The 115,283-nt window shown below is 37.8% G+C and overlaps 1 protein-coding gene across 4 annotated transcripts; it reads right to left on the minus strand.

Annotated features, from left to right (window-relative positions):
- Positions 1-7,123: 7,123 nt before the first annotated feature.
- Positions 7,124-103,343, minus strand: TTC6 (tetratricopeptide repeat domain 6). 4 transcript variants are annotated; one of them, XM_081938215.1, is made up of 36 exons: positions 103,186-103,343; positions 102,441-102,610; positions 100,762-101,811; positions 96,146-96,232; positions 93,961-94,044; positions 86,637-86,720; positions 84,066-84,248; positions 81,882-82,024; positions 76,620-76,829; positions 67,068-67,227; positions 66,299-66,403; positions 65,499-65,597; positions 61,037-61,102; positions 56,906-56,923; positions 54,340-54,830; positions 50,765-51,245; positions 50,091-50,220; positions 46,412-46,587; positions 44,501-44,637; positions 42,564-42,733; positions 35,524-35,644; positions 34,813-34,963; positions 30,029-30,111; positions 29,030-29,106; positions 28,445-28,605; positions 25,817-25,951; positions 23,533-23,682; positions 21,713-21,853; positions 21,092-21,205; positions 20,647-20,766; positions 19,897-19,970; positions 17,986-18,196; positions 13,892-14,044; positions 11,286-11,456; positions 7,976-8,201; positions 7,124-7,419 (listed from the first exon to the last, which is right to left on the minus strand). In XM_081938215.1, exons 3-36 carry the CDS (start codon positions 101,800-101,802, stop codon positions 7,283-7,285), a joined length of 6,090 nt encoding a protein of 2,029 aa, XP_081794341.1. In that variant the 5' UTR covers positions 101,803-101,811; positions 102,441-102,610; positions 103,186-103,343; the 3' UTR covers positions 7,124-7,282. The 4 variants fall into 4 exon arrangements, with proteins under 4 accessions (XP_081794341.1, XP_081794340.1, XP_081794343.1 ...); XM_081938214.1 differs by having other exon boundaries at positions 103,157-103,343; XM_081938217.1 differs by lacking the exon at positions 102,441-102,610.
- Between the last annotated feature and the right edge of the window lie 11,940 nt (positions 103,344-115,283).

Genomic DNA, 115,283 nt, shown 5'->3' on the forward strand with positions numbered 1-115,283 from the left:
GGGAATTATCTACAGGACAAAGTCGCTCAAATCCGGATGGGATGGACCCCTTTCAGTGGTTCAGTAGAGACGCCCGTTGCGAGTCTTGAGGGACCGCTTTGGGAGGAGTTTGACTCGGTTGCCATCGAGGATTTGGACAGGTTGCGTGGACGTCTGCGACCCACCACATGTTTATTGGACCCGTGTCCCTCCTGGCTTGTACTGGCATCCTGGGAGGTCACACATGACTGGCTCCTGGGCCTGGTGAACGCCTCGTTGGGTGAGGGGTCTCTACCGGCCGCCTTGAAAGAGGCGGTGGTGAGGCCCCTGCTCAAGAAGCCTTCCCTGGACCCAACGGACCTAGTCAATTATCGTCCAGTCTCCAACCTTCCTTTTTTAGCGAAGGTTGTAGAGAGTGTGGTGGCACAGCAGTTCCCACGTCACCTGGAGGAAAATGATTATCTAGACCCGCGCCAGTCCGGCTTCCGACCCGGGCACAGCACGGAGACGGCCTTGGTCGCATTGGTTGATGATCTCTGGAGGGCCAGAGATAGGGGTTGTTCCTCTATCCTGGTCCTATTAGATCTCTCGGCGGCGTTCGATACCATCGACCATGGTATCCTGTTGCACCGGCTAGAGGGGCTGGGAGTCAGAGGCACCGTTTTACGGTGGTTTGGCTCCTACCTCTCTGGTCGGACGCAACGTGTGTTGACAGGGGAGCAGAGTTCGACCCGGAGGCCACTCACATGTGGTGTGCCACAGGGATCGGTGCTCTCGCCTCTCCTGTTCAACACATATATGAAACCGCTGGGCGAGATCATCCGTGGTTTTGGAGTGGGATATCATCTGTATGCTGATGATACTCAGCTATACATTTCCACTCCGAACCACCCCAATGAGGCCGTCGAAATGATGTCCCGGTGTCTGGAGGCCGTACGGGTCTGGATGGATGGCAACCGACTAAAACTCAACCCTTCCAAGACGGAGTGGCTGTGGCTTCCGGCCTCCCGGTTCAACCAGGTGCTTCCATCTCTGGCCATCGGGGGCGTCCAACTAGCCCCCATGGAACAGGTGCGCAATTTGGGCGTCCTCCTGGATACCCGGCTGTCCATGGATAACCATGTAACAGCCGTGGCAAGGGGGGCGTTCCATCAGGTTCGCCTGATGCGCCAATTGCGCCCCTTATTGGACCGGGATGCCCTACGCACAGTCACCCATGCGCTAGTGACGTCTCGCCTGGATTACTGCAATGCTCTCTACATGGGGCTTCCCTTGAGATGCACTCGGAGACTACAATTGGTCCAGAACGCGGCCGCGCGGGTGATTATGGGGAGGACTAGATACTCCCCTGTAACACCTCTCCTGCGCGAGCTGCACTGGCTGCCTGTGGTCTACCGAGTGCGTTTCAAGGTTTTGATTATGATCTTTAAAGCGCTCCATGGCACAGGGCCTAGTTATATGCAGGATCACATCCTGCCCCACACATCCCTACGACCAATTCGCTCACACAGAGAGGGACTTCTCCGGGTGCCGTCCGCCAAACAGTGCCGGGGGGCGACACCCAGGAGCAGAGCCTTCTCTGTGATGGGCCCAGCCCTATGGAATGACCTCCCCCGTGACATCAGGATGATTTCCGATCTCCGCTCCTTCCGTGTACAGCTGAAGACCCACCTCTTTCAATTATCCGGCCTGGCTCAATCGCAATCGTAATTTTCCCATTCCTCCAAACCGTTTTTTAAATTGTTCTTAAATATTAATTTTATTGGGTTTTTGCAATTGGGGTATTTTAAAGCAGATTTTTAACTGTCTATTGATGTAATTTGCTTCCTCCTCCGTGTATGTATGTGTGTTGTGTATGTATGTACGTTTGGTGTTGTTATATATGTTTCATGTTATATGCTCCATTGTACGCCGCCCCGAGTCCTACTTGGAAAGGGAGCGGCTAATAAATCCAAATTTATTATTATTATTATTATTATTATTATTTCTTTGATAGCTTCTGATATATCATGTTGATTCTGTTCTTAACAGTTCTTAACAGAAGCCTAACAATTAATGGTGATAACTTTCTAAATTAATGCTTAATAAATAAATCTCAATAAATCTGTGGATAAAGGCCACTGCTTTTCCTTTTTTAACTTTAACCTCAATAGGGTGAGGGCAGACAGAATTCAGCTAGCATTTAGTTTCCTCCCACTTCCATAGATTCTAGCTGCCTCACTTCTGAATGCCTCCTATTGCATTAATGTGTTCTTATTTATGAAAGATCCACCACAGTAGTCATTTTGCAGTTATATATTCACACAACCAAGACTGCTTGGATTTACAGTCAATTACCTTAGCTAGCAGAAAATAGAGTTGTTGATATAACCATCATTCACTTTTTGGAATCCATATAGACTATAAATCCCTCTAGACTATATTTGTGCCAAGGTGCTTATATATCTTTTGTTTTGTAATGTAATTAAAAAGGAAGGGAGAAATAGCAAAAAAAAATATTTTATTATGTAAGGTATGCAGTACAGTTATTTCTGGGTGAATATATTAGCAACAGATATGTAAAGTACAAGCAAAATACAGTTATACCACATCCTTCATTTATATAGAAATAGAAATTCTATACTGCCATCTACTGGTAGTTAACTGGAATATTAGCATGATGAACTGCATAAATACAGTCCCACCTTACTCCTTTCTAAATAAAGCAAGAAAATGAATAAAGTAGCTGAAGATAAATTTAGTATTACAGGTAGTCTTCGACTTGTGATCACAATTGAGCCCAAAATTTCAGTTGCTAAGTAAGGCAATTGTTAAGTGAGTTTTGCCCCATTTTATGACCTTTTTGTCACAGTTGTTAAATGAATCATGCAGTCGTTAAGTGAATCTGACTTCTCCATTGACTTTGCTTATCAGAAGCCAGTTGGGAAGGTTACCATAGTGATCACATGACCTCCCCCCCGCCCCCCCAATAGTTCAACTGTCATAAATACATGCCAGTTGCCAAGGGCCTGAATTTTGATCATGTGACCACGATGGTGTAATGGTCATAAATATGAGAAAGGGTCATAAGTCACTTTTTTCAATGTTGTAAGTTTTCACTGTCTCTAAATGAATAGTTGTAAATTGAGGACTACCTATATAGTATTTACCCATATTTCTTCAATATGCAAAAGCAACTTTGACGTCTAAGGGTTTTTTCCAGCTAAGCTACATTAAGGTATTTGAGGACCAAGAATGATTAGTCAGAGAATTCAGGATGAATGTTGACCAGATGTCAATAGATATATAGTATATTTAAAGCCTTCCCGATTTCAGAGATAGGTAATTTCATATAATGGATTCCCCAACAATAAAATATTCCTTCAAATCAATAATAATAATAAAATAAACACCAATAATATATATATGACAAACAATAAGATATATATGTGGCTTGTACAAAACGGAAGGCAATGACATGTCTAAGGATGTTTCTTAAATATCCTGTTCCTTAGTATTGATTTTATTTTACTTTACTTCCAGGACTTATATGGCTGTCTATCCCCTATAATAATTCTAGGCAGCTCACAACATAAAAACATGGATAAAAATAAAAGTAATCTCCCTGGCCAGGTTCTGGACAAAACTGCCTCACAGATCAAACCCCTTCCCCCCCCCCCCACCCCCCCACACACACATCTTAGTACAATGCTTGATGGAAGAGCAAGATCTTCATGGTCCTCTGGAAGGCTAAAACTGTAAGGATCCCTTTTAGGACTGGGGTGGCCACCAAGAGATAAGCCTCCAAAGTCAGGTGGCAACATTTAAAGGAGGTACGTGAATGTGTGAATCCTCATGAAATTGCTAAAATGTTATTTATTCTGTTGAAGCAAAAACTGAAAATATTTAGTGTTCTGGTCAAAGGAAACAAGGTTACCCCAGGAGCAGTGGCTGATGCCTTGTTTTGCATCCCAGGCCTGTAGAATTGATGAGATGGTGGTCCATACTGTTATAAAATATGGCAGTGATCTGGATTTAGTTACAAAATATCTGACTTATTGAAGTGCTCAGACCAATTGGAAGACTCAAGACAGTGCTTCTTGAAACACCAAGATTTTCCCCACGTGACTGGAACAAAATTCTCAAAGCGTTTTGTTTTCACTCTGACTATTTTACTCTCGGAAAGTTTTGAGGTTGAAATGTTTTGCACATCCCTAGTAAGAATGATTAGTCATCAGTTCTTTATAAACTACAAACTTCCAAGATAACTCTGTACCTGAAGGGACCCCATTAGCATGTTCTATTCCCACATATTACTGAGAGATGGCATTACATTTCTGCTTTTTTCTATTATTTTAAAACTAATTTTCCCAATAATGCGTTCAGAATGCAAACATTGCAGACTATTTCAAAACTGATCACTCATTCATTTAATACATAAACAATGTAGTTGTACAAGAGTCATGGCAATACGTTATAATAACATTCAAGATATTATAAGATGCAAAACTCTCCCATAGTTTTCTTAAGGCCTATGAAAGTGCTCCATGATATCATTTCACAATAAATGACAAAAGTATTAAAGACCAATTTATTTTAATTGATCAAAATGAATAAAAACATGCAATATTTTAAATTATTTTAACCTACATTTTCCAGTGCACAACAAAATACTACATTTTTTTTGCATACCAATTATATTTATAGCTTGATTCCATTTACCACACTAAACTATAAGGTTATTTTCTATTGGTAAAATGCTTGAGTAAACCACAATCACTTACAAAACATGTTTTATGGTTTTATATTATATTGATTAACAATATTGAAAACAAAACTTGGCATAATAATAAAACATAATAATAAAAAATTTTTAAAAGTATGGGGTACAAATAAACCCCCAAGTGGCCTCAAAAGCTCTCAAATACAATCCTTCCATTCCTCCCATCCTCTCAGAACCTATCCTTCTATTCCCTCCCTCCATCATGCAGTCTCAACTGTCAAGCTCCTGTTCTTCCATCCCCCCATCATCACAACTGATAAAGCTTCTTGGATGAAAAGCAAAACGTTGTCTTCTTCCTCCTCAAAGAAAAGACAGTCCAGTTGCCTTTTGAAAAAGCATCTTTGAGATGGCATAATGTATGAACGTACTTTCTATCTTCCCTTTATTGTAGAAAAACTAATTTAGCTCACATTAGAGCAATAACAATTAGAATGCCTGGAATCAGAATGTAAGGAATGGGAGATCTTCTGGTCCACCTCTCTTGACTAGTGCAAGAACCTACAACATCACCAGTGGATGACACTTGTTCTCAATTTAAACACCTCAAGTTACAAAAAGTCTACTGCTTCCTGTGACAGTCTCATTGCTGAACAGCTCTTGGCATTAGGAATATTATTCTGGTGTCCAACCAAAAGCTATTTCCCTGTAATTTAAACTTACTGGTTCTTGTTCTATCTTCAAGAACAATTCTTTTCTGCCTACTATGTGGCAATCCATCAGATACTTGAACACAGCTATCACATCTCTACTTATATCCTCTAATTCTTTTTCATTTGTTTTTCCTTCTTATTCTTCTGTAAATCCATTCTAAATTGTAAATATCCATCCTAATATGTTGTATCCAGAATTTAATGTAATATTTGATGTGCAGACTCACCAAAGCAATATAAAAAAGAATCAGTACAATTCATTATACGATTTGTAATACCGTATATACTTGAGTATAAGCCGACTCGAGTATAAGCCGAGACCCCTAATTTTACCCCAAAAAACTGGAAAAAGTTATTGACTCGAGTATAAGCCGAGGCTGGGAAATGCAGCAGCAACAGTGTGTGAGTGAGACAGACAGACAGAGGAACAGAGAGAGGGAGAGAGAGAGGGAATCAGAGAGAGACTGACAGAGACGAATCAGAGACGTACTTTTAACTACCTGGCAGCGGCGTTTTGCCTTGGGGAGCTCCTCAGAACATCCCAAGACTTCGGAGGGAAGTTTACAGCCCTCCCTTGGAACGCTTCGGAGGGAAGCTTCTGCAAAGGCGAGTGACAACAAGTCTCCCAGGCTTTAATTTGCCGAGCTGTGCGCACGCGCCTGTTTTCCACAGCGTGGAGCAGCGGCGAGATTCTGCGCGGCGAGCGATGATTCCAGGGGCCATCCGGGAAGATGAGGAACGCGAGGGGGGACCCTGCCCCCCCACTGATGGCCCCCGGAATCATCGCTCGCCGCCCAGAATCTCGCCGCTGCTCCACGCCGTGGAAAACAGGCGCGCGCGTACAGCTCGGCAAATTACAGCCTGGGAGACTTGTCACTCGCCGGGGTTATGCAGAAGCTTCCCTCCGAAGCCCGAGAGGAGGGAGGGAAGCGGGCGCCCGGCACACAGAAGAGCCGCATTAAAATGTTTAAAGAGCCACATTTTTTTTGTTGTTCACTGGAGTATAAGCCGAAGTGGATTTTTCAGCCCAAAAAGTGGGCTGAAAAATTCGGCTTATACTCAAGTATATACGGTAAATTTGGTTTTGGGGGTCAAGAATTTCTTCTGCTGCCAAAATGTCTACATCAGTACTTTCTGCCAGAAGAGAACATTTTTCCTCACATCTAAGGTGTTCTGTAGCGATTTCAGTAGTTTCAGAACTTGTTTTCAAATCTATCACAAGAAACAATAGATTCTTAAGCACTGCGTGAATATAAATTACATCTCTATCCTCTTCCCTTCTAGGCTGAATTAATGTTCAAGGTTTTGTGAGGAGAAGAAGGACTTCAAATTTTCTGCAAGAAGGTGTGTTATCTAGATAGCTTGGTCACGTTCATAAAAGCAAGTTATTAAATTATTGCACACCTCACAGCTGAGCCCCAAATTCAAGTTATTTTAAACTGTGCCTGGACAAGCTTATCTATTCAGACAGAATAAGAAGAAAACCCTAGAGGATGTCTATGAAGGACTAGTCTTTGCAAACATAAGAAAAGCTAGATACCTGACAGACCCATGAACCAGACTTTCCAGACATGCAGTTGGTCCAAACAAAATGCAAAATGTGAATTTATATTTTAGCTCTACAGTAACTGTATTGAGAATATTAGGATTTAAACATAGCTGTCTGTAAAAAACAGAATATAATTATTAATGATAATAATAATAATAATAATACCATTCATTAACAGTATTTTGCTTTATTTAATGCTTCTTGTCGAGTTGTACAAATAAGTACAGAAATGTACATAATATTTTAAAACTCGGATAAGTACAAAACACTAGTGCAAGCTATCTATATCAGGAGAAAATGTCCAGCTTTAAATAATACTATAAATATTTTACTGTTATCTTTTCAATTGCTGCTGATTAGCTCTTGGATGCTGATAGCTTTCTTATAATCAGCAATTGCTTCTTTAATTAATCCCATTTTGCCACGAATATCAGCTCTGACCTTATAAAGCAAGGCATCGTAAGGTTGAATTGAAAGTGCTGTAAAAGGTAACATTTTATTAGGTGATTTTTCAAGAAAATAAATAATTATATGCTAACATTTCTACTCAAAATACTGCACACATTTCATCTTTGGAATTCTTTAAACATGAATCAATTTATTTCCCTTTGGTTGAGTCAATCTATTAATATGTGAATTCCAATGACTAAAAGTCTAAGCAAGAGGCTAGAAAGTAGCTCTAAAAAGTATGTTTGGATTTTGTAAATCTCTAAGCAGAGACAGTGAAAAGTGGTGGGGCAGGACAATAAATCATCTCATGTGCTCTGATGTATAAAGACCTGCACCCTGCAATTTGTTGTAGGATGCAAGGATTTCCCATGCTGAACAGATGGCTAGTGCTGAAAGTTTGAGCAACACTGATGATCTATTTGTCAAAATGATGAAGGAGACACTCATGCTAGCATAATTCACTCATCACTCCCACTATCCCCATCAAGTGATTCATTATGTCAAACCATCTGATTCTGGAGCCTTGCAGTACCCGTTTTAAGTGATGAGTGTGTCAGGAGATGTATATCTTTCAGTTATTATTACCTTTAGAAATGTCTTCCTCAGCTTGGTCATATTGCTGTAACATGTTGTAGAGATTTGCCTTGTTAAAATGTACTGCTGCAGACAAAGGGGACAAGGAAATTGCCTTCTCAAAATCTGTTTTTGCTTCTTCAAAATTTCTTAAGAGCGTATTTGTAATAGCTCGATTCAGGAAAGCAGATTCATTTTGGGGATCAAGTTCTATGGCCTTGGTATAATAGCCATTTGCCTATAAAATTAAATAAAATGTTTTATTTATTTGTTAGTGTTGATTTGTCAAAAGAGTAATATTTTGGATAAGATATGGGTAGAATGCTGTCATTTTAACTTGATCTTCAAGAGATCTCCTATAATAGTACTGCAAACCAGGATTGTTAACTATTTTTTCCACCAATTATACCATTTGTTCACTCATTTCTTCTGGAGAATTCAGATAAATGACTGTTGCATCCCCACATTTTTGGGTTTCTGATTCTAAATACATTAATTTATACTGTAATTGAATTGTAGATGCAGAAAAACTACATTGCTGAAAAACAAACCATGGTATTATTATCTCATCTCGCCAAAAGAATTATTAGACCTATGAACAGGAATGGACAGTTTTTGTCTAATGGAATCAATAAATAAAGGAGAATAGTTGTAGCTCAGGGTTGAAATGAGGGGTCCTTGGTGCTCTCTGAGCTTGATTGTTTTCTTGCAGATGTGTCATTACCCAAAATAGGTATCATCTTCAGTGCTAGTAAGGAATGAAGTTTGCTCTCAATTTATATTTTAAAGGCTTGTCACTGTTGGTGGGAGTGGTTTTGGAGGTTCTTTGGTTGGGCTGTTTACTGTTAGCAGCAGGGGTGGGATTCTATTGGTTCGGACCAGTTGAAGTGAACCAGTAGCTCTGCGAAGCGCATGCTCAGCAAACCTGTTATTACACCAGTTGAATCCCACCACTGGTTAGCAGCAAACTGTTAGCAGGAAGTGTTAGGAATTCTTTGATTGGGGTACAGGTTGACAACCTTGTTTTCTGTACTGACATGGACAGTTAAGGTGTTCATTGTTTGACACAGATGTTTCCAAGAATGATGTCAAGATAAAGTAAGGCATTTTTGTTAGTCCAAACATCAGATACATCATCAATGATAAATGATTTGAAGATCTGTTAGTGGAGTCAAAAAAAAATCATCTGGAAAGCATTCAAGATTGTCATTGAGAATTTTCTTGGCAACTACAGAGCTACAAACTACATTCAGCTGATTGAGACGTCTTACAGCATACAAGACCATGAAGCGCAATACGCCACTGAAAATTCATTTTCTGCATTCATACAAAAATGCACGGGCAACTAAACTGGTATTATATTGGTATTGCACTGCACTATCAATGGCTAAGCAAATGAAGTATATGCATTACTATCAAATGAAGCAATACAGAAAGAAGAAATAAGCTGATTTGGAAATAACCAGCTCATAGGTAACAGGCTAGTTCTCTCACCTTCCCTCCCATTACAGAAATATTAAGTAGAACATTCTTATATTATTTCAATGTTAGTGCACAGCCCTATGATCATCTGCCATTTTTAAATTGAAAATATTGTATACTCTTATTTATGTACCAAACTTATATGGCTGCCCATCTTACAAAAAAATATTTTATGGCATACAACAATTAACAGATCAATAGATACATAAAAACAGATAAAAATTGAAATATAAAAAAGGTACGGAAGAGAGTGAATATTAACTACAATGATGGAGATGTCTAAGAATGTTACCAGTCTCCTGGGGCACCCTAGACATTATGACATAGACAGGTCTTGAGGAGTCCTGGAATATTAACAGGGATGGAGCTAACGGTTACCTCATTTCAGAGGGGAGGACTTCCAAAAGGCAGGTGCCACACAGCAAAGAAGGCCCGCCTCCTGGGACTCGCCAAGTGTAGTTCCCTAACAGAAGGCAGCATGCCTTCTCTGCCAGATCTAAATGGATGGAAAGATGGAATCTGGAAGAGGTGGGCCCTCAGATACTTTTCATCATTTTGAAACCATAGTTATTTTAGTCATTGGACATTTTAATATAGTGCAACCATTGCTTTTAATGAATCATCAAGTTGTTAGTGTGTAGTATACAAATCTACCCAAGTAGATCCATGACATATATGTTTATTTATTTATCAAATATATATGGCCACCCATCTCACAGTAAGTGATTCAGGCTGCTTTTACAACAAGGCTAAATAAATCCTGTTACTTAATAAACACTAAACAATTATTAGGGTTGTTCGCACAGTTAGCCAGATATTTAGACTGGATTTAGCATTTTTGTCCATCTACTGAATCCCTCCCAAGGACCTGGAATAGATAGATGTTGTTTAATAATCTTAAAGATATCATTGCAAAATGTAAGCTATTACAAGTAAAGCTGCCTTTTGCTATCACAGTAGTAACCTTAAAAACTAGAATAAACAAAACTAAAAATGAAAAAATATTATGTGAAGAGATGTTAATAATAGTGGAACTACCTCAATAGTTCACCAGTTCCCTGGAGTCCCTAAGCCTTATGGCACAACTGTCATTTTAGATTTTAAATTTATTGTACTTGACAAGCAACAACTTGTTTGAAATATGTGCAAAAGTAAACTAGCATTCTCTTTATAACCCACTGAACTACTATGCAAAAAAGGCAGACCTGTCAAACCTTTTCAGGATTACCTATAATGACTCAGCTGCCAGAAATTAAATTCACTATTACCCTCCTGAGATTTCTGCAAATTATGCATTCAAAATGTCAACATCTTTGATAGTTTTCTACATTTGAAAAATCTTATTGCTTGTTATCTATATATGGCATATTGTCAGTCCCTGGTGTGAGATAAACTCAGATAGATCTTAATTTCCTCTGACTGCCCTTTTCTCTAAAAGTAAACTAAAGTTGCAAAAGTAGGGTGTGAGTCATTCGCCACTTTACAAAGAGTAAAGAACTAATGCAAACAATTTATTGTACTGGATATATAGTAAAAAAGAACAAAGGCCGCGAGGCCAAAAAAAAAATTCAAGTAACTTGATTAAATTTCCTTGAATTGCTTTGTCTAGGATTACATATTTTCAAGGAATTATTTTCATTTCATTTACTCACCAAAGATTATTAATAGCTGAGTTGACATTCAAGATTTATTATGTAATATATATTTGAAATTGTTATTATTCACTAATATTTAATAAAGACAAAATGAGCAATTTGTAGTTATAATTTTAAAAAAGCTTCCCCAAAGGAGTTTTTTTTTAAAAAACCACAACCATGCCAGCACAGAACCAAATACAAACCTGTGAGAACTGTTTGTTTAAAAAGTAGACATTTGCTGCATTGAAATAGGCTAAAGCATAGTTGGGATCTTTAGTGATAGCATGCTGATAATCTTGCATAGCACAGTTTAAATATCCCATGAACTGATTAATCACACCTCGATTTGTAAGCAATTCTGCATTAGTGGTTATCTGAAATTCAGACAGATAAGGTTTTAGATTAAAATGCATAAATGATTATAAGATACAGTATATGTATAAAATATATCTTAAACTGGTAGCTGGTTTTAAGCTATGGCCCCAAATATTCCTGCCCAGGAATGATCTAATGCAGAATATTGTTCTCCCTTCTCCCATATCACAATAATGAATTAAAAACAGCAGTTAATCTGGATTTTTATTCCCAAGAGCAGGGGAGGAAGGCATTGGCTAGAACAGTGATGGCGAACCTATGGCACATGTGCCACAGGTGGCACGCAGAGCCATTTGTCAGCACACGAGAGGTGTTGCCCTGTTCACCGTTTTTAAAAGCCATTTTTCGCCCTCCCCAGGCTCCAGAGGCTTTATAGGAGCCTGGGTAGGGCGAAAAGAGCCCCCCGCACCCCCTGGAGGCCCACCGGAGGCTTCAAGGACCGTCCGGAGGCTTCCCTGAAGCCTTCAGAATGCTTAAAACGACCCTCGGAGCAAACCGGGGGGCTCTTTTCGCCCTCCCCAGGCTCCTATAAAGCCTCTGGAGCCTGGGGAGGGTGAAAAAAGCATGTAAAAATGGGGGGGGGTCGTGCCTGTTGGGTGCGCATGCGCACTGGGGGTCGTGCATTGCATTATGGGTGCGACACACCCGCACACGACCCCCCTGCACTCCCCCCACTTGTGGCACGCGAGCCAAAAAAGGTTCGCCATCGCTGGGCTAGAAACTAAATAAAACAATGTGGGTTTTATGGGACATTTGAATCTGTCTTTCATAATTGAGTAATAGTGCATGAGAGAGGTATAAAACATGTTTCAGGGGATGCTACATTTTTTTAAAAAAATTAAAAGTTCCCATCCCTGGAAGCATATCTATCAATCTTTTTTTATTTATTAGATTTATGTATTTATTTATTTATTTATTTATTCACATTTCTAAACCGCCCCCTCTCCCAAAAAGGGACTCGGGGCGGTGTACAGTCCACAATAAATCACAGATAAAATACAAATATAAATAGGGCTATAAATATATGTATGTATGTGGAGGAGGTTAAAATTAAGCGTCCTGTACAGAGGAATAAATATGAGGCTAAAAGCCCTAAAAACAATTAAAACTAAAACATTACCCTTAAAATAACCAGATGGGAATATACTACCAGGAGTTCATAGATGTAACATTTATAATCATGCCAGGCCAGCTAGTCGGAACAGGTGAGTCTTCAATTTTTGACGGAAGGAGCGGAAGTCCGAGGTGGTTCTAATGTCGGGGGGGAGGTCATTCCAGAGGGTTGGGCCCATCACAGAGAAGGCTCTACTCCTCGGCGCTGCCCGCTGGCATTGCCTAGTGGACGGCACTTGGAGAAGGCCCTCTCTGTGAGAGCGGAAGGCATACTCTCATAAAGTATGATTTTGGGCTTATACAAACTTATTAACAATTAAAATAATACACATATAAATAAAAATATTTACAAAAACAGGAATGTGGGAGAACAACGAACATTTGACATCTTGTAGGCTTACAAGGGGATCCCCAAGATTGATGAAGAAGCCAGATTTAAAGGTCTCCCAGAAGGCTGATTAGGGTGAGGCCAACTTCATTCAGGCCAGAATTCCCCATGCTGACTGGGAATTGAAGTCCGCACATCTTAAAGTTGCCAAGTTTGAAAAACCCAGCTCTAAAAAAGAAAGGGATTGGGGACAGGGAAAAGCACCTATTCCTGTTTCTCTCTTTCGCATGCCTGCATTTTCCAAATACCTGAAAAGGCCTTGTGAATGAGAATAGCAATAGCACTTAGACTTATAAACCGCTTCACAGTGCTTTTACAGCCTTATCTAAGTGGTCAGAACCACCACCGACTTTCTCTCCTTTCGACGAAAACTGAAGACTCACCTGTTCCGTTTAGCCGGCCTGGACCATTCATAACCTCATTATACCTCTTGGCAGATATATTTTAACTGGGTAATTTTAATTGGGTATTTTTCAGGATTGTTTATATACTGTTTTTTATCTGCTTTACCTGTACAGTGTTGTATTGCCTCCTCTTCTATGTTTTTATGTTTCCATGTTTGTAGTCTATTTTATCTATTTCATTTGACTGTACACCGCCCCGAGTCCCTTTGGGGAGAGGGGGCGGTATAAAAATCGAAATAAAAGGTAAAAGGTAAAGGTAAAGGTTTACAGAGTCAGCATATTGCCCCCGACTATCTGGGTACTCATTTTACCCACCTCAGAAGGATGGAAGGCTGAATCAACCTTGAGCTGGTGAAATTTGAACTGCTGAACTTCAGCTAGCAGTCAGCTGAAGTAGCCTGCAGTACTGCACTCTAACCACTAGGCCACCTCAGCTCTTATCTTAGAATAACCCAAACTCCGAGAAAAGATATTAATTAAAAAGAGCAGAAAATCTTTAGTCCTGTTCGTTACAAACAAAACTATTTACCTTTAGTGCAGCATTTGTATCTTGAAAAGCGGCAAAAACATCCCCCATCTGCAGACAGACTATAGCACGTCCATCGTAAGCATTGTGACAACTAGGATCACAATGAATGGCTGCTGAAAACTGAATCCACGCTTTCTGAAATTTTCCAAGAGCCTGAGGTAATGTAACAAAAACATTAATAAAGAAAGAAAATAAAGAAGTTTGAAGACATTATTGGAATGTTCTTAGGAAAGCTGAAAGTTATTACTGAAGGAAGATCAAAATACCAAGTACTTGTTCCTTTGGTAATTGAGAGTTAAATTCAACTGAGGGGTACCTAAGTAATCATGAATACATTGGATATGTAATGGAATACATCATATATTTAAAGATTTGAATAGGCTTGGGTAATAGAGCCTTGGCAAAGTGAAGTAGGAAGGTTGTATGGGACTCCCACTAGGTACTTTTCAGTAGAGCTAGGCTGAGAAACTGAGCAGAAATTGTGCAAATTTCAATTCTGTGACTAGGAATAGCCTGAGGATTCTGTTAGTACACTACCCATCTCACAGTTTAATGGGATTTCTTACTCATCTCAATGAGTTGGTTTCAGAATTTTGGAATTTCCCAACCTCATATCCATTTGAGTGTTGTTTTGTTTGGAATGGCTCAAGATCCATAGCAATTTTGATAACAATGTTTTATCCAAACAACATGTGAAATCCTCCATAGCTCCCCATGACTTTGAGCAGACCATCATGTAGATAAGGCTGGATTAATAGCAACATCTAATTTTTATAAGGATCATGATCTGTTGGATTGTGTGCCAAAAAGGCAATTGGATTTATTTGGATTCCAAATGTCCTTTGGAGGGTTTTGGTCAGTCTGATCAGCAACTCTGTGGATTCTCTGGAATGATAAGCTTACTAGGGGAATTCGTATCATAATTCAAAATGTCCTCTCTGATCTGACTCAAATATGTCCCTGATATATTGATTAACTGTGGAAGTTGAACCTGCAAGGCAGGTAGTTATATAGCAGATGGCAGGAAGATTTAACTCAAACCCAGAAAAAAGATATAAAGCCCACTTGATGGGTAAGGATTGATTGATTACTTGGTTATATGCCATCAAGTCATCTTTGATTCCTAGTGACCACATTTCTCCATTATGATAATCAAACCCTTTGATAGTTATATTATGAATATATATGCAGTATTTTTCTACATGTATTGCTTTACAGCTGGCTGAGTTGTTTCAGATTGAGGGGATGATTTGCATTGCTTCAATCATTCTGCTAGAGAACTTTGGGGAAACTTTGGGGAAACTGTTATAATTCAGATTTTTTGGAAATATTTTGTTACATCCTTTTAAAGGGATAAGCTACTTGGAATGGTAGGTTCCGCTACATGTCCTCTTGATTTTTACCCAACATGCTTATAGGTTTTAGTTTATTACAAATAAAAGACAATTCTAAAGGAAGGCAAAAGACTGTCCTGTTGAAGACTGTCCTGTTGAGTTATTAGAAATAACTCTTTTAAAGAAGCCTGAATTAGATCACTCAAAGAAGAGCAACTATAGGCCAAATTAATCTTTTAACGTTGGTTGAAAGAATCAAAATGGTGTAAGCTCTCTGTTGTAAATAGTTCTCATGAAAGCAGATATTTGTTTAAAAACAGACTATGAGATTGAGACTGCCTTTGCTGATCTGATGTGTGATTTTTTTAGAGACTTACAGAAAGCATATACAATTAGCTACTGTTAACATATTACTGGTTTTCAATGTGATCAATCATGGTATATTTATGGATCATCTAGAAGAATTGGGAATGGACAGGACTTCTTTGCACTTCTGTTGCTCCTTGAAATAGGACTATCATATGGCATGCCTCTATATTTCATTTTACTACTGTTTAGAGAAGCTTTGGGACTCATTACTATTAATATGTAGATGCCATACAAATATTTCTTTGTAACACCTTCAGATAAAAATCTGTTTTTTTTCAGTCTTAAATCAAAAAGCCAACATATCACTCAACTTCTTCCCTCTCCAGAGTTTTCCACATATGAAACATAACCATATGTAACAATTTCAGAAGCAATAGAAAGGCAATTAAATCGGCAATGCTTTTTGAAGTGCTGCAAAGTGTTTTGCAGTCACCTGTTTCAATTCACTGCACTGAAGTCGGTCTCCACTTGAATATGCAAATTGTCTTAATAGAGTTATTTCATCAAAGCTTTTTTTAAAATGAAGCATGCCCTTCAAGGATTTGCATTGCTTTACTTTGTATTAAGTGTAAAGGATTTCTGCCTGCTTAGGCATCTTCATTAACAGGGCTTAATCCTCGTATTGTTATGCTCTATTGAGTCATAGCTGACTCCTGGTGACTCTTTGGATAAAAGCTCTCCAAGCTGTCCTGCCTTTTGCCACATTATGCAGTTCTTGCAGGTGCCATTTCTGTGACTCCATTACATCATCTCATCTGCCATCAGTTGGTTATTCTACTTTCATCTATCTTGCCCAGCATGATTATTGTTTCCATCAGCCTTTCATATGTATCCAATGTATAGAAGAGTTTGCTTCATGATCTTTACTTCTAAAGAATATTTTAGCTTTATTTCTTCTCTTACTAAATAGTTCATTTTCTTGCTTGTCCAAGGAATGTGATACAAATTTCTTCAACCCTATAGCACAAAGAAGTCAACCTTCTTTATGTCTTTGTGCAGTCCATTCCTCACATCCATATATCATAACAGAGAATACGCTAAGATGACCTTTCTAAATTTGTCTTACTTGAAATATCTGGGTTTTCCATCAGCTTGTCCAGACCTCTCAATGCCTTTTTGCTCTTTGTTAGCCTTCTCTAAATCACTTTTGCACATTTGCCATTTTTATCAATTCTGGAGCCTAGAAAACTGTAATTTCAACTGCTTTTGTCATCTCAGCTTAACTCTCAATATTGTATAAACATGATCTAAATGGATTAAAGTGTACTAAGTACTACAGTAATTCAAAATGTTATGTAGAGAGAATCACAATTATGCAAAATGTAATAGCAATATAGCAAAATTATCTGAATGTGAAGGGAAACTATTGGTCTGTCAATTAATACAAAGTTGGTGAATTGCAGTTACCCATCCCTGCCCTGTAATAATATCCCACAGCTTTACAAAGTTTGCCTGCTTTTTCCTCCTCGTTTGCTTTACCTAATCAGCAGAAGAAATGTCTTTTGAAAGCCAGGAGAGAAACAAAGAGGCTATATAAATAGACCTCACTTAGTGACTGCACTTGGGACAACCAACTTCATTGCTAAGTGACATGGTAACTAAGTGAAATATCATGAGATGACAATGAACTTACAACATCATTTCCATATGGTAGTTAAGGGAGACATTATATCACCATGAGATTGACATTTTAATGCCAGTTTCTCCATTGAGTCTGTTTATCAGAAGTCATCTGTGAACTGCACAAATGGCAATCACAAGATCATGGGATTCTGTGAGGAATATAAATGCCCACTGGTTGCAAAGTGCCTCAATTCTTCAATCACATATTTGTGGGGATGTTGTCATGGTCATAAATGAGAGAAATACTTATACAATTACTTTTTCAATATCATCATACCTTTGAACAGTTGCTTAAACAGGGCATTTTTAAGCAAGGTCTACCTGTATGTGGGAATTCTGTCCCCCCTCCTCCCCATGCTGATAAAAGGTCCTACCACTTCTTGTTTCTGAATGAACTTCAAATAGAAATCATTCAACTTTTCACTCACATTTATTTCAAACAGCATAGAAAGAGATATAATGTGAGGAATAAATATTTTCCTGTTTACTAGGGATAATTTCCAAGGAAGACATTTTTTTTCTGAAGTCAAAACTGTATGTGTTCATATTTCATTAAGACCAAAAACAAAAGCATTGACTAATTTATACAGCAGAAGGTATCACCTTTCTCTCATTAATTAGTAGAGATCTGAACTAACTGAATAAAATAAGAGTAATAAGCAGGGAAGTCTTCTAATGAAATCTACATTACTCGTTGTCAAACAGCAATTATTATTTTTGTTTTGTTTTCAGAAAGGCAATACGATGACACAGTTACAAATATATTACCTGCAAGCTGTATCCTAAGCAAAGTCTAGCCTTTATGCACACTGGATTGATATGTACTGCTGTCAAGAAATCCTTTAGGGCTTGTCTGGTGCCTTTGCTATGACCATATTCCAGGTATGCATTTCCTCGACCAATGTAGGCATCCAAAGAAAAGGGATTGAGTTTAAGAACTTTAGAAAATGATTCCACAGCTTCTTCATATTTCTGAAGTCTGAAATCAATGGCCATTTAAATGTTAATGTTTTAACAGTGATTATGATGTTTTGAATATTGAGATGTGCATATTTTAACAAGGAAACATGCAGGGGTGCAGAAAACAGAAGTCTAAATGTAAATACAGCCACCTTCTTCCCCTATCCTTTGGTTTATTGATTATAATATTATCAAGCTCCTTTTTCAGTTCTTCTATCAGAAGGAGATGATATCAGTAGTAAAACTAATCCATAGCCTTCCTGAAAGAAGACACTTCATTAGGCTCCTCCTATGTTAAACTGGAATGTAGCTTGCTTATTATTAGGATAAATATTCTATAAATATGGTTTTAAAGATTTTTTGCTCAATTTGCCTCCTAATGTGCATCCTACCAAATGCACATTATTTTTAGATAGATATATATATAGATAGATAGATTGATAGATTGATAGATAGATAGATAGATAGATAGATAGATGATTGATTGATAGATAGATGATAGATATAGATAGATAGATAGATAGATAGATAGATAGATAGATAGATAGATAGATAGATGATAGATAGATAATAGATAGATAGATAGATAGATAGATAGATAGATAGATAGATAGATAGATAGATAGATAGATAGATAGATGATAGATGATAGATAGATGATAGATAGATAGATAGATACTCAAATTAACTCAGTCAATGAAATATTACGGGTTTTGTTTCCCATATTATTGTTTGAATCTAAGCTGTTGGTGTTTTTAAAAAACCTTTTAATTATTTTTACTGCTTTTTCGCTTTGTACACTCCTCAAAGTCTATTGGAACTGGGTGACTATTACAAAAATGAATGAATGAATCAGTCAATAAATCTATGCAAGATATGATATGATTTTACATGCATTTACTCATTCTATTATATTCTACATGTTCTCTGTAAATCAAACCTCCTCAACCTAGTGGTTTCCATATGAACTTAAAAATAGAACATGAGTAAAACATAAACCAGGCAAATTTCGTAGCAAATGAAAATGTATGTCCTTGTTCTCGTAGAAAGAAGATTCACAATAAATGAGATGGTGTTATCCTTATCAAGTACTGAGAAATACAATAACATAAGTACCTTGGGGGGAAAGTGCAGCACTGAATTTCTTAAAATATAGCATAAAAAGATATATAAGGATCATGCTGGTTTCCTAACATACTACCCTTTATGGAATGCTGTTTCCAAATAACTGTTAGAAATTGAACCAGATAGTGAAAATGGGTTAAGAAAACACATCTGGCTTCTGGAGAACAAGGGAGGCCTTTCTCTTTAATTGGCTTTCCCCAGCCTAGTGACTTTCAGATATGTTTCAATATAACAGTTGTCAGTCCCAGACAGCATGATAACTACTTAGCTAATAGGAGAGATGGAAGTGGTAAGTCAATACAACCAAGCAATAGACTGAAAGTTGCCTCATGTCTGAGCTTGCTCTGTCCTGCAGAGGAGAGAAATTGATGAAAACAGAAATGGATTGTTTGAATTATGTCTCATGGCTTTTATAAATGCTCATTCCAAATCAGAATTGGGGAGTAAGGCATTTGGGTGTTGTTGCAAGAAATAAAATACCTTGGGCCACCACTGTTGCCTTTGTTTCTCCACATCTTCTACATAGAAATTCTCCATAACACAAGAGAATCAAAAACATGTTCCCAAATCTTACTCAGCAGTATTTAAGATTACCTGTGATAGCAAAGTCCAATAACATTCAATAATCCTATGTTTTTATGTTCAGTCATTGCCACTTCTGCAAAGTCCTAGGAACACAGAAAGACACTTTCGTTAAAAAATGTTACATTAAATATATTATTTTTCAGAAGTTTAGCCATATTGTTTTTGCAGCAAAAACAATAAAATTGACAAATCTATGTAGAGGTACCTATACTCTAAAAGCCACTACTGTATAGTGGAGGATTTTTTTAAAATTTCTTCAAGTAATTATTGCTTTCATTTTTTCCTTTTCATTATCTAACTTTTATATTGTGAGCAGCCTTAAGATGTAATATGTGAGATACAGTAATATACCTCACAGAGTATAAATCAAGTAATATATACAAAAACATAGTAAAATGGATATTACACATGATTCTCTAGTAAATGCATGCACCTACAGGTTCTAAAATTTAGCAACAATATCTAAAAGCCCAAGATATTCTTTCAACCCATTTAATACATTTTGGACAAATTAATTTTAAACACTGATGATAATAGAAGAATTGCATATTTATTTATTGCAAATTAAGTATTTGTTAAGAAATTACTTTGTTACGGTTAGCTGCATTTCTAAATGTATATGAACAGTTTAACCATGTCTGTAGCAGTATTGCTTTGTTTCTTTTATCACTTTTCCTACTAGAGATTACAAAATATTTTTCAAACAAATCCAATCTACAATGTAGAAACAAATATATCTATAATATATGGGGGAAATACCTTTAGTGCATATTCGTACTGTTTCATTTCTATAAAAACTATAGCACGATTTTTCAGCACTTTCAAGACAATGTCCTTGCTTGCCTCAAGACGAAGAACAGTCTTATAATCTATCAAGCTCTAAAACAAATAAACAGAATCCACAAAGTCATCTGTGAATTGGTGAAATAAAAAGCATAGGTAATTTTTGTAAAATATGAAATTATTTCCAGCATCTTGAGCTGATTAAAAACTGTATTCCTTTCAATGTAATAATAACAACACTATTTGTGGAAAGGAGGAGAAAAAAACAGTTGGAATAAGCCATAGATATTTACAGGAGTCAAAACCTGTCCCTAGATCTGCTATAAAATCTGGGTAAAACAGGAAAGCAGGTTTGGAAGTAGACATCCAGTACCATAACAACTTAATAACAAACTACCGTTTAAGAAGAAACAAACCATACATGTTCATAGTCCTTCAATTGTTGGAACGCAATTGCTCTATTATAATATGCCAAAATGCACATCTTATCCAATTCTATAGCTTTAGTTAAATCTTCAACAGCATGCTTGTAAGTCTATAAAAAATGACATAATAGTTAGCAATAGCATTATTATTTATGTTACATAGAATAAAATACCATGTTATATATTACAGTCTTTGTGAGGGGTGTGTACAAAACAGAAACAATGGGGGTGAATAAGGAAAAGGTGATAGGCTTTGCCTCACTTTTCTTTTTCTTTTCTCAGAATCTTCAGCTGATGTACAGCAGATCCAAGCAATCCACTTACCCACAGCCCTGATTTTTCCAGAACATGCATTTCTCTACCTTCTCTTGGTGTGTATGCATGTTTTTCCATCTAACAACAACCATTTTACAATACAGAAGACATGTTTTCTTGAAACTAATTTCAATATTGGTCTATGAATCAAGATTTTACATTCTTGCGAAAGTGATTAAGATCTCATTACACAGCTACTAAGCAGCTCTGATGATCAAATATCCCTCTGTACTCATAAGACAACTGTGAAGCCTTCACTTATATATCCCAAATTAAGACACCAGTAGAGTAAGCATATTTACCCTGTTGTAAAATTTCAGTACTCCTCTGTAAAGATACCCTCTTACACTATGTCGCTCAATTTTGAGGGCTTCGGTGCAATTCATTATTGCTTTCGAGTATCTTCCTTTGCTACCGTAGTAAGCAGCACGACTTAAGTAAGCCTTAACAGGGGGAAAAAACCAACAAACTCACTACAGAACACAAAAGGGAAGAAATATCCAGAGACTTGGATGTTGTCTTACATAGGTTTGAAATTTCAAATATTTATAAATAGGAATAAAACATTCCCTCCCTCGCTCTCTTTCTCTCCCCCACTCCGTCCCCCCCTCTCTCACACACACCCACACAACTTTTTCTCTCTCCTTAAATTATATATTACTTCCAATAAGACTGCTAACTGGAATACAAAAATCATTTGTATGCTATCTCTTAATCCATAATAAATACATTACAGGCACTTCTCTCTTGTTCTAAAGGATGGGTCTTTTCCTTTAGCCCCTAAATCCCAGAAGAGTCTTCTGACTCTCCGTATATCAAGTCTTCATACTTCTGCTAGTATAAATATGCATATTGGTTAAAAAAAATCAATGATAGTTAAAAAGGCAGATTCCAAGCATATTTTTCCATGAATTGTTTTAAACCATACAGTATGTACCACTGATCCCAATGTACATGTAATGCCAATTTTTCCAGCAAGCAAATTATGATGATAGTTACAAATGGTATATCATGTTACTTGAATATCTAGTTGGGAACAGACAACAGTGAATTTAGGCAAATGCAGTCTTATCCTTGGTCATACCTGCTTATTTCTAATTTGCTTCTTTCTCTGCAAATTATAGGTCAGCCTGTTCCTAATTTTTGTATAACCTTCCCTGGTGTGCCTTATTTTGTGCATCAAATCTGTAATTATAATGGTTATTCTATTGTGTACCCTAAGTAAACTTTTGTGTACCAATGTTAGCTGATTTGGGATCTTGAATTTCACATGCATATATAAGGAAGAAGGTTTGCATCATGAATCTGTATGTGTCTCTTTGCCTGTTTGAAACTCCCTTTGTGGACATCTTGACTTTTTTGCCTTCCATTGTGGACACCCTGACAGCATTTAAACAAATGTATTTAAGCATTTGAAGTTTAGCTATGTATAAAAAAAAACCTGAACCAAATTAATTGATGCCTGCCCCATCTAATAGATCAGGCCATGAATCAATTCCACAGGAAGGCAGTGACTACTTTTTTTTATAAAGTGGCTACAATAAAAAAAAAACATCGTGCAAGTTTGATTGTTCCCTTATTATAACTTTGTAAATTAAGGAGTTGTCTATCTGAGATGCTTCTGCATATTTTCTGCTTGTCCTTGATGTGTTTCATAATATATCCTGCCCAGGAGTGGGTTGCTGCTGGCATTACTGCTGGTTCGATGCACTCGTGATTTGCCCGCACCATGTGCGCATGCGCAGTTGCCTGTAAATAGGTCTGCACATGTGCATAACATTAAAAATGTCAAAAAAAAACATGCCGCGGCGACCGGGGAACAGGTTTGGGGGCATGGCGAGCCTGCCATCCCTACCGGTTCGCGACCCAGTCGCAATTTCCACTACTGGTTCGCCTGAAGCGGTGCAAACTGGTAGCAACCCACCTCTGATCCCGCCTATCTTGTCAAGACCATCTTACTCTCAACAGTTCAGCTGGATTTCAAAAAAATTTAAATGTTCAATTTTTAGTCAATTAATAAACAGCAATATTGTTTCAGGTGTATCTTTAAGCCTTTCTTTTTAAAACTTTATTATTAAGGATTATTTTTAAATCTTCAGAAATACAAAATCACCTTTCTTACCTGAAAATGCCTTGGTATAATAGCAAGTGTTTTGTTAAAATCTAAGATGCATTTAGATTGTTGGAGCTGCATTCTGCAAAGCCCTCGCTGATAAAATGCATCTGCATATCGTGGATATAGTCTGACAGCAGAAGTAAAAGCATCGCAGGCCTAAAATAATTCAACATTAGGTTTAACTGAATCATGCTTCTACAAGATAAATAAAATACCAAAACTTAGAGAAAATTTCCTCTATTTTTTATATCTCAGTTGTAGAAAACAAATTGATATTTTAGTACCAATCCCATTTAAAAAAAAAAAATCTTCAGAGAAAACTTGAAAATATTTTAAAACTTTAAAATTGTGGTATTATATAAAAATAAAATCAATATAATAATGGGAATATATTACTATAATAATGTATATTACTGTTTGAGTAATATACATTGAGTTGAGAATATACATCATCCTCACTTAACGGCCATCATAAATGCATGCAAGTTGAAATGTGACTGAATGGTTAGCACATGACTATGCTGTGGTGGTTGTAAGTTCAAGAACTGGTCAGAAAGCTACTTTTTCAACCCTGTCATAAGTTCAAACAGCCATTACACAGGTGGTTATTAACTGAGGACTACCCAGAGATATCTAAATAATATAAGTGTGTGTTGTGTGCGTATATATAAAAGAAAAATATTTAAATAAGTGACATTAGTTTTTTTGCAAAATACCAAAGTCAAATTAAAGATAAATAGATAAAGGAATAGTTACTGAACTACTAAGATTACATGATTTTCTCTTTCTTTTCCAAATTGGGGTTTACGTAATTCATAAACAATGAATTGAATCTAGACTTTATAGAATCAGATTTTTCTGGTTTTGCCTCTCCATTGATATAAAGCTATTACAAAGATTGATAATTTAATAATTGATATATTTTATTAAAGCAACTTTAAAATTGAGATTGTAGACATTCTTCCAGGAGTATGTTGGAAGACATTTTAATTCAGGAATAATTTTATTCCTGCGCTGCCTTTTGACATTTCTTTCAATTATTAACATGACTTGCAAGTAAAGAAATTAGAAGAAGCTAATAATTGGCAGGCACGTTGAACTGATTAAACTGCATCCTTCTCAAAGAATAGCTAACAAGACAATTCCTTTAAAGAAACAGAGTTTTCCTAAACACACAAGTAAGGCGCCTAAAATCAGTCCATAACCATACACCAAGGGAAAGATCTGTACCTTCAGAAAGATAGATAAGGACATCTCCCCACTAGGGCTACATGTCCATCAAAACAAATGCTTTAAAGAGCACATTCAAACACTTCACAAAGGATCACCTTTCCTATAAATATTACCAACCTCTGCACCCCAAATTGTAGCTACCTCAAGTAGCTCTATGCTCTCAGATAAAATAGCTTTCTTTTTAAGGAGTTGCCCAGTGTATTTCTTTAATTGAATGTTCTTCAATGTTCATTCAATGTCCAGAATGTTCTTCTAACAAATAATCACCTAACAGTTTTTTTCTATAAAATTGGAATATGTAAGAAACAAATAAAAGAAATATATAATCATTGTCTCTTACACACAACCAAGCAGATAAATCTTTGAAAGAAGATTTGAGAGGAAGAAACAACGCCAATCTGTGATCCTTTTTTAATTATAATAATAATAATAATGATGATGATGATGATGATGATGATGATGATGATGATGATGATGATAATAATAATAATAATAATAATAATAATAATAATGACCTTTCCAGACAGATGCTTAAGGTAAATTTGTTAAGGTAACAGATAAACAAATATGCTTAAAGTGGCAAATAACAATGAAGAAGATCTTCTGAAATATGTTGAAATAAGTATCAATGATAAATTGTATAATATTTAATAGGCAGTAATAATAGCAACCATATAGAAAATTAAGAGTAGTATATCAATTAAATTCTACTCAGGGACAAAACTAAGTTTAACTTGCCAGATCAAAAGCTGGCTTCAAGAGAAGGAAATCTGCCAACTGAAGCAAATTGACAAAAGTGGGGTTAAGTGAGTTTTTCCAAATCTGAAAAACACCCTTTAAAACACTCCTTCCTTGGTTCATTAAGATATTAGAGCAAATGGTAGGAATATCATGTTGGAAAAAACAGTTCTTTAGCCAGCCTGGTCTTAATACTTCAGACTGTTAATGATCATAATTGTCAGTTTGTGAATATGGGTAGGGAATGAATTGGACACCCATGCAATTCTTGGAATGTTCTGATTTTTATTTTGAGCCAGGTTAAAGTCAAAATGAATACCTCTAATAGAAAAACTTGCTCCATGTAGCACTCGCCCATTAAAAAATATAATTCTGCAGCCTCAAAGGTATTAGGAAGATATTTTTCAATGCCACCTAGCAGCAACAAAGCCTCATTAAAACTGGAAAGAGCATCCTGTAAAAAAAAAGGTAACATATAGTTAAGTGATAGAGCCACCAGCCAAATGGCATTGTCCAGAGCTATTCCATTAACATTTTTTTGCTAGGATGTAAGACAGCAAAAAGCTGCATATGACAAAGAGAGATAGCAAACAGAAGCCAACATCATTAACAAGGTTCCCCAAAGGGGTTAGTATCAATCCCAAAGTGTTGATGGGACTAAGTATTCATGGTGTTGATAGATGGCTGAGCTTCAATGGAGGTCAGTAAACATCTAGGATTTATAGTTGGTCAATAAATGATGGAAGGAGCATAGAGCTCCATGCAAGTCCCTAGTCCTGAAAGTGACAGGGCTAGCAGCGAGTAACCCAGAATTGGAGGGTCAGCCACCAGCAAGAGTTGCCTTAAATGATCTCTATCAGCTGGCGTCATTTACCCATCTGCTTTGTGTTATGTGTATGTGTGCTTTCCACTCTCCCCCTTGTCTCTCTCATCTCCCCTCTCCTGGGAAGGATACATGTACATATAATATTCCTGTTCACCTCCCATACTGAGCAAATTCCCAATCTCCTCATTCTCCAAACAAGTATCAGTTGTTGATGCTCATTCATACTTAGGCATTCACTTGATAGCCATGGATTTGCTTAATGAGCAACACAAAAAAAATGTCATAAATCAGTTTCATTCAGGGGGTGCCACGACTTACGACAATAACAACTTACACTGGAAATCTGGATCCAATTACGGCCATTAAGTTGAGGACTGTCTATAACTCAAGTAGTAATGTGAAATTTTAATTTCACTTGAGAGACCTTTTTGTAAAACTAGAAAACAATTACTATAGAATGCTCATAGGTAGATTGAACATTTAGATATAAGTTGCCTATTGTATGTACATTTTACCCTCCCTCGTGCTCAGTTATAGGAAAAACTATGGCAAAGGGCTTTTGTATTAATTTTCCCAAAGTCAGAATGTTCCAGTTCCCATACAACCTAGTGAGCTATCTGTAGAACACAAGGGTAGCATAAAAATTTTATAGTTGAAAAAAAATGTTCCTAATTACATTTAGACTCTAGGAATACTTCTTTGGGAAAAAAAAGTGAATGTTGACGCAGAACATTTCTGATTGCCTAATTTGCACAGTTCAAAGAAAGTATGGACTGAATTTTGTCCAAGCTGAATACTGGAGTTGGCATGTTCTAAATCTAAGCTCAAGTTCAAGCTATGCCATTTAGTGGAACTCAGAAAATACACTACACTACACTACACTACACTACACTACAATACAATACAATACAATACAATACAATACAATACAATACAATACAATACAATACAATAGCAGAGTTGGAAGGGACCTTGGAGGTCTTCTAGTCCAACCCCCTGCCTAGGCAGGAAACCCTATACCATTTCAGACAAATGGCTATCCAACATCTTCTTAAAGCCTTCCAGTGTTGGGGCATTCACAACTTCTGGAGGCAAGCTGTTCCACTGATTAATTGTTCTAACTGTCAGGAAATTTCTCCTCAGTTCTAAGTTGCTTCTCTCCTTGATTAGTTTCCACCCATTGCTTCTTGTTCTACCCTCAGGTGCCTTGGAGAATAGTTTGACTCCGTCTTCTTTGTGGCAACCCCTGAGATATTGGAACACTGCTATCATGTCTCCCCTAGTCCTTCTTTCTCTTAAGCTAAACATACCCAGTTCAATATGCTTGGTTTTGTGACACTTGCCCAGTGGAAGAGTTTGGCCCCAAATGATTATTATGGTTTTGATCTATTGACCTCTGGTAAGGTTCTGAAGACCTGACTGCTGTTTGGGCATTGGGCTAAAGTGCTAAATGAGCCCATCTATATCGGAAGCAGGGTAGTATATTGGTTGCTGCCTTCGGCTATTTCAATCTGTGTTGTGGGTTTGTAAGTTTGTTTTTCATTTATTTTTACATTTCCCATACTTACTTTGAGTTAGGCAGCCATGAAAGCTGAAGAAATAAATAAATATAGGTACCAGGAAATGAAAGAGAAAGGTTTATTTCCCCTTTCCTGGGGCTTCTCACATAGCCAAAGGTGAAATACCACCATGGCTGCAGCAGAAAAAAAGAGGAATAGGAAACCAGCAGAAGGCTATTTAAAGGGGAATTTTTTCTTTTGATTGGATAGAGTTTGTACACACATCCTTGACTATTCACAGGAACAGAGCAGGGAGGAAGGGACAGGTTCCTTACTTATGTTCCAATAGAGATGATAGGTTCAATTTTTAAACTATATAAATGAAACAAACAAAAACACACCTGCTCAACAAAAGGGATGAAAGCTTAATTAATAAAGCACTCTGTGTTAGCATCAAAACAGAAAAATAAAATATTTGGAAATCGAGAATTAGAACTGCAGAATGAAGCAAATATTAATCAAATCTCATTTTAACAAACAGTATTTCTACAACACTCATTTTTAGGGGTTTGCCTTTTTAAAAGATTGAACAAAAACTCAGGAACATGACTATTTTCTTAACCTTGAATTTTTTGGCTTTCATCTGGATTTTTCCAAGTAGACAATATATAGCAGGCTCAGGTTGGTTTCTCGTGGCTGCAATGGCACACTCAATAGCCTTGTTATAGTTTTGACAAAATGACTGCACAAGTGCTTCTTGAACAAGTGAACATCCAAGAGATCCTGTAGGAGATTTAAATAATAATAAATTTAATAGTAATAGACCAAGTTATTATTACTACAGACATTGGTATACAGACAATGAAAAGAAAGAGCGTTGGCTTTCATTGAGAAAGTATCAAAACAAAAAAGTATGGCATATCAATTATAACACTAACACATAGTATTGTTAAACTGTAATTGATGGATAGGATCAGGAGAGCTATAGTACTTGAAGCATGTGTTGTTTATATTGCTGCCCATGATATCTCAAAAAATTATAATCAGTTAAGTGGATTTACTATGCCATGGCGGCTGAGGAATTCTGGGAATTGAGGTCCACAAGTCTTAAAGATGCCAGGTCTGGAGACTCTTATACTATACAAAAGCAAAGAAAAATCCATGCTGAATTTAACCAAAATTGCACAGTACTTTGAAAGAGCTATACCTTTGTCCATTTCTGCCACTTGGTGTATACAGAAACTTGCAAGTTTAAAATGCTTCATTTGTAGTAAATACTGCCCCCTGTAATAAAATATTTCAACAAATTTCTCACTATATTAGTGAATGTAATATATATTAGAAATGAGAAGACATTTTAGTATTTCCAAAATTCATTTAAATCACCTTTAAGGTAAGAAATGCTCTATTAACTATAAATACAAAAAAAACCCAAAGCATTCACCTTTTCCCTGAGTCAGACATTAAATGACACATCAAAAATAGTTCATTTATACTTAAGGTATTTTTTCACTTTTTCAGAAGTGGCATATAAATTTAATAAATATATAATTAATTCTATTGATTCTAATGATCAAATTTAATTTGTTTTTAGCTTATACAGAAATTTATTTACCCAAATTAACTTTTGTCAAAAAATTCATATACCCTAAGAATTATTCAACTATACAATTATTATAGTCAACTATTGTGACTGTACAGAGTTTTAGACTCCATTTCAAAGAGATGCTTCATGAAATATAAATGCAGCTCTTCTCTACAATTCTTTAAAGAAGCTGGGATCACTACCAGCTCCAAACAGCAGTTACATAATCCCAACAAAAGTTATGGCTTCTTTAAAGAACTGCAGAACGGGCACTGCTTTAATGCTCTTATCTACTCCAAAACATATCACCTAAAACACTTAATTTAAATAGAATTCTTGGTTCATTATTAATATTTCTATGGCATATAATTATTGAGTACTTTTCTAAGGAGATAATAACTTTTTGAAGACCTACAATCTACTCATTGGCCCTGTAATGTTTGGGCTTCAATCAGGAAACTGCATAAAGAAGAGAAAGATGTGTGAAAAAAAATCTTGAACTTAAGACTTAATAATACACATTAAAATTATATGGACATTTAAAAGTGAGAAAACAAAATTAAGCAAGATGCCCGAATGAAGGCACGTTTGCTGCTGATAATTATCAAAATAAGTGCTTACCTTGTTAAGATTAAATAGGGTAAGTTGGGATGGAGATGAATTGCTGTATTTATGTCTTTAACTGAATTCTTTAAATCATGAACCTGTTTTTTTTTTAAAAAAAGACATTTTTATTTCTCAGTCATGGATGCTGTTAGGACATTAAGTGCATTCTGTTTAAAAACAATTGTTTCTTTTCTTTTTCAATGTTTAGGACCAAACTAGATCACACACACCAGTGGTGGGCTTCAAAAAAATTTGGAACCTACTCTGTAGGTGTGGCCTGCTTTGTGGGAGTGGCTTGCCGGCCATGTGACCGGGTGGAAGTGGCTTGCCAGCCATGTGACTGGGTGGGAGTGGCTTGCTGGCCATGTGACCGGGTGGGAGTGGGATGTTAGAAGATCCCAAATGAAGTTAGAAAGGCTGGGTCCCAAACCAAGCTGGCTTAACTGGGATAGGGGGAATAGGGGGGTAGAGGTTCACCAAGGACCCTCCTCTCCTTTCCCCTCCTGAGATCGCTGCCTTTCCCCCCAAAAGCAGAGGGCGTCAGTATTTAGAGGGAGCGTCTCCCAACTTCCCCCTTTGTGTGTCACTCTTTCTCTCTCTCTCTTCCTCCCCCCCATTTCTCTCCCCCCTTTCCTCCCTCCTCCTTTTCCTCTGCACGGTTCCCCCCAGTTTTTTACGCTGAGCCATTGGGGGAGGGCAGAGGGAGAGAGAGAGAGATGGATTGAAGGGCGCAAAGAGATGTGGGCGTCCCGTTTTGAGAAGCCTCCCTTCGCAAAAGATCGCTGAGAGGAGGAAAGGGAGGATTCCCCACACCACTCAGTGCTGTTTTTGATGGGAGGCTTTCCCCCCCCTCAGCGCTGTTTTCGATGGGAGGCTTTTCCCCTCTCTCAGAGCTGTTTCCCTTCGCAAAAGATTGCTGAGAGGAAGAACGGGAGGATTCCCCACCCCAGTGGCTGTGGCTACCGGCACCCCGGTTCAACCAGTTGGTTCCATCACTGGCCATTGGGGGCGAACAGCTGGCTCCCGTGGATCGGGCACGCAATCTGGGCGTCCTCCTGGATGCCCGGCTGTCAATGGATGACCATGTGACGGCCGTGGCAAGGGGGGCGTTTCACCAGGTTCGCCTGGTGCGCCAATTGCGTCCCCTATTGGACCGGAACACCCTCCACACAGTCACCCATGCGCTTGTGACGTCCCGACTGGACTACTGTAATGCTCTCTACATGGGGCTCCCCCTGAGATGCACCCGAAGGCTGCAGTTGGTTCAGAATGCGGCCGCGCGGGCAATTGTGGGAGTTACTAGGTACTCCCACGTAACACCTCTCCTGCACGGGCTGCACTGGCTACCTGTGGCTTTTTGGGTGCGTTTCAAGGTGCTGACTATCATCTTTAAAGCGCTCCATGGCACAGGACCTAGGTATTTGCAGGATCGCATCCTGCTCCATACATCCCTTCGGCCGATCCGCTCTCACAGAGAGGGACTCCTCGGGGTGCCGTCCACTAGGCAGTGCCAGCGGGCGACGCCCAGGAGCAGGGCCTTCTCTGTGATGGGCCCGACCCTCTGGAATGACCTCCCCCCCGATATCAGAAAAGCCACCGATCTCTGCTCCTTCCGTAAGAAGCTTAAAACCCACCTGTTCAATTTAGCCGGCCTGGCCTAATCCCAGCTTAGTCCCTCAGTCTGTATTTTAAATTTTTAGGGGTGGGTTTTTAGGTTGTTTTTAATTTTTATTACTTTGTACAGCCTATTGTTTAATTCAATTTTCTGGGAATTTAAGGGTATTTATTTTTGTATACAGTTTTTAAATGAGATGTCTGTACACCACCCCAAGTCCCTCCGGGGAGAGGGGGCGGTCTATAAATCAAATAAAACTTAAACTTAAAACTTAAACTCAGCGCTCTTTTCGATGGGAGGCTTTTCCCCCCTCTCAGAACTGTTTCCCTTCGCAAAAGATCGCTGAGAGGAGGAACGGGAGGATTCCCCACCCCGCTCAGCAGGGGGGGAGCGAGCAATGGAGCGGCTTCTGGACGGGCAGGAGTGAGCGAGTGAGTGACAGGGCCGGGGCAGGAACTTATTTCCATGTTCATTGACCAACAGGTTAGCCCAAACCGGTGCAAACCAGCAGGAACCCACCACTGACATACACCCTCTTTTTCTTTAGTGCTTTCCAGTCAGTCTTGACTCCTGCAATTGCCTAAACTAGTTCCTGCCAATGTTCCCTCTAATTTTTTTTTCAGTGTGTGCAGAAAAGTATAGTGTTTGAGCTGCACATTTTCATGCCTGAGCACCTGATTTTTTTTCACAGATGTCACCTAAGACAACAACGAAATCAGTGTTATTTGAAACTTACAGTTATGTTTATTCAAGGTACCCCCTTAATTAAAAGTGTTATATAATATCAGTATCACTTAACAACTCTCCTGCTTAGCAACCAAAATGTTGGTTCAGAAACTCTGGCATTGATTGAAGTGTGCAAGTCTTAAAGCTGTCAAGTTACAAGACTTGACAGCTTTTAAGACTTGTGGACTTCAACTCCCAGAATTCCTCAAGTCATGTTGCTCTTTCGCCTCGGTACCGCTCTGGCTACCTCCGTCCAGACCTGGCAGCTGCGGCGACGTCATCAGTCTGGATCTGCTCCATCTTCATTTTTTTCACTGGGGGCAGGGCCGCTGCTGAAGATGCCGACAAGCCCCCGCTGCCACCAGAATAACTGCTGCCGCCTCCTCCTCCAATAGCACCACCGCATTTGCCGCCCGGCGCTGCAGCTGAGGTGAAGCCGCCCAAGCTCCCGCCGGTGCACCTGCCCGTGGCAGCAGTGGTGGTGCCTCCCCCTCCACTCGGAGCACCTGAGCTGGGCCTCATGTTATCCCTGCCGCCTCCTCCTCCGCCACCGTGCTTTTGAGGAGCCATGAAGCCTTATTTTTCCTGTTCCCGCCCTCTCCGCCGCCTTCCTACTGGCTCCCGCGATGGCACCGCCGTCGGGTTCCTCCTCGCCACCTCACCTTTGCCAGGGCTCCGGCGTCCTTTTCCCCTCCCGTGGTCAATTTGCACCTGCCCTACAGCTCCCACCCCGCAGGAAAAAAAAGCCTCATGGCTCCTCAAAAGCACGGCGGCAGAGGAGGCAGGGGTAATGTGGGGTCCAGCTCAAGTGCTCCGAGCAAAGGGGGAGGCACCGCCGCCGCTGCCATGGGCAGGGGCACCGGCGGGAGTTTTGGCGGCTTCACCTCAGCCGCAGTGCGGGGTAGCAAATCCAGCAGTGCTGTTGGAGGAGGAGGCGGCAGCAGTTATTCCGGTGGCGGCGATGGCTTTGGCGGCTTCACCTCAAACTACACAAACTACTGTCAGTCGCCCCGTGCTCATCAAAGAAAGTCTGTGGAGGTCCTTTGCAGGCGGCCAGTTCTAGCCACCTGCAAAGGACTTCCCCACGCTTGCTTTGCTGAATACGGGGCGACTGACGGTAGTTTGAGTGGAGCAGCCGGCCCCTAGGAGGTCCTAGGAGACCGGCCGTGCCACGTAAGCTCCTGCCACCGCCCCCACCCCTGCGCCCATGCTAACCCTAACCAGGACAGAAAATCTGAGGCCCCTCAGCTTCCGGAGCCTGTGACATTAGAAATCACTGCGCGGCAGTTGGAAACTGCTGCGCGGTGCTTTCTTGCCACATGTGCGGCCGCGCACCTTAGAGGGAACATTGGTTCCTGCAGGTTGTTTTTGGCAATGTTGTGAAAGTCATTAGCCATTGCCTCCTTCCTAGAGCTGAGAGAGAATGGCTCACCCAAGATCACTCAACTGGTTTTATGCCTAAAGCGGGACTAGATTTCACACTCCCCCTTTCTAATCTGATATCTTCATAACTACATTAAACTGGCTTTCTTCAGACTAGATGAAATTTTAAAATCCCTCTTCCCTAAAACTGTGACTATTCAGTTTCCCATTCTCCCTTAGTATGTAGTTGATTATACCACTGATCTGATACTGCAGTACATACAGTATGTAATCCACCACAATGTATTTTCAACAGAAGAGATTAGTAAAACAGAATATTACGACAAAACCTGGATTACTATAAAAGTGACACAATTTTTGAATAATGGTGTGCAGAGGAGAAAAGAAAAGGTAGAAGATATAGTTTGGATAAGGGCCCACTTTGTAGAACAAGCTCCTCAATAAGGGATGGAGAAAATATTGGCTTTGATTATTTGCAGATACAACATCAGCATCATTACCTAATGACAAAACTGCCCTTCCCCTCCCTCTCCAGGAAATCGTTTTCTCCAATTACTATTCCTTCTTAATTTTATTTTTGTTTGAACATAATATGTTCATATCAATCTTTTTTGTCAATAGTCTTGGAAATCTTTAGTCAAATTATAAGTTCAGTGTAACCAGGAGGTAGCAATAAAGTTGGGAAAATGAGGAAACTACTGCAAACTTTGGCAGGAGAAGCAAGAAAATAACTTGGCTGCTAGGATTCTGGTCCCCAAGTTGCAATTAGATAAAGACCAAACAGAGAAAGCATAGGCAAACTAGGAAAAATTCTTAAAGATATACTGGAATATAATTGTTGAAGAATATTTGGACTTTGTAATACAAATTGAAAGCAGCTACCTATCTTTTTATGAGAAAACTGAAGGCCTGTTCCATTTTAGTTATAAAATTTTAAAACTAGATGGGTTCATAAACAATTCAGAAAGACAAAAACCCTGAATCAAACATCTTTCCCTATTCCATGGTAAACAAGCAGACAAATGGCTGTTTTGGAATAAATATTTATAATTCGTAAAATACGTAAAATAGATACCTTTTGGTAAGCTTGCGCTCTACACAAATAAGGTCTAATATCTAATGGATCAACCCGAATGGCTTCAGTGAACCGTAGAATAGCATCAAAATACTGATTCGAATGCAACATCATAATCAATCCAATGTTTATATAAGGTGTTGTAAAATTCCTAATATGACAAAATTGTATAAATATTACATTTTGCAGCAAGTCATTTCATAGAATTTACTGTCTTTAAGCACAGATATGTAAGTTTTACAAAATGTTTTTCTGTCACAACTCTACCTCCTTTCATTTTCACCCTTATTCCTGAAGAACAAGAAAAAAAATCATGTCTGCTATTGTAGAAAAATAAGTTTATAGTCAGAGGAGTTTTATTGCAGAATGAATAACACCATTTGCAGTAGAAAATGGCAGAATTTTCTGTTGTATTAAGAGTGCTTTAATGGTAGACATGTACCTGATAAAATAGAAAAGAATACTAGGCTCATTTTATGAGGTTACCATAACAATATTTCTGTAATTTCAGGATTTTTAAATGATATTATATTCGAGAGTGCTACCTCGTTGTACACTTCTAGATTTGTAGTTTCTGACGGCTGTTTGTGAAAGATATTCAGTGCCTTAAATTATTGTGGCATGTGTTGTTTTTCCAACTGGTATATATGACTAAATCTTACATTAAAGATTGAGTAATTAAGAAAAGAGAGCAAGCCAGTAAAAAAATACCTGTCCAAAGCAATTGCATTTTCAAAATCACAGATAGCCAAGGGCCACTGTTTCAATTCTGCATACAAGATCCCACGATGAAGGTAAGCACCAATATTGTCATATTTGTGATTAAGAAGGACTGGAAGAGAAAAAGAATATCCTAATTTTTCACCTGTTAAATGTGCCTTTAAATCCAGCTTTAATAAATCCTGTTTTAATAAATTAATCAGAAGGAAGCAATTCTTTTCTGGGATCAATTGAAGGCGTCATCAAGACAATGTTGCATTGTATATGTGATATCACTATACAAATGTTATTTGCATTGGATCACACAAATAACACAAATACTGCCAATTGCATCACAATGTTGTAATGTAAAGGAAGTAAAGCATAGTAGAATTTTGTCTGTTGCATGAAAAATCTACTGCATTAAGGTCTGGTAAACTGAAATTTCACTTGTACATTTTAATAATATTCTTCAAATTAATTTGCTCTTTATCTCCCCAAGATGGCTGCTGTGTGGTAAGAGCCTTTTTCCTCACTTGCCAATGATCTGCTATTTTTATTGTCAAAACTGGTTCTCTAGCAGTGCTGCTTCCTGGATTGAAGGTGTGCACAGGAATGACCCAAAATGATTTTTGGATGGTGGTGAACCTATCTGGATGTATTGTGAATGTATTGTTTCACTGTGCTTTTGTCTTGACCAGCAGATTGAATGCTGATTTATTTCAACCCCTACTGGATTCTAGCTATTCTTTTATTCCCCCTTTGATTTATGTTGTTGTTTTGAATAACTTTCATGTTGCCTGTAAAGAAACGTATGTTTTTGGATGATGAAGTGCTTTCATTTGATTTACATTAATATTGGACTTTCCCTACAGGTTTTTTTGCATTTTTTGTATTTGCAAACCATTTGCAGAGCTTTTTAATTTTTCTTTTAATCTTAGATTGAAATATCCACAAAATACCTTTCCTGTGTCCTCCTGGTCAGCACTCTTTGTTCCCTGATCAGGTTGCTCAGAGCAACAATGTATCTATCATATTATAGACAAGTAATAGTTACTGAAATTTGAGAAAAGACTTTCTAGTAACATGCTACTTTTAGTTGAAAGTTTTCTAAATAGTTTGATGAGGTGATAATGGCTGTGAAAAATATGCAAAGACATGTAGTTTTAGATGTTACACAAGAGGACTCTGATGTGAGAGTTTCAGACCAAAGAAATATGGACCCCACAGATGGAAAACTAACTCAGCGAATCACATATGTCTCCTGGAAGCTAAAGCCTATACTCTTTCACAATACTAGTAACTTGACTGAAGGGAGAAATGACCAATTGTTTTTTCCCGGGGGACTAAGGGAGATTGGAGAATGGATTTATTACACTTAACTGGAAATCACTCTGGACTTTGTTCAGAAGATAAACCTACCGTGGAGACTGAATTTATTATATTTAATTAGTCAAAATTTGCTAAGAGATCTCATTAAGTAACAAACAATACTTGATCCAGAATGAATTACTCTTAATTTTTGGGATGATTTGGGATAGATAAGAAGCTGTAGCAAATTTTCTACAAGTTGATTACAATAACAATTAGTTAACAGAGGGTTTTGAAATTTTAACTTTGTCTTTTTTATTATTATTGTTCTTCCTGTTAACTGTTTTCTCATTAATATAATATATAGATGACGTCAATAATTTGCAAATAGATTTATTGGTTTAGATATTGGAGGGGCTCTTTCGCAAGGGGTGGGAACCAATATTAGTAATGTATTAATCACTATTCAATTGGGGAGGATAACGTATATATATAACTAAGGTATGTAGGAAGCACACCACAATAGTAATGGGGAATTTTAACTACCCTGACATCAACTGGGAAATAAACCCTGTGCCAAGTGGAAAATCCAACAGGTTCCTAACGAACCTAGCAGACAACTTTGTTTCCCCAAAAATAGAGAAGGGAACAAGGGGATCGGCCATCTTAGACTTAATTCTCACTAACAGAGAGGAAACAATAGAAAGTGTTGAAGCCAGAGGAACCCTGGGGGCAAGTGACCATGCAATATTGGAATTTAACATTATGCAAACACAAGTAATAGAACAAAGTCAAACTAGAGTCTTGGATTTTAAGAGAACTAATTTCAATAAACCTAGAGAGAGCTTGGGAAGAATTCCATGGATGAGAATCCTCAAGGGGAAAACAACTCAAGAAGCTTCGGAAATTTTGAAAAATGAGATTACAAAAGCTCAGTCTAGCACAATACCAATGAAGAAGAAAAATAACAGCTCCCAAAAGAAACCAGCATGGCTGCATAAAGAACTCTCTGACAAATTGAAAGACAAAAAAGTATAAGGAGTGGAAAGAGGGGGACATAACTAAGGCAGAATATCAGCAAATAGCCCGAGCCTATAAAGATGAAGTAAGGAAAGCTAAGGCTCACAATGAAGAAAGACATGCCACAAAAGTAAAAAATAACAAAAAAAGCTTCTTCCAAAATGTTAAAAACAAGAAAAAGGTTAAGGAAACAATTGGTCCATTGCTGGGAGAAAGTGGCAAGAAAGTGACAAGCAACAGGGAGAAAGCAGAACTATTTAACTCATGTTTTGCATCTGTCTTTACACAAAGGGATAAAACAGTCCAACCTATCAAAAACAGCACCACAAAAATCAGATTAGGAACACAAGCTGAAATAGGGACGAAAATGGTAAGTGAGTACCTGTCTACCCTAGACGAGTTTAAATCACCAGGACCGGAAAGATTATACCCCAGGGTTCTGAAGGAACTGGCAGATAAGATCTCAGAACCACTGAACTATATCTTTCAGAGATCCTGGAGCACCGGGGAACTGCCAGAGGACTGGAAAAGAGCTGATGTGGTTCCCATCTTCAAAAAAGGGAAAAAAAACAGATGGAGGAAACTACAGACCTATCAGCCTGACCTCAATACCAGAAAAGATTCTGGAAAAGATAATCAAGCAATGAATTAGCGAACACCTAGAAGTAAACAAAATAATAGTGAAAAGCCAACATGGGTTTGTCAAAAACAGATCATGCCAGATAATCTTATTGCATTCTTTGACAAAGTGACAAAATTAGTGGACCAGCGGAATGCTGTCAATATGGTTTACTTGGACTTCAGTAAGGCATTTGATAAGGTAGACCATAACCTACTACTAGATAAAGTAGAAGAATGTGGGTTGGACAACATCACCACCAGATGGATTCGTAACTGACTGACCAACCACACTCAACATGTAGTCCTCAATGGAACTGCATCTACATGGAGGGAAGTATGCAGTGGAGTACCCCAAGGCTCTGTTTTAGGCCCAGTACTCTTCAACATCTTCATCAATGATTTGGATGAGGGAATAAATGGGGAACTCATCAAATTTGCAGATGACACCAAGCTGGCAGGTATAGCCAACACTCCAGAAGATAGGCATAAGATACAGAAGGATCTTGACAAACTTGAACATTGGGCACTATCTAACAAAATGAAATTCAATGGTGAAAAGAGTAAGGTTCTACATTTAGGCAACAAAAACGGAATGCACAGGTACAGTATAGATGATATCTTGCTCAGTAGTAGTAACTGTGAAAGGGATCTTGGAGTCCTAGTGGACAACCATTTAAATATGAGCCAGCAATGTGCAGCAGCTGCCAAAAAAGCCAACACAGTTCTAGGCTACATAAACAGAGGGATAGAATCAAGATCACGTGAAGTGTTAATACCACTTGATAATGCCTTGGTAAGGCCACACTTGGAATACTGCATTCAGTTTTGGTCGCCATGATGTAGAAAAGATGTAGAGACTCTAGAAAGAGTGCAGAGAAAAGCAACAAAGATGATTAGGGGACTGGAGACTAAAACATATGAAGAATGGTTGCAGGAACTGGGTATGTCTAGTTTAATGGAAAGAAGGACTAGGGGAGACATGATAGCAGTGTTCCAATATCTCAGGGGTTGCGACAAAGAAGAGGGAGTCAAACTATTCTCCAAGGCACCTGAGAGTAGAACAAGAAGCAATGGGTGGAAACTAATCAAGGAGGGAAGCAACTTAGAACTGAGGAGAAATTTCCTGACAGTTAGAACAATTAATCAGTGGAACAGCTTGCCTCCAGAAGTTGTGAATGCCCCAACACTGGAAGGCTTTAAGAAGATGTTGGATAGCCATTTGTCTGAAATGGTATAGGGTTTCCTGCCTAGGCAGGGGGTTGGACTAGAAGACTTCCAAGATCCCTTCCAACTCTGCTATTGTATTGTATATGTTGGGTTTTTTAAAAAAATCTTTATTGTTTTGTGTTTTTCATTTTTTTAACTTTTGTATTTTAACTTCCCTTTGAATAAAATAAAATAGATTTTAAAAATTAATTTGCTCTTCATTGATTTGATAGAGTTTCAAAATTTTATAACCTTAAATTTGAAGAGGGGGGAGGGCAGGGGGGGAGGGAGAGACTGGCACAAGTCATGCAGCTGGCTTTGTGTCTTAGGCTGGACTAGAACTCACCAAATTGGCCCTCACGTCAACTGTTAAAATATCACATTAACTGCCTCTCATAGGAAAGGTGTATACCAATTCAGTATAAATTTCAGACAAACTGCATTGAAAATGATACATGTTAGTATTCCTTTCATCTAAATAAATAATATATGGGATCTTGTGAAGAAACAGACAACTATTACAAATAATTAGATTGACAAGATATAGATAATTAGGAGTTCTGTAATTTCACTTCAAAATTGTATATAAAAGCAAAAATATACTTTTCAAAATGCACACAATATTTTTCTCACAATTATAGAAAACAAATTCATTGAAACATTTTTTTTCATAAATGCAAGTCATAGTTTCATGAAAATTAAAGTAAGAAGAGGCAGGGCCGAAGTTGTGACGATACAGCATGCAATCTCAATGCTCTGAGATCGCAGTTGACACTTTTGCCACTGGGTGGTCCAAATGGACCTAAACCATCCCGCAGAGATGGTGAACAGGAAGAATATGTCTTGCTGATCTCAGGGACATCATCCCTGATCGATCTAAGAGAAAGTCTTCAAGCCGGTGACAAAAAATCCAGCCATTTGGCTGACAAAGTTGGGGCGGCTCCAAAACGGGATGATATGGAAAGAGAAAGTGTTTCCAGCTTGTGAGGAAATTTTATTGTTTTAGGAGTGACTGCCTATAAAAAACTTAAAATAAATTTAAATTGGAGAACAGAAGAAATAAGCGGCAGAATTAAATTTGGAATGTTTTTTGACAGGTTTTTTTTTTCAATACTATCTTCATGGATAGAATTTATGTAAGACCTTTAAAACGAACGGACTAAGCTTTCTTCTTCTATTTTTTTTTTTCATTACTCTCTGTAACCTATGGTCTAAAACTCTCATCTGTCATTACTGTGGATGTTTTTCTAACTCATTTAAGAATTGGACTTTCTCTTCAACTTGAAATACAAAAAAGACATTTTTTTAAAAAAGGAAAGAATTTGTGGCATTGTGGTTAACACTGCGGAAGTTAGACTTTGTGTATTGGAAACAAAACACCTTTACTTTTTTTCACAGATTATCTCGGCTGGTACCTCAAGGTCTTATTGCTTGTTTACAGAGAGCAATAAGAAGAAAGATGTTCCTTTGAGGTATTTCTAACCAGAGAGAGGTGATTAAAAGCTACTAAATTAGAATAACAGTGTTTACATAGTTGAAAACAATGGCACTATCACAGCAGGAGAAAGAGGCTTTAAGTCTGCAAAAGATATTTTCAGAAATACAGAAAGTATCAAACACATGATTGAGAAGAAGTTGGATGATTTAGTCCATTTAACAGCAAAATATGATGGGGAAGTTGAAGATGTTCATCAAATGGAGAAAGTGGCAGTTAAACTTCAAAAAAATGAAGAGGAAAATGAATATAAAGAAACTAAAACTGCTGATATTTATGGTGATGGGGTCGTCTCTGAAAATGGAAAGAGTGGAATATTGAAAGAGGAATTAAATGGAGGGGAAACTTACTCCAGATGGCAAGATACAGAAGAAGAAAAAATAAAAGAATTTATGGACCTAAAGAGAGAAATTTTTTCAGCAATAGTTTTGATAACACCACTGACAATTATAGATAAGCTGATTGAGGAAACAGAAGAAGGGCATCAAAATTACAAGAGAGACTGTATAAGCAGAGATGCTAAGAGGAGTCCATACAAAGTTGATTAAAAAGAAGATAAGAGGACTGATACCACAAACAGCAGAAGATATGAGATTGCCTTGTTACTGGAAAGATACAGGTTGATAGATGGAAGAATATAACTTAAAACTAGCTAAACTTAGTGAAATTTAGTGATAATAGATATAGTTAAACAAATAATTGATAATGATAATAATGTATACTATGTGTAGTGTCATGATAAGTAATAATGGGATATGAATATTGAATGGTACCCATGAAAGGAAGATTAGAAACTGTCTTGGATTATATATAAAGATTAATAAATAAATAAATAATTAACTTAGATATAGTTAAGTTTTGAATATTAGGGGGGAAATGTAATAATATATGATATAGTTAAATAAAGGAGGAATAATGATAAAAATGTATATATAAGCATGGGTACAACATAAGGAAATTGAATGTAAATTGCAAATAATGATTTGGAAAGGATTAGAAAATTTTGTTATTGTATATTATGGATGTTTAGCTAGAATAAGATATAAAGATTCAGTGTTATTGGAGGATTTTAGAAATAGTAAATGAAATGCTAGTATGTGGTTATGTATTAAATTTTGGTATATTTTATGATGCAAGGACGTTTCAACAATTATAGTCAAATGTAAATGAAGGTATGATGATGGTAACATGTATAAATATCTGAGTTAAAACACTTAAGTTAATATGAATTATGGTTGATGAGTGTGGAAGAGATGCACGAAAGCCTTTTGTAACCAATTGATACACTTTCTACAGTATGCAAAAAAGGAAGATTTTATGTGTTGTGTTTGTTTTTGAAAACAAAAAAAATTAAAAAAAAAATAGTAAAAAAAAAAGAAGAAAATTAAAGTAATAATACCAGAAACACTTAAGTCCTGCAGAGACTGTTTCGGATCAATTTTCCTCAAAATGCAACCTCTATAATAGAATGCAATCCAGTTAAGGGGATTCAAATGAATTGCAGCAGCAAAATCTTCAACTGCATTTTTATATTGTTCTTGCTTAATGTATATTCTTCCTCTGTAGGTTCTAGAAAGAAAGTTACATCATTATTTCCAAGTCATTATACTTTAAAGACAGCAGAATTATAACAAGTATCTAATCTGACAAAACAACTATGCATTTCTGTAAGAATTATTTTTTTTAAAATATAAATATAAATTATATTGTTTATAAATTTATAAATTTAAATATTTACATTTATTTATATTTAATTAAATATAATTTTAATATATGTTTTTATTTGTTCTATGTATTTGTTAAATTCATTTGCCACCGATGTCACCTTGGGGTTACTCTACACGGCTTACAACAATAAAAAGGAAGAAATGAAACAGTGTAAGTAGAACAGGAGTAAAATAATAGGACAATAAAATAAACAATGAAAAATAGCATGAGAATAGCTCAATATTATAACAAAAAAGATGGATGGGTGGAAAGCAGAGAGCAAGGAGGATAGGTGGTGTTTGCTATCAATGCAGCAGCCAGCGTGGAATTTCCCCTTCTAGTCCCCGGGCCACCTGGCATAGCCAGGTCTTCAGCTCCTGCAGAAGCATTGAAAGGTGGGAAAGTTCTTTCCTTAGAAGGTAAGATATAATCTAAGGAGCTAGAAGGAACATTTTCCCCCAAATGCTTCTTATATAATTAAGGTATAAAAGAAACAACAGCTATTCCAGTCACTTCCATGAAAGCAAATATACTTGTGCGTCACATGACTACTGATATATACTTATATTTCATATTTCCAAGTCACCATATGTTTAACTTTACAATAATAAGTAACTGTCGGCTCAAACTTTCATTCAAGATATTCTAGGATTTGCCTCATGTCATTCCCATATTCACATGCTCCACAAAATTCTCCCTATTGCATTCTACACCACATCTGCAAACATAGGAAGATCTCTACCATTCAATTTTAATCTGCCCTTTACAGTATTTCTCTTAATAGGCTAGAACCCTGCACGTACCATATTCTCATTTGGGAACTGTTAACTTATTTCAAATATTTCAGCAAATGCATTGTTTCTGTTTCACAGAAATTACCAGAAATGGTAAATTTTCTTAGCAAATTATTTAGTAGTGCCATGCTTAGGGGTTGCTGAATTAAGATTCAACTGTTTTCAGGCTTCCATCTTGGTAAGAATACCGTCATTTTCTTTACGTCAAAGATTTATGAAGTAGTTAGATTATTTTCCCCTCAATTAGGACTATTCCCAACCACTTCTTTTAATGAGCAGGAGGAATATTCAATAGATCTTCTTAAGCGTTCATTTTGTGGGTAACACAGCTCCGTCTCCATTGAATAAAGTTGTACAGGACAAGATTAATTTATTTTGGGAGTCAAAATAAATGAAAATTTCAGAGGATTGAAATAGAATCTTAGATGATTGAGAAGCATTCTCTCAACTTTGTTATCTCATTTACTTATTTATTTTTCATTAAGGGAGGGTGCAAGCTTATTGTTAGTAATCCAACACCTTCAATGAAGTCCCCAATCCTAATATGTTTTAAAGTTTTTATATATGTTCATAGCTTAAAAAATAGCTAAACGTATCTGCCACAAGATAAACTTCATCTTTGTTTTGTATCATTTATACAGGACTTCACTAACTTGCTAGTCTAATAAAAATGTCTTTGAACCTAGTTTACAGGTCCTTAAGCTTGCAGAGATGAAAGGGAGAGAGTTAATTGTGGATGCTTACAAATAATGAAATAGGACATTATATTAGATATCTGTAGTTTAGTTTAGAAATCAACTACAAACACTTCAAATAAAATATAATTTGTGCTTACCTTGCCTCTGCATGTTTAGGATCTTTTTTAATCACCATTGTAAAATCATGCATAGCTACAGGCCAATTTGATTTGTTAAAATAATATACTCCATGTTTCATACGTGCATCAATTCTTTGGGGATCATAGCAAAGGCACTACATTGGTTTTAGAAATACATACAACACTTGATAAAGTTTACCCTTATTTTAATATTCATCAGAATTCTAAACAATGCAAATAACAGTCATTTTAAAAGGCAATAAATCATTGGTTTTCATGGATTAGCGTCTAAATTTTTGATTTGTTTTCTGCATGAAATAGCAGAGGCGTTGGTGTTGTTCATATTTTCTTGCCAGTAAATCCCTTTGTGTATTAGGACTTTTTACTTCTGAACATAAACATATAAAATTGCATTATAACAATATTGCAATGCTGACATTTACAGTGCTTTTGAATAATTTACTTCGTTCAAAATATAAGAAGTTTGGATAAGCTCCAGCCTCAGCAGACATCTGTGCAATTGCCTGCAGGTACTAAACTACCCCTTGTGGTCTCCAGGAGGTGATGGCAGCTATTGCTCATTTGATTGTTCAGCAGCTGAGGAGCGCTATTGCAAGGAGGAAACTCCAAAACCAATTGATCAAGGAGTTACTTGGGAGAACAGGGTCTCTCTGCTGAGTTCCTGAAAGTAACTGGAAGACACGTGGAAGCTACAGTGCTTCCCTCACCATCAGAGGTACCCTCAGCTAGCTTTTCGCTATCATATTGGAATAGGAACCCAGCCATCTAAAGCAGGTTTGCTGATATGAAGGAAACTTCACTGTTTCCTCTTTTGTGGCAGGAAAACTGATAAAAGTAGATGGAGGCCTAGGTTTTACTCATGGGAGGGGTGGATGAATGGCTTCATCTGCCTATGCAGCTCCTCCCCCAACCCAGTGGTCCACCGAGTTGGCCCTTTGAATTTTTTGTTTGTTTTTGTATTTTTTAAAATTTATTTAACGTATGTGCAAAAGTAAGTACAGCCTCTTTGAGTTTTATGGTTTTTACCTATCAGAACATAGTAAAAATAATCTGGTCCTGAGCAGTTCTTAAAAGGAGAACAACAATAATACATGGTTTCTCCATTTTGGCTTACTTTTTGTAAAAGAAATGAAGACATTGTGTAATATGTCATGTGTTGTTTATCTGAGGTGACATTTACCAACTTTTAAGAACTGCTAAAGACCAGATGATGATTTTTTACTATGTTCTGATACATAAAACCATATAAGTCAAAGAGGATGCACTTATTTTTTCACATGACTATACATGGATGGAGCACTTGGGTTTAATATATATCAGGATTCATGCTGACCCCCCCCCAAAAAAAAAGATTGATAAAACTATTATTATTGTTGTTGCTGTTGTTATTTTTTGTAATATTATTAGGGTAGTATTTATTATTTTCATATAATCAATGTTTGGGGATTAAGGAACAATATGAAACTAATTATTTATCCATTTGTTTTATTTATTAATTAAAATTTTAAAACTTGCAGACATAGACAGGTTGAAGATTATCCAACTTTAGCTTTGTTTAGAAACATAGAAAGCCGATAGCGGAAAAAGACCCAGTGGTCGACCGAGTTGGCCCTTTGAACTTTTTGTTTGTTTTTATATTCTTTTAAATTTATTTATTTGTTATTTTTAATTATTTTTATTTTATTACTATTTTAATTTTATAATTATTTATTTTCTTTAAACAGCAGACCATCATGCTTTCGTACAAACTATATTAAAATTAACTGGGTTTCAGAGGTATTATAACCACTGTTGAAATTTTTTTAAAAATATTGCTCTTTTAATTAATTATTTTGGTTTATAGATTTAGTCATACAATTCTTTAAGAGCTGGTCAATATATAATGCAATTAAAAATAATAATGCATACCTTTGAATAATCTTCCATTGCAAGTATTAAGTCACCCTCTTCTTCATGGATCTCACCTCTCTTGAAATATATTTCAGGATCTGTGGGTCTGTATCTCAGTGCCAAAGTAAAATTATACTTTGTCAAGTGATTATTTCCCTGTTTTCTATATATCTCAGCTCTCGACAAATAAGCATCTACAAGTTCAAAATAAGAGAAAAATATCTTAAATATTAATGGAATGTAATACCATTCATGTGCTCTTTTTAAAAATAATTTCAGTTTAATGTAATTAACCTTAAATTTTCATAGGAAATTGGATGATTTATTTATTAGATTTTTAACCCTACCTTTATTACCTTGTAAGTAGCTCAAGGCAGTGAACATACCTAATACTTCTTCCTCCTCCTATTTCCCCCACCACAACAATCCTGTGAGGTGTGTTGGGCTGAGAGTGAGTGAGGGGCCACTAACAGTCACTGATGTTAGGGGCAAACTTGGCTTTGTTCGTTGTGCCAAATGTATAGACCTAGATAATACAATAGTACAATAATACAATAATACAATAGCAGAGTTGGAAGGGACCTTGGAGGTCTTCTTGTCCAACCCCCTGCTTAGGCAGGAAACCCTATACCATTTCAGACAGATGGCTATCCAACATCTTCTTAAAGACTTCCAGTGTTGGGGCTTTCACAACTTCTGGAGGCAAGGTGTTCCACTAATTAATTGTTCTAACTGTCAGGAAATTCCTACTCAGATGAATCTATCTATCTATCTATCTATCTATCTATCTATCTATCTATCTATCTATCTATCTATCTATCTATCTATCATCTATCTATCATCTATCTATCTATCTATCTATCTATCTATCTATCTATCTATCCTATCTATCTTTAGATGCAGCCCAAGACAATTCTTCATTCAGTGCAGCCAAGACAAGCCGATAGGCTGGACACCCATTTTATGTGTGTGTGTGTGTGCGTGTGTGTGTGTACGCATGTGTGTATGTATGTATATATGTATGTATATGTATATATGTGTGTATATATGTATATGTATGTATGTATGTGTGTGTATATGTATACACACACACACACACACACACACACACACACATACATATATATTGCTGGTCTTGTTGTATTCGGGTCTTTTCCCGTGTAAGATTGAGATTGCCTTGGCAACATTTTGATGAGGTCTCACTCGCCATCTTCAGGCTGGTGTTTTCAGCTTAAAGCGTGTCGTCCTTCTATAACTCTTGGGGGGGATGAAGTGCTGGCGTTGTTTCAGTAAGTGCATTGATTGGCTGTGTGGCTGTATCATGATTGGTAGATTGGTGCTGATTGGTGCTTGCTGTGTGTCCATTGTTGTTTTGTGTTGTAATGGCCTGGATGGTGGGTGGGGCTCGTTTGTTTACCAGGGCTGGTTTCCAGATGTCTGGCAGGTAGGAGGCATCGTCATCTTTATTCATGTTGTGGAGGTGTTTCTCTATTTCAATAGCTTCCATAATTATTCTCTTGTTGAAGTGTTCTGTTTTGGAGATTAATTTGGTTCCTTCAAAATTAATTTCATGTCCTGTAGCTTTAAGGTGCTGGAAAAGGAAGTAAGTTTTTTCTTTTTTTTTCTTACTGCATTCTTGTGTTCTGCGATGCGTGCATTTATTCTCCTGTTTGTTCGTCCTATATATGTTGCAGGGCAGATTTTGCATGGTATTTCGTAGACTCCTTGGTTTTCTAGCTGGATCCTGTCTTTGGGGTTTCTCAAGATGTTGGCTATTTTTTGGTCAGTGCTGAAGGCTGTCTTGATATTGTACTCGTGGAGAATTTTGCTGATTTTATCTGTGGTGCCTTTGATGTAAGGGAGGTGGGCGATGCTGTTGTCCTGTTCTGTGTTTCGGTTTTTGGGGGGAGTCACCCTTTGGATTAGGTTGGTAATTGTTTTTCTTTGGAATCCATTGGAGATTAATACGTTTGTCAGTGTGTGTAATTCAGTTTTCAGGTGGTCTTTGTCGGCTAGGCGTTTGGTTCTGGAGATGAGGGTCTTGGCTGCAGAGTTGATCTGTGCAGGGTGGTGATGGGATTGTGCATTTAAGTAGTGGTTGGTGTGTGTTTTTTTCCTGTAGATGGTGTGTCCTAGGGAGCCATCAGGTTTTTTGTAGATTAGGACATCCAGAAAGGGAAGTTGGTTGTTTGCTTCTATTTCCATAGTGAATTGTATTTTGGGGTGTAGGCTGTTGAGATGTGTGAGGAAGTTGTCCAGTTTTTCTTTCCAGTGTGGCCAAATCAGGAAAGTGTCATCAACATATCTAAGCCAGAGTTTGGGTTTGTGTTCAGATTTATCTAAGGCGTTAGTTTCAAAATGTTCCATGTATAAGTTTGCGATGACGGGTGAGAGGGGTAACCCCATGGGTGCTCCTTCTATCTGTTTGTATCTTTGTCCATTGTGGATGAAGTATATGTTGGTTAGGCAGTGGTTGGTCAGATCTAGGATGTGCTTAGGGGGGTTATATTTTTTTTGGATAGCTGTCAAGGCTTCTTTAATAGGCACCTGGGTGAAGAGGGATATGACATCGAAGCTCACGAGTAGGTCGCTGGGTTGTAGGTTTTGTTTCTTTATTGTTTCTATGAAGTGGAGTGAGTTTTGTACGTGTGAGGTGATGGATTCTGCATAGGGTTGGAGTAGTTTGGCACGGAATTTGGCAAGATTCTGTAGAGGTGAGCCTATGGAGCTGACTATGGGTCTGAGTGGTGTTCCTTCTTTGTGTATCTTGGGGAGGCCATAGAGTTTGGGGCATCTGGAAGATTTCTCTCTGGGGATGATTCTTTGCTAGATCTCTTCACTGATGGGAGAGGCTTTTATTTTGGATTTGGTGGTTTTTTCCAGGTAGGTGGTGGGATCTGTGTTTAGAGGTTTGTAAGTGGGATCTTGGAGTAGGTTGGATAGTTTGGCTTGGTAGTCAGACGTGTTCATCACCACTGTGGCGTTACCTTTGTCTGCTGGGAGAATGATTATGTTGTTGTCTTTCCTCAGGTTGGTATATATATATACCAACCTGAGCCCACGCTTGAAGATGGCAGGTGAGATCCTGCCGAAACGTTGCAAAGACAATCTCAACCTTACACGGGAAAAGACCCGAATACAACAAAACCAGCATACCTACACTGTATTCGGGTCTTTTCCCGTGTAAGGTTGAGAGTATCTTGGCGACATTTCGATGAGAACCTCGTCAAAATGTCGCCAAGATACTCTCAATCTTACACGGGAAAAGACCCGAATACGCCAAAACCTGCATATATATATCTATGAAACATATATAAACATATGTATGTATGTATGTGTATATGTGTGTGTGTGTGGGTGTATGTGTGTATATGTGTATGTATGTATGTATATGTATAAAACACATACACACACACACACACACACACACACATGTAGCCCTAGACAATTCTTCATTCAGTTCAGCCAAGTGGGCCGAGTGCAGCCAAGCAAAAAGTTGGCCACCTATTATCTAAATTATCACCGTTATCATGTTCATGATCATGCCTAGAAAACAATTCACAAATATCTGACTAACCAAATTGTTAAACAGTAGTCTATATAATTCAATAATTATATATAGTATGATATACATTATGTGTATCACACTATATGCAACATATTTTGGTAATGACGACAGGATTTCAATAACACTTACCTGTATAGTTTACGTTGCATTTAATTATAAAATTCAAATCTTCTAGAGCTGGAATAATTTTGTTTTGGTAAACAAATATTAAGTGTCTGTGCCAATAGGCATTAGCCAGAAATGGTTCCAAATGTATTGCCTACAAAGATGACATAATTAATCAGAAGGATTACTTTATTTCTGCACTATTTCTACAGTTCAATACTGTAGAAGAAAATATTATAAATACTGAACTGATGAGAAATATTATTTAAATATTATTAGTTCCGCATAGGGGAAAATCAGTTTGTGTTTGTATTCTTATCATATGGTGTCCTTTATATTTTTTCATCTAATTGCTCATTACCTTTTTTCATGCAAATTACCACACATTTATTCCATGACATAAATTCCCTGGCACAGAGCTCTAGTTTTGTGTTTTCTTGCTTATGTCTCTTGTCAACCTCCCTTCTAATGATTGTATCTGTACACATATATACCATATGTGCACATGAAAGCAAATACACGTGGAAACACTATGACACTATCTGCTAAATAGTTTAGAATACAAAAATGTTAAAAACTGGAAGGTTTTCTTTTGAAAAGTGAGTACCAGAAGAAAGAAGAAGAAGCAACCTTGGAAATCTTTAGCTATACAATAAGTTAAGTAAAATGTATGAGCAAAATATTTGTTTTAAACAAACTTTTTCTAAGTCGTCCAAAGCTGACTGCATTTTTCCAATCTTTCTGTATATTGCTCCACGACGACAATAGTTAAACGCTGTAGCGCATCCTTTATTTATCTCTTGAGTTATTCTCTCAATCTCCTGCTCACACTGTTCAAGTTCTTCTTTTTTGCCATCAAATAGAAAAGGGTTCACGTAGTTTGGTAATTCTCTTTCTTTCGCAACATCCTCCATTTCCTGTTTCAAAAGATGTTTGCCTAACATCTGTTTATCTTCAGATTTTTTTCTGGGAACAAACCGCTCCTCAAACCATTTATTCCACACTAGCCTGGCCCAAAGATAATCAGAATCTTCAGATCCTTTACCCAGTTTTTTGGTAAATGTTTCAAAGTTTAACAAACAAGGGAGGCTGGGGCTTCTATAAAGTTGAATTGCTCGAGATATTTTAAGAGAGTATTTTTTATGCATATGAAGCTTCTGAAGAGTCAGAGACACAGACCTAAAAAGGAGAAGCAAAATTACGATCAATGTGTAACTGAGGTAGATTACTGAAATAAATGTTAAAAACTGCAACATTTAATAGCTTGTTATTTATGTATTTATCACTTTATACCACCTCAACCTAAAAACAGATTTAAGATGCCACAGGACTACCCAGATTAAGTACATAATATTAAAGTTATGGTAAGAAAATTTCTAATGGAAACACAAGTAGAATTGTCCATTAGTATGGAAGTATATAACTTTGTAATCATGTAGAATGTTATACATATACCCCACAAATAAATAATTGATTTGATGTAGATAATTCAATCTATTTTGCAAGTTCAAAGGAAAACTCGAAATAGTATCTCCCTCAGTGAACTAGGATGATTCTGTAAAATAAAAGATTCATTTTACCCCTACAAAGACAATCCCATATAATTCATTCAAACTTCCCTTTCATAGCAGAAGAGGCCTAAATGAATTTCCTATGCTTAGAGAACTTGTCTGCTGTATATTATGCCAGTTCAGGTGAAGTGACGGATGCCCCTGAGTCAGGCATTAATGGTGAGGATCTCCATTGAGAAAGAAAGCATGAAAGAAATATATTATTTTGATCAATACAGCCAATCAACCCACTTACAGCAACAAAGCCAGCACTCCACACACACCCCACCAAGATTTATAGAAAGACAACAGCTCCGATCATGCCTTACTCGCACAAGCACGAAGCCAAAAACTCCAGCCTGAAGATGACGAGTGGGATCTCGCCGAAACATTGCCAAGACAATCTCAATCTTACATGGGAAAAGACCCGAATATAACAAGACCAGCATACCAACACCCGTGAAAATCTATATGTTTTGTATTTGTGCTGATAAATAAATAAAGGGAGACTAGTATAGATCTATTTCAAGCTATTTAGCTCTCATCAGCTAGCCATACCAGATTCTAGCTGATATGGTATGGCTAATTGATGAGAGCTAAATAGCTTGAAATAGATCTATACTAGTCTCCCTTTATTTATTTATCAGCACAAATATAACACAAATATAAAAAGGCAACATTAAAAATATGGTTTTCTGCCTGGATGGTCTCCTGCAGTGAGCCAATAGACAGAAAGGGGGAGTAGTGAGTTCCCTCCCATATTTGGGCATACCAGGGGTTGTAACACAAATACATATATATATAGCATTGCACTAGTGGTATTGGAAAAAGACTGCAGAAATAGATTGGATATGAGATGGCCAAATGCAAAGTTAACAATCTTGAAATGGCCCAAAAGAAGATCATAGTTTTTTCTACTCCAATGATTAAGATGATTGTTTAATGAGAATTTGCCATGAATTTTCTCTGGCAAGATCAACTCTCATACCTCGAGAAAAGCCAGTAGGAACTGGTAGTATAAATAGTAGGGTTCATCTATAGCAGTGATGGCTAACCTTTTTCTAAAGGGGTACCCACCCACCTGCGCATGTGTGCATGACCCACCCCGCGCATGCAGGCCCGACACCCACATGCGGTTTTTGCCCTCCCCAGTCTCTGGAGGCTTTCCTAAAGCTTGGAGAGGGCGAAAACAGTCATTTTTGCCCTCCCCAGGCTTCAGGAAAGCCTTCAGAGCCTGGGGAGGGCGAAAAATGGCCCAACAGCCCATTGGCCAAAAATCAGCTTGCTGGAGATGAGGGCTGCCGTGGCGGCAAATATGGCTCCACGTGCCACCTGTGGCATGCATGCCATAGGTTTGCCATCATGGATCTATAGGAAGACTTGCAGAAGCAGAGTTGGAGGCGACCAGCATGAAGAGAAATCTGAAGCTGCCTATTGTGGCCCAGCAGCAGCCGGCTGAGCTGTTGGTGGACTCTGACAGCTCAGACCATTGTGGGACTGCTCTGGAGGATAAGGAAGACCCTGGAGGGTGTTTGGAGTCAGAACCGGAACTAGAGAGGCCTGTTGGCCACCAGGGGGCATCTGAGGCAGGGAGCAGTGAAGAGGAACAGAGGGAGGCTGTTCCTGATGTGCGTGTGCATAGAGCTGAGAGGAGAAAGGAACAGCTGTGGAGAAGACATCATAGAAGGAAGTAGGGACAGCTGGCTAAGGTTGTGGCCCCTCCCAAAGAGTTTATAGGTGGAGCGACAGGAGGGGAATCTTGCAGGAAACAACAGTCCATTTTACTAGCCATTGAGAAAGCATTCCGTAAATCTAATCTTGGTTTCTTGAAGATAGTGTTTTAGGCTCCTAGCCAAGGGGTGATTTTATCTCTGTAATTAGTCGTGGCAGACAGCCAAGCCTGTGTCTGCATATTTATTAGAATCACGGGACAGAACACTGCCTGAGCCAAAATTGGGCACACTTTTTTTTCTCTTTTCCTGTAGTTGCAATCAAGTAGCCAGGTCTTTTGAAATCCTACTGGGTTATTTTCCTCAGGGCTGACCCTGGCACAAGCAGAGATGTGAATATCCTCTGCAAACAATGGAGAATCTGTCTGATCACTCAAAGAAATGAGCATCTGCCAGAAGCATACTAAGGAGACTTGGAGGAAGATAAGATGTCTACACAAAGTCTTATTATTTTCTCCCAAATGGTAGCTTGTAAAAAAGAAGAGTTAACACAAACCTAGCAATACTTCTAAATATTTAGTTCCTTCATTGTGGCAAAATAAAGCTCAGTTTATACCAAAAGGAAGGATATATTTGCTGTTGCAATACTAATGCTTGTGAAAAGAGGATTGTTTGACCAAAAAAACAAAGACTGGATGCCTGCAACAGAAAGAATAGGTGCCTTTAGAAATAGCTTTAAGAAAATGTTTTTTTTTTCAGGTGATTTCACTGTCACCCCTCACATTGGTTCCAAACTTGTGCACCAAGACTGACAAAGCTGAGGATCTGGATCTTGGTAACTTTTAGGGGAGCAAATGGAGTTTGCAGCTCCATAGCAATTAATACCACCTTGCTCCAGCCCAGAAATACTATCAGTAGTAATTATTTTCATATGGAGAGCCTTCATACATCTTCCCCAATCCAAACATCTTTAACCAGCAGATCTGTAACTTAAATCTGTCATGTCCAACTGTATAAATAAATACATAATAAAATTGTTATTAAATGTACAACCTTTTAAGACTCTTTGGAGGTTCATTTAATTTTTGAAATATACTATCCAATACTTTGGGGGTAATACTTTTCCCTACTTTCGTTGATCTTCTTTTTTTCTTTGGGAAAATGATGTACTTAATTCCAGCTTTTCGACATTCATCAGCAAGAGCAGTCTGATCTATTTCACCTGGAGCAGGCTCTGGTTCAAAAAGATTTCCCTTAGGAATTTTTAGTGTATTTCCCGTAAGTGTTTCAAGACCTTTCTCTGGATTTATAGGTGCTTTTGAAGGGTGAAAACTAATTCCTGAAAGGTCAGCAGCAAAACCATGCTTTTCTAGAGTAGGTTTAGCTTCTGGTACTGCAGCATTAGGTTTTGTTAAAGGAACATGCTTGCTCATGATTTCAAGCTCTTCCATAGCAGTTTTGAAATTTGAAGAAAACTTTATAAGTGTTTTGTCTCTGTATGAAGACAACTCTGGTGCACTATTTGTCCTTTTAACCAAATGTCCCTGCAAGAAAATAAATTTTGCTTTATGGACATCATTTTGGAAAACTTATTGATATGTAATACAATTAAAGTACCCTTTAACCAAATTTCCATGTGAATATTACAGTTGGCCACACTAGTGAATCTGAGTATTATGATAATAGCATAGTATATCTAGATGTAGTATACATTTGCCTTCACTGAAAACATTGCAGTGGCCAAACCGATAAGCCTTAATGATCAACAAACACAACTCAATGGGTATTGATAAAACAATGGTGCTATATGAGATGAAACATATGACAATTCATATTCCTGAACTGAGAATTGTGGGAGTTACAGACCATTTAGAGGGCCTTGTTTTTAAATGTTTCATCTACATAAATTTACTACAGAAATTCCTTGCAGGATGAACTGGGTCAGGAATGAGTTATTACAGGTAGTCCTTGAGTTACTAATGTAATAGAACCTGCCCATTCCATTCATAACCTGATAATTCATAGGAGTGGACCGCGTAACTTGAACACGGTCATTCCCTCCTTTTGCCCACGCATTTGCTAATCGAATGCACGGCTTCGATATCTTAGGGTGGGGAAGGCCATGGGGGGCATAGCGATGGAACAGGCCACCTGCTTTAGACCACCCAAGACCTCCCCTGATTCACTGAGATATCTCATTCTCCCTCCCGTGGGGTCCTCACAATTGCTCCCCACCCCCCATCCTGCTGCGCCAGGTCACTTGCCTTGTGAAGATCTGTCTCCTCACCTGCCTCTTTGTTTCTTTGCACACTTCCAGCGAGCGATGAGAGCAAGATGAGCATGCCCTGCTTGGCTTCTCTGACTCACCAAGGCTGCCTGCCACTTCTGGAGTGCCAGACAGTCTCGGTGACTCTCCTCCAAAGGCTTCAAGCTTCCCATTGGCCTGCAAACATTTTTTGTGCACAAACTGGAAGCTTCTGGATGTCCTAATCTCGCAAGACTTCAGGTACCCATTCTCTGCAAAAAGTGGACAGGAGTCTGAAATTGCAAGAGATCATGGCTCACAGAAGCTTTCAGCCTCTGACCAAAAGTGTTTATGCGCCTATGGGGTGCCACTTCAAAGAACTCTGCTTCTTTGGGCTTGAGGCGGCCTTTGCTGAAGAGAACGCAGCCCCCAGACAAAGCACACATCATGCTGGAGCTTCATTTTCACCAGAAAAGGCTTTTCTTCAAGGCCTCTTCAAGGCGAAGAGAACGGAGTCCCCGGAGTGATGCACAGTCCCTCCCGGCCTTCGTTCTCCACAGCAAAGGCTTTTTGCAAGATGGCATATGAAGGGAAAGCTTCAGTGTCTCAGGCCTTCCCTCCATTTGCAAAGCCTTTTTCTGCAGATCTTGTGCAGATCTCCATTTGCAGAGAACAGAGGCCTAAAGTACCATCAGATCACCAGAGATCAGTAGCGTGAGATCACGTGCTGCTGATCCTGCGTGATCTTGCGGTACTTTAGGCCTCCATTCTCTGTGTACTCACTGAAGGCTTGAAGCGCTGAAACAGGCCAAGAAAGTGAAGGCTCTCTAGATCTTCACAGAGTGAGTATCCACAGGCCTAGTGCCTATGAAGACTTAGCACAGAGGTAGGGATTGACATGACGAAGGCTGTAGAGCCTCTGTGGTCATTCATAAGGAAGAACAACTGCCGTGAGCTGCAACATTTGTAATTTCAGGACTTGTTCGTAAACACTAGGGGGCACTTATCACGTAACTTGGAACATTCGCTAAGGGAACGTTTGTAACTCAGGATTACTTGTACTACTATACATTACAATTTTCAATTCTTAACTTTTGTGGAAATATATACTATACCACAGACCAAAAACCTGTACTTCTGGTATGAATTAAAAATTGCTATAAATTATTTCCAAATAATTTTTGTAAAGAGAATAATAACTACATATAAACTAAGTAAGTTGGAAAAACTACTCATGTTCTGGTAAGTATAATTGGATATGGAGTTTCAAAACATGCATCTCATACATACTAATGTTATGTGAATTGAATAAAACATAAAAATCCAACATACTTATTTGCTATAGGAGTCACTCTTCTACAGCAGACTACTTACACATGTAATGGCTTCATCCTATAACACAAAATAGTTATCAAGAGAATAAATATAATTTTAAATAATTAAACAATTCTGATTTTACACAGTCTAAAGATAATTTTTACATGCTCATACGTTATTTGCTAAGAGATTATTAAGAATTCAGAGAAATTTATTTTACTAGTGCAGAAAAAAAAATCTTCAACATGCACAGATGATATTAGTTAACAACAGAGTGGAGATCTTAATACTTAGGAGTAAAACAATTATCATACAACACATACTCTGATGCATGGAGCATGTTTCTCTATGAAAGCACAAGCAGAAAACAATGGTCCATATAAAACATATAAAAAATAAGAAAAATGTCAAAGAAACAATCAGTCCACTGCAGAAGATTGTAGACAACAGCAAGGAAGTGACAAGCAGCATGGAGAAAGCAGAGCTGCTTTAATTCTTTCTTTCATCTCTCTTCACATAAAAAAGAAAAAATAGCCCAACCTACCAAAGACAGACTGGGAATTCAAATTAAAATAGGCAAGAAAATGGTAAGAGATACTACATGGTAAGGAAACTACAGACCAATTAGCTTGACATTAATATCTGGGGAGACCCTGGAAAAGATAATCAACCAACAGAACTCCAAACACTGTAGAAACAAACAAAGTTAAAACCAGAAATCTGACTGACAAATGGCACTCATGTAATGCTACATCTATATGGAGAGAAGTAAGCAGTGGAGTACTCCAAGGTTCTGTTTTAAGCCCAGTACTCCTCATAAATGATTTAGGTGATGGGATAGAAGGGGAGCTCATCTAATTTGCAGATGACACCAAGTTGGCAGGAGTAGCCAACACCCCAGAAGATAAGCTAAATGTCCAGAGGGATCTTAATATATTTGAATGCTGTGCTCTATCTAACAAAATGAAATTCAATGTAGAGAAAAGTAAACTTTTGCACGTAGGCAAGAAAAGTCTTGAGAGACCATTCTGGGAGGAGTTTGACTCTGTTGCCACCGAGGATTTGGACAGGCTGCGTGGGCGACTGCGAGCCACCACATGTTTATTGGACCCGTGCCCCTCCTGTACTGGCATCCTGGGAGGTCACACGAGGCTGGCTACTGGGACTAGTGAACACTTCATTGAGTGAGGGGTTCCTGCCAGCCGTCTTGAAAGAGGCGGTTGTGAGGCCCTTGCTCAAGAAGCCTTCGCTGGACCCAACTGAGCTAGCTAATTACCGTCCCGTCTCCAACCTTCCCTTTTTAACGAAGGTTGTAGAGAGTGTGGTGGCTCAACAGTTCCCACGTCACCTGGAGGAATCTGATTATCCAGACCCGCGCCAGTCCGGCTTCCGACCTGGGCACAGCACAGAGACGGCCTTGGTCGTGTTGGTGGATGATCTCTGGAGGGCCAGAGATAGGGGCTGTTCCTCTATCCTGGTCCTGTTAGATCTCTCAGCGGCTTTTGATACCATCGACCATGGTATCCTATTGCGCCAGCTGGAGGGGTTGGGGGTAGGGGGCACCGTGCTGCGGTGGTTCCGCTCCTACCTCTCTGACCGGTCGCAATGTGTGTTGGCAGGGGAGCAGAGGTCGACTCTGAGGCGGCTCACTTGTGGGGTGCCACAGGGGTCGGTCCTCTCACCTCTCCTGTTCAACACATATATGAAGCCGCTGGGTGAGATCATCCGTGGTTTCGGGGTGGGATACCATCTGTACGCTGACGATACGCAGCTGTACATTTCCACCCCGAACCACCCCAACGAGGCCGTCGAAATGATGTCCCGGTGTTTGGAAGCCGTATGGGTCTGGATGGGAGACAACAGACTCAGACTCAACCCCTCCAAGACGGAGTGGCTGTGGCTACCGGCCCCCTGGTTCAACCAGTGTACTCCATCACTGGCCATCGGGGGCGAGCAACTGGCCCCCGTGGAGCGGGCGCGCAATTTGGGCGTCCTCCTAGATGCCCGGCTGTCTATGGATGACCATGTGGCAGCCGTGGCGAGGGGGGCGTTCCACCAGGTCCGCCTGGTGCGCCAATTGCGCCCCCTATTGGACCGGGATGCCCTTCGCACAGTCACTCACGCGCTGGTGACGTCCCGTCTGGACTAATGCAATGCTCTCTACATGGGGCTCCCCTTGAGATGCGCCCGGAGACTACAGTTGGTCCAGAATGCGGCCACGCGGGCAATTATGGGGCGAACAAGGTTCACCCATGTAACACCTCTCCTGCGTGAGCTGCACTGGCTCCCTGTGGTCTACCGGGTGCGCTTCAAGGTGTTAATCACCATCTTTAAAGCGCTCCATGGCACAGGACCTAGTTATTTGCGGGATCGTATCCTGCCCCATACATCCCTGCGACCAATCCGCTCTCACAGAGAGGGACTCCTCCGGGTGCTGTCCACTAAGCAGTGCCAGAGGGCGGTGCCCAGGAGTAGGGCCTTCTCTGTGATGGGCCCAGCCCTCTGGAATGACCTCCCCCCAGATATCAGGATAACGACGGATCTCCGCTCCTTCCGCACGAAACTCAAGACCCACCTGTTCCAACTAGCCAGCCTGGCTTAATCAGAACTTCTAACCTCCCTGGCAATTTTAAACTGTATATTTAAATCTTTTGGGTATTTTAATTGTTTTAATTGTATTAATTTTATTGTTATTTATTTTAACTTTGTGGCTTTTACTTTTTGTATTGTTAATTGTTGATGTATTTACCTCCTCCATGCCACATGCCTTTATATTTGATTGTACGTCGCCCCAAGTCCCTTCGCGGAGAGGACGCGACTGATAAATTGAATCAAATAAATAAATAAATAAATAAAAACCAAGTGTACAGGTACAGATTAGGTGAAACTTTGCTCAATAGCAGTAACTGCAAGAGGGATCTTGGAAATCTAGTGGACAATCATTTAAATATTCTACAGCAAGGTGCTGTAGCTGCCAATAAGCCAATGAAATCCTAGGCTGCATTAAGAGGGATAAAATGAAGATCACATGAAGAATTTGTATCGCTTTATAAGTCCTTGGTAAGACCACACTTGGAATACTGCTTTCAGTTTTGGTCACCATATGAAAAACATTTTGAGACTCTGGATGGTGTGCAGAGGAGAGCACAAAGATGATTAGGGGCTGGAGGTGAAAACATATGAAGAACAGTTGCAGAAATTGGATATGGCCAGTCTAGTGAAAAGAAGGACTAGGAGCGACGTAATAGCAGTGTTCCAATATTTGAGGGCCTGCCACAAAGAAGAAGGTGTCAACCTACGGTATTTTCCAAGCACCAGAAGGAAAGACAATAAGCAATAGATGGAAGCTAATCAAGGAGAAAAGCAACCTGCAATTAAGGAGAAATTTCCAGACAGTGAGAACAATAAGACAGTGGAATGAGTTGCCTTCAGAAGTTGTGGGTGCTCCATCATTGGAGCCTTTTAAAAAGAAACTGGACAGTCATTGTCTGAAATAGTATAGGGTCTCCTACTTGAACAGCAGGTTGGATTAGAAGACCTCCAAGGTCCCTTCCAACTCAGTTATTCCATCCTTGTCTCTTTCTGCTTGGAGAAAGGCATTTTACACTTGAATCTCACTATCTAAGATGAGGAGCTTCCCTCCCCTTCTGGTATCATCAGACATAGAGGCAAGAAATCATCCACCATCCAGCCTTGACCTGAATGTAATACTAATGAAAAATCAAAGAGTTTTAAAGCAAACCATATGGCCTTTCAATCTGTTCTGAAACAACGACAAACAGATGTTATGCTACTATCCTTCATTGGGAAAAATAAACTGCCTCCTTCTGAATAATCTGTTAAGTGTAACCATTCTCTTGATTCAATTTTATTCTGTGAGTGTTTCAACTTTAAATATCATAGTGACATCAACATCATCTCATGATTGGGAATAGTATATAAATTTCTGATAATTACTATATTGGTCAGGTTTTTCTTCTTTGAATACTAAATAATTGTATCTTTTAACAAATCAACTTTCCAATATGTACAGTTACCGAAAAGGAAATTGTATTTTAAGTATGTTTATTCTTACTTGTTCACAATGCTGCAATTTAATTTTAGTATAGTTTACTATTAAGAGTAAATAATCAAACCACAGATAAAATGATATCATGAAACATACTTCGAATTTTAAAATTGCGATACCTTTACAGTAGTTTCAGGAAGCACAAGTTCTGGAAAGGAACCATGTCTTCTATTTGCACGAATATTCTACAATAAAAACAAAATTGATATTTTTACAATAATAAGATTTTTAAAAGCCTAGTATAGTTCGTATCTGAAAAATGGTTTTAGATTCTGATCCTATAAGTAATCTATATGAATTTTATGATGAGCTTGGTTAATTTTAAGTACACTATATTGCCAAAAGTATTCGCTCACCCATCCAAATAATCAGAATCAGGTGTTGCAATCACTTCCATGGCCACAGGTGTATAAAATCAAGTACCTAGGCATGCAGACTGTTTTTACAAACATTTGTGAAAGAATGGGTCGCTCTCAGGAGCTGAGTGAATTCCAGCGTGGAACTGTGATAGGATGCCACCTGTGCAACAAATCCAGTCGTGAAATTTCCTCGCTCCTAAATATTCCACAGTCAACTGTCAGCTGTATTATAAGAACGTGGAAGTGTTTGGGAACGACAGCAACTCAGCCACGAAGTGGTAGGCCACATAAACTCATCCAACATCAGTGTGTGACTTCACAAATGCGCTTCTGGAAGAATGGTCAAAAATTCCCATAAACACACTCCTAAACCTTGTGCACAGCTTTCCCAGAAGAGTTGAAGGGGGTTATAGCTGCACAGGGTGGACCGACGTCATATTGAACCCTATGGATTAGGAATGGAATGTCACTTACAGTAAGTTCATATGCGAGTAAAGGCAGGTGAGCGAATACTTTTGGCAATATAGTGTATTTAAATCAGGAAAATTGGTGTTAATATTTATTATTAAAGTTAGCAAATATTGATGGAAGAACATCAAAGGACATACTTTTTCATAACTTAGATGAAGTATTTCCAACAATTGGTTACCCAAGAGGAATTATAGTCCACATCAACCTAACTATCCTTCAGGAAACAAAGGCTGTAAAAGATAGGACAATTTAGGACTTTTTTTTCTTTTTACTACCATAATAGTAGCCTCCCATAAATGAAGATGAGATACATCCTTCTGGAATGAATTATTTTTTATAGTGGCATATCAAAAATAAATATATTAAAAATCCAAGACTGAATATGAATAGTTTGATTTGTGGCAGATAGAAGTTGGAAATTGTCCCATGATTAGATATTGTATTATATAAAATAATTTATATGTGACAACAGACAGGAAGAGTTTGAAATATGTGGCTGCCTAGCATCCTTATTACTAACTCCTTACACTAAACTAAATCTACTTGTATCCTTAATTAGAACAACAATACAAAATTGCTACTGACGTCATTGCTCATGGATGTTTGTGCCTACAGATGAACATGTTGCTGTCCTCGTGTGTCCCACAAGTTGCAAACACACTAGAACAGGGCTGTCAAACTCCTGACCTGCAGGCCAGATGCATTATGCGCTGGCCGCACCCACGCCGGTTTAGCAAAGGAGGAAAAAGTCCCAATACATCACATGACGACACTGTGACACTCCTGCACAAAAAGCAGCGACGCCTATAGGTTGCCTGACATTGTACAGGAGTTGAGAGACAACCTGCTCATCACTAGGGGGAGCTATGTAACCGTAAATTGTTAAGAAGTAGGCTGGAATCAACCACCTCGGGCTAAACTAAAAAAATATTTGCAAAGTAAATCCTGAAGGAATCATGAGGCCATCAAGGGCAGCTGGTCAAGTCACCAGATCTGATCACAAAAGCTAAAGCAGAGAAAAAAGGTCCTCTCAGACAGGTGCTTCAATGTGCATTTCAGCAACCCATAGTTCAAGGACTTATAACACCTGTAGCTACAGTAAAGCACACAGAGAAACAAAACAATAGTATGAATTAAGTTATTCTTAACATCAGTAACTGGGTAGGTTACGTTTGGCTCCAGTAAAAAGACTACATTATTTTTATAGGTTCACAGCCCTCCCACATGTTCCTATTAAGATAAGCAATGTTGTGCCATGCCCCTCACACATTATGTGGTTTTGCTGATTGCCATATATTGATACTATTACTTTGTAGCTCTTCTGTTCTCCTAAGATCTGTCAGGTGAAATAAGAAGTAGCAATAGCCAGTAAACAAAATAGCAGCTTGCAAAGTATTTGTCAAACTGAGCCAAATCAAAGAATTATACAAACATCTTCAATGACAGTTTTGTGGTGAATACAAACATCTTCAATGACAGTTTTGTGGGAACTGCAAGATGAATTTTTAATCTTCGTTTATAGTGCATTTATTAAAACGGAATCTCTTTGGAGGATTTTAAATGCTTCTTCCTATATTTCTTGCCACCTTAGCTGAATTGCTATTTATAAAATAAGCTATCAACAGACTTACACTGTGTCTTAAGTGTTTCTGCCTAATCTCCCTTCCACTGTTTTTCCAGTCCCCACCCTAGTCATTTAGACTAATGTTTCGAGCTAGAACTCACTTCTACTTAAATGTATACAGAATATATGGATGCTTACTTTGGGAATATAAAGAGAAAGAATTTGGCACTCCTGTTCAATTCACTTTTACATCAATCAAAGCCAAAATATGCAAGACCATGCACTGAAAATCAAGTGGGGAGGGAGCATCATACCCCAAATGAATTTACTTGCATCACCAGTAACATTTTAGAATTAAAAATATTTTCTTTTCACCCTAACGGTGATTTTAGTTTTCATCATTGTTCCTTGGAATGCAGCCATTTCAGCTAGATGTGGAGTCCCTTTTCTATGGCTTTTGAGATTTGCTGAAGATGTATATGTTCTCCTGATATTGGAAACTCCAAAATTTTTAATCAGATTCTTTTAAAAATATGTTTTATTGTGTTTTATATTTCATCCTGTTTCATTTTGTACATCACATAGAGATTATTTTAAGAAATTGTCCAGAAGAATTTCAAAATCCATAGAAGATTTTTGAGAGGTAGATAGAGAAAGGCAAATTATGGGAGCTCAGTAACAGCTAAATTGAAAAAAACTAAAATTAATGAAAGGATGAAGGTACCTAAAGATTGTTAGTGAGTAGGCAACTATGTTATGAGGAAACACAGAAGCAAAGTATCCCCAAAAGACAATACAGGTAATCCTTGACTTACAACAATTTGTTTAGTGACTATTCAAACTTACAACAGTACTGAAAAATGTGACTTGTGACTGCTTTTCACCTAGTTACTTGCAGGATCGTATCCTGCCCCATACATCCCTGCGACCAATTCGCTCGCACAGAGAGGGACTCCTCCACGTGCCGTCCACCAGACAGTGCTGAGGGGCGGCGCCTAGGAGCAGAACCTTCTCTGTGGCGGGCCCAGCCCTGTGGAATGACCTCCCTCCGGATATTAGGACTACCTCTGACCTCCGCTCCTTCCGTGTAAAGCTCAAGACCCACCTATTCCAAGTAGCTGGCCTGGCTCAACCATAGTCTGATCATATCGCTCCTGACGGGTTTTTTATTTTGGTAATTTATTTAGGGGATTTTTAATATTGTGATTTTAATTGTTTTTATCCATCTGCCCACCTCCTCCTTGTATATGTCTATATTATATGTATGTTTTGTCCATATTTGTATTTTTATGTGTTTTATTGTACGCCGCCCCGAGTCATTCGGGAGAGGGTGCGGCTAAGAAGAAATAATAATAATAATAATAATAATAATAATAATAATAATAATTATAATTATTATTATTATTATTATTATTATTATTATTATTATTATTATTATTATTATTATTATTATTATTATTATTATTATTATTATTATTATTATTATTCACAGTTATGACTTTGCAAATCCCCATGGTCAGATGATCAAAATTCAGATGCTTGGCAACTGACTCATACATCTGATTGCAGTGTCCTGAATCATGTGATCTCCTTTTACGACCTTCTGACAAGTAAAATCAATGGGGCAGCCAAATTCACTTAAAAACCGGGTTACTAACTTATCAAATGCAGTGATTCACTTAACAACTGTGTCAAGAAAGGTCATAAAATGGGGCAAAATTCACTAAACAAATGTTTCACTTTACAACAGAAATTTCAGACTCAATTATGGTCGTAAGTCAAAGACTACCTATAATTTTCCACCTTTGGATTTGCCTTCATGTTTTGCCAAGGCAGCACAAAGAATGGTAACTGTTAGACAGAAAGTGGCAGAATAATGCTCACCTCTAATTTCTGTATAAAGCACACACAAAAATTAATGATCTAAAATAATTTTACTGAGACTATATTGTCCTACATGCAGAAAAGGAAAAACACCTCCATTGATTATGGCTTGGTTTCTACGATGGACCCATGACAAGTACTTTTAGGAATTCCTTCATCAGAATTAAATTTTCTGTACTTGTGTGAACTGCATTTCTGATTAGTTCTGATTAACCTCACAAAACTTGATGTTATAAAAGCTGGATGACATTCTTTAAAAGATTTTAAAAACACTTCCATGATTCCTATAACTACAATACATACAGAAAAAAAAGAATCAAAGTCATCTTCGCCTTCTGCCTTTTCTTTCTCGTGAAGATCAATGGAAAAATCTTCATAAATAACCCCATGAACCAAATTGCTCTGGAAAAAAATTAAAGAAAATGTGTTTTTCTAAGCTGGAACAATAAATATTGTAGGTAAGCTTACTTTGGCTTCATACTTCCACCATAAACAAGGAAACAAATATATAAATAAATAAAACTGGAAAATCTAGTTGTATATACGTCTCAAGGAGATGTCACAGCTAATCTTTAAGTTATACAAATACTGAAAACCTAGAAAGTAAAATATTTAGGAGCATAGTACTCATAGAAAATATGTCTATGATCCTGGCACGATACATATAATTATTAAAAGGAATTTTTGTAATAAATTCTGTATTATTGCAGAACAATATACAGTAGAACCTCTGGTTATGAATGCTTCTGACTATGACGAAATCAGTTTCTGACCAAAAAAAATCACCTTTTTTTTTGCGGCTGATTTCCCCTTCCGTGTCCTTTTTTGTTTTGTTTTGTAAGCACCAAATTTCCAAAATTAGGTTCAGGTCATGACCAAATTAGTTTGGGACCAAAGTTATAGAACGAATTATGGTCCTGACCAAAGGTTCTACTGGATCATATTTTTTTAATTAAAGTAAATATGTAATTGTTCTGTAATTTACATATTTAATATACTGATCGTGATACAGAAAAAACTTTCTCTGCATAGCTGCATGTTTAGGAAAACACAAATCTGATGCTAAATTTCATATGGTCTTCAAATATATTCAGAAAGTTTACCTCATACTTGGAAAACAAGATTTCCTTCATAACGGAAAGAGGAGCAGAAAATTTATGGGGAGCTGGAGTCCAAAACATTTTAAGAGATCCAGGCTGAAGTTTCATCTTAAAAAAAAATTGAAAACTGATTTAATATGATATGTTATTAAGCATTTATTGTAAACACTTTGCTTAAATGAACAGCAGATATATTGTATGTTATGCCCACTTTGCTGTTTTCAAAGTGCAATGTGGTACTACAGACTGCTGGGGGGCATTAGAAAAAACCCTTCCATCTAAAGTATTGATATCACCTTCCCACCAGGTAACTTTGAGTGTGAACTCAAGACTGTCTATCCCTTTCAGAGAGCTTTTAGAAGAGTGTTGTGTTTGATGTTTCAAATGTATGATTTAAGCTAAAGTAAACCCTTATACTTTCTAATACAGTAAAAGTCATTGGCATCTTTAAAACTGCATATTTCCCAATGTATCTGTTAAGTGGCAATAGCCACATATTGTTGTTTGCCACAAGATAGGGAAATACTTTTAGATAATTTTATCAAAGACAGACCTCTTATTTTTAATTAACTTAATCCCAGAATAATGACAAAAAAGAAAAGATACACCTTCTATATTAATGTAAGACTCACATATTTTTACAAGCAACTTTGTATGTTTGCTTCTGCGAGATTTAAAGAAAACCAATCTCAGTTACTCTTCAAAAATTGGATTTCTTAAAAATACCTAAAAGCTTTCTTATAAATTACTACAAGTATGAATGAAGCCATACCGTTTTTCCTAATAATTTCAGTTGAGGCTTTTCGACATAGAACTCAGCTATTCTTTGCCACTCAGGCATACTTCTTGGTGACTTTGGAGGTAAAACTTGAATTCCATCTTCTTGACTGCTTTGACATACCTCAGAAATGGAAAGTCCTTCATTATAAATCCTGAAATAAAATACATTTTGCAGAAGCTGTTGGGTTATTTATAATGCCCACCATACAACATTCATTCCGGGTCCCTATTCCCCAGCCAATTTAGAGCATGTACATTAGTGGATATAAATAAAGATTTGTACAGGTTTTCTTCTAAATATAATGAGTAACACTGAGAAATGAATCTTCTGTCAATATAAGGCAAAATTTCAACCATTGACCAAAGCTGTACTATATAGCAGCGATGGCGAACCTTTTTTGGCTCGCGTGCCACAAGTGGGGGGAGCGCGGGGGGGCGTGTGTGGGCGTGCCGCACCCATAATGCAACGCACGATCCCCCAGTGCGCATGCGCACACAATGCGCGCCCCCCATTTTTACATGCTTTTTTTGCCCTCCCCAGGCTTGAGAGGCTTTATAGGAGCCTGGGGAGGGCGAAAAGAGCCTCCCCGCCCCCCCCGGAGACCACCCGTGCCATAGGTTCGCCATCACTGCTATATAGGATACCCCAGCTATGTTATTAATTTATCCCTTTTGCATAACTCAATTTCAGGAATAAAATCAAGCAAACAATATCTTAGCTGGAGTTACCACAACTCTGATTTTAGAACAGTTTGACAATATAGATGAGAGTCAACAACCACATAAATCCGAAGCTCCTATAGCTGTTAGATGCTTTAGAGCCTCAACCTTTCTCTGACAATGGTGCATATTTCTTCCATCTACAGCACTGTAATCTCTTTGCATTTGCCATCCATCTTGTCCATTGCCTCCATTTCTCCTCAATTACACCAAATGTAATAGTTATTTCCAGTCTATCATCTGCTTATGTCACATGCCCAAAGCATGTGAGTTTCTGCTTGGTGTCATCACTTCAAGGGAACAGTTTTTGTTTGACTCAATATTGATTAGTTCTTACAATCTGTGTTTTTCTTAATTCAAAGGTTTTTTTCTCTCACTCTTTCTCCACTTATTACAACCAGAAAGAAATATCCTTATTCTTCTTCACTTGTCCAGGTTTGTCCTTTTGTTCCTCCCCTCAAGAAAATAAAACAATTAATACCTTCATTTTTTCACCATTAAGATCACCAAGTATGCTATACTTAACGTTAACTGATTTTCCCCCATTTTTGTTTTCATAAAATACATCTTCTAAGTCTTCGTTGCCAATTAATGAAGTGTTGTCTTCTGCATAGCTCAAATTGTTAGTGTTTTAGCCTATTTTGATTCCAGATATCATCATTTTAAATTCTGCTGTTGTTCAATATTATTTGATACTGCAGGGATAAATAGCATTGCGATCTCCCTTTCCTTTACCCAGTTTCTCCAAATTCATTTCTTACATTCAAGCCATGAAAAGTGGGGCTTTGCAATGCACAGGAATTGATACAAATCACCACAGCACTCATACTTTTTTCTAGGCTTGTGTGGCTGCTTTATAAAATGTCTCAGCCAGCAAATAGAACTTCTCTGAGTCATTTTTTCTCAGTGTAAAATGAAGATATAAGATACCAGCCATGTTGTTCTCTAATGCATTATTCCAATTTTCTTTAACTAAGCAAGTGAAGTGAAAGTGAAGAGGTAAAGTGAACAAATTCTAAATAACAATGGTATTTCCCTTACATTAGAAACCAGCATACAGAATTGGACAAGATGTCTTTAAAACCTGTTTAAAACAGAAGAGAAAGCTGGAGTACAGCTGGACGAAGTTGAAGAAATCATCTAATTGAATGCAAATAAAAACGCATATTCAAGATGACATCATGGAGATCAGTGTTCCATCAGCCTTGAATGAGATGATGGTGCACCCTCTCCTCAAGAAGCTGTCACTGGATCCAGGAATCCTGAACAACTGTTGCTTAGTCTCCATTGAGAACACTGAGATGGTGGTTGAATAGCAGTACAGAGGATCCTGGAGGAAACAGATTATCTGAACTCGTTTCAGCCAGGGTACAATTTGAAGACAGCATTTTTTGGGCTTGTCAATAACCTTTGCTGGAGCTATCCTTCAGCTCCTTGTTTCTCAGCAGTTTCTGATACTGTCAATCACAGTATCTTGAGACTGGCTGTGGGGTTTCAGGGCGAGGGATATTTTGTTACAGAGGTTCTTTCTCTAAAGTTGATTCCAGTCAGTTTATAACATGGCTATATATAACATGTCATATAAGGCCTGAATGCAAAATCAATATGTGAAGCAAGAGTGACTGGCTTGAGGACAAGGGAAAAGCTGCAAAAATCATGGCTGGATGGAGTTGATGATTCCCTCAAACTGAAAAGCAGTGTATGAAGACATATGAGGACATGTTTATAAAGAAATGTATGTACAGATAGTCCTCAACTTACAACCATAATAGAGCCCAAATTTTTTGTTGCTAAGTAAGGCATTTCTTATGTGAATTTTGCCCCATTTTATGACCTTTCTTTTCACAGTTGTTAAGTGAATCTGGCTTCCCCATTTACTTTGTCAAAAGGCCACAAAAGCTGCTCACAAGACCCTATAACTGTCATAAATATGAATCAATTTGCCAAACTTCTGAATTTTGATCTTGTGAACTTGGGAATGCTGCAACATGAAAATTGGTCATAGGTCACTTTTTTCAGTTCCATTGTAACTTCAAAAAGTCACTAAAAGAACTGTTGTAAACCGAGGAATACTTGTACAGACATAGTGGAAAGGTGGATGTTTTGCAAGAGTAATAAAGCATGATACAATATTATATAAAATAGATTTAGTTAGATTTGTTTTTTATTTAGCTTATATTTAATTTCTTTTGCTCATTATTTCTCATTCCTTTCCTCTGCCTTATATAACATTTAACTTGATGACTTCCTTGGCATGCATATATTATCCTCACCTCATTTGGACATTACAACAGTGACCTCTACTGGTAATTCATTAGCTCTGCTACCAAAGAAAAGATGATAAAATTCCCTATTTCTGTAACTAAAACAATAATAGTACGGCAAAATAGAATTCTTACACAAGATAGTTATACTCAATTCAATTCAGAGTATGTCACTTCTGTAACTCTGCTCATCATTTATCTCTAGTATTATTGTTTAATAATAACTGCAAATGAAAAGAAGATGCAAAAGCCTATTCAGTGTTTCTCAACCTTGGCCACCTGTGTCGACTTCAACTCCCAGAATTCTCCAGTCAGCAAAGCTTTGAACAGTCCATGCAGGCAATATCGGGGATTTAATAGTAAGTAAACTAACAAACTACTCTGCTAGTAAGAGTTGTTGAAAAAATATAGAATAATAGAGTTGGAAGATGCCATTTACCTATAGAGTCTATCCCAGATTAGTGCAGGACCCAAATGAAAAGGCCATCTACTACACCCTCTATCTCAGTGTTTCTCAACCTTGGCGACTTTAAGTCCTGTGGACGTCAACTCCCAGAATTCCCGAGCCGCTGGCTGGGGAATTCTGGGAGTTGACGTCCACAGGATTTAAAGTCACCAAGGTTGAGAAACACTGCTCTATCTGAACACATTCAATGAAAGGAAGCTCACCACTTCTCTGCGTAACTGATTCTACTTTTACAAAGTTTTATTCTAACATTCAGTATGAATTGGCTTTCCTATAATTTATTCTCCCTTAATAACTGCCCATTTATACATTTCTGATTTTTTTAAAAAATATTCTTTAACCCTTTTAAAAAATAAGTCTCGGGGGCAGTTTGTTGTTGGTCTGTGTGTCAAAACAAAAATCCTTCAGAACTTTAACAGTTTTCTTGTGTATCAATAAAAACGTTTTTTTTTGTTAATTGCTTCTAAAAAAAAGTCCTTCAAAATCTTAGAAGAGATGAGAGATTATCTTAGAAGAAGAAATATCCAGATCAATTTCATGGTTTAATATTTCTTCATCTCTTCTTAGAAAATGAGTCATCCATCAGATCCATTTGTATTACATTTAAGTCACTTTAAATTTGATTTTATAGGCATCCATTGCACCTCATTCTTGTTTTATAACCACAAAACAACATGTTCTACCAATTTTATCAAGCATTTGATCCATTTTGTTCCAAAACTTGGCTGAAAGGTATTCAAAAGTTTGCACTAGGGATTTCTGCTCCATTTTCTTTATTTTCTGGGTCTATCTTCCTATTCCCCACCATTCAGACAGAACTGAAGAAGCTTCTTGGATCAGAAGTGAAATGTTTTCAAGTAAAAAAAAGCAAAAAAGTTCAGTTGCCTTTTGAAAAGCACCTTTGAGATTCTGGCTCTATTTCTCAGTCTTCACAATCTCCTTATCATTAAAAAAATGTGGCTGCAATCAACATTTCCTTATGAGAAAAGATCTTCCAAATAATTCAAAACAATCATTCCAAAGTCCTCTTCCCCCTTAATTTGTTATTAACTTTCTAAAAGCTTTATATTAAGCACCCTTTCACTGAATAGTCCAAAAAATAATATATTTTAAAAACTTTTGAAATCAAATTTATACCATCATCTTTTATGGAGGCAGAAACTTACCCAATAAATGCAAGAAAACCTGGCTAGTCTTAATTTCTCCAATATGGAAAAAAATCCAAAAAGTAATTAAGATATAAGCCTTTGTCAAGCAGTCTGTAAAGTCTGCTTTGTAAGTGTGGGTTGATGCATACCTACTCTCAGCCACCCTACTCATAAGCTGACCATAAAAAGAGAAGTTTCTACAGTCTACTCATGAGGAGTCACTGTTTGGAGTCACATGGATGACCTCAATGATCTCTCCTTTGTTCTGGGGTGATTATGCCTGCTTCAATCTAGCATCAAGAGGTAATTCCCTTCTCAAAACCTGTCCTGCTAGCCAACAAAAGCCAGCAAGACATCAGCTCACCATCGGGTTTTCAGGAATGTCCTAAACTGTTACATCCAATGATTTGAAAACTGGATTTCTGATGATGCAGTCTAAAATTGGATTTGCCTTTTTTACATACACCTCTATTTAAGAAATGAGTCAATTTAGTGCTGACTCATATTCAATTTGTAATCGCTCACTCTTTTTCACAAATATCCAGCCAGATATCTGTTATGTTGCATCTCTACACTTATTTTTTTGCTTCTTACAATCATTTTACTATTGTACTTTGTACTTCCCTGTGTCAAATTTCATTGTTACTTTCAGTCCATTTCTTTAACTTTTAAGATTTATTTGGATTTTATTTTATTTTATTCTATGTAAATCTTTCAAGTATCTATTTGAAAATCTTCACCTCATGACACAATTAAATATCAATGGAAGAATACCTAATATTGCCTACAGCAAATATTTACCTGGCTACATTACCAATTTGTGTGTTCGTGGTAATGAAGAAGTGTGGGCAGAAATATACCATAATAGAACAGCCTGACCTTGAGAAGTGACTTCAAAATCTGTCCTTTCTTTTCACAGATTAAACTTGGATTCCCAATTATTTCTTTCTGCCTATGTATACATTTCTTAAAAGCTGAAATACAGGAAGCCATTCAAATCTTCAAAGAGAAGTTGATATCATGGATTGAATAAAGGAAATAAATTAATGTTTAAACCTGATGAGAAAGGTATTCCTGGTCAAAAAGCAGATCAAAATTCACTACATGTCTAGACAGAACTTTTGGAGAATAAAAGGATATACATCTCATAAATATATTCTTTCCTAACTTACTTCAGTTGTATAATGCCACTTGTCTATCTTGCCACCACCCCAGTCTCTGCTCTGTAAGTACCGTAACACATTAGATTATCAGGAATTTATCAGGAAAACTGAAGTATTTGGGGGGCAGGGCAAGGGGAAAAGGAAAGGAAAGGCAGTAACAATGATGTGCACCCTAACATCATGATCCAAAACCTGTGATCTACAGGTGAAACTCAAAAAATTAGAATATCATGCAAAAGTTCATTTATTTCAGTAATGCAACTTAAAAGGTGAAACTAATATATGAGATAGACTTATTGCATGCAAAGCAAGATAGTTCAAGCCGTGATTTGTCATAATTGTGATGATTATGGCTTACAGCTCATGAAAACCCCAAATCCACCGTTTCAGAAAATGAGAATATTACATGCAATCAATAAAAGAAGGATTGTACATAGAACAATATCAGACCTCTGAAAAGTATAAGCATGCATATGTACTCAGTACTTGGTTTGGGCCCCTTTTGCAGCAATTCCTGCCTCAATGTGGTATGGCATGGAAGCTATCAGCCTGTGGCACTGCTGAGGTGTTATGGAAGACCAGGATGCTTCAATAGCGGCCTTCAGCTCTTCTGCATTGTTCGATCTCATGTCTCTCATCTTTCTCTTGGCAATGCCCCATAGATTCTCTATGGGGTTCAGGTCAGGCGAGTTTGCTGGCCAATCAAGTACAGTAATCCCACGGTCATTGAACCAGGTTTTGGTGCTTTTGGAAGTGGCACCTGCCCACACTTCTTGTTTTATTGATTGCATGTAATATTCTAATTTTCTGATACTGTAGATTTGGGGTTTTCATGAGCTGTAAGCCATAATCATCACAATTATGACAAATCACGGCTTGAACTATCTTGCTTTGCATGCAATAAGTCTATCTCATATATTAGTTTCATCTTTTAAGTTGCATTACTGAAATAAATGAACTTTTGCAACACCAGCAGATGACATGACTCCCCAAATCAACAGAGACTGTGGGAACTTCACACTGGACTTCAAGCATCTTGCAGTGTGTGCCTCTCCATTCTTCCTCCATACTCTGGGTCCTTGGTTTCCAAATGAGATGCAAAAGTTGATCTCTTCTGATGAGGACTTTGGACCACTGAGCAACAGACCAGGTCTGTTTTTCTTTTGCCCAGGTAAGACGCTTCTGAAGTTGTTTGCTGTTCAGGAGCGGCTTGACAAGAGGAATACGACATTTGAAGCCCATGTCCAGGATCCGTATGTGTGTGGTGGCTCCTGATGCACTGACTCCAGCCTCAGTCCACTCCTTGTGAAAGTCCCCAACACTTTTGAATGGCCTTTTCCTGACAATCCTCTCCAGGCTGCGGTCATCCCTGCTGCTTGTGCACCTTTTTCTTCCACACTTTTCCCTTCCACATCACTTTCTATTAATGTGCTTTGATACAGCATTTTGGGAACATCCCACTTCTTTTGCAATTACCTTTTGAGGCTTTCCCTCCTTATGGAGGGTGTCAATGATAGTTTTCTGCACAACTGTCAGGCCAGCAGTCTTTCCCATGATTGTGATTCCTACTGAACCAGACTGAGAGACCATTTAAAGCTCAGGAACCCTTTTGCAGGTATTATGGATTAATTAGCTGATTAGAGTGGGACACTTTGAGCCTAAAATATTGCACCTTTTCACAATATTCTAATTTTCTGAGATTGTGGATTTGGGGTTTTCATGAGCTGTAATCCATAATCATCACAATTATGACAAATCACAGTTTGAACTATCTTGCTTTGCATGTAATGAGTCTATCTCATATATTAGTTTCACCTTTTATGTTGCATTACTGAAATAAATGAACTTTTGCACGATATTCTAATTTTTTGAGTTTCACCTGTAACTACATGCATCTGATATCAAGATGAATGTACAAAACTCAGGCGGTTTAAATCATGACTCAATGCATATTTTCTCACATTTTTCCCCAACATTGTAGTTCTAATGGACATTTTTGAGTCTACTGCAAGCAAAAAAAAAAGTGCAACTTGTGGTCTTGTTTAACACTTTACAAATGTACTACAAATCCACCCAGCACTTCAATTCCAAAATATACTTTTATACCCTTAAAGAAAAGCAGGAGAATATGACAATATTAAGACTAGCATAAATTAGTTTTAGTCACCATCCTACTGTTTGCAAAATGGCCATAAACAATGATAGACTTCAGGCTGTATACATATCAACTGGATTACTGCCTGTATTGTGTATAAATACAGATGTGTAAAAGTATGAAAAACTCCCACTCCAAACTCATGACACTCCATAGAAACTACCACAAAACTATCCCAGAAAGAGCTGTAACAAAAGTCTGAATTGCTGAATTATTTACATAACATAACACTCATTTGTTCTGTGTGTCATACATTACTAAGACTGTTCATTCATTTGCTCCCCCAAAAAATGAAAGGCAGGAAAAAGATTGTAACAAAATCAGAGATAAAAATTACTGCATTTTTTTCCATATTTTAGAAACTCTTAAGATACAAACTCTTTTTAATGAAAGTTGGAAATCTGGGACTCCACTTGATCCAAGTGGTGGCAATATTATTTTGCCCTCTCTTGTGGAGTAAATCAAGTCCACCTTGATTTAAAATAATTCAAAATTCCTGGAAAATTGACAAAAATGTTGACGTCACACTGAACATATACTAATTTAGATGCCAGATAGGCTTGCCCATGGGAAAGCATCCATGCCACCATTTAGAAAGGTTCCGTGCGTTGGTGCCCTTTATGCTTGGGAATAAAGTAGCACTCCTGAAATGCAAATTGATCAGATGCTACTAATTAGCAATTTGCATTAATAGGCAGCAGGATGTATATTGCACATTAAAGGAGCAGTGATGGCCCACCCATTTTCTCCAAAAGACCCAAAAGATTTCTGCCATTTAAAAAAAATGGGAATTGAATTTTAAGCCATAGAGAGAGAGAGAGGGAAAGGGAAGCGGGGAGAGGAGGAGAGAGAAGAAGAGAGAGGCTAGATACTGTAAACAGATAAATTGGAAAAAGGAGTGGAGTTTCATCAGAAACTGAATTCCTCAAATCATCTTTTCCAAAAGTCTGGGCTAGCAATCCTAAAAGTGCATTTTATGCAGTAGGTCTCCTGTGGCACATTAATAAGATTTTTTTGAGGATAAAAGCCCTATATCTGTGTAAACTTGAATAGTGCAATTAGTATAAACATCTATGGAGTTTCTCAGTCATCCAGGTCATGATTTTCCCAAAGTTGCTTTTTCAAGATGCAACTAGACTTTCTTGTTTTCCTTCCACTTCTTGAATAGAAAGTGAAAACATTTCACTTCTCATCCAAAAAGCTTCTTCAGCTGTGACAGGATGGTGGGGAATGGAAGGATTTATATTACTTGCAGACAGCTGGTAATTTGCATCCTTTTAGAATCATTGAGGCCACTTGGAGGTTTATCTGTGTCCTCAAAGTCACCTGAGTAGTGCAAACCCCATTTGGATGGATGAATGGGCAGACAGACATTTCCACATATTGCTTCACAGGAGTCATATTAAATATAATTAAATATTAAAATAAGAGATACTATGCAAATTGTATATTTCATTATGCAATTGTTGAAATTAATGATAGTTTGGTCAATTCTGATTCCATTCACCCTTTAAACAGGTGAGTGAAATCAGAACTATCAGGATACAGGATATAGGGGGGAAATCACTTATTATGTAGCTGTATTATTCTGATAAATATAAGCATTTCACAATGTACTAAATGCTTACCTTTCTCTGAAAATGTTTTTCTCAAATTCAGCAGTTTCTGGGAATAGTTCTTCAGAATTGTGGCAGTCAAAATTAATAGGTGGTAATGAAATACCATGACCATTTTTGTCTAGAGTATGATGGACTCTAGAAACTAGCTGCAGATTTGCAGGCAACACAAATCCAGGAGAAGTGGTACATAGAAGATGAATAAGTGGGTAATCCACATCTCTGGGAAAAAATAAAGATCATATCAACAGCTTATATAAGTATATACTGACAATAAAGCAACTCTTCAACAATTAAACATCTTAAATATATTTACTTTAAAAAAGTCTCTTAACTCACTCAAGTTAAGTATACATAAGAGAACAACCATAATTATACTCTTCATTAGAAGAATATTTTTGTACAACAACCAGAAATACATATTTTATGTATCCACAAATCCCTAACAGATCCACTAGATTAACAATCAACCCAACACACAATGTATCTTCATAAACAGCAGAGTACGTATTTTTCGCCCTATAAGACGCTCGGGAATATAAGACGCACCCAATTTTAAAGGAGGAAAATCTAGAAAAAAAAAGATTCTGAACCAAATACTGTAGTAAAATATTTTATATCAACTGTATAAAGTTAACAGCAGTTTAAGAACAATTTTATGTCAACCATGTAACATATTAAGAACTATCTTTACTCTCATTAACAGTCAGTAAAGTCAGTAAACAGTGAAAGTAACAAAAATAAGGCTGTAATGTTTTTATTCGAACCCCAAGAATTTCTCTTCTTCGCTGCTCAGAAATGAGGAAGGACAGATCCACGCAATCATTGTCATCACTTTCTTCCTCACTTCCTCACATAAGTTTTCTTTCTTTGTTTGTTTCTTTCATCTCTCTCTCCCACTTTCTTTTTTTTCTTTTCTTTTTTCATTTTTTCTGCCTTTCTTTCTCTTTCTCTCTCTTTCTGTTTCTCTGTATGTCTGTCTGTCTGTCTCTCTCTGTGTAGCTCTTTGTCTCTCTCTCCCTCCCCCCCTCTCGGTCTCTCTCTGTCATTCTTTCTGTGTGTCTGTCTGTCTGTCTCTGTATCTCTCTCTCTCTCTCTCCTCCCTCCTCCATCTGTCACTCTGTATGTGTGTGTCTGTCTGTCTCTCACTCTCTCTCCCTCCCTCTCTCTCTATCTCTCTGTGTTTCTCTCTCCTCCCTTCCTCTCTGTCTGTCACTCTGTGTGTATATGTGTGTCTGTCTGTCTGTCTGTCTGTCACTCACTCAATCACTCACTCTGTGTGTCTCTGTCTGTCTGTCCCTCTCTCCGTCCCAACTGGAGAACAACCTTTTCTGTCCCCTCACCAGCCCATCCGGGAAGATGAGGAACGCAAGGGGGATCCCTCCCCCCCCGCGGATGGGCTCCGAACCAGCGGAGCCTCGTCCTTCTTTTTAAGCAGGCAGCTATCAGAGAGAAGAAGGCAGCGCGGCTTGTGCAGCAGCCGAAGATCGCCTGCTTAAAGATCGCCTGCTTAAAGATCGCCTGCTTAAAGATCGCCTGCTTAAAGATCACCTGCTTAAAAAGAAGGACGAGGCTCCGTTAGTTCAGAGCCCAACCGCGGGGGGGAGGGATCCCCCTCGCGTTCCTCATCTTCCCGGATGGGCTGGTAAGGGGACAGAAAAGGTTGTTCTCCAGTCCCAGGTTTCAGCTTCCTAGCTTCAGTATCTCTTTCCAGCTTCTTTTGTTGAGCCTGGAATTAAGGTTCTTTTTTATGTCTTAGGAAAGATCGCCTGGTTAAAAAGGAGAAGCCTTCACTGATCCGGAGCCCATCCAGGAAGACGAGGAATGTGAGGGGGATCTCTCCCCCCGCGGATGGAGCCTCCTCCTCCCAATTGGGGGGATCCATGCAGAGGATTTCTCCCCCACCCCCCAATTGGAAACGAGGTGGCTGTCAAAGCAAGGCAGCGCCCCCCCGCAGAAGAAGGAACAGGAGAGGAGTTCGCGCCAGCCACCGGCTGGCCAGAGCGCCCCCCCCCCTTGGCTGCTCCCTCCTGAGCCGTGCCCGCGCCCCTGCCCGGCCTGCCTGCTGAGGAGGAGGAGGCGTGGGCGCGTTGTTGAGAAGTGGGCAGGGCAGAGGTGGGCGCAGCGCTGCTGCCCTTGCCCTTAAGGGACATGCTGGCTGGCGTTGCTTCAGGGCGCCCTGACCGCCAGCTCCTCCATGCACAGCTCGTTCCCCCCCCAAAAAAAGACAGTTTTCTTTTTTAAAAACGCCTCTGCAGACGATCTTGAAAACCTGTGAGTTTGCTTTCGGAGGGGAAAGACGGGTAGCAGTGCGAAGGCTTGTTTTAAAGCTGCAGGCTCCAAGGCTGCAGGTCCCCAGGGAGGGCGGCAGGGGCAAATGCTGCCTCCTGCCCCCTCCCAAAGCAACATCGCAGGTTTTCAAGATAGTTCGGACAGGTGTTTTTTTAAAAAGAAAACCCTGAAAAAGCCGCAAGATCTGGAGAGAGATGCGGCCAGCCTGAGAAGACATTTCTGAGAAGAGATCTCGCCATTTTTTGCATCGGGGCATGCTGCAAGGGGGGGGGAGTGAAGACCTTTTCCAGCTGGCGCAAAGGACTTCCCTGGACTTGCTTTAGTGAGTACGGGCCCGCACCTCCACCACCACCAATCCGGAAAAGGTCTTTGCTCCCTCTCTTGCAGCAAGCCCCGATGCAAAAAAACCCTAAGGACTTGCGAGTGAGTGACAGGAGCGGAGCTTCCGGGTTCATTGACCAACCGGCAGAAACCCACCACTGCCCAGGCGTACATTCGGCGTATAAGACGCACCCAGATTTTCACCCTCTTTTTTGGAGTAAAAAAGTGCGTCTTATAGGGTGAAAAATACGGTAATATGGATACAATAGTATACTACCCATATATAATGAATGCTTCAATGTTTCTTGGGTCACATCCATCAATTTTAAAGAATAAAATAAATATTTTATTTATAAAATGTGCTTTTTCTCTCTCTCTCCCTCCCTCCCTTCCTTCCTCACACTGTATGCATATACATACACACAGTATAAGCCTCATTGCAGCTCTATATAAATCTTTGTCATAACAAAATAAAATAGAATCTGGCATGTTTTGGGAACAAAGATGACTAGCTTTCTTATTCTATAAGGATAATCCTATTTGGGTTTGTTATGACAAGATAGAAAACCTCCTGATATATCACAATGAATCAGTAATGAATGAAAGTGAAAAAAGATAAAGATTGCTAAATAATAGATGAGTTTTCTTAATTGAGAAACTATTCAGTGAAAGTGCTTGATGAACTATGAAACAAAGAGTATGTATCACAATAAAACCAGCTTTACTTTCATCACATACCTTCCATTTTTTCTGGTTTCTAATCTTTATGTTTTGTCTTAACCTGAGAACTACGCTGTACTTTTACAAAATATTTGTACAAGTGAATGGAATAAACATTAACATTAATATCTAGCACATTCTGTTAGTATTTTTACATTTATCTAACTAGTTTCAGTGTCCTACATGATCTCCAAAAGCAGATTAATTTAGCAAACAAAATAGAAATACTCATAACAAAAACTAAAATATTTAAAGCACATTATAGGCAAAGGTGTGTGTTTTTACAACACATACTCTCCTTAAGCAGTCTATTTATCATCCTTTGAAAGAAGAGACAAGAAAAACAATACTATGTGTGTGGCCTACATTAACCTCACTCAATAGGTCTTTTTCCACAAATTCATGCTTTTTCTGCACTGCTGATAATTTGACAGTGACTTTTTATTAAAGTAAAATACTCATTGTCTGCTGTCATTATTTGTTTTAATATATAATCTTGCCAACTGAATGCAGTTAAAGCAATGCAGATAAGCAATGGCATGCAGAAGGTCACCTAAATGCCATTTGACTGTTTCATAAACTTTGGCATTCTTTTTCTCTTAGTCCACCCTCCGTTACTTAACTGAAGGTCATACCATTTACGAACTTCAAACCTGCCTATAAAAATCTTCTCTTCCGTGTCCAAAAAAACTTTCAGAGCTTGAAACACCTTTTTCTTCATCCATAAAATACTGAAACAGTAATTCAGATACTCCACAATAAGATATTATATGGCAAAAAATTGGAGAGTAAAACTAATGAAAAGCTCAAGATCAGGCAAATCCTATTGGTTTAATATCAAACCATATTTAGTAAGATGCATTCCTTATGTTGAAAAAGAACTTATTTCCAAGAACTATGATGTATGTCAGCCAACATTTCTGCCAGAGCTATTATGAGTACATTGTGTAGCTTGCCTTGATCAAACTCTTGTTAACAGAACAACAGAAGAAAGGAACCTTGGAGGCCTTCTAGTCCAACCTTCTGCTTAGGCAGGAAACCCTACACCACTTCAGACAAATGGTTATCCAATCTCTTCTTAAAAACTTCCAGTGTTGCAGCATTCACAACTTCTGGAGGCAAGTTGTTCCACTGATTAATTGTTCTAACTGTCAGGGAATTTCTCCTTAGTTGCTTCTTTCCTTGATTAGTTTCCACCCATTGCTTCTTGTTCTGCCTTCAAATGCTTTGGATAACAGATTGACTCCCTCTTCTTTGTGGCAGTCCCTGAGATATTGGAACACTGCTGTCATGTCTCCCCTAGTCTTTCTTTTCATTAAACTAGACATACCCAGTTCGTGCAACTGTCCTTCATATGTTTTAGCCTCCAGTCCCCTAATCATCTTTGTTGCTCTTCTCTGCACTCTTTTCTAGAATCTCCACATCTTTTTTACATCGTGGCGACCAAAACCAGATGCAGTATTCCACGTGTAGCCTTACCAAGGCATTATAAAGTAGTATTAATGCTTCATGTGATCTTGATTCTATCTCTCTGTTTATGCAGCCTAGAACTGTGTTGGCTTTTTTGGCAGCTGCTGCACACTGCTAGCTCACGTTTAAATGGTTCTCCACTAGGACTCCACGATTCTTCTCACAGTTATTACTATTGAGCAAGGTACCACATATACTGTACCTGTGCATTTTGTTTTTCTTGCCTAAATGTAGAACTTTACTTTTTTCACCATTAAATTTCATTTTGTTAGATAGCGCCCAATGTTCAAGCCTGTCAAGATCCTTCTGTATCTTAAGCCTATCTTTTTTTTCTTTTAAACACCATTGTAGATCTATAATCAGCCATACATTTTTGTTCATGTATAAGTGATTTGTATCAACCTGAAGCTAATGCAAATATAAAATCATATTATTAATTAGTAACATTACATAAAGAAATCTTAATCTCACTTGATCTTCGTAGTCCATGTAGAAAGGAGAGATACTGGTTGTTGATACTGAAGGTCTTCTACCTTTTTCTGAGTTTCAACTGGTCTAGTCTTTGGAAATGCTTTTCCTTGTATTATCAAGTCCTTGCCTGAAGATGCAAAGTCCTATCAGAAGACAATAATAAAATCAAGTTGTTTTAAGAATGTGATGAAAATCTTGCTTAAAATAAATTCTTAAGATTTTCATCTGGGGTTGTTGGATCTGCCTTTTTGTAGACTGAAAATAGTAAAAACTGGTTTATATACTGTACACACAAAGATAGATTTCAATTGAAGCAGGCTTTAATTTAACCATAAACATACAAACTAAGATTTTATATTTCACCTTGGAAAATTAATTATTCACTAGGAATAAACATAATTATAATTATGTAACAATTATATCATTTAATTATACAATTAAAATAATTGAACATTAAGCATTCAGAGAATTGGAGGCTTGGAACGTACATTGAAGCTATTGATTCTAACATCTTGCTTTATGAAAAAGAACCACATTAGAGCATCTGTCCTCTGCTTGAAGATATTTAGTAAAGATATTTGGCAGATAAGCGGTCCTACCATTGAGCTTAATATTAAGGAAAAAATTATCTAAAAAGACAGCTGGTCTTCTGCATCTTCTGATTGCCCTATAAAATCAGGCCATGCTCCAGGTCTCATTCAGGTCCCAGTGTCAGCTGATGGGACATGAGCCAAGGAGGTGCAGTGATTAGAGTGCAGTACTGCAGGCTACTTCTGCTGACTGCCAGCTATGCAATTTGGCAGTAGAAATCTCACCAGGCTCAAGGTTAACTCAGCCTTCCATCCTCCCAATTGTTGGGTGCAATATGCTGACTCTGTAAACTACTTGGAGAGGGCTGTAAAGCACTGTAAAGTGGTATATAAGTCTAAGTGCTATTGCTACTGCTATTCTCTATCATCTGGAACACCATCCCCCTGTCTGGTCTCTAATCTATGCAAGAGCTTTGAAAGCATGGCTTTCCCCAGGCTATGAAATTAGTAAGTGGTAGATCTGGATGTCTCGTTATCTTTAATGGTTGATTTCTTCTAGAATTTGGGTTTCTTAATTGTATGATGATTATTGTTACTGTTGTACATGCTCAGAGTTGTTGTAGAGTTGGGCAGCCTATACATTTCTAAAATAAAAATAACTGATTTCCTAACTTCAACTAGAATCTGCCTTCCTATAACATAAATCCATGATTTCATCCCATCTTCTCTAGGGGTTAAAGAACATGTCAATTGTCTGTGTGTCAATCCCAGAAATGCATACAGTACTTGAGATTGAATCTATCAGGCAGTATAAAATAGATGCTTCTGTTGATACGGCCTAAAATTGCTTTTGCCATTTTACAACCATATCACCTTCCTAACTCATAATGTTCAATCAGGAAGAAACATCTTCAATTCTGCAAACTTTACCAGCTTTTAATTCTAATTTATAATTTCAACAGCATGTAACTGTGTTTTCTAGCTATATATTTTAATTATTTTTACCAAGTCCTTCACTAAAGAATCCTAAATAAAAGGAAACTGAAATTAGAAATTATTCCAGAGCCTCCCTATGCTCCTTTTAGTTTGCTAGCATCTTTTTTGTAGTCTGTCTGTCTGTCTGTCTGTCTGTCTGTCTGTCTGTCTACACAAGAGGGAAAGGTTTAAGAGATACCATGGGTATCTTAATAATTGTCTTTTTTATCTTTAAAACTCCTGCATTCCCTCTCAACCTCCTTCCTCTGAAGGTAGCACCTTCCCCCACCCCCACCCCGCATGCATTACCATTTGTATATCTGTTATGCCCACTATTTTGCTTCATGGTATTCCTGGGAAATCCTTAAATCCCTTTGGCGATTATATTCCAGGATCTGAGAAGCTAAGTTCTCCTGCCCCTTCTAGAAAGGCAAAGCCATGGGAAGACAAAAATATTTCACATACTGCTAGTAAGCACACCCAATGTTTGCTATGCACCAGAATTCCCCATGAATAGACTATTTTTCCCTTCACTGAGGACATAGTTGGATGCTTACTCAGACTTTCTGAATCATTCTTGGTCCTCGGTGCCATACTGTGTATGGACCAAGTTGCCCTAGTGTATGGACCAAGCAGGGCCTTCAATGATTCATCAGGAAATAAAAATGATTGTTCTTACTTCTAATTTTTCTTCAGTAGACACATCCAGCAAACTTTTAGACTTTTCAGCAATTGATTCTAATGTCACTTCAGCCTCTGAAAATAAATCATCTCCACTTCCATGTATGCTTTGTTGATCTGCTGAAACTGTTTTAACGGCATAATCTGATTCGTTTGTAGCTGTTTGAATTACATCTGGAACCTGAGGGAGAATGTTGGGCAAGATACTAGTTTTATTCCAGTGAAATTTACAAACTGTTTTTAATTGAGCTAATTTTTTTAATAATCCAAATGCAACTCTACAATGAAGTCAATTAATAAGAACTATAAAGATATGCCTTAAAATTGGAACAGCTTATGTCTTTCAGATAAATTCTTTTCAAAAGCTAAAATATGGTACTCTTGTAACTTGTGTTGGGAAAGCATAGACCTGGTACTATCATCTGAAATTCAACCATGGCAATTGGTCATAATATAATTGTAGCTTAATGGTAACATAAATGTAATTCCTATCAGTTTTTATTCCAACGTCTTCTCTTTTATCCATTGAGCAATTAAATCATGACATCAAGATGCCTCTATTGGTTATTAATGTCACCAATCTCATAATTCCTCTAGACAGGCACATGCTTTGCAGTCATTTTCTAAAAACAATTTTTGATCCCCATTTGAAACATATACAATATTTCCTGATTAAACCTAGATCTTGTTCAATATCCTGCTCATTATCTTGTAGGTATTTACAATTTTGAAGTTGTCTCCTCTATTAATAATCTTTTGCACCTCAGTCAAAATGATGCTAGATTTCCTAATCAAGCTTAACTCTCTTCCGTAGATTTTTTAATGTACGGTTTTTTAAGAATAAAACTTTTAATTTGTGAAATTATGAGTTGTTAAAGAAAGAAAAGTTTAAAGAACATTCAAAGATAACGTTTTCATAGAAATAATTGTGTTTCAACCAAATATGATCCAAAAGCTGGTCCTGCAGCACCTAGGCAGCTTGGCTAATTTTGGAAAGCTACCATATTTTTCATATTATAAAACGCATCTGACTATAAGATGCACCTAAATTTAGAAGAGGAAAACAAAACAAAAAAAGGATTTTGGCCTTTGCACGCCTCATTTTCAGCCCTTTTCCAGCCTTTTTTCTACCCATTTTCGAGGCTTTTTTTGGCCTGTTTGGGGGGGCTTTTGGACCATTTGGGGGCCTTTGAGGGCCTTTTTTGGAGGCTTTTTGGCCCATTTTTAAGGCTTTTTGGGGACCGTTTTGAGGTTTCTCTTGGCCCATTTTCAAGGCTTTTACCAACACATTTTTGAGGCTTTTTTGGCCCATTTTTGGGGGGAAAACAGGCTGAAAAAATCTTCTCAAAATGGATTGAAAAAAGCCTCCAAAACGGGCCAAGAAAAGCCAAAAAATGGGCCAAAAAAGGGCCTGAAAAAGGTGTGTGTGGAGGCCAAAAATGGCCGGTGGGTAGGCAGGGCTTCAGCAATATTTGGTCTATAAGAAGCACAGCCATTTTTACCCCCTTTTGGGAACCAAAAAGTGCGTCTTACAGTCCAAAAAATTTGGTAAGTAGGCTAGACTTGGTTGGGATAAGAAACAAGCAGGAAATCCTATTCAGTAGGCTAAACAGGAAAGTCAAGCAAAATATTGGTGAAGCAAACAGGGACAAACAATTCCCATATTGTTTTCAGAAAACTATATTTGCATGTCCATGAAATTGCCAGGAGTTAAGCCCAACCTGAAGAACTTCCCTTATTGCAGTTTGTTTTTTACTCACAGTTTGGGCCAATTAAAGAAAATGTGTATAGAGAATTACATAGTGGGGGAAAATATTTTGTGAGGTTTGGGAAAAACTAAAAACAATTTGAGAAAACTGCTAGCATGTAAGCAATGGCATACACATTCCTTACAACAGTACTAAATGGGTGTCCTGATTTACACTGGATCATCCACAGGGACTAAATCTTAAAAGCACTCACGCTGTGAAATTCAGACACTCACTAAAAATGCATGCAAATACAGGCAGTATTTGCATACCTACTTTGGCCCAGTATTCCACAATTGTGTCACATGTATTGATTGGAGAGATGAAGCAATGGACAATTTCTAAAAATACAAGGACAGAAACCTGGGGCTGCCAAAGTGACTTATTCATGTTTTTGATTCATCTTATATGGGGAACACTCAGTCACTGTTACTCAGTATAAAAGAAAAATGTCTACACATCTCGTCTATACAGGATATTTTTTTTCAAAAATGTCTGAGGTCTCCAATCAATAATGTCTTTAGTTTGGCCAACCAATGCAGAGACTATTTGAAGACCTATCTCCTCTCATTATTTACAAACTATTGAAGTGCTGGTAGTAATCCCCATATTTCCTCATTCTGTTCTAAAACTCCCATAGTCCTGGTTGCCCTAACTTTTCCCCCCTCCTCCCTGTGTCTATTGAAGGAAAATGCTGGCTACTGGGAGAAAAACCTGAAATCACATGAAGGGAAAACACTTATGGTATAAAGTAAGTTACCCAACAAAGCAGCTTGAAAGAAAAAATCAGCGACAGCAAAATGAGAATAAGATGAATTAACCTCAATTCCAGCAATGTATTCTCTCATTTCAGAGGGTTGCACCTGTGGACTGTAGGACTTTGACTGGGAGCTTTCAAGTATGTCCTGAAAAATATGTAATACAGGTCAAAACTACATTTTTACAAGAATAAGCCATCATAATAAAATTCGATATCCAATAAATCAAAACTGAAAGACACTACATATTCTTGATGATTAACTGAAGCATAGAATCCTAAATAAATTGGCAGCTGTTACAGAAGAAAGTAGCAATGAATTATGGATAAACTCTAAACAATAACATTTATTTCCTGTCCCTGATGCATTTCGAGGATGCCAAGAAACAGGTGAAGCTCGACAATGTGTGTTTCTGTGTGTAAAATACATGTTTACCAGAGATGCTCAGCTGTGATTACTGTATGGTGATTATATAATTAAAATAATTAGATTAAATAATAATTAAGATAATTAAATTCAAATAATTGTGATTAATTTGATGTCTGATGTTTTCATTCATAATCACAACTATTTAAGGATAAGACGTTAAAAACAAAAGATAAAAAGAACCATAGACACTTTTTCCACTAAGGAAATTGTAAATGTATAAATAGCAATGTACTAAAAAAAAAGCTTTTTTTCATTTTTCAGTAGATCCAAATTTTGAACTTGCTGTTTACAGACAATACTTACACCCTATCCCCTAATGCAGGGAGTTTTGAGCTGTGGTTCATAGATAGATTTCAAGTGTTTTGCATGAGGGGAAAAAATCACATTTTAACTAACTTCTAATTGCAATGTGATAGTAAATAACAAATAATTCATAGTGTTTAGACTCCAAAAATGTTTGTTAACTTTACTAAATCTTGCCATGTAACATTATTATGTCTTTAAATGTCTTGGTATTGGATTTATTGGATTAATAGAAAATCAAATTCACAGCTATATTACATAATTGCTATTTTTTTAATATTCGGGGCTTTATTTCCTTTTTAATACCCTGTTTCCCTGAAAATAAGACCTCCCTGGCTCCCAATCGGGCTTTTGAGTGCATGTGCTAAAATAAGCACTTCTCTGAAAATAAGCTCTCCCCGAAAATAAGGCCAAGCGCTTATTTCGGGAGTCAAAAGAAAATAAGACCTTGTCTTATTTTCAGGGAAACACGGTACAATCTATATCTATGTATTTTGTTTCATCATACAGATACATTTTTCTGACATGTGGTCCCTAGGTTTCATCAGATTCTTAAAGAGGTATTTGGCACAAAAAAGATTACAAACTCTTGCCTTAAAGATTTTTCATCTTATGAAACACTCTTAGCAGTGATGTCTACATGTATATCTTAGAGAGGTCAAAAAAGTCAGTGACAACCATAATTATGCAACAGAAGCCCTGCCCCTTTTTATATGTGCTGCCTAAAACTCACTTTAAAAAGTAGGGCTTTGATTGTGTAGCTATGGCCATCATCTTGACTTTTTTTTTACTTCTAACCCCCACCCCCACCCTCCATGGGTGTACCCAGTGGTGAAATCCTCCTGGTTCAGCCCGGTTTGGCTGAACCGACAGGAATTATTGGCATCAGTTCTCCAAACTAGTGGCAAAAATCCCTGGTGACCCTGCCCACGCCTGCCTGGTCACCCTGTCGCCGCTCACATCTTCCGGACGCTCGACCCGCCCACCCAATCCGAACATTTCTCCCTCCATTCACATCAGAGCTGCTGCAGTCTGTCCCTTTAAGGTAGATCCAGGGAGGGAGGAAGCCGGAGGGGACCATAAAGGCAGCGGCAGCTTTGCAGTGAATGGAGGGGAAAACATTCGGATTGTCTCTGCCATAGAATTCAATGTTAAATGCAGCAGAGACAATCCAAAGGTTGCTCCCTCCATTCACAGGAGAGCTGCTGCAGCCTGTCCCTTTAAGATACTTCGACCCACAGGAGGAAGGGGCCGGGGGGGACCATAAAGGGAGCAGCATCTCTGCTGTGAATGGACTTATACGCACATTTTTTCCTACCGGGTTCTGTGGGCTTGGTGGTGGCATGTGACTGAGTGGGCATGCCCAACTCTGTTGCTCATGGCCACGCCCACTCAGTCACAGGACACCACCACCAAGCCAAGCCCACAAAACTGGTAGTAAAAAAATTTGTATTTCACCACTGGATGTACCTGATCATATGTTAAACACCTCAGGACTAGACTCCTTTTTCAACAAATTTTATAATAGTTTTACAAAATTATGTTAATGTAAAGAATATAATTCAAAGCTAGAACAAAACAAGAAAAGGTATGCTAAAATAGTTGTTAAGAAAGAACAAAGTATCAACTCAGATCAATTAAGTCAAAACAAAAAATGTTATTATTCTGTTATCACACCTCTACTTTGGAAGTGCCTTTCTGCATTTTCTCTTGCGTTTGCAAAAAAAAAAACCCTCTTACTTTCAAGTACATTCTAGAGGAAAAGGAAGAAGCACCTATGGTTTGAGTATTCATATTATTTTCAACACAAAAGGAAAACTCAATAAACTCTCTTTCAGTTCAGAAGTGAAGATAAGAAAAGAAAAAGGAGCATGAGAACTGCTTTGATTTGTTCCTTTTGCCATGTATGACTGACAACTGCTAGCATGTTAATGACTGTTTCTGGTACATGCAGACCTGTCAGATCCATTTGGCAGTAGGTTTCAGATTGTGGATGGTTGCCTGTTGCCCACCTCTGAAGAACGTGGAAGAAACTTTTAAAAAGACTTTTTAAAAAATATTGTTGTTTCAATCACCCCTATAGTTCTGCAATGGCTGTTAACCTTGGAGTGGCTACTTCTCTCATATACACATACTTACACACACACACATACACACCGTTAAGAGTTAGCCAAATTCAGATAGATCTCCTTTCTATGCTCAAATCAGCATTATGCCTGCCAGACAGTAACTAAGAATATGTGAGACTTGCCCAGGAATGAGATAACTTCCAAATACTCTGTTAATCGGTGTTATATCCCTCTAGTATGTGGACTGAGAAAGAGCATTCCTATGTTGGTCATTTGGCCAATCAAGATATCTTAGCTACTAGGAACAAGTTTCAACATCTGACTGTCACAGCGTTTGGCAAAAGTAAGGACAGAGAAACAACAGGGAGCCTCAGGCAGAAATCAAGGAGCATCTTCCCCCGCCCCCGCAAAATCCATTCACCCTTCTATTCTAGGAATACTGAAATGGGAACATCCTCTTCCCAAAGAAGCAGTCACTGTTTTGGCCACTAGATCCAATTAGTCTGAGTAAAGCATAGATGCTTTATAATTCATGAATAGCTTCCCAGGATCCCTTTTGCAATCCCAGAAATCTTCCGTGACTGTGCCAGCAAACAGTCCACTGAATAACAGCAGTGAGATGTGGGCTGTCCTTCAATGTCTTTAATGTACCTATTTTGCTTTTTTTTTTAAATTGCTGAAAAATAAAGGTAACGCAAAAATGCTTATTCTGCCATGGCATTATGCTACTGTTAAGATTCTGAAGTAGAGGAATTGCCAACTAACATTTGATGAGTAGTTCTACCATTCATTGGCTGTGTAATGCACTCAATCAGCAATAGCTGCCAAAATAAGCTATGGTATTGTGGGTAGAACTGTGGGATTTCCTTTATTTTATGTACATTATTATAGGGATTCTCAACTTGGGTTCACAGACCCATTGGAGATCTGTGGGTAGATTTCATTTGGTCTGTGAACTTGGATAGGGTGAAAAAATAGAATTCTATTTTCATTCAGCTGATCTGTGAACTTGGACAAAAATATAATTTCTATTTTCATTTATCTCTAACTGAAATTAACTTTGCCACTCAGTAATGAACATAGATAGCCAAGTAGCTTAGTTTAGAAGCCTCTAGACTCTCAAAGGGGTGCAGGGGGAAGAAAGGAGGTAGGGAGTGGGAGGAGAGAGGGAGAAGAAAGTGATGGATAAAGTACAAATATGGTGTATGGAGAGCAGAAGAGCCAATAATTGGTTTTTGGAAGTTGTTGGTAAGATGACTTGATGTAAACATTTAATAATACAATATGATGTTGGTTATGTAATAGTATGCATGTGATTTATATGTTATGAAAATGGAAAAAATAAAAAAAACTTTATTTAAAAAGGGGGGGGTGCAAGGTACAAAAAGATTAAGAACCCCTGCTCTGGTAAAATCTGTAAAGAGAATATGCTCCTTCTACAAAAGACCTTAGTTAGTAGAATACAACCTTAGGGGCCAATTACCCATTGGTCTGTATCTGCTGGGCAACAAATGAATGCAGGGGGACATAACTGCCAGGGGCAGAGAAATACAAAGAGGTACAGAAGTTTCTCCAGAGGGGAAGTTGATGTTTCCATCTCTGATGTGCCTCAGTAACCACTGAACGAGAAATATGTGAGCGGCACCCGTGGCACACACTGGATTAATAGTTTGTCTTCATTCTCCAGAAAGTTGAAGAAATGAACGTGTAAGGATTTGAAGATCCTTCCTATCTAGGGCAGTTCCTTTGATGCTGAGTGGACTCTCCTTGACATGATTCCAGTGCTTCTCATTTTAGAGAAGGTCCAGACTGAAAGCAGCTTTCCAATCTGACATTCTCCAGAAATATTAACTGGGAATCTTTGAAGTCCAAACATTTTTAGAGGAAAACAGATGGTGTAAGATTGCCCTGAATTATATTTTAGACAGCTAACAGCTTAAGAATTACTTTCAAGCTATGGTTCAGAAGCAACCAATATCCTATTCTTCTCTAGAAGACAGCTAAGTTATTGGAACTTTCTTGCCCCAAATAAATAATTTGATATGATAAAATAATTGGAAGGTTCTTCCATCCTTAAAAGGAATGGTTTCCTGCTATTTGTTCCAACAATCTATTATGAGAGGTATAATACTGCTCTATTGAAAAAAAGCAAAGGAGTTGAAAATTTTCCAATATTTCACTTGTTCTACAGCAAGATTTTCTCTTACTTCTACAGTTTCTGAAGATAATGCTTGTCTTACATATTTTCTGAGGAAATTACTTGTCCTTTTTGGGGTTCATAGTAATATATCCTGGGAGAAATGATAAAGGACACTAGCAATGCTGCATGCTACATAAATATCAACATATTGTATCCCATTCTCACCTTCATACAAGAAAATGAGAAGTAAAATTCACTTACAAACAGCCATTTATACTTCTTTTTGGAAAAAAAAAATCTTTATCTGCAATAGACCGTGAACTATAACTACTTTTAACCAGCATTTGCAAAAACATGTAGCTTTGGATTATTTTCCTCAATGAACAAGTATAATGTTTTTGGCTCATTTTGGGGGGGTTTTCTTTATTTAGTTTTAGAACATCTTTAGGGAAGAGACCATATTTATACCAAAATATTGAACATTCAGAAAGGTTCACAAACCTTTAAACCAGTGGTGAAATTCAAAAATTTTCCCTACCGGTTCTGTGGGCATGGCTTGGTGGGCGTGCCTTGGTGGTCATGTGACCGGATGGGCGTGGCTGCACAACTGACTCACACACAATGTAAAAGCAGCTGGACTTCACACAAAACGTCTCCTACCAGAAGCAGGAACCTCACAGACAATCAGGCACAGATGATTGGTAGCAAAAAAATGCTAAAAAAAAGTTTTTTTAAAAAAAAGTTCCAAGGATTGCCCCGCACAGCTGATTGTCCCACAGTTGATTGTCAGAACTTTTTTTATTTTTTAAAGTATTTTTTACAGCCGGTTGGGATAGGTAGCAAAAAAATGCTTTTAAAAAGTTTTTTAAAAAGTTTCAACAATCAGGCAGTACAGCTGATTGTTGTACAGCTGATCATTGGAACTTTTTTTATTTTTTAAAGTATTTTTTATTGCCAGTTGGGGCGAATAGGTAGTAAAAAATGCTTTTAAAAAGTTTTTAAAAACGTCCAATAATCATGCAGCACAGCTGATTGTTGTACAGCTGACCATTGGAACTTTTTTTTTACTTTTTAAAGCATTTTTTTACTACCGATTTGAGAGAGCGGTAGCATTTTTTACTACCGGTTCGGGTGAACCGGCCCAAACCAGTAGTATTTCACCCCTGCTTTAAACACCGCTGTAAACTTTATAAAAGTTTAACTACAATTTTCAGTGAACATTGTATCCGCTTGTTTGGTTTTCTTTTTCCTTTAGAGTCAATCTTGACTCCTGAATTTTTCTCACAAATGATTTGCTATTGTCTTCTTCTACAGAGCAACTAGCTCAAAGTTACCAAGCTGGCTTTGTATCTAAGGATAGATTAGAATTCAGGGTCCCCCCAGTTTCTACACTGTTGTCTTAAATTACTACACCAAACTGAATGTTGCTTTCGGTTATTTTAACTGTCTGGCACTGCTCTGAATGTGTTATTTATATGAAATATTAATACAATCCATAAAAACAGATAAATCAATAAAACCAAATTAAATAAACAAATTAAAGCTTACAATTTAAACATGTACCACTTACAGCAAGGCACTGAAAGGACAAAAAGCACTAAGTTGGGGGGGGGGGGGTTCAGAGGCCCCAGACAGTGGCTAACAACCATATTAACAGGAAACTATAATATTCACCTATAAAAAAAACCTTACAAACAGCAGGATCAGAATCAAGAAAGAGAAGACAGAGAAATGGGAAGATACATATTCTTATGGATTTCACCTCATCAGCAACTTCCTCTTCTTGCTGTACTTTAAAATTTTAATTATAAGAGAAGACTGTAGAAATGTGCTATCCACAAACAATGTTATGCATTGTCATTTCATTTCCAGAGGTTTCTAAAAGAATATTCTGAAAACTGCCACTAATAAAAATAAAGATAATTATACTTTATAGCAACTTTGTTGCTGCAACTTTACATAAGTCACTTTTCATCTAAATAATTCAATGAAATTAATGAATTTTTTAAGACAGTGAGGAAAAGAAAGCAGAATCTATTTCAGATGAGGAATTTAAAAAAAAAGTTATTCTCAAGCATATAAAGCATACAATTTTGTTAATGGATGCACAGAAGAATATCAAAAACAGGCTTCATTATGGAAGTTCTCTGTAAATCTGACAGATCTTATAACTTTACAATAGATAACAAACTGGCACCTTTCAAATGTTTTTGGGCTTCAACTCAGGCCAGCCTAAACCAGGCTGTAATCATTTTAATCCAAAATATGAGATGGAACCAAGACAAAAGCCTTGCTAAAATTAAGCCATTCAGCAACTCAGAACAAGTAAAAGGACCAATTTCCTATTCATATATATTTTTGAATAAAAAATATTCCACTCAGGTAGGATAGAGTACAGAATCAGAAGTTAAGTGCCTTTCTTTGAAAGAAGCTGCAATATACCTACCTCCTCTGAATCTTCTGGTATCTCTTTTATACCTTGGTATACAGATGGAGATACAAATCGATCCTTTCTAATGTGAGATGACTTCTTCAAATTAAAAAAAATTAAAATAAATTAGTACTAGTATAAGTATCTTACATTTCAATATGTTTTAGTCAAAGATGGTATTCAGCCAGTTCTGACAGGTTCTGGAGAACTAGTAGTGGAAATTTTGAGTAGTTTGGAGAACTGGCAAATAGGCTGGCCCCACCCCTACTGCCTCCCAGCTGATCTTCTTTTGTTACCCTGTACAGGAGAACAGAACTGGAAAGCAGGTTAGTGGGGTGGGAAGGGAATGGGGATTTTGCAGTAACCTTCCCCTGCCATGCCCACAAAGCCACACCCACAAAGCAATGCCACACCCACCAAGCCATGCCCACAGAACCAGTAGCAAAAATTTTGAATCCCACCACTGGTTTTAGTCCTATAAAATGGATGTAGGTATTATTTATTACATGTACACCCTGCCACAATGCTGCAGGGCTCTCAGCAGTTTTCAGGAAAAGAAAAACTTCTACAACATTTACAGTTGGATTAAAATAATAGAACATACCGTATTTTTCGGAGTACAAGATGCACCTTTTTCCCTCAAAAAAGAGGCTGAAAATCTGGGTGCGTCTTATACACTGAATATAGCATGTTTTGCCTCCTGAAATCCCGCCCCCTCCACCAAAATGGCTGTGCATAGCTTTTAAGAGACCTCCTGGAGGCTGGAGGGGGGGGAGGTTTGAGCAAAAAGAGGCTACAAGTCTCTTAATGGCTATCCATGCCCTTTTCTTTGACAAAAAATGGGCCCGTTTTTTGCTCATTTCCCCCCCCCCACCCCCCGGAGCACTTTACAAGCCTCCTAAGGGCTATTCGTGCCATTTCTTTGAAAAAAAACAGGCCCTTTTTTGTGAAAAACAGGCCATTTTTTGGAGGTTTGCAGAGTGCAAAAACTTTTTTTAAAATTTGCCTCTTCAAAACCTTGGTGTGTCTTATACTCCGAAAAATACGGTACAAAGAACTCTGTTTTCAGTTGCTTCCAGAAGGCATCTGAGCCTATTCCAGTGAACTGGCACTGCTACAGAAAAATAGCACCTCTAAGCCTCTCAGAAGTGAGGAAAACGACCAGCAGGTTTTCCTAGCAAAATCAAATAGATCAGGTGAATTCTAGTAGGCAAGTGCAATCCTGAAAAGAACTTAATGCCAAACCATTGAAGTTTTTATAGATTAATGCCAGCATTTTAAATCTCTTTGAAAGTTTATAGGAAGCCAATGAAGAGCCTATAGCATAGATGATGTACATTCCCACTGGCAAGTGCCAAACATTTTGAATTATTTAAATTTTGGAGTGGTCTTTAAAGATGCACAATGGATTGTGACAAAGGCACGAGTCACTGAGCTAAGTGATACAACACCTGAAGCTGAGCAAAGGACCCCTGGCCCACCTTCCCCCTAGCAGAAGCCATAACTTTGAATCTGTACCTTCAGTGATATATACTGAATCCCCAACTCTTACTTATAGCTGCCAAATAAGTCCAAATAAAAAAGTTCAATCCACTAGCTAAAGCACTAGCATCACAGGATGTCCCTCTCAAACCACATCTAATTATTTGAGACCTCACAATTCAAGGTCTTGAACTACTTGGTGCAAGGCCTCTTGCAAATTTCGAGATACTGGAATGTCCCATGATCTGCTTCCTACTCATAGACAGCTCTTAGTCCTGACTTTCCCACCTTCTGTCTGCTCACTGAGACATGTCAATCCAGCCATTGTGGCATCTTCCATCACAGAAGATTTCCCCTCTTAAAAGAACTCAAGTCCTTTGACATGTACACATAACAAATGTTACATAATATGGTATTTTATTATAGTTACATGCATTTAGAAATACTAACACTATAGGAATGAACATAATCACTCACTCTATAGATTTGGAGCTCTTTACTATGGCATTTATACTTCAGAAGTCTCTGAAATTTCCAGAGAAGTCAATGTAACTGCAAATTGGGGAGAAGGAATTCATCTTACCATTCCATGTTGAAAGGAATGAACAATTCATAACAACCTAAATAAATATACTAATGCAGGTTCTATTAGGGCAGGCCTTGTGTCACTATCAGAGGAAAACTTTTAATCTTTCTACAATATCATGTTGAACCTTACCAATTTCATACTGTCACTTTCCACTGTTGCCATTCGTATAGCTGGTAATTCCAGTTCGCTTGGCTGCATTTCTTTTTTGGTAGTTGACTGCTTTAGTTTAAAAGAAAATAATACAAATATTAGAAAGCACGAATTCATGTATTATATTTAAACTGCACTTGAGGCAGTTGCTAATATAAATATTATGAAATATTTATAAATATTACTTATAATATGAAATATAATATAGTCATTACACTGCAGGATTTCCTTAATTGCCAATGTATAGTAAGCAAATACTAAATAAATAAATAAGTCTGATTATTTTCTTTATAGCTAATGATCTTAGAGAAAAACAAAAATCTGTTGAAATTTTATTCACACTATTAAAGGTATCTATTCAAGAATTGGCTATACAATCTGTCTATAACTCTTAAAAAGTATACAGCATTAAAAATGCTAGGATATACAGTAATTCAGTAAACTTTAGGCATGTACTTTGCAGAATTATGAAATGAAAAAATCCTATTCTCTCAAAGAGAGCTACTATGGAGTAATACTGTAGATCTCCTTCTCTACCATTGAGAAGGATTCTGCAGTAATCCACTATCCTGTAACAGCATTCTATTGCCATCACTGTACCAATCACAGTAGACAATTAAATGAGACCTAGCATTTACAGGACTATTACTCTCCTATTTTCATAAAAGGAAAAACATCTCCATACATACATTTGAAACAAATGAGAAATAAAAGAAAAAGATGTACAAGCAATAGAGGCTTTAGAAATGATTCTCAGAGTTTTTTTCTTCCTAAATACTAATTTTCTCATTCTTTCATCACCATCAAAGCAGCCATAAATTTCAATTTATTAGTTATATGGACACTTAAATGGACATAAATCATGAATTTGAAACAATAAGCTCTTAGTAAGTACTAAGCAATCGTTATTCTCAGTCATTCTTGAGTTTCCAAATGATTCAATCACTTTTTCTAAACTTATTTCTCTAATTCCCACCAATTATTCATGATTTCTAATAACATCTTCTACTGGATCACATTCATTGTTGGGCAAGAAAGACTAATTTTAAGTAGGAAAGCTCACGAAAAACTTAAGAATGTCATTTAAGTAATATTTAAAGGAAAGTTAGTTAGTCATAAGAAAAGGAATGAAATTGATACATACATTACAAGCAGCACAAATAATAGTTAATGAGAAATTGGCAAAACCCCGTGGAATACAAAAAAGAGGTATGCCAAGGATGCCCAATTTTGCCACTACAGTAAATTTTGGCTATTGAAGTTTTGAATAGAGACAGACCACAAGATGAAAGAAGAGGTATGGTGAAACTTAAATGAGAAGTGTATTAATTAAGGACATTTGTGGATGATATGTTTTAATTTTGGAAAATCCTATAGAAAAAAATAGATATATTAATGAAAAAGTTGAAGGAATTTGGTACATTGCTGGATTTAAAATTAAATAAGGAAAAAACAAAGATGTTAACAAAAAAAATAAGGATGGAAAAAACTGGTTTTCAGAATAAAAAAGTAAAATACTTGGACACTTATAATAACAAATATAAAATGGATATCGTTTTAAAATAATTATGTCAAGATATGAAATGAAATTAAACACTTACTGAGATGAGAAAAGTTACAATTATCATGGTTTGTAAGAATTTCCATAGTGAAAATAAATATACTATCAATGATGATTTTTTTAAAAAATAACACCTACGGTATTTTGAAAAAGGATGCACTTTTAAGCAATGGTAAAAAGATATATCTAGATTTATCTCCAGCCATATAAACGGTTAAGTATAAAATTCAGCAAGATGCAAAGAAAAGAGGAAGATTAGGATCGCCAGATTTCAAACTGCATTTTGCAGCCTGTTTGAATGAAAGAGTGGATGTTGCTGAGAAACAATGGAACATTAGAGTTAGAAAAACAAACCTAAAGTTTGGTAGGCGTGGCTTCTATAGTACAATAAAGTCAATATAGATTTTAAAAATCATTATGTGCAAAATGCCATATTAAGGATATGGAATAAATACAAGCCCCCAAATACCTTTACCGATTTGGTTTGAGCAAATCAGCTGATACTGGTACAGCTGTACCAGTATCAATCCACCCAAAATATGAAACTAATTTCAGAGATCAGTCTCAGAAGGAACAAAGTCAGAGCATTTGCATCAGTATCTCTGTATCTGTATAGTTCCTTCTTCCAATACAATAATAATACAGGTAGTCCTCGACCTACAACCACAATTGAGCCCAAAGTTTTGTTGCTAAGTGAAACATTTGTTAAGTGAATTTGGCCCCATTTTATAACTTTTCGTGCCACAGTTGTTAAGTGAACCACTGCAGTTGTTAGTGACATGATTGTTAAAATGAATCTGGCTTCCCCATTGACTTTGCCTGTAAGAAGGTCACAAAAGGTTATCACATGACCCCTGGATACTGTAACCATCATACTTGCCAAGCATCTGAATTTTGATCATGTGACTGTGGGGATGCTGCAACAGTCGTAAGTAACGTTTTTCAGTGTCATTATAACTTTTTAATTTTGAACTGTCACTAAATGAACTGTAAATTGAGGATTACCTGTAAAGTCTAAACATATGATTGACTATGCCATGAAACATACTATTTGAAAAAAAAAAAACCAGGGAAGGAGAAAGGAAGGAAAGAATAGGGAAGGAGAGAAGGAAGAAAGGGAGGGAGGGAGAAAAGGAGAAAGGAGGGAGGGATGAAGAGAGGCGGGACGGGGGGAAGGAGAGACAAAGGAAAAGGGAAACAGAGAGGGAGGATCCACTCACCTGTCTGCTTGGAAGGGAAGGAGAGAGAGGGGAAGGAAGGAAGGGACAAGAAAGAAGAGAGGAAAGGAGGGAAGGAGAATTTCTGATGCTCATTGCTACAAGGAAATTCAATGCTAAAACTGACAGAAAGATTGAAGTTGCTCCCATGCCCATTGATTTTTTGCCCACCCATAGTCATTTTGTTTCTCTTTTTAGATAAGGAAATACCTTTGAAACTATGATCCAATGGGCCATGGGTTGACTAGCCTTTATCACACTATTTGATAACCAGTTCAACAATTCAAGAACATCTCTATTAAAAATGGACTGGTCATTGTCAATAAATTGTCACCATCTTTACTTTCTGCTGTTCATTCTTCTATGACCTCACCATCTACAATTCTCCTATACAGCTAAGTGGGAATAGACATCCACATAAATAAGTCATCAAAGATCTCCATGAATCTAAAGAAATGAAAACACATCTCAAAGCTTAAACCATAATATATTTGTTAGATTATAAGATGCAACCAAAAATTTATTTTTAAAACTGCTGATTTGATTGATCATAGAGGAATACAATGAAGTTGTAAATAAAATAAACACATTGTACATGTATTCGTATATCACACCGAACTATAATTTGATTTGGTTTTAACTTAGCATTCACTATCTTTTGTTTGTATTTACCATATTTACTGTATTTTTTGAAGTATAAGACGGCTCCGAAGTATAAGACACACTTAGCTTTTGGGGAGGAAAATAAATGGAAAAAAATCTGCCTCTCCCTCCCTCTTTGTACCAAACAGTAAACAGTACAAAAGATATACACTGTTTGTGGTTTTACATTTCAGACTATACTTGTACAGATGCTGTTAAAATTGATGTGGCTTTCTGGAAGTATACATTATTCTCTGCTATTTAAAAGAAGATACAATAGCACTGGGCCTCTTAAGATCAAGCATTTATTTGAAAAAGTTTCTTCATTTTGTTAAGTTGTCTAAAACAATAATAAAGCAGTCTTTAAAAAATATGTCTAATAATTTGAACATTCTACAGACATTTATAGTTATTGACTTACCTCCTTGCAGCAAACAGCCTGTTTCAGTTTAGCCTAATTAGAAAAAAAAAATCTGCCTCTGCCTCCCAGAAATTTGCCTCCTTCCAGCAAACACTGGAGGCAAGCACTGGGATCCCGATCATCAGCCGTTTCAGGCTGCAGGGATTGCCACAGTCTTTTGCTGCCTCCACAAGCCCCATTTTCTCCATTTGTTGCAAGGAGGTAAATTACTGGGAGGCAGAGGCCAAAGGGTGGGGGCCAGTGAGTGGGTGGGGCTACATTTGGTGTATAAGACGCACCCAAATTTTCACCCTCTTTTAGGGGGGGAACTGTATCTTATACGCTGAAAAATATGGTATTTTAGTATATTTTGACTTGAAAAAATAATACTTTACATACATAGATCACCAACCTATTCATACAGCTCTTTAATTTAAGAATCCTTACAAAGGAGAATGTATTTAAATGTGATCAATGTTACTTTTAACTAACAACTACCAGAAAGGAAGTAATAGCAAATGTTATTAATATATTATAGTTTTCAAAATGTTATAATACATTATTTTTGAAGCCTCAAAAGTGCTTTTCTCAAGGGAAAAAAGCACTTTTTTCTTGGTTTTCCTTTGAAAACATTGTCAAAGAAAAAAAATCAAGGAAATCTAGTTGCCTTTGGAAAAAAGCAGCTTTGGGACAACAGACAGTATTTTTAAAGGCAATTTTAGTAGAAGATAATCTTACTAACCCAAGCTTCTTTAACTCATTCTAGTTTACTTACTTGAATTTTGGTAAGATAATCTTGGCCAAGAATACTCTCCAAAAGTTCTTTGATCTTTAGGTCTGATGCAGTGGGAACAGTAGACTTTAAAGATTCGATTATTTCATCAATAGATCGTGAAACAATTCCAGAAGGCATCTTTGAAACGGTTAAGTATGACTTGCTGTATGAAGGCCTCAAACGTGATTTTGAAACACCTATTCTACTTTCAGATGTGGTTTCTTCCAGATATGCTGAAGAAAATTTAATACTAGGTGAAGCACTGGTTTTTGTGCTGTAAGATCTTTCTAAGCGACTGGGTATATTTGATTCTGAGGTTTCTTTAGGAATGCTCGTAGATTTTTCACTTACACTGGAAATTACAGAATAGGAATCATCAAAGTCTGCAGTGCTGGTCCCTACTGTGGGAAGAATTATATGTTGAGATAATATTTTTTGTTCAAGTTGTTTAACATTAGCAATGCTATATTTTGACTGATCTTTAAACTGTAATTTTGCACAAGGCACCTTTGGAGATTTTGGTTTCAGTGGTCCTGGTTTTTTCAATATGGTCATCTGCTTGGTGGTTCCTACGAAAGAGGCTATTAATACTGGCATTTTTTCACCTTCATCTCCTGGGCTCTCACTTTTATGTTCTGGGATGGCTTTTCCAGTATGAAAAGCCTTTTTCTTACCATCAGTATGATTCTGCTTCTTAGAAGATTTCTTTGGCTGACTTGCAGTATCTTCAGTCTTGATTGTTTCTTCTTCATCACAAGACATCCTTACTTTTTTCTGGATTTTAGAAGTATTCCACTCAGAAAAAAGTTGTTTGATTTCAGAACATAGAAAGGGACTTCTAGTTTTAGACGGTATCTGAAGTGACTGACCTGATGGTGTATCTTCCTGTAAAGCTTTGTTTATATTTCCATGGTCAGAAACATATTCTTGTTTAAATTTCAAAAAATCCTGCTTAGTTTCTTTGCATATATTTTCACGCTCCTTAACTATATTCAGTTCTTCCAAATAGCTTAATCCAAAATGTTCATGTTTTCTAGCCATTCTTAAAGTCTGTGGAAATAAACATAAAATTTTGCTAATAGAAAATTGAACAGGGATATCTAAACACTGTGGAAAGGTTCTACTTTAACTTAGTAAATTAAGATACTTGTGTAAATTTATTAGCCTCTCTACAAATGACTTTAGATGTCTTGGATACCATACTAAGATGAAAACCAAATAATCAGAAATATAATGATCATAGTGTGACATTTGACATATCATTCAATTTTCTCCTTTCCCAGATGTTATATCTGGCATACATATGTCAATTAAATTATATCATTGACTAATAGATGTATAAAATACTTAATCCAATTCTACATACAGGTAGTCCTCTACTTATGACTGAGCCCAAAATTTATGTTGCTAAGTGACACCGTTGTTAAATAAATTTTGCCCCATTTTACAATCTTTCTTGCCACATTGTTAAATGAATCACTGCAAGTTATTAAGTTAGTAACTTAATAACTGGAGATGCCAAGATGGTTGTAAGTGTGAAAAATGATCATAACTCACTTTTTTCAGAGCCATTGTCACTTTAAATGATCACTAAATGAACTGTTGTAAGTGGAAGACTACCTATATATATGGTCATTTGCAAGGCCTCCCCTTCAATTTAGAGAAGATTTGCTACCAACCTCATTTGATCAAATGCTGTAGATGTCACTAGGTTAGTTAGTGAACTGGAGACCTGCAGTTCACTCCTACACTTTTTCACACTTTTCTGCTCATCAGGATGGTCCACACAGTTCAGCAGATCTCATCCTAGGTACGCTCCGCTCCGCTAGATCTGCAGCTGTAGCAGCATCTGCTTTTCAATTTGAATAACAGTACATAACAATATTACAAATAAACATAATATCCCTCCCATCCTAAGAATGTATTTTGTTCCTCCGGAAAGTGAGAGGATTCTTCTGTCCTAGGAACTCACTGCAGCTTTCACAAATGCTTGTATCAAAAAAGAACATTTCTACTTTTTAAAGCCTGCTGCCCAATTAACAGGGATAAACTTTGATTTACTCCAGCTATCCAATGGTTCAATGGTTATTAAACAAGGCAGTTCTAAATCACATTATAATCTTCCCCCATACCCACAAAAGCTGCTTATTTGGCTTTCTCAGGCAGAAAAATGTCCACTTGTTTTTTTAATGGAGAGGACAAGGGGATTCCTGATGGGGTGCGGTATGGGGGGGGGGGAATGCGACACACACACACACAGACACACACACACGGAGGAAGGGAGGGAGGAAGTCAGACACACAGACACACACAGACATACACAGAGGGAGGACAGGCAGAGACACAGACACAGACAGGCGCGCGCGCGCACGCACACACGCGCACGCACACACACCTCCGTTGTCTCAAGGCAAAGGCTCTCACCTCCCCGGCAGACGCGGCCACTCAGCCACCGCGCGACGGAGACGCAACCGGAGCGGTTTCTGCGGGGCTCGTACCGCTCTACGCACTTCGCGCAGCCAACCGCGGCTCCTGGGACTTGGCCTTCCGCAGGGGAGGAGGGACGCGCGCGGTCCCCTAGCAACGGCCTGAGCCACGGGGTCCGAAGGAGAAGAGGGATTGGCAGGCCGCAAAAAAAAAAGAAAGAAAGAAAGAAAGTGGGTTATCCGCCGCAAGTGGCAGCACCTAGACGACCTTGGCCATCTCCGAAGCTAAGCAAAGTTGGTCTGGGTTAAAAACTGGAGGGGAGACTGTTGGAAAAAAATCTGAGGCTCTTGGGTGGGCTCGTTTGCAGTAGCAAACGACTTATTCAACACTTGCAAAAAACTGCATGGGTGCAATTTCCTCTCCAACCAGTACTGCCCAGGCCAGCCCAGCTTGCAGCCTTCTTTTATTTTACATTGAGTATGATGAGAGAAAAGACACCCACCCACAAGAAGGAGAGAAAAGGCATCTGCCTCCATTGGCAGTTTATGCATCTGCGGCTACAGACTGGTAGAGTGAATGGGACTACATCTCTGGAGTGCACAAGCACTAATGGCAGGAGAGAGAACCTAAAGTGCTTTGATTTAGCCAACCTGGCTTTGATGCTGGTTCTTTTGTTTTAATGATCTGAAGTAGTAGATTTTCTGGATAGGCCTTATCTTCTCACTTACCCCATAAGTATAATCTTTATTGTCATTGTACTTAAATACAACAAAATTGGTTGTATAAAACAGATTGGTGAAAAAATGCAGTCTGGTTTGCACAAAATTATTATTTTTTGTCCTATATTCCCTATGTAACCAAAATAGGTAATCCTCAACTAACAACCCTTTGTTTAATGACCATTCAAAGTTACAAGGGCACTATAGAAAGTGACTTTTCACACTTACCACCATTGCAGCATCTCCATGGTCACGTGATTAAAATTTGGATACTTGGCAACTGGCAGGTATTTATGACGGTTGTAGTGTCCCTGGGTCATGTGAACCCTTTTTGCAACCTTCTGACAAGCTAATGGGTAAGACAGATTGACTTAATGACTGTGTCGCTAATTTAACAACTGCAGTGATTCATTTAACAACTGTGGCATGAAGGTCATAAAATGGGGCAAAAGTCACTTAACAGCTGGGCTCCATTGTTGTTTGTAAGTGGAGGACTACCAGTATCATGTTATTAACTGAGAAGAGAAATGTATCAAAAAGTATTCCTGGTGTTATTATTTATTATGACAATTAGAAAAAGAGGATACAACAATGGTAACACATTCTGAAAGATCACTGACTAACTAGTGAATGTTAGATAGGCTCTGTGATGCAATATAGAGTAAGAATCTGAACATCAAAGTTTCAAAAACCAAACCTTGGTTTTAACAGGGAAAGTACATCAAATGATTGCAAGTTATGCATAAATAGGGGGAAATAGAGTATGGAAATGAATTTGATATTAAAAATGGGAAAATGGAAACCAAAATGTTAAGTTGCGCAAAGCCTGGAAACATAGGTGATATGTGGTAGCATGTGCCTGTATGTGGAAAAACTCTGTGAAAAGAAGTAAAAAAGCTGTATATAAGAAAGTGTTTCTGACCAATTTGTGTTATGAAAATGAAAGCCAGATATGCCAGAACAAAAAACAGAAATATGATGAATTATGTAAAACCTACCCCCAGCCTGTGATGAAAATCTAATTAAAGTCTTAGATGCACTAAGGAAAATGCTTGCTTCCCAATGTGCTCTGCACAGGACATGATGATGATGCACTCAAGCACAGAAATATTTTATTGACCCTTTGGTACCATGATCATGTTGAGGTGAAACAGAATAGACTCAGTAGTAGTAACTGTGAAAGGGATCTTGGAGTCCTAGTGGACAACCATTTAAATATGAGCCAGCAGTGCGCAGCAGCTGCCAAAAAAGCCAACACAGTTCTAGGCTGCATCAACAGAGGGATAGAATCAAGATCACGTGAAGTGTTAATACCACTTTATAATGCCTTGGTAAGGCCACACTTGGAATACTGCATTCAGTTCTGGTCGCCACGATGTAAAAAAGATGTGGAGACTCTAGAAAGAGTGCAGAGAAGAGCAACAAAGATGATTAGGGGCCTGGAGTCTAAAACATATGAAGAACGGTTGCAGGAACTGGGTATGTTTAGCTTAAGAGAAAGAAGGACTAGGGGAGACATGATAGCATTATTCCAATATCTCAGAGGTTGCCACAAAGAAGAGGGAGTCAAACTATTCTCCAAAGCACCTGAGGGTAGAACAAGAAGCAATGGGTGGAAACTAATCAAGGAGAGAAGCAATTTAGAACTGAGGAGGAATTTCCTGACAGTGAGAACAATTAATCAGTGGAACAGCTTGCCTCCAGAAGTTGTGAATGCCCCAACACTGGAAGTCTTTAAGAAGATGTTGGATAGCTATTTGTCTGAAACGGTATAGGGTTTCCTGCCTAGGCAGGGGGTTGGACTAGAAGACCTCCAGGGTCCCTTCCAACTCTACTATTGTATTAAAGAAATCATTATCCTGATCATCATTATCACTAATATCAACAAGCTACTAATAAGATATATTAAAAATAGTGCAGAAAATTAAACGAATTGTGTAGGAAATCTTGCCTCTAAGCATCACCATAAAACCTTTACCCTGCCCTTTCAAACTTTTGTTGCTTTGATTTTGTTTTTGCATTTTTTTAAAGAAAGCATCCAGTTTAAATCTAATTCACCATCACAGTAAAAACTAGATTCATCATGGAAAAGAAAAACAGAAGCCAGTCCAGTTATGCAGAACCAAATTACTTTTTTTAAACCATATGTCCTTAAAATCCTTTTTATTATCAGCTCTATCATGAGTCCAGAAACAATGCTAACGTATTTTTGATGCAGCTATAAAGAGAATCAATTAATCAACTTGCCTTTCCCGAATGACATTATTGATTCATTTAATTCTTCTTAGATTTGCTGTAATTCTTGGCTACTCTGTGTAATTTTGAAAGTCAAAGTGCCCATCTTCTTGGAGAAACAAAAACTAGAAAGTAGTAAAATTAAGACTCAATATGAAATCTGTTTGATTATGTGTCTATTCTGTCCCATCTGAAAGTAGAATCATAAAAGCAGAAAGGACAAACAGTTTTCATTTAATTTAATACGTTTTTCCCTTTCATCTCTAAAAGTAAAGGTTCCCCTCGCACATATATGCTAGTCGTTCCCGACTCTAAGGCGTGGTGTTCGTCTCTTTTCAAAGCCGAAGAGCCAGCACTGTCCGAAGATGTCTCCGTTGTCATGTAGCCGACGTGACTAAATGCCAAAGGTGCACGGAACGCTGTTACCTTCCCACCAAAGGTGGTTCCTATTTTTCTACTTGCATTTTTACATGCTTTCAAACTGTTATGTTGGCAGAAGCTGGGACAAGTAATGGGAGCTCACTCCATTACATGCAGCGCTAGTAGCGAACTGCCGACCTTTCTGATGGACAAGCTCAGCATCTTAGCCACTGAGCCACCGCATCCCTCTCTTTCATCTCTAGGAAACTTTAATAGCAGAGACCAACATGTAGAACCATATTTCCAAACAGTAATCAGATTTGGAATTTGGAAAAAAAATAGAGACTAAGAGAGATTACTAAAAAAGGAGCGAGGAAGTGGGAATTTCATTTTGCCATTGCAAATGCCCAAAATGTAAACAAAAATAAAATTGGATGCCTTAAGTGCAGTATTCAAAAACAGAGAAAGTATTATAGTTATCTACCTGGACAACTTTCTTAAGCTATATGCAGCTGTATAAGATACTGCATTTCTAATATTTGTACTCTGAATTCAATTTGAAATCACTTATTCTGCCATCAAGTACTGCCCTCTACAGTTCAACTGTTCGTTCTGTACTTATTTTCAATTTCCCGCAAAAGTACACTTTTATTAAGGCTAGTTGTGTGATGCAAACCTTTATAAATCCTCCTCCTGCTGCATTTCTAGCTCTTTCTGCTTTCTATCCTACTCATGGGAATCACTGGGAGAAAGGCTGATAGTAATTAAGGTAACAGTGGGATAAGAATCATACATACCAATGGGATTTTTAGAGAACAAATTAATCCACAACTAATAGTAAATAGGGCAGCAATTACCATTTTAGTCTGGCAGGACACCTTCCAGGAAGAATCACAGTAGGAGATGGATGACATGGCAATGAATGTCAAGAGGTTTTAGCATCAGGAAAGCTCAGGAAGAAGGTGGTGAATGGATCATATTTGCATCAGGATGCCAAAGAAAGCTCACAGTAGGCCAGCAGGCAGGCAGATGGCTAGCCATATTAGTCTGAGTCACAATAGCTTCTTCCTACATTGGGATTCTGGTAGAGCGGTAGAGAAAGTTTCAGAGAAATTGGCATTGTCTGTTTTTCTTGGAAGAACTGTGAATTCAAAGCCATTCATGGTCACAACAGGAAGGGTTTTGATCCTAATTACTTTGAAATTAATAGGAATGCTGTTTTTAACCTCAGTAGGGATAGATTTGCACTCCACTCTGAAAACCTTATTCCTTCCTGTTTGGGTTCCATAAGTCCTTGATCTGAACCTCAAAACAATAAGATTGAAAAGAAAAACTTGACTTACAGTATGTAAACTAATTTTAAAAATCTTCTTATGCAATGAAATTTCTATTTATCAGAGATATCATATCTGTGTGTATGCACACAGGTACCTATATACACACAGATAATTTTGCATCCTAATTATTATGTAATATTTAGTGTTTGATTAGAATAAAAAATCCAGAATCACTATAAATCTACATAGGTACTAATTATTTTACTTTTTGCTATTTTCTCATGAGCAGTGAGCCACATGTAAGTAAATCATTAAGACCAGTATGATGTGGTAGCACTTTTAATTATACAAATAGTTGATAACTGTGTGTGTTACACTACAGGCTGAATTACAGTATATGACCATCTACCTGAAGCACAGAATAATCTGCTAAAGAGAATATGACTGATTCATTGCTATATTTTTATGACTATGTGATTGCAGAAATGGGTTCCTCTTCATAACATCATTTACACTCATTTTAGAATCATTTTTTTCAGTTAGGATTGTTCTTTATGCCATCTGTACAAACTGATTTAGTGAAAAGAAGAAAGACCAACTTTATTTGAAGACTATTCCCCCTATGATTTTGCTTATCATTCAAATTTGTTAGGAATTTCTTGTTTCTTTTTTCCTTCAATTTTTTAAGCTTTATGCTTATGATTTTAAAACCAGGACAATTTGTTTTCTCTTCTCAGATATTTTCACCCTATTTGCTGTGGATCAATGAATCACAGTAAATAATTTTAATTACTACAGCTCCTATTATTGTCATATAGCTACAATTCTACAAAATTATATTTACAATACAATAATACAATACAATAGCAGAGTTGGAAGGGACCTTGGAGGTCTTCTAGTCCAACCCCCTGCCTAGGTAGGAAACCCTATACCATTTCAGACAAATGGCTATCCAACATCTTTTTAAAGACTTCCAGAATTGGGGCATTCACAACTTCTAGAGGCAAGCTGTTCCACTGATTAATTGTTCTAACTGTCAGGAAATTTCTGCTCAGTTCTAAGTTGCTTCTCTCCTTGATTAGTCTCCATTCATTGCTTTTTGTTCTACCCTCAGGTGCCTTGGAGAATAGTTTGACTCCCTCTTCTTTGTGGCAACCCCTGAGATATTGGAACACTGCTATCATGTCTCCCCTAGTCCTTCTTTCACTTAAGCTAAACATACCCAGTTCCTGCAACGATTCTTCATATGTTTTAGTCTCCAGTTCCCTAATCATCTTTGTTGCTCTTCTCTGCACTCTTTCTAGAGTCTCCACATCTTTTCTACATCATGGCGACCAAAACTGGATGCAGTATTCCAAATGTGGCCTTACCAAGGCATTATCAAGTGGTATTAACACTTCACATGATCTTGATTCTATCCCTCTGTTGATGCAGCCTAGAACTGACACTTTATTTAACACTTGCTGACACTTTATTTAACACATGCAGTTGTGCTGGTGCAGAGTGCACCCTTACTGCTTTTCTAGATGCAACTTTAATAAGCTGATATTCACACAACTCACTCACTGAGTACCTTCCTGTCAGATCTTTGTCTTGCTTCTAAAATATTACAAATTTCTGGAAATCCAAGTTTTCTGAGATACAAGGAAAGATGATCAGAATTTCAGGGAACTGCCAGTGAGGATCTGGGAAGCTATATATTTTGAAGAAGCAGAGACAGTATTATAACTGAAATTGGAGGACACAGGATGGATTTTGCTGACAAAATCTCTCTGGAAAAATAAAAAAAAATGGTGGGATCATGCTACTCCTCACAAATAGAATGTAAGAATGTAAGAACCAGTGTTTTTGGTCAACTGTTGAGAGAAGTGGCTGGGAAGAGTGGGATTCCAAACTATGCCCACAGTTGTAATGTAAGCTACACTATAATGCCAAAAGTATTCGCTCACCTGCCTCTACTCGCATATGAGCTTACTGTAAGTGACATCCCATTCCTATCCATAGGGTTCAATATGACGTCGGTCCACCTTTTGCAGCTATAACCCCCTTCAACTCTTCTGGGAAGGCTTGCACAAGGTTTAGGAGTGTGTTTATGGGAATTTTTGACCATTCTTCCAGAAGCGCATTTGTGAAGTCACACACTGATGTTGGACGAGTTTACGTGGCCTACCACTTCGTGGCTGAGTTGCTGTCGTTCCCAAACACTTCCACGTTCTTATAATACAGCTGACAGTTGACTGTGGAATATTTAGGAGCGAGGAAATTTCACGACTGGATTTGTTGCACAGGTGGCATCCTATCACAGTTCCACACTGGAATTCACTCAGCTCCTGAGAGCGACCCATTCTTTCACAAATGTTTGTAAAAACAGTCTGCATGCCTAGGTACTTGATTGTATACACCTGTGGCCATGGAAGTGATTGGAACACCTGATTCTGATTATTTGGATGGGTGAGCGAATACTTTTGGCAATATAGTGTATATATACCGTAGTCATTTCTTAATCATCTTTAGAGTTAGCTATTTACTATTTTTCAAATATTAAGAATGTTTGGGATGGCAAGACTGATGGCATTCAGTATTGTTAGAGTATTGTTTTTGGAAAATTTTGGAAAGTTATAAACAGACTAAGATGGATCTCAAAATTAATTGAAATAATCCTTCCCTTGGGAAATGGATGGTGCTGGTGTTTTAATTCCAGGAAAATAATATGATAAATGTAATTTTGAAGGCTGTACACCAGGGGAGAAGGAATTATAAAGATTATAATTAAAGGATAAGAGCATCTATTTGACCTGTGAACTCAGGATGGAGAAAATAGCTACACATTGAACGTATTGAAGAATATTTGTGAACAATGAATTCAATAATTAATATTAAGAACGTCATTACATATTGACTGTGTGTGAATGATGTTGTTACAAACAGGAACATATTTTACCATTTAAGATGAAAATAGATTTGAACATGGATTTTAAAATGACTGGCTACAAGAATGATCTAGAAAAAGATGAAATGCTGGGTATATAAATGAAACCCAATGTTGTTTTAATAATTAAAGGGGACATACAAATAATAAGTCAGAAGAATGATCTGGATAGCTTTCCTATATTCGATTTACAAAAAGATACCTGCTAAAGGTTTGAAAGACTTGGTGAGAAGGACAACGAAAAAGAAAAGAAATCAAATTTTAAGACAATTGTTGAAGAGATTAAAGACCAAGATTGTTTAAAAAATAAAGGGAAGAAAGATGAAGTTGATTTATTTGATCAAGTTTAAAAATAGATATGTTATCACTGGTAATCTTTAAAGGGTTTTTGATGACTAGGACTGAAAGACATAATTTTAAGGATTTGTCAATAGATAGGATATGTGATATGGTATGAAGACAGCATTTGTTCTATTTTGACAGAAAGCATGGTGGAATGTGGTTCAGAGTTACAGAAAGGGGAAGATCTTTCCCAAAGATGTAAGAATCATATTAGCCTGAAATCCTTGGTATGCAAGAAAAGAATCAGGATGGATTTCCACCCACCCACCCCCATGCCCCACTCTTCATGGGGTATATCTAATAGTTAAGCAGAGTTATGTTTTAGTCTGGCAAGATTCCTGTCTACAGGCAAGCAACAATAAAACAAATCTACTCTGAGTAACTCTTCATGCCTTTTTTTGGTTCCTGTCACCTGACAGAAAGTAGCATGTTGTTAAAATTGTTTATGACTGTTGTGACAAAGGGGGAAATTACTTCTTTATATTTTCTTGTTTTTCTCTGTTATATTATTTTACATTCTTATTGTTTCTTTCCTGTTCTTCCTTTTATATTATTATTTTTTCTGCACTTGCTATCTTTCTTTTTTCCCCCGTAGCTTTCACCCATATAATTGTAATGCTCAATAAAATTATGTTTTTAAAGATCAGATTTTATACTCACATTGTGTATTTTAGAAGTTTTTTCAATCTTGGCATCCTCTAAGATCTGGTGCCTAGGTCTAGTACCCACTCTACCAAATGTAGAACGAGAAGAGAGGTAGCCAAGCTAGTGTAAGGAACCTAGCAGAGCCCTAAACTCTGACCCAACCCATTCCTGCTGCATGCCCTGATTGAAGTGTGTTTTTCCTGCTGTCTAGTGGCCGCTAAAAGAGAATGGCAGAAGAGCCAAGAGGAAAAACCAACTAGTTTGCCTGTAATGAATAGGACCCTCATAAATCAGGACAATCCAACTTGGCAGTGACTCAGAGCAGATGTAATTGAAGCATTAGGAATTGTTAATGGAGCACAAATATTGTGCCACGATTGTTTTGTACCAACTCAAAAACTGGGGAAAAACACAAAGAACTTACGTAGAACTTTTAATGTTGTGAAGATTTTGCCCTGGTTCAATCGATTAGTTTGTCTATCTTTTGCAATAGTTGAAAGCTAGATAACCCAAAACAAGACAAAAAATCACATTTGCAATAAATCACATGAGGCAAAACTGTTCATTCCTCATATAAACTCCAAAGATTTATAATAGTTTGAAAAAGGCCAAAACTTTTACCTAGGGACAGCTTGAAACAAATGCTTTCACATTGTGGCTTTTCTGCCAATTTGCCAATTTTAGACTCATACAAATAGTTTTGTAGTCAAATGTCTTTTCCTAACATTTGCTTTATTTCTTTGCCAATTTAAACACAGACATTTCCTTAACAGCCCAAACTAAAACATTTATTTAAAGTCAATAAAACCGTCCGTGATTTTGATGTCTTGATCAACATATTTTCCAGCATTTTATAGGGGAAATTTTGCTCAGCTTATTAAACAAAAAGTTACCATTGATTTTCTTATATGTTATATAAGAAAATGTTATGTTATAAATGTATTTGCCAATATCCAGATAAGTTTTCCAAATATCACAAGACCTAGGCATAATATATTTATTCAATTTGCTGTTCAATTTAATCACAGAACTGGTTATGTCATGAAGTTCAAGACAACGTTTGGTTTGGTTAGTGATTTGATCTTGTTATTGCAGTTGTTGTCTCCATGAATGGAGCTTCTCTTTGCTTTAACTTTTTCTGCACAAATGTTCAAGATGGAATGAACATTGGAGACGACTTCCGGTCCCCGAAGTTGATGGACGTGCGTGTCCGCTACTCGTCTTTTCGGTGGGCTTCCCTTGGGAGCACAGGGGGCCTTATAGGGGCTCTCTGCCACAGTGCAGCTTGTTGGGACCCCCTGGATCGGTGGCGGCCACAGGGGGGTCTCCAGCTTTGCCCCAGGAGCCGGGAAGCATGGGGTGTATGCGGCGGCACTGTCATGTAGCCGCGCGTCTTCGCCGAGCGGAGCCTGGAAGGAAACAACTAAGTGAAGGCTACAGCTGAAGTGCGGTGAGGTGGGAAGTCTCCCCAAATCTCTTACTAATCTATCCAATTGATGAACAGCAGTCCTTTTAAAGTTTTGTTTCAATCTCTGGAAGAGTTAAGATTGGGGGGGGTCCCACCCCCCCTTGGAAAAGCGGTATTCGTAATATCTCTCTCTCTCTCGGAGGAGAGAGAGAGAGTTAAAAACTTACTTTCACTTCCTTTAAGCAATGGGAGAATGCCTTTTTACTACAATTGCGAGAGAAAGGATGGCTGAGTTGTCTTTTAAACTATTTTATGGGAACTTTTGACTTGTTACTTTCTGACCTCCTGTGAAGGCTGAGCCAAGATGGCCAACTTCCTTCTTCTTCCCTGCCTTTACGAATGAGATTCCTCTCTTGAAAGATTTTCTGGCTTTGTACTATTTTACACCCCAGAGACCTCCAGGAGCCTCTCCTACCATGTATTTCCCTTGGATTTGGAATATTTGATTCAATTATTTGGCTTGGAGCTGCACAGGAAGACTAACATTCTCTTCTGGGCTTGCCTGCCTTGCGATCTCTCCCAGTTGTGCTTTTCACAGACGCCATTTCTTTGCACAGACTTATAGCTATCTCTGAGTGTCATAATGGGCCCTAAAAAATTACCGCCTGGTAAGGCATCCTCAGCCCCGACATCCTCTACGTCTAGCCCGATCACCCAACAGACACAACTGATGTCATTTCTACAACCTAAAGCTCCCGAAGAGAGTCCAAAGGATTTATCTGTTCACCAAATGCTTCAAACACTTTTAAAGGGACAGATGAATTGAAAAAACAACTGACAGATCTAAATGACCAGCTCAGAGAAACGCAACAACAAGCTACACAAAATAAACAGAGAATAGGTGTACTGGAGGAGGGCGCGGCTGGGATGAGGGAGGAGGTTAAGACAATTCAGAAGGGGAATATAGAATTTGAAAACCATATGATAAAGATGGAATTTGAAAGGATGTCTTTTTTCCTTAGATTTCAAAACTTACCAGAAATGGAGAATGAAGATCTTAAGGAGATTATGACTACAATCTTAGCAGAATACATTAAAAGAGATAAACAACAGTTGTGGTGGGATATTGACCTGATTTATAGGATCAATTCAGCATACGCTAGAACATACAATGTTCCAAGGGAAATCCATGTTAAATTTCTTAGAAAGACCACAAGAGATGAGGTCCTAGGAGCTCAAAGGGGGGAACCACTAAAATATAAAGACAAAGAAATAGCCATTCTTAAACAGAGTCCAAAGAAAGTAAGAGATAAGAGGAAGAAATATTCCTCTTTAGCAAAGAAATTATATAATAAAGGAATCTGGTTCAGGTGGTTATTGCCAGAAGGAATGCTGATTTTCTGGGAGGGCAGCAGAATTAGAATTAATACAGTTGTGGAGGCGGAGGCTTTCATTAAAAAACACAATGCCCTCCTAGACAAAATGGGACAGTACACAAGATATGAAGGAGGGAGGGGCCGAGGCTCTGCCAGCTGACAGGGGGGAGGATCCAACACTGAGAAGACTCAGGTCGCAAAAATGAGCTGAAACATTATTGCGATTGTTATAATGTAATTGTTGGGAGTGATACAAAAAATGATTGAATATACTGATGATTTAATGTAAAATCAAAAGCTGCCAATGTTTATTCAAATGTTGATGTTTTCCTATTTTTCTTTGTACAAGTTGCGAGATTTGGGGGGATTATCACCTCCTGCATGATGTAGCATTTATACCTTTTTTTACCCCTTTTCCTTTAAAAAATTTGTAAAAAACAATAAATCTTTTTCAAAAAAAAGATGGAATGAACATTAATGCTGTATGGTACACAACATACAAACATGTTTTGTTGCAATTGTTACTGGTTGAAAATGACTTTTAATTTTTTACTTTTATACACTATGGAAGTTGCTGAATGTTATTTGATTGCAGCAGAGCAGAAATTTGATTAATAAATAAGCAAACATTCCATCTTTCAATAAATGCTTCCTTCTTATTCCTTAATTTTTTGCAATTAATTTTATTAAAAGAGACCATAAGCAAAACACCGAAACCATAAGGCAGCTAGATGTAGAAAAGCAAGAAAAATTTGGTACAACTGTGTAGCGATAACTTTTCTGAAAGTTTTCTGTAAGTTTCAT

The sequence above is a fragment of the Natrix helvetica genome (genome assembly GCF_964273705.1).
Source record: "Natrix helvetica genome assembly, chromosome: 1".
Taxonomy (NCBI): Eukaryota; Metazoa; Chordata; class Lepidosauria; order Squamata; family Natricidae; genus Natrix; species Natrix helvetica.

Excerpts from the sequence above, each read along its gene's own strand:
- TTC6 (XM_081938217.1), bottom strand. The coding sequence starts at position 101,802 with ATGGCTAGAAAACATGAACATTTTGGATTAAGCTATTTGGAAGAACTG. Across the intron at positions 82,025-84,065 it reads CTACTGAAGAAAAATTAGAA|GACTTTGCATCTTCAGGCAA; the intron begins GTAAGAACAATC and ends GTCTTCTGATAG. Across the intron at positions 30,112-34,812 it reads GAGCGCAAGCTTACCAAAAG|GTTCATGATTTAAAGAATTC; the intron begins GTATCTATTTTA and ends AAAAAAAAACAG.